General features: G+C 40.3%; 3 protein-coding genes and 1 long non-coding RNA gene across 8 annotated transcripts in view; 1 reads left to right on the top strand and 3 right to left on the bottom strand.

Annotated features, from left to right (window-relative positions):
- Positions 1-1,913, bottom strand: part of gnl2 (G protein nucleolar 2) — a 13,182-nt gene extending 11,269 nt beyond the window's left edge. Inside the window, exons 1-3 of one of the 2 annotated variants that reach the window (XM_074653072.1) lie at positions 1,696-1,913; positions 912-996; positions 709-803 (exon numbers count right to left, since the gene is read on the bottom strand). In XM_074653072.1, the coding sequence (XP_074509173.1) occupies positions 709-803; positions 912-996; positions 1,696-1,759 (244 nt within the window). In that variant the 5' untranslated portion in view covers positions 1,760-1,913. The remainder of the gene's footprint in view (positions 1-708; positions 804-911; positions 997-1,695) is intronic. The other variant, XM_074653071.1, reaches the window with a different exon arrangement.
- Positions 1,914-35,784: 33,871 nt separating this feature from the next.
- On the bottom strand, positions 35,785-79,414 carry LOC141778691 (uncharacterized). The gene is made up of 4 exons (XR_012596118.1): positions 79,247-79,414; positions 56,911-56,976; positions 50,587-50,728; positions 35,785-35,922 (listed from the first exon to the last, which is right to left on the bottom strand). It is a non-coding gene; the product is annotated as an uncharacterized LOC141778691 (long non-coding RNA).
- On the top strand, positions 42,330-64,639 carry rspo1 (R-spondin 1). Of its 2 annotated transcripts, none has more exons than XM_074653089.1 (6): positions 42,330-42,819; positions 47,402-48,073; positions 51,722-51,916; positions 55,306-55,449; positions 56,928-57,152; positions 62,939-64,639. In XM_074653089.1, the coding sequence occupies exons 2-6, from the start codon at positions 47,977-47,979 to the stop codon at positions 63,172-63,174; spliced, it is 897 nt and encodes a 298-aa protein (XP_074509190.1). In that variant the 5' UTR covers positions 42,330-42,819; positions 47,402-47,976; the 3' UTR covers positions 63,175-64,639. The 2 variants fall into 2 exon arrangements, with proteins under 2 accessions (XP_074509190.1, XP_074509189.1); XM_074653088.1 differs by having other exon boundaries at positions 47,399-48,073.
- Positions 79,415-82,344: 2,930 nt separating the features above from the next.
- Positions 82,345-117,800, bottom strand: fhl3a (four and a half LIM domains 3a). 3 transcript variants are annotated; one of them, XM_074653090.1, is made up of 7 exons: positions 117,553-117,800; positions 91,568-91,757; positions 89,625-89,799; positions 86,317-86,486; positions 85,979-86,165; positions 82,979-84,747; positions 82,345-82,823 (listed from the first exon to the last, which is right to left on the bottom strand). In XM_074653090.1, the coding sequence occupies exons 2-6, from the start codon at positions 91,721-91,723 to the stop codon at positions 84,596-84,598; spliced, it is 840 nt and encodes a 279-aa protein (XP_074509191.1). In that variant the 5' UTR covers positions 91,724-91,757; positions 117,553-117,800; the 3' UTR covers positions 82,345-82,823; positions 82,979-84,595. The 3 variants fall into 3 exon arrangements, with proteins under 3 accessions (XP_074509191.1, XP_074509193.1, XP_074509192.1); XM_074653092.1 differs by lacking the exon at positions 117,553-117,800 and adding an exon at positions 103,126-103,268; XM_074653091.1 differs by lacking the exon at positions 117,553-117,800 and adding an exon at positions 91,900-92,079.
- Between the last annotated feature and the right edge of the window lie 4,117 nt (positions 117,801-121,917).

Below are 121,917 nucleotides of genomic sequence, written 5' to 3'. Positions count from 1 at the left end.
TAAAAAGTGACAGCCGATGTCCATCACCAGATAAGTCTACAGAACTCTTTGTAGTGATGCAGTAATGATAACATCGTTTTAAGCTTTAACGGCCAGCGCTAATTATCTATTGTTTATTGTTTCATATGTAGAACCTTTTCATTTATTTTCTGATCCTTACATTTGGCTTGCTCTGTCATTTCTTGATTTATTGATACAGTTTGATTTTAAATAGTTTTTTATTGTTAATATTTTTGTGTGGAATCCAGGAAGACTAGTTCTGTGTAAGCAAATGGGGATCCAAATAAAGAATATTGTATCATCTTACTAACGTCACCTAATAGTGGTAGTTGGCAGTGGTGCATTTAACACACTCTCTTGAAATAGATTTTAATATTGCCAACATGGTCAGGTTTTAAAAAAAGGTGTCACCTTGTTAATAACCCAGACACTTTGAAATTCTTTATGCAGGAAAAATCCATGTATTGTCTTCCTTACCAAACACTTTAATCTATAATCCCCGAAGTAGTAAGTATTTTGAGATTTAGCAACCTGCAGAGCCGGAGAGCACGGCCCCAGCCCAGCAGACCCACAGTTTTAGACGTACGCATGCACAACTTCTGCATGAGACCTGCATCACCCTGTCGGGGTTCATTTTGACAGGCTCACTGTACATGATCCCTTACATAACGTACTCAACATATACAAAAGGTAAGGAAGGGCACTTACTAAACCATTTGATGTTGGGTTCCACTCTGGCTTGAGTCCCTGGAGCCACCGTGGACTGGTACTGTAGAGGTCTGATGACTTTCCCACGGTCATTACTAGGAACAGAAGATCAATGTCAGTGTGAATATAACACTTAATGTTTTTATTTTTTATCAGCCAATCAGCTGCTCATAAGAATAATTTAAATATGTATCATCAATTACCATCTCAGCTTCTGTCTGTACATATTCAGACGCTTGATGGTGGTTCTGTCCCTCATGTTGTTCCCTCCAGCACCCTTGGCTCGATCTGTGAAAATACACATGTACAGTTACTATAACAATCCATTTGCTTATCAAAGAACATCAGAGCTGCTTCAGTAAGACATCTTATGGCCAATTAATAATAGCTGTGTTTCCAGACTTTAAGGACAGGTCTGCAGGACAGATAATAATGCACTATACTCATTTCTAACAGTCTCTTCTGCACTATATTCACTTTTTTTTAATAGTCCTGTATCACAGCTGTTACCCTGCACTATATTCACTTTTAACAGTTTTCTTCATCTCCTTGTATTTTTATATCTGGGATATTTTTTTTGTACTTTGCACTACTAACTTTTTTACTAACATGTTTTTGCACTATGGAACTGTGATGCTGGAAACTTGAATTTCCCTCTGGATCAATACAGTTACTATCCATCTATCTATATCTATTAAACACTTCCACTTGACACAAGCCCCTTCCTTTAGAGTTGTGTCAGTGTCACATTTAAAAGGCCTAAAGCTAATGTGTTATAGCAGTAGATACAGTTGAGTTTTAGTTCATTTAACACGTGTTATGCGGTTCATTTTGACACATTACACACTTCATTTCAGTGACTAGTTTAATCTAACAGAGGTAAATGATCCATAGATGTCTTTTCCAGAGTGTACAATCAGCAGTCTAGCAACAGTTCGCATTAGCTGTAAACAAACACGGTGCATGGAGGATGGAGGTTTATCTCACCAGGGTTGCTGCTGGAGGTGGAGGGGTTTATCGAGCTTTTCCCCTTGAATAGAGGCTTCACCATCTTGGCTGTTTAGTCGGCAAAAGCCTTCCCCAAACAAAAAAATGAACAGACCACACGACGGTGTCTGAAAGCTGAAGTTTAGCTGCTGTTATTCCCTTCAGCGCGACACTGCACACCCGCACACGTGTTGTTACGGTGGAACCGGAAGAACGTCATCAAGGAGCGACAGCGACAAGAGAGCTTCTCCAGCATGGATGTGCTGTACTGTAATACACCCATGTGTACTGTATATACATACTATATATACATACTGTATACAATACCGTGTGTACAATTTTTAGTAGTTGTGTAAAATGACTTCATCTAAATTTTAAGCATTTTTTTTTTTTAATTTTTTTTTTTTATTGAAGATAATTAATTTACAAACATTAAGGCATTGTATTCTAAACTCAATACTTCTAACATACAAGGCACAATTGGATAAGAAAGATAACTTCAATTATAGAAAAATAATATAATAAAAATAAAAGGGGGTAGAAAATAATTCAAGGAACAAAAATAAATGCATAAATAAATGCATAAATGCATAAATAAATAATAATACGACTGCACTCTTCCGTAGTAGCTCTAGGGGTCATCATCATATATGTTCAGTTACATACTGTATACAATACCTTGTGTAAATTTATTAGCAGTTATGTAAAAATGTCTTCATCTAAACTTTAAGCAATTTTAGGATGTATTCTGAAAAATTAACTGTATCTTCAGTGGTGCAATTTTTTTTTGATACATACTTTATTTTTTCCCTTTTTTCAAGGTTGTTTTCATATATGCAATTTACAGTTCGTATTACAATAGTTTATAAACCAATTTTAAGTATATGAGCTTATAGACAAACTCATTAAGTACACTAGAGAAAACAACTTCAACATTCAAAATTTAAATAAAATTAAGAAAATAAATAATAATAATAATAATAATAAAAAGAAAAAATAGTTAAAAAAAACAAAACAAACCAAAAAAAACACACATAACAAAACAAACAATTATTATTATATTTTTTATTGAAGATAATTCATTTACAAACATTAAGGCATTGTAATCTAAACTCAATACTTCTAACATAAAAGGCACAATTGGATAGGAAAGATAACTTAAATTATAAAAAAATTCTATAATAACAATAATAAAAGAGGGTAGAAAATAATTCAAGGAACAAAAAAAGAAATGCATAAATAAATAAATAATAATAAGACTGCACTCTTCCATAGTAGCTCTAGGGGTCATCATCATATATAGGATAGGAAAGATAACTTAAATTATAAAAAATAATATAATAACAAAAACAAAAGAGGGTAGAAAATAATTAAAGGAACAAAAAAAACAAAAAACAAATAAATAAATAAATAAATAAATAAATAAATAAATAAATAAATAAATAAATAAATAAATAAATAAATAATAAGACTGCACTCTTCCATAGTAGCTCTAGGGTTCATCATCATATATCTTCAGTTATTCATAAGCTCTGAGGAGACACTTTGCATGTTGTCCTTTCATTAGTCTTAAAGCACTGAGATGATTGTCCACAAGGTCCCTTTTGAAAACGGAAAATAGGGGTTTAATTTTCCTCCATTTGGATGCATGGATGAAAAATAGATAGGTAGATAGATAGATAGATAGATAGATAGATAGATAGATAGATAGATAGATAGATAGAAAGATAGATAGATAGTAACTTTATTGATCCCGAGGGAAATTCAAGTTTCCAGCATCACAGTTCCGTAGTGCAAAAACATGTTAGTAAAAAGGCAGTAAAAAAGTTAGTAGTGCAAAATACAAAGTACAAAAAAATATACCAGATATAAAAATACAAGGAGATGAAGAAAACTGTTAAAACTGAATATAGTGCAGGGTGACAGCTGTGATACAAAACTATTAGTGAATGTACATACATACTGTATAAAATACCTTGTGTAAAATTCTTAGCAGTTATGTAAAATGGCTTCATCTAAACCTTAAGCAATTTTAGGATGTATTCTGAAAAATGTACTGTATCTACAGTTGTGCAAATTTAGATATAAAAGATAGCCTATATGTAAAAGTAGGTAATTCAATAAAAATTGCATTAATTAGAAAAGCAAGAAGGAAATAGAATAACACAACATAATATAGAGCTAAATTACTGCTCTTCATGTTGTCTAAAAGTTGCATTGCTATACTCTTTTTATTCCAGTAGAGGGTGCAATACAATTTCTATTAGGATATTGTCATATGCCAGCATGCCCAGCTGAATATCTGTGCTCTGCTATGCTGACCGGGGGCCCTTCAGTACCTGAGTGGCTGCTGTCTGCAATTTGAAATGAATGATAATGGAGGCATAAGTCTTGAAAGGAAAATGTGTTTCACATGACATGAAAGAGGCCAGGTGGTTGAATAAATGTGTTTTGAGAAGAAAAAGAATTCATGATCAAGGCTGTGGCAGCGATTTTAGAAATACTGAGGGCATGAGTCCAAGTTTCCCCGTGCAGTTCACCAAAAGGATTTTTCATATTTTATTTGTTCAGTTTTCTGTTCAATTGTATGTTTTCTGTTTTTTTCCCCCCAACATGAAGATGTAAATTCAAGGTCTTCTCTATACTTTAATTAAATACACTTCTGGTGGGGAAATACTGAATCTTTTATTTTATTGTTGTTTTAAAAGCACCAAAGTGACTTCAGTGTCCTCAATGTAGGCTGCCCTGCTTATGAAATGCAAAAAATCATCAAATCAAAGATATTGCCAATATTAAACAGGCACAGATAGTTTCATTTTGTTGCTTTATATTAATTTTAAATCATTTTGAAAGAGTCACTCTGGCTGGGAGGCGATCTGCAAAAGATATGCAATATGCAATATGATTTTCATTAACACAGAACTGATGCAGGCCTTCAGCCGGCCTATTTGACACCAGAATATACGAAAGGCCAAGTTTGTCTGGTTGTGATGATGCTGACTTCACAGTGTGTACGATATGTTACACAAGTGCGGCTCAGAGCCAAGGTAGGCAAGTTCATAGAGACTCCGGTCTGGAGAGGCGCCATCCAGTATTCAGTTTATACAGCAGGGAGACCAAGGAATGCTCTCTGTTCATTTTCATACAGATGAAATTGGAACTGACTGCATCAGCAATCCACTGCAATAAATGATTATTTAAATCAGAAAGCAGATTTCTTTCTTCATCTTTAAACTGAAATCCAAGCAGAAAAAAAGAAGCTGTTTAGATTGAATCAATAAACATTTCTTCCCTTTTTAAAAATCTACATTTACAATAGAAAAATTCATCTAACATATAGAGGAGGGGGGAGAAACAAATACTGTCAAATCCCTTTTATTTCAAGCCAACTTTATTTAAACCCAAACTGTTCACGGTTGTAGTTATGGACAGAGATTGTGAACACTTCCAGATTCTTACCATATTTACTGTTAAATGTAATTATTCTCTATCTTCTCCTGGTTTGGCAAGCCATTCGCAGCACTTAAGTGTTAGGATCCCTTGCTGTGCCTTGAAGAGCGTTGCATTAAAATGAACAAATGTCTTCTTGCACTTGATGCACCCTGTTGAACGCCTTTAACACTCAATAAATTATCAGCCTTACATGAATCCAACACATTGTTATGAGAGCATGTTTGAAACCCTCAGCACTGGTTGAGTCATTTGTAGCAAAAGACTGAAATGAAAATGATTTTTTTGTTGCCCTACATTTAGTTTCCCCTCATAAAAAAATGCCACCTCTTAGATGCACTAAACACAGTAGTATCAGTCATTCTGTCATCAGAATGAACGGAGGGTATTATTTTGTCTGTCCTCACTGTTGGTTGTGCATTTTACAGCTGCTGAACCAACAGGTTGGCTGAACTTCATGTGACCTGGATTTGCATGAAAACGTGTAGTTAGGCCACCACCAAGACAACAACAAGCAATAATCCGAATTTGCATGCAGGAATGCAACATGACAAGGATGGAGCATCCGCGCCATCTATGACAGAGTGACCGCAATTCATGATTGATGCCCTCAGTTGTAGGGAAAACACAAGGCGAGCAATTTTAAACCAATGTAATTCATACATTTGCTGCTTAAAGAAAAAGAAAAACTAACCAATTTGCTTGCTAGGAAGTAGAATACAACATTGAACATAGGAAAAATATGTACCACTCAAGCAGCAGTCGCCTCGACAGAACAGAAAAAAAAACAAATACATAAAAAGCAGCTCTAAATCAAACCATTACAATAAATAGCATATTTAATGAGCAGCTTTGTATCACAACACACAATTCTATTACAGATTTTATAGACTGATATAAAAGGGAAAATGTTGAAACCAGAGAGCGCCTTGTTCGTTGGCCTCCCATCAGGGCGCTGGAGTGAGAACATTTGACAGATGATGTGAAAATTTCCCCCATTGACTGCCTCTGATCTTTGGTCCTCTAGCCGCGGAGCATGGCAGGTAGAGCTTGTTAGTTTCTGTCCAACTGTATGGACAGCCGACCTCTGAAGTCACAGTGTTCATCTTTCAGTCTGATATTCATTCGGCTAATCAGTCTCCGCAGTTTGTGAGTGACAGCTCGGGAGTTGACGGGAGTGGGGCGTCAATAGCTGTTTGATAAGGTCATGACAGATGCTTGCACAGATTGATACTTCAGTCTCAGCATGTGTCCTACAGATTTGATGTATTCAGCTAAAGAGGTTTGTTCCAAAATGAAATAACTGAGGAGATGTCCAATGTTTGAAAAATCAACACATTCTTTCAAAGTGATGAACGGTATGAAAGGCATCAAACGGAGATATGTTTTAACTTTAAAATATTACAATAACACCTGCATGCACAGGGCGTTATTATGTAACAAAAAGTTGCATAAAATTCCATAAGTATGAGGAATTAATGCCAAAAACAATAAACTGTATTAAAAAAGGATTTATTTAATGGAAAATCTAACAAGCTTACAATAGTAACATAAACTGTGTTGTAAAACCACAGCAACTATAAAGTAGGCTACCCTGTATCAGGATAAACAACACAATTAAACTACTTCCCCACTGTTGCTTGGTGAGGCTATAATATGCTGTGGCAGGAATTATAAACATTTGTTTTAGAAACTTTTGCGCACCCCCACGTCCCTAATTCACTTGGTGAGAAACACCAGATGCAGAGGATTTCAGTGGTAAAGATACTCCATCCATCCATCTGCAACCGCTTATCCCGTTAGGGGTCGCGGGGGGGCTGGAGCCGATCCCAGCCGACATTGGGCGAAGGCAGGGTACACCCTGGACAGGTCGCCAGTCCATCGCAGGGCTGACACACAACCATTCACGCTCACATTCACACCTACGGGCAATTTTAGAGTCCACAATTAACCTAACCTGCATGTCTTTGGACTGTGGGAGGAAACCGGAGTACCCGGAGAAAACCCACGCTAACACGGGGAGAACATGCAAACTCCACACAGAAGGGTCCCAAGCCGGATTCGAACCTGCAACCCTCTAGCTGTGAGGCGCCAGTGCTAACCACTGCACCACCGTGCAGCCCCTGGTAAAGATACTCAAGTTTTTTTAATTTTAATTTTTTGTCTACAGTATGCAGAGACGGGAATAAGTAAAATGGGTTTAGTGTGACGGATGCTGCTTCACAAGTCAGTGGCTGCGTGTTGAAGCTCTCCATAACTGTTCGTGTGCATGTGTGCATTTGTGTGTGTGAGCATAATATTTCAGCCTGGCTCACTTGCCGAGTCTCTGCTTTGAATCAAAATTGGAACACCAGCTAGATGATGGAGCGCAGCCTGCAGCCGCCGGCTTGACTGAAGAAAAAGAGAAAAATTGACAAAGGCCTGAAGGTCGCTCCTCCTTATGGCCTCGCTGTCGAGAGGGTTCGCAATAGAAAGCTTACATTTCTGCTGAGAGTGCTTCACGGCTTAACTGATGGGCTACTGAAGTGCTGAAGGCTGATGGTCACTGTTGTGTCATGACCTATTTCATCAAGTTCTTCTGTACTTAGACAGGGGTCACTGCTGCAACAAGGGGGTGATAATGCAGAAACACATTAGAGCTCTATTTTAGGTGGAAACAAGACTAACAGTCTACAGCCATAGCAGCTCAGTCCTTAGGCACAACGGTGCTTTGAGATAAATGCTAATGACGCTTCTCCACTTCCTCCCACTGTACAAAAGTGAAGCCACAATATTTCGGATACCGGAGCTGCCATCTTGATCCAATCATGAGCCGAGCACGGCCGCAGCTTGCTAGTATGAGTCACCTGGCTTCTACGTTAGCACCACGGTAGCTGTTTGGCTAGAAAGTCACAACAATACCCATAATACCTCTATAAATACATTTTTGGTCAAATTGACACATGTTCTATTACACAGACTCGTGACGGTCATGGGAAGTTAAAGTTACATCTCCTCTCTCGTACAATTCTTGTCAATCATGTCGTCTCACCCCTTTTTTATAGCATCAAATAACTAATTCAAACCAAAGTTATCAGAAAAATTAACACTTGAATATTCATCAGCGTGATAAGATACCAAAAATTATAGAAACCATCTTTGGGAAAAATGTATTTGACACATAGTTTGATTTTTTAGTTTGGCCCATGTCCCATCCACTAACATGGAGGGGGCGGGATTTATGACCTATACTGCAGCCAGCCACCAGGGGGCAATCGAGATGTTTTGGCTTCGCTTTTGGGGAGCTGTCGTGTCATCCATCTTTACATACTGCAGTCTATGTGCTCGATATGACAGTGCTAACATGCAGCTGTTAAGCAAGTATAATGTTTACCATGTTTACCATCTTAGTTTTGTGTGTTAGCGTGCTAACATTTGCTAATTAGCACTAAACACAAAGTACAGTAGAGGCTGATGACATGTCATTAGTTTTGCAAGTATTTTGTCATAAACCAAAGTATTGACAAGCTGAAATTGGTGCTAGATGTAAGGTGTAAGGGATCACCAAAGTGATTACAATTCTTCCTGAAGGGTGGCATGAATGTCTGTATAAAGTTTCATGGCAGTGCATCCAGTGGTTGTCTAGACATCTTCGCTAAAACCCCAAAATGTCAACCTCATGGTGGCGTTAGGAGACCATGAGACCATGAATATTTGTACAACCTTTAATGGCAATTCATCTAATAGTTGTGTAAACATTTCAGTCTGGACCAAAGTGGTGAACTGACTTTTAGAGACTATTAGTAGACTAAATTAGTTGACATCTTTGTTGCAGCATCCGAGTGTAATTTCCCAGTCATTGGATGTGCAAGTCTCTAAATTTAGGCTCTGAAGACATTTGGAAATACAAAGGTCTTTATTACAAATATTGGACCACTACTTTCTCCCATCTCAAAGCAATGAAGAGAGCAAAGCACTCTTGCCAGGAGCCCCTGTCTTCAGATAGCCCCCACACCTCATTTATATATAGTAATACTATTGCCAGATTCAAGAGGGGATTAAACATTTGAAATTACATAGAGGCAAAAGAGGGAATGATGGGAAGTGAGAACCATGAATCATTAAAACAAATGAAAGCCAATCCTGGAAAATCCCAGCTGGAGATGAAATGATGGAATATGTTGTTTTTCAACAGAATATGTTTTACGAATGCGCAATATCCTCTGTTTATTTTTACCAAACCGTAATCTTCCACTTATTTAGTTCACGGCTTGTCGTGACCACAAGTTTCACACCACATAAATCACAGCATAATCTGTTGGCAAGGACTTTTGGAAGGCGTTCTCCGAGCCCTCTAATGAATGGTGTTTATGTGTGCTAATCTGTGGCATGTAAACCACCATTTTGGGTTGAGATAAGCCACAATAAGGTGAGAATGTACTTCAAAGTGTGTTCAATGCCCGCTGCACTCACTGAACTTGGCTCACAGGTCAGGTTGACTTTCAGTTTGAGCTGTAATATCAATGTGAAGCCAAAATATTTACTATTATCTATGTCATCATAGAAAAATGTAAGAATACATTTACAATTTTTGACATGGCCATTTCTCACTTAGTGGAAATTAATCCCTTCATAATCATTAACACATGACTGTGAGTCACCTCTGATGTACAAAACAAAATGGCCTTGCCAATCCCACTGCCAAGCCTCCAGGTGAAGGTAATAACTTAATGTGTGTTTTGGAAATATGCGGTTTTACAAGAAGTTGTTTGGTTACCTGAAACATTTTCCCTTCACTTTTGGTTAGTATTTTGCCTGATAAGATTGATATCTTTTGAGAAACATGTGGGAACTATTACAGGGAAATAGGCCTGAAAAGTCTAAATAACCACAATTTGAAGGGGGTTTAATGGAACAAAATTAAGGGCCTCTATAACGGTAAACCACAGTGCATGACTGACCTAACAGAGACAGGCCTGTGTCTTACAGTTTCCATGGCAACAGAGCATCAACGAAGAGTTCTCCCACACGCTTAAAGACAGAGACAAGCAAAGTTGAAGCTCTTCCTGGTGCCTAAAACAATCCTGTGGCCTGAAATGTCAAATAAAATGCACCAAGAAAGCCAAGAATACAAGTGATCCCATGGTGTTTAACGGAACAATAAAATAATTACCATCCGATAAGAGAAATATGTGTTGTCAAGCGTTTCTCCGAAATTTAACACTAATCTTAAGTGAAATGCAAGAATGCTTCCCCCCGCCCGCAATCTTGATGTACCAAACCCGCTCGGTTGCTGCTCGACACTTGCTCAAAGAAGCTGGCAGCACGTCCGTCTCTACTTCATCCAAGACAAACACACTCCTCTCGCTCCAAAGGCCAAAGATGAGCTGCCATGGAGTTCAGGCCCCTCTTTGCACTTTGTCTGTGCATCTGGTCCGCAGCACCAGGTCCTCCTTGCCAACGCGGTGTGTTCGTGCAAACACGGTTTGGACCTCTACTACACTTTGAGTGTCAGTAATTGGACCGTGGTTCGGCCGTGATGTAAACTTGAAGGGTCGGCTAAAAATAAGTGTTGCATGGCAAGTTTCAGGCGGGCTGTGTGCCACAGTGCTCCTCGCCAACAATCTTCTCCACTTGAATCGAAATAGTGTTCACCGGAGGTGGGCACCGCCACCCCTCTCTCCTCTCTCTGCTTGTTTTTCTGTGCCTCACCAAGGCAGCTTGTCTGTAGCGTTTATCTGCTGCCCTTTCAATTAGATAGGGACAACAGAGAAGCCTATTTGGACAGAGGTCTGTGTCACCTCAAGGCTATGGTTGCCACTGCTGAGGTCATGCCATGAAAAGGAAATGGAGCAGTACTGTTTCCCCTGAGCACTCTGAAACACAAGTGATTACACTGACTGATCTGTCCAAGGGACCCCGGTTGGTGAGGATCAAAGGCGGCCTGGAGACCACCTGGAACTTCTCTTGGCAGTAGACTTGGCCTGTAGAGGGATGAGAGGCTCTGGGAAAAGGCGCAGAAGCCCTGCGCCTCTCTTTCCCATCCTGATCTTCGTGAGAACACAGTCTCTTTGAGTGAGGAACCTTCTTTTTTTTCTCCAAGCATTCACTGTCACATTCAAATATAATATATCTTTGGCTTTACTTTGGTACAATCTAAGTAGACACTGAATGAGGTGGGTCGCCACAGTTAAACAATTGGTCTCTGTGGCCTTAACATCCTGGTAGGTCTTCCTGGACCCCCATGAAAGTCAGCCCGTTCTCATTCCCAGGGCGTCAAATACCGACGCTTTGTCACGACCGTCAGCGTTCGATACCGCCGCACAAGGTACCCTTTAGTGATGGTGTGAAACGCACTGGGTTTTTCATTTACTAGAATGTAAACCCATCCGTGGCACCAGTAAACGCTCAGGGAAAGTGCTGTGGTGACGTAGTTTAAAGAGCGGAAGAGACTCACCGGGCGGGCGGGAGGGGTGGTTGTTGGGTCCAACAAACACAAAGCTTTCATCCAGGTGACCGCCGTTCGTGTCCCGTGTGTTACGTTTCACTGTCACTTTACAATTAGGTGTTGGTTCGTGCCCCGTGTTCACAAACTCGTCACTTTTCACTGTACAAACATAGTATTTTTAAGCCCAACCATGTTGGTAGTCCTAAACCTAACTAAGTGGTTTTGTTACCTGAACATAAGCAAAGGTTTTTGTTTAATTCACAACATTAACCACGGAGCGAAAAGTGATGCTGAGGGGTCAGACAAAGCGCTAGTGTAACGAGGTGGGATGAGAACGTGTTGCGAGTAAGGACCACGCACAGAAAGAGCACAAGATCATCAGAGAAATTGCACCCACATATCAAACCAACGTCGCAAAGCTCACAAATGTCATAATTATAGTAAATAATAAATATTTCACGCTTTATGCCAATATTTAATTTTTGGGATTTTTCCAAATGTTAGGCAACACATTTTAGTACATAATCCTGACACACATAACAACAATATTACAAATTACCTACATTTAATCACATTTCATAAAGAATAATTGTATTTTTCAATATCTCTGCACTCAGCAGTAAAAGCAATTTCATCTAAGTGCATTAAATGCTGCGAAAGTGAAGAAATATGGAAAAATACTGCAAATCACAGTGGGACGTAACAAGAGTGAGTAAAATGTTGGACCATTTAGCTCCTAAATTCCTATCTATGGGCCAGTAGTGTGGTTTGGCAGACACATGACCCCTTTTTTCTACCTTATGACAAGCATACCCAAATGTGCACTCAGTGCAAGAGAAAAGACAGGATACGTTTGGTGCTGAATCGCAGGGTGGGACTGTCTGAATGGCCGAGAACTGTACAAGTTGCACATTGGGAAAAAAAGGAATGGGATACAGAAGGTGTTCCTAGCGGTCTGAAAATATGTCTACACACAAATTGATTTAGCATACATACAGGGAATATTTTATACACATGGCAATGGTATACATAGTCTTTACATGACCATTAAAAATCCATTTTGTGAGCTTTATTATAGCCTGGCCTCCGAAAAATTACGTTCCCATACAACGAAACTGCATTTTTCAATTACGTTTCGAGGGAAACACATTTTCTCTCTGATTACGTTTGTTTTTGACATATCACATATACGTTTCTAATCATAGTCCCCGGACATCTGCGTATTGGAAGAACATTGGGGTGGATCATGGATGTATAAAGAGAACGGGATACAGCGATGGAGGCGGGGCCCCGTTCATTCCTATGAAAGTTGTTCAGTGGCGCATGAAGTAAAAAAAGTTTGACTTCCGAGTATAAAATTACCTGAACCATCCGGCAATCTTCCGCATGCATTGGGCCCATAGAACAGGCGCAATAGCGTTTCCTTTAACCCCGCCTCCCAGCCCTCGATCTGAGGAAGGAAATTACTCTGAATTCGGCTATTAGAGTATTTTACAACTATTAGGACCTAATATTATAAATAAGGACTGTTCAAGTGTTCATACTGGGAAGTTGATTCATATCAAAAAAAAATTATCCGCTGATTTTCAGGCATCTCTTTCCCGATGCAAGTCTAAAAGAAAAAGTATTTCTGGGCCCAATGGCATCACATGATGGATATGGAAGTTATAATTCCATGGTTTGAATAGTATGCAAAAATTTGCTCCAAAGCACGGCGCTTTTCCTGGGGGGCTTTGTGTGGATGGGGTGGACAAACATAACAAATATGGTGATTTTAAAGGACAAATATGTTTTATATTTACTGTAATAAATCATAAAATAACCATGATATGTCATCAGAGATTACGGAAATATGCTGAATTGAAATACTGGCTTCTCGGACAACAATGCTAGAGGCCAGTATGTTCTCCGTTTTTGGTGTGATCCCGTCCACTGCCCATTTCAGCACCCTGTTGCCACATATAAAACAAATCGGCACACAAACACAGCCTTCTGTGGCCATGGAAGCAAGCAAATGGACTAGATCAACAGAGATGACGTTAACGTTAGAGTTTACCCGACCTGAAAAGCCTCGGCATCATCTCTCTGTGGTCCGTGTGCAGCTGGGCTATCAAAGCAGTGAGTATTTGAGACACACAGCCGGTGAAGTGATTCTGACTACTGCTGCTGGCCAGAGGCTAACAAGGTCATGTCTAGAAGGTAACCCTCAAATTGCGAAAACGTGCACTAACTGTTATCGGTCACACCGGAGGAGCGGACGGACGATGTTCAATGTTGTAACCACGTGTTTAAAACTGCGACCGTAATCCAGGAGAAAATACATTTCCCTCGAATCGTAATTGAGAATGCAGTTTAGTTGTATAGGAGCATAATTTTATAGGAGACAGGGTTGTTTATTAAGGCCATACCAAACTGTTAAACAACATATTGATAGCATCTTATTGTGGTTTGATGTTTTTTTTGGCCTGTTGCTATGCATGCAGGACAATTGTGCTCAGCATTTTCTGAGGGAAGACAATAAAAGAGTCGTGGCGAGTTCAATAATCTATAAATGTTACACACTATCCAGGAAAAGGTCAGTCTATACAAACTCTAAAAGTGAGATTTCCCAGACCTAATGGTCTTGTTTGTTTCTGTTTCCATTGCGTTCGACTCTGTGGTAGAATGCAAACTAGGTTTGTGTTACTGAACACCAGCGGAAGTAAATGCTTAATAACCTCACGAGTTACCAATGGAAACAGACATGGGATGTTTGTTTCCACCAGCTGAGGTTTTTAATGATCTGCGTCCCACATTATCACTAGATGTGATTATTTCCCAACCATGTGTCCTTGGCAAACAATACAGTGTCACTGTGTTACCTTTAAAGGAGACAGCAGCTTAGAATGAACATCAGGGTAAGTTTCCACACTACCTCTCCCGTATCTAACCTGCAACAACCAGACAATTGGCACCCTTTTACATAGCTCTCAGACATGTTTACCAAAGAGCTGTCCTGGTCCTGCTAACCATGATGATGCTGTTGTTCTGGCTTCAAAGGTGATCATAAAACACAAGATCATCCACTCAACTTGCACCATGTTTGTGAGAAGTGCTTCCTTTTTTCTGTGATTTCACTGAAGTGACCCTCTCTCTAGTGGCTCCTCTTCCAGCTCCAGCTCCTGGTCCGCTTGGCCACATGTCTGCTGAGCGCGTACTACTTCATGGGAGGCTGGATTACAAATAGAAGACCACATTTGGACAGAATAAAAAGTCTAAAAGATACAAAATGCCTTTAAATAAAAAGACAAATGCGTTTGCCTTTCAGTATAATCATCATGGCGTCGCATGCTGGGCGAGGAAATGCTGACAAGGCGTTCTAAGTAGAGAGATAACTGTGTGTTCCTTTCTGAATCCACTGCAGTCAAAAGAACCATTGTTGTAAATTAAATTTACATTTTGCCGCAGTGGAATTTGAATGTACGCATGCTGAGTGGCACTAGAAGTGCAGGGGTTGTTTGAGTTTACTTTTCAGTCCAGACTTCAGTGGCCACAATTTCACAGAATAAGTCGAGAATGACATGCAACCTAAAACATCATAAATACTTTCTTGGCATGCTTGGCTGGAGCTTTAGAGTATTGTCCACAAATATGCAAAACAATGATTCATACAGCCAAGGCCTCCATACCCAACCCTGTCTCCTACAAAACTACATTCCAATACAACCAAACTGCATCTTAATTATGTTTGAGGAAACACATTGACTCCTGGATTACGGTCACATTGTAAATTGAAACAAAACAAAAACGCAACAAAACTACTTAGTTGTGTTTAGGCAACAATACTACTTGGTTAGGTTTAGTAAAACATTATTATTTGGCTTAAAATAAGTATGTTTGTTATGTTATTTAAAGGAACAGTGTGCAGCATTTAGGGGATCTACTGGCAGAAATGGAATATAATATTAAAAAGTATGTTTGCTTTAGCGTATAATCACCTGAAAATAAGAATTGTGTTTTCGTTACCTTAGAATAAGTTTATATCTATGTAAAGTAAAGTTTATAAAATAATATATCTACTCACGGATCAGGACTTCTTCACGGAGCCGGCCGCCATGTTTCAGAACGGACAAACCAAACACTGGCTCTAGATAGGGCCATTTGCATTTTCACATTTCCGTGTAGGCCACCGTAGTTCTCCTAAACGCTTGGCACATGGGAAGTTTCAGTTGGTTGCAATCTGTAACCTCACTGTTAGATGCCGCAAGATTGTACCCACTGCATCTTTAAGGTACTGATGTAAATTAAAATATATCAATGATGACTTTTGGTTTCACACATGACACAAACAGCGGTCTCCTGGGTGGAAGACCTGTGTTTGTTTGACCCACCTATCCACCCGGGATTCCTCCCAAAATGGACTTCCGCAAACTATGATAAGAAATGTATTTGATACGTCAAAAACAAACGTTATCTGGGAGAAAATACATTTCCCTCAAAATAATTGACGATGCAGTTTCATTGTATGGGAACGTAATTTTTAGGAGACCAGGCTGCCATACCTGCGACCAGAAAGAATATTTGGCACCCAGACAGATTAGCAAGACAGTCTTTTAAGAGAATGCCCTTAAGGGAAGCTTAAATTCTTGCCTTATATGGCGAGAAAACTTCACTTGAATTTTAATGGACTGCTTTGGTCACCTTATTGAACTCCTTATAAAAGTGGTCTAAAATTGTTCTGCAAATGATGACTGCCGCCCCCCTGCCACGAGCTATATGAGATCTGAAATATTGGCTTCGACAGGGGAGTTTGGATAAAGAGCCAACCTGCGTCTGTCTCCAGGAGGAACTAAACCTGAGTCTGAAGGAATGTTCCAGACCATAGAGAGTTTCTGTGGTGCAGATCAGAACCCAGACGCGCAGACTATTGTGAAGGGATTATTAGTTCCCATGTAGTCCTTATGCCCTCTAACCCCCCTTTTCCTTCTCCACACTCGTCTTTGTGCCTGACTCTACTCCCTGGGTCCATTGAGCTGAGAAAATTAGGTTCTGCTCTTAAAAGATTCATGTCCATTAACTACATGACTCAGCGTTTGTAGTGTTGGTTTGATGTGTCGGTGAAAAAAACCTGTTTCCATGACGTTGGCCCGCTGATGCTCGTTAGTGCCATATTTCTCAAGAACACTTTTGACCTCAGTTCTTTTACGGCCTTGCCCTCTCTCTCTAATGGTTCCAGTTTGACCTGCAGAGAAAGGAACACTCTGCCATTGGCTGCAGTTTTGGCGCTGAGGCATCCCCAGCCAACCACAACACTCTCTCCATGGTGGGCCTGAGGACCTGTAAATTAGACAAGCTCCCCCAAATCCCCTGTTTTTTGATGAATTGACTGAAGCAATCTAATGATGTTTTCTAACTGGGCACGCAAAAACGGCAGATTTGGCATCGCCCCGACTGTCTCGCTGTGCAGGGTCCCATAAATTTTGCGCTAAGTTTTGGTGTTACTGAGGTCGATCTGCCTTTCCCCGCACTCTGTCTGTCTGGAGGATGAGGAGAGACGAAGACACTCAGCTCGCTCCTGTGTTGTTTTGCACTGGGGTAATGTTGCATTGAACCTCTCCCAAACCCTGGGCCTGGTAGCCTATTTATGGGCTCTTTCATGCCTCACCTGCTTTCAAAAACATTCCATCATTTGTGCACCATTAAGTTTGGTGTAGATGGATGTGAGATTCCTTAGATCACTCTTTCCAGTCTCCCAATCTTGGATGCAATTTTGACACGTTTGTGACAGCATTTCTTCTTTGTGGTCATACAGTATGTTCGCAGGCAAACATTAGATCAACAAAAACCTTTAAAAGACGTTTATAGGCAGTATCTGGCCAATATAGCTGTCCATCGTCTACTGCGTTTATAGAACATATTGGGGGAATACCAGGACAAAGATGATGGTGTTCTCACGAGAGAGGTAGTTGAACTGGACACTGGACTGGATTATTACATACACATCCCATACTCTACCCATTATAGTGCATCATACTTTCCAAGTATCTGTCTCTCTTCTGGGAGCTTTACAAACAGGCTTTAAAACCCTCTGCATACATTGACAAATTTGTACCAACTAATTCCTTTTACCATCTTTTGACATAAGGAAACACTAAAATGTCATGATGTTAACATTAAGCAGTTGATTACTAGTTCAGTGAAGTTTTTAAGCACAAACTTTGGGGTTTTCGAATTATGATTACAGCACCTAAGGGGATTTTAAATGACCATATTGTTGGTTTATTTAAGCCCGTTCTAACAAATGACGAACACTGGACTCGAATACGCCAAAATATCTTTCATTGTGTGATTAATTTCTGTTACTTGATTTATGTCTTACCCTTCAGGCAGGCTCTGGTTTTAATTCAGTAGAGTCAGTACAATGTGAAAATCATCTTACAGAAACTTGATATTGGTACTAAATGACTGTCAACATAATGATTTGTCACTTTATTTGTTGGTAGAAATCTTGTTGTGGTTGCATGGTGATGCATTCGTGTGTGTATTTGTTTTCAGCGAGTCCCTGACAGCCGAGACTGCACGGTTGCAGCTGGAAAAGCAAATATAAGAAGATGAGAAAAAGATAATGTGAAGTTGCATCTAAAATCATGCATTATAAATAATTACTAGCTGTCTCTTTAATCTTTTTGACACTTTGTCAATCACCAAGGAAGTGAGTTTTTAATAAAAGTTATTTATATATATTGTGTGACACATGAATTAATTAGACAAAAACAGAAGCTGTCTAAATAGAATAGATTAACTTTATCAGCTGATTTTCACACTGTACTGAAATGAAATGAAGATTGTAAATAATTTGACAGTTAATCACATGTTTCTCTTACAGTAGAACTTAGAAAAATATCTTAACTAGGGCTGTCAATCGATTGAAATATTAATCGCGATTAATCGCATGATTGTCCATTGTTAATCATAATTAATGGCACATTTTTTTATCTGTTCAAAATGTACCTTAAAAGGAGATTTGTCAAGTATTTAATATTCTCATCAACATGGGAATGGGTAAATATGCTTGCTTTATGCAAATGTATGCATATATTTATTATTGGAAATCACTTAACAACACATAACAATGACAAATAGTATCCAGAAACCCTCACAGGTACTGCATTTAGCATAACAAAATATGATCAAATCATAACATGGCAAACTCAAATCCAACAGGCAACAACAGCTGTCAGTGTGTCAGTGTGCTGACTTGACTATGACTTGCCCCAAAACTGCATGTGATTATCACAAAGTGGGCATGTCATTCAGATATCTTGAGGTCAGAGGTCAAGGGACCCCTTTGAAGATGGCCATGCCAGTTTTTTCTCGCCATAATTTAGTGCAAATTTGGAGCATTATTAAGCCTCTTTTGCGACAATCTAGTATGACACAGTTGGCACCAATGAATTCCTTATTTATATGATACCATTTCATATAATGTATCTTCAATCTAGCTTTAAAACTGAGCCCGCAACAACCGAAAAATCGCAAGTGCATAATGTATTTAAGAAAATTAGTGTCTTTAAAACGAAAATTGCGTTAACGCGTTACTATCGCATTAACTTTGACATCCCAAATATTAAGCTTCATTATTTTAGATGAAACTGGTTATGATTGTTAATCCAAACGAAAATGGCAGAAACAACATATTTTCTTGTGAGTGAGGAAAACATTCCCTCATGTTTGAGACTATGTGACTGTGAGCTCCTAAGCAAAATTTTGGGGTTGATTGTCCCACCATTCGTTTGTTTGAAACAATGTTTTTTAACCCTGCAGCGAATAAGCCTGGAGGCTTTCTGTAGTTGATCAAGATATGGCATGTCTGCATTCATCGTGACAGTGATTGGCCCATGCAGCAGAGTTTGTGGTTAGTCAATTTCTGCAGGGATCATTTTCCCTCCTCTGTTTTTGTGATTTTTTAAAACAAGTTTAACTGTTATTCCCACAGCATTTGAGTAAAACATTGGACATGACTCCCTTACCCTCGCCTTTCGCGTATGCATGTCCTTTTTGTGTGTTTAATACATCTTTCTGAGCTGAGATGGAGAGATAAAGAAAGGGGTGAAACTGTTTTACATGAGCGTAGAAAAGGATGCGTGTGTGTGTGCTTGGTGTGTATAGGGTGGAGTGTCTTTGCCCCTGTTTCCTCACTCACCTCCCACTTGAACCACATCTGGAAGGGATCAGCTGGAAGGGCTGAAGACCGTGAAAAATTAAGAAGCACTTAAAACAGAGCAAAATATTTAAATTGAGCGAGCAGATAGGATGTGTGAACTACACCTCCTTGCACTGCAGGAATGTGGAACTGGAGAATCTGTGGAACATGCACCCCTCGTTTCCTCTCTCTCTGCTCCTTGTGCTCCTTTATGATTTTGTTCTAATACGCAGTCAAAAGTTACATCTTCTTTTGAAAGGCCATAAAATTAAAAATGCTTTTTACCTCAGCTCACCTGCAGCTTTTTCCCTGTGTGTAGTATTCTACCTCACCCATGTCTTTACCTGTGAAGAGCCAAGTTTATGTCAAAATCATATCCAAGAAAATATCAACACAGATTTTGGAATGGACAAGCCAACGCCTCCCATTATTTATTAAAACCTTTAGGTTGATCTGTGTCTAAGAGGGACAGTGTGTAGCATTATGGGGGATCTATTGGCAGAAATGGAATATAATATTAATAAGTATGTTTTCTTTAATGTATAATCACCTGAAAATAAGAATCGTTGAGTTTTCGTTACCTTAGAATGAGCTGTTTATATCTACATATGGAGCAGGTCCTCTTCACAGAGTCTGCCATGTTTCTACAGACGCCAAGAACGGACAAACCAAACACAGGCTCTAGTAAGGGAAATTTGCATTTTCGTGTCAGCCGTAGTTCTCCTACACGCTTGGCACACAGGAGAAGTTTCAGTTGGTTGCAATCTGGCGCCACTAGATGCCGCCAGATCCTACACACTGCACCTTTAAGCTAATTAGTTCAACATATAGCAGCAACATATACAAATAATGATCATTCTACAAGGAAAATGTTTGATAATATCAGGGGAAATATGACTTTCCTTTACACAATTTTTATTATATTAAAGAGTCATAACATGGAAAATATAAATATGTCAAAATCACACACCTATTATATTTGGAGGTAAAGAGGCAGACAAAGAGAACCTCCATTCCACTTCAGTCCTTAATTCCTCAACCGAGCACAGCCATTTCAAGGGCAGCCCATTCGCAGGAAAAGGTGTATGAATGACACGATAATGTGCAAGGCATTTAGCGTGCAATAAGAACGCCTTTATTGCCATTGTCATTTGTACGCCCTGCAGTCTTTACTGACAGCAATGCATCAGCGTAAATACGCAACACTCAGAGCTAGTGATTGCTTATGGTGGGTGGATGGGGAGCTGGATGGGTCCAACAAACACAGAAAACAAACACACAAAAAGATACGTTAGAGACGTTTGTCATGTATTTTTTTAGTGATGTTTGTGTTGTTCTCCGTACTTATGTACATACGTATTTGACTTAGTTTACGTACTTATTTTTTGCCAGACCACGATGTTTTTTCCCAAATCTAATTAAGTGGTTTTGTTGCGTAAACCTAAGTGAGTGGTTTAGTTGCCTGAACTGTGGACGTTACCCGTTTTGTTGCATGGCATACAAATGACATGCGGAAAAGCCTAAAATGCATCCTCATGAAACGCGGAATATCTTTGCAATGTCATGCTATTTCCTTCCTGTGAGACCGGGTTGTCAAGTGATTTCTCCCCACATTGGAAATCACAAATACCCAACAATTAAAAAAAACAACCCTCAAACTTAACAGCTGTCCAAATTTTCTTTCAAGGAGAAGGAGACTGTAGTGGCCAGAGTATGAAGTCTCCATAACGCTGACCACCCAACAGATAACATCAGTCCACATGCATGCTAAAAGGAAGCAAAGGGTCAGAGGTGTGCACATGTGACATGTAAGAATGCTTTTGCAGTCGATCAAACCCACGTTACAGGATACTGAATGTTATCTTTAGCAATAAAATAATGGTTCCATTTGAGACAGCTGGGATGAATTTTGGAGAAACTGAGATCAGTGTCATATTTGTTGTTGTTCATTTGTGTGCAAGTCTGGGATTTCATTGGCGTTCCTGTCTCTCTGTGTTTTACTCAGTTTCTGCATTTATTGCATCAGTTCAGTCGAAACAAAAAATGCACTATTGAGAATTCTTAAAGGCTGCACGGTGGTGCAGTGGTTAGCACTGGCGCCTCACAGCTAGAGGGTTGCAGGTTCGAATCCGGCTTGGTGTGAATGTGAGCGTGAATGGTTGTCTGTCTCTATGTGTAAGCCCTGCGATGGACTGGCGACCTGTCCAGGGTGTACCCTGCCTTCGCCCAATGTCGGCTGGGATCGGCTCCAGCCCCCCCCCGCGACCCCTAACGGGATAAGCGGTTGCAGATGGATGGATGGAGAATTCTTAACTCACCAAAATAAATGTATGCTTGTCACTTTTTCCATAAATACTTTTAGTCCTTACTACCTCTGCCGAGGAGGTTATGTTTTTAGTTTGGTTTGTTTGTCTGTTTGTCAGCAAGATTACGAAAAAACTACTTGCCGATTTTCATGAAACTTGGTGGAAGGGTGTAGCAGAGGCCAAAGAAGAAGCCATTACATTTTGGAGCTGATACGAATCACGGGGCGAATACATGCACTTATTTTTTCAATTATGGAAATGGCCTCGGCGAAGGTCTCTCCGAGTGCCCTTCTAGCTTAATATAAAATCATTGCAATTCTGTTACCACTCCTTTTTATCTATACATCATGTTGCACAGTCCAATCTGTGAACAATATTCTGATGTTAACCACTTATTGAAATTGTCGTGTAGGGTTGCATGTAGTCATGACCATCCCTCTGGCGGTCTGCAATGCCTTAAATTCCCATCAAATAGCTAGTTTGAGTGAAAGCTGACAGTAAGATATTTGTCTAAGGAGGCAAGGACCGTTGTGTACTCTAAATCTTCAACAGAAGTTGTGCAACTGAATTTGCAACCACAGCGATGGTCCTTCCTGCGTACTGCTCCCAAACTTTCATCTCAAACACACACGATTTGATTTAGAGGAATTTCCAGTCTGTGCCATATCTTTTGTTACACAAACTGATCTTTTGGTTCCTCAACAAATCTTCACTGGCACCCTCACTTTCTTTTCCTAAGTAATCAGTTATTTGATCCTCCATAGGGTCCGTCTCCTACTGCAGCACTTGAGCTCAATTATTGAGCAATTTGTAGACAGTTTAACTGACTCTCAAGCCCTTTGGGAGAAACCGAATCTTGTCAGAGATTTTCCTCTTTTCTTTTCCTTCCTCGTACCTACAAACTCACATACAAATCAAATCAAAGTCATTCTTTGAGGGTCAATTAGGAGTTGTTAGGACAAATGTGGAGTGTTTATTTAAGGGCCGTTGGGGGCGCATATGTCGGCAGCAGATGTGGGATCAGTTCTGATTTCTGAGCAGTAGGGGGTCAAGTGGGGTTTTGAATCATGGTGTTTACTGTAGATTGACATACTGAATCACTAGCACATTCAGATTTCCGACACGCAGCTCCTCTTATGTTTTAATTGTACAGATGGGAAACAAGTCCCATTAATGACTTCGGCTACCAAACGCCTTTTGAGTGGGATACACGTGCATGTTCAAAGAGCGAATCTGCAGTATATGGATGATTTATTTTTTCTCGAAACAGTCACACACAGATGTTCATACTAACGCTTTCAAATGTACAGCTGGTAATAGCTGCTTTTGAAATAAAGTAAATCATGCTGCCACCTGTAGCACTCAACCCATCTGTTAGCTGTTTTCTTATATACCTGTAATAAAAAATAAATGGCCTTACTCTCAAGCTCTACACATGCAGTAATTCTTCTTTGAATTAGCTTGTTCTTATTTTCTAATCTTTAACGTTTTTATGTTTTTATGACTGTTTTAATTATGGCTTAATGTTCTTTTGCACTTTGTCGCAATGTTCTTGAATGTTTGTGTAAAGCACTTTGAATTGCCCTGTTGCTGAAATGTGCTATACAAATAAAGCTGCCTTGCCTTGCCTTGCCTTTGAATGTACAGATAAGCAGTAGATGTCAAGTGTCTGGTCTGATGGCGCTGGCTCTCAAAACATTGACTTTACACCAGACACAGATATACATTGTGGACAAAAATGTCTGTTTGTCTGACACCTGTTCAGCAGAGAGAAGGCACAAGTCAACAGTCCTAAGAGGGAGAGTCATGTCAAATAAAAGACAGAAAAGTCTCTCTTCTCCTTCCAGAGCCGGAGGAGGCACTATAAACCGCTCTTCTGTTTTTGTTTAACAGTTGGCGCTAATATCCTGTAAATGGGCTATTACAAGTCAGCACAGTTGGACAGCAGTTAGTGAAATAGTCACAGAATTTAATGTTATAATGCGTGTATATAGACCAAATTTCACATTTGTTTTCGTGATGGTCAGCATTAAATCAATTTGCAAAATACAGGCCTTTTGCCCAGGAGACTGGTGTTTGTATCCACCAGAAGTTGATTTGTCATATAACTTCAGTACTTAAGTTACAGAACTTCCGAGTTATTTTAACCCAAACCACAATCTTTTCCTAAAGCTAAATAAGTAGTTTTTATCACATAACTTCCATACTTAAGTTACGGCACTTCCAGTGTTATTCAAACCCAAACCGCAATATTTTCCTCAATCTAATTAAGTAGTTTTGTTGCCTAAGTCTAACCAAGTCAATCTATTCCTAAACCTAACTAAGTAGTTTTATGTTGAAAAGACTGGAGTGGAAATTGACACGTTTTCCTGGACAATTGTAAGAAAATACGTTGCTGAAAGTCATGCTGAACGTCACAAAAAAAGCTAAATTTGTGTGTATGTACACAAAACAAATTGATTGAATTTCTTGACGATTTCACAAACTGCCATGAGACTGTGTTGTACAAGCATGTTTTCTGTAATGGCGTCTTTGGAGATCAAGAGATCGAGATTGTTGACATCAGTTGGAAGAAAGGATTTTCTATGGTCGCTGAAATCGAGCTCCATGCGAATGTTTTCCCCCCACACAAATGTTCTGCAGGGTTGTGCAAGTATTCATAATAACCAACAAAATCATTTTTTATAAATTTCCATGAACATTTTTTGGACGAATATCCATGCTTGGTGTGAAATTGATTTTAAAGAGATAATTGTAATATGTATGAATAGGCAAGCAATCTACTCCATAATAACGCTGCAGCGTACTGGCTACCATTAAAGCAAAGCCTGTATTGTGACTCCACATGTTTTTCCCGTGAATGTGTTGAAAGGTATATTTATTGAACTGAGGCTAAAAGAGTTGTTTCAGATGGTTCCGATTCATCAGCCAGATTGGACATCTGTTCCTGGCTCAACCAAGAAAAAGGACTTAACTTTGCAAAAATGTGTTTATTTTGGAGTGTGTTTTCAAAGGCCTTTCCAATCCTAACAAGTTGTCAAGTATATGCATCGGGCAGGTAAATTGCACAGTGCTGCCTTCAGACCTGCTCAAAGACGTGATCGCCATCTCAAGCATAGAATAAGAAACATGTTTTCACTTAGATTGCAAACTAAGATAAAAAATACATTTTATTGCAAATTAAAGGTCCTAAAACTGCAGCCTCACCACAGAGAGAAAACATTGAGTGACAGTGCACTTATTGCATTATGTTAATACAAAAAAGAACAATATAGGGTGGTTAGATATAATGTTGAGCAAACATTTTTTGAAGTATGCCTACACAAAGCAGGACTCTGAAATGTTACTGATCTCAAACCCACTAAAAAAAAATCTGAAACTGAAACATGTTGGAATGTCACATGCTATTCATTGTGCATGTTATCAATGACGATCAGTGGGCACAGAAAACAAAAGGAATAGACAGGAAAGGTAAAATTACCCCAACGTAGAGGAGCAATTTAACCCAAATTTAGGTTTACAGCCCGTATCTGAGAAAAGAATTAGTGTGAGTCACAGCTTCCCTCAAGCGCTTTGCTCCATGAGTAGGGCCGTTTCCACATCTCTATTATTCATTCCTTATCACTACATTATCAACAAAGCGTGAATATGGGAAGTGTTTCCTATGATTAACAGCTGAGTTTAGAAATGAAGAAATATTATACTGTTTTCCTTCTACCCAGAACCTGTTGCAGAGGATCTAGAGGCTGGACATACATTAAAGAGATTTCTACGTAAAAATCTAAATGACAGTCAGTCAGATGAAAGCTTATTAAATTGATATTTTTGACGTGAAGAATGTGTGTAATTGGGTGCCATATCTGTAAGTCATACTGACACAAGATTTGACCATACTTCAATATGGACAGCAGACGCTACATACTAGGGTCTGCGTACATGTTCCAATCATGCGCATTAGAGAACAAGATGGCAACTTCATAACAGCAAGAAGAAGAGCTGCTTTGTTTTTTGTATTCGGCTGAACTAGAAAAAGTTGTAAAATGAAAAAATGTATGTGCAACCACTTAACAAGAATAGGACCAAGAATGGAGAATAAAGTACATACTGTACATTATATTCAGCAGACCAAACAAGCGTTAAGCCTGCCTCTGTAGTGCATGCACAGCTGGTGCATTTGGAGTCACTTCACTAACCTTCACGGCCATGGGCAGATAATGAAATTTATGTGCCGTGGACTGTGAATTGGCCTTTGAGTCTACAGCCACCCTAACAGCTCTGAGGCTGTATTTAGACATATGGGGTGCTTTAATGCTAACATCACATATGGTTTGCAGGTATCATGTTTACTATTGTCTTGGTTTAACGTGTTAGCATGCTAACATTTGCAAATCGGCACTAAACACCATGTAGAAAAAGTACAGCTGAGGCTGACGGGAATGTCATTAGTTTTGCAGGTGTTTAGGTTATAAGCCAAAGTATTGGACCCACTGAAAATGTGACCAGATGATGATCTGGCGCTAGACGAAAAGTTAAAGGGTCACCAAAATTCTTACAATTCATCCAGTGGGGGACATGAACGTTTGTACCAATTTGCATGCTAATCCATCCAATAGTTTGTGAGATATCTCACTTAAAAACAGAAATGTCAACATGGTAGCACTAGGTTAAACGTCAGGGGATCCTAAAAATCAGAAGATTACATCATCTGCAAAACATGAATGTCTGTACAAAATTTGGTGCCAATCAATCTTGTAGATGTTGAGATATTTTGCTAGAAGTGAAAACGTTGCCCTGCTGGTGGAGCTAGATGAAAAGTCATTAGGATTTATCTTCTGGGGATCATGAATATCGGTACAAAATTCCACTGCAATCCATCGAACATTTGTTGCGATATTCTCGACTAAAGTGGTGGACCGACCGACCAACGGAAGGGCTAAAACTGAATACATTTTCAACAGTACACTTTAGAAATAACGACAACAGTTCATGTATTAAACAAAAAAATGTTTCCTGAGAGTTGTTTAATACCAGATGACAATGGAACCCATTTGGCCCCAGTCACTAATCATCTCATGTCAGCTTCAATAAACAACTTAAAAGATTATATTACCCTTTTTTTTTTTTAAATGATGTGGTTATCTCTGTGAGTCATATTGTGCTGTTTTAGTGTTTGGCCTTTGAGATTTCATCAGGCAGGCTAAGTTACAGTTTTTCTTCTGAGTGCAAAGAAACAAATGAAAATCAAAAAACATGATCTTAGAATGAACTATTAATATCTAGACATGCAGTTTTGGGGCAAGTCATAGTCAAGTCAGCACACTGACACACTGACAGCTGTTGTTGCCTGTTGGGCTTGAGTTTGCCATGTTAAGATTTGAGCATATTTTTTATGCTAAAAGCAGTACCTGTGAGAGTTTGTCATTGTTTTGTGTTGTTAACTGATTTCCAATAATAAATATATACATATATTTGCATAAAGCAAGCATATATCCACTCCCATGTTGATAAGAGTATTAAATACATGACAAATCTCCCTCTAAGGTACATTTTGAGAAGATAAAAAATGTGTGATTAATTTGCAATTAATCACGATTAACTATGGACCGTCACGTGATAAATCCTGATTAAATATTGTAATCGATTGACAGCCCTACAATAACAATGTTGACAACATGTGACAAGTTAAAGCTTTTAAATAGCTGCAGATGAATTTGCTACATCTGGATGCTCTTCTATAAAGGAGTTATTGAGTGTCGGATGTTTTTTACAGTTAAATGATGGGTGCAAATGTGCATGCACAACAACTTCTAACAGATGCGTGCTGGTGTGATTTATCTTGTGAGCAATATGCAGCAGTAATATCTGGGAAATAGCACAATTAATTTTCACTTCCAACAAAAGTGTTGTATAAAACCTGAGCATGTCCAGGCAACTTTGGAGAAACCACCCAGAGATTTTGATAGATTTTGGAATTATCCAACCAAAAAGCCCCTCCCTTCAGGCTTCCCTCCAAAGCCACTTTCTCAAAACACATTAACCCACACTGACTGACTACTGCTGCACGACGAGTCCACGTTGGGGAGAGGGGCGCATCGTTGTCTTCGCTAACCATATCCAACTACCTCAATGAGTGCACGGCCAGAGTGCGCGCAGGTAGACAGGCAGGTAGGCCATCCAATCATTTAATTTGGGCCAGATGAAATGATTGGACAGGCTTATTACAGGCCTGCAACAGTCATAGATACCAGATTATTATTATTTTATTTTTTGTCAGAGCATTTGATTTAATGATTGCTGTCAGGATATAAAGAGAATTTCAACAAATACAACAAAAATACTTCTAAAATAAATTGTCTACCCTAGCTTTAACACATAAAATGCATAGAAAAGATACAGATGTCTGTGTGCCCTTCGCTGCAGCTGGTACATATTTTGGTATCATCTGAATCACAGAGTCCACATCTGGTTAAATCATGGACTGTATATAAGAAGTGGTCATAAAAATAACTTTTTTAAAAAATCATATTTGCTCTAATCTCGCCTACTTCAGCTTTAATGTATATCTTAATAGAAGTCAAAGAGACTGGAGAGGAAGTTTACAACTCATGTTAAATAATCCAGATTTACTTAATCCATTTCTTAATGGAGTCAATGTGAGTTTGATTTTATTTGCATGAATTCAAATTGTTTTTTTAATGGGTAATGGCTGGTTTGGGAAATTTTTTAAGACTGTGGCATTGATAAATTAATTCCAGATAGAACTATTATATTAACTATTAATGCCACTTAATTTGAGCAATGGCAAAGAGAGATAAAACACAACTATTAACATTATTAAGAAATTTGACTGTGCAAATAGAAATTCCAGGCATGCATACTGGCAAGTCTTACTTTTTTTACACCTAAAATATTGCAGAAAAATACAGCATGTTATACAGTAGTGAGTGATGTCAGTACTTAAAGTCTTTTGTCTGGTGAGTTTAGACACTTTAAGGGGCCCCTTTCAGTTTCAAGTGTTAATGAACTCATTAGCCTCTGGATGAGAAAAACACACCGGCCTCATAGAGACGTTTGGGGAAGGTTGAAATGACGCCAGGCTCCTTTACACCACGGAGGACGTTACTTGTGATTAACACCCTGGACAGTTCCAGAACATCTGTGGGAGGCGAATCATGGTCGAGTGAAACATAAACAATATCGGTCAGAGAGAAGAAGCATGACTGGAGCTGTGTAATCCATGCACCACGCAGGGAAAGGGGATGAGAGAGTGAAGGAGCAGAAGCAGAAAAAGTGAATAGAAGTTTTGCAAAAACTGAGATATATAACCTTATTATCTGCTAATGTGGCCCTCAGTGGCTCTTAAATGGTTTCAGTTTTTAGTGCACCACTTAAAAAAATACAGGTTGTGTCAGACGTAATGATTATTTACACGCTATTAAATGGAACAATTACCCTGATGTCTTCTTGCATAGCATCTGATATCCAGCATTTGACAGTTAACACATTTTGTCATTACAAATCCTTCTTAGCTGCAGGGCTCGTATTCACTGGAGCCATCACTCAGACTAGACTTTAGTTTTTATCTGGTAAAAATATTAGGGAATATCTAACAGAGGAAAAATTTTGTCATGACACAATATTTGTGGTAAGAAACAACAGTGTTTGGCATGACTTGCATCCAGCAATTATTATTGGATACACCAATGTGTCGGGGTTAACAGGGACATATTTTTTAGCATTTTCTATGAGAACCAGTTCTTGTTCGGTGAATTATAGAAAGTAGTTATTGATGCAAATTATATTGTTATTGCGATAAATAAAATAAAATGAAAATGCAAATTTGTTTTCTAAATGTTTAATATATTAAATATATTATAAACATATATGTAATTTTAAATTGTTGTGTATGTTGATATAATTACTTGCTATATTCTTGTTTATAGTCAATCTGATTTTTATTTTAGTTTTACTTTTTTCTCTTAGTGAAACAACTTAATTTCCCCATTGGTATCATAATTATCATAATCTTAAATAAAATACATTAGACAAGTACTTATTGTTTTTGGCTCCATTCTGGGCAATTTCCATTATTATTACCTTGAGATTCCTTCGGCAATTTCCAATAGTTAGAACCTACTGTGTATACAGTAATTTCAGTGCATTACAATGCCAAATTTGACAGTGAACCCGTTGTCACAGACATGAGCATTAGTTACATTTTTTAATGGGATCAGTGGATTGAAACTGAACACAACGTCACTTTTTTGTAACCATAATTCATCTTTTACAGTGCTGCTTATGTGTTAGCATTGCAAGGGATTATTATCAAATATAAAACAACAATATTTGGTAGTAGTATCCGCTGTCACAGCAGTTTGTCATAACAATGGAGAACCACAAATTATGATAATACGGAGCATACTGTATCTATTATGCATATTTTTGTTCTGTTCTTCAAGCTTATACTCGCAAAACTGGGATGTGGACAACCATTGAACTTAAGAATGTTCTTGTGGCTTTGGGAAACAATCATTCACTATTTACATACAGAAAGAATGAATGTCTGATTATTTACAGAATCCATCGCTCCAAATCTAAAAACATTAAATGTACGATCCAATACAGACAATTACCATTTTTCAACGCTGGAACTCTTATTTACTTTTTTATTGATCCGTAGCATTTTTCTTTTATTGCTCAGATAAGAGAAAAACAATTTCTGGTTCTGTCTGCAACCAAATTGAAACAACATCTATCGAAAGATTATTGGATCAAATGAATCTTTCTTCTGACAGACCTAACAGATGTTAGCATTCCCAGTTTGATCCTCCGTAAAATCCATAACAACTAAACATGGAAGGACACTGCAACAACACTCGTCAACACTGCACATTTATTTAGAAAACCCATCCGATACGGCTATTAAAGGCTCATGTTTCATATTACGTATTTGTTTTATGGTTTATGGTTGTAAAATCTGACCAAATGTTGGCATCTAATTTAATTTGATACAGTCCTCTGTCATATTGGGCCACATATCAAATTTAATTTGACTGTATCAAATTTACCATTAGACACAAATGATGCCACTATTTTAAGAAGCTGGTATTGATATGTGTATCCTTCACATGAGCTCATTCCACAGTGAAGTTGACCATAAAGCAAAACGATTTCTTTTTATGATTAATGGAGTAAATGTTAACCAGCGATTAGCTGTTCCTTCATCAATCCCAGAGGGCTATTGTTTTATGTTCCGCTGGCTAATATACAGTACATCATCTTCCTGTGCACCTGCCAGAGCACGACTGCAGGTTTATGGCATTGACCTCCCTGACCATGCTCATCTTAAAAAAATTACATGCCTTCGCTTTGGATGTGCCAGTCAAATAAAGGTGCACCCAGTAGTTCTAGCTCATACTACTTCACCCTGTACTTCTTTGTTATAAATTAAAAAAGTAGATGACTGGTTAATTGTTTTGAGCAAAGGTTTATGTCAACGCACATGTGACAGTCCTTTGGGTGGATTATGCAAAAATGTCAAATAGCCAACAAGAAATTGGACAAGAGGTAAGAAAGCCACAAGCACCAGCGATCCAATTTTAACTACATTTCTCAGCAGCATGGTGGTAACGTTGCTGTTTTCTGAATTAAATAGCTTTTCAGTAAGTTAGTTCTTTTATTGATCAAGTAGTGAGGTTGCTAAATGTTCCCAAACAGTCCCGTCTCCTCCCTTGTTCACTGGCCAGGAGGTGCACATGTGGTTGTTCAGGCGTGCGACACGCTACTCAAACAAAACAAAACATGCCTGTGGGCAGCACAGTCCTGCTTGGCTAATTAACTGGGCAGACAGTTAGTATGAGTATTGGGCAAAGATACATTTTAACGTTATCATGATGTGTTCAAATGTAATCTTGTAAAATGTAGTTTCTGGTGAGAAACTTGAATAAATACAGTTGTTTGAAGGAGATGTTTTCTAAGCAATATCGAATAAATATTAGAGCGGGAATTATGACCTGTTTAACTTCCTAACACTAGCTCTAAGCAGCTTATAATATATAATTAAAACTACTGATGCCAAGATTTTATTAATCAGCAAATAAATAAATACATGTTTCCTAATTATTTGAAGTGTGTGTTCTTATGCAAATAACTACTATAGATGACACAAACAAAGGAAAAAGGATAACATTCAGAATTTTTGACGGTTTACACTGACCTCGGGACGGTTGAAATTACTTTTCGGGATGGTTCCGGGATGGTGGTGAAAAAGGTTCGTCTGGAGCCTTGTATATCAGCTGCTATAACGAAACAGAACAAAAATAAAATGATCAATATCGGCCATGTTATTCTGTCCTCAATGTGTGTATCTGTACACAAATCGACAGATAGCAAACAGGCTTCAAGAGAAAGTCAGAGGCTGGAGTAAAGCTGAATGCTCTTTACTGCTGTCGTCATTCTCATGAAAGGATTTTTGTAAGACTGAAATGATACAGAAAGATAGCACCAATTACTGAATGCTATTTAAGATAAGACAAGATAAGATAAGATAAGATAAGATAAGATAAGATAAGATAAGATAAGATAAGATAAGATAAGATGAACCTTTATTAATCCCCGGAGGGAAATTCAGGTGTCAAAGCAGCAACATCATCAGCAAACAGAGTGAAACGCAGGAGAGGTAAAGGTATACAAAAATTAGAAAAACAACAAAGAGATATAAAAGATACAGAGTGAATGGGTGAACATAGTGTGTACAGTCCGTCAATAATATAAATGTAGTATGTACAATAAATAAATGGAATATGTACATATGTGCAGTCTTAAACAGCATCACACTACCACAGACATACTTATGTAAATGACAGCTACAAAGTTATAGCGTACAAATACCACATTTAAATGATGTGTAAATAGCTGTACATAACTTGTAAATATCTTGTAAATAATGTACATAAACTTCACCAGCTTAAAAACACTGATAAAAAACAGTAGGCTACTGCCATGAATGCAGCAGGAATGCTATCAAATGTGTTGTTTAACATTGGCAGTGTTCACATGCAAATAAACTAAAGGTATAGAAGTATTTAAATGTAACTTAACAGAATATATTATATGACACTTGTGTACTATTATAATTAACTGTAGGCTAAGTGTAAATCTAACTTACAAGTGAAGCTTTCAAAGGCACAAACAGAGGAAGGAAAGGATAAGGTAGCTGGAGCTGTAAGCTGACCACATGGAATCATGGATGTATTAAGAGACTTGCATGAGGGCTTGCATGTAATGAGACAAATGAAGCATTTCCTGATTGGAATATCTGAACTATGACCTGGCTGGGTCACATGATTAAAACAACCAATGAAAACAATAGCAGGCAGGTAGTGAAGCTTAATTTAATGTAGAGTAACTGGTAGCTTAGCTCACTGCAGCAGACATGGAGCAATATTAGCATTATCATAGAGTCATGTTTCTCTCTGCCTGAATTTTCACTTTATTTTTAGCTCTATTTTGGTCTCCACACCAACTCCTGAGAAAAATATCTAGCTCTTTATTTGACAAATGCTCTTGCTATGTTCACCACTTAGTCTCTAACTTTGTCCGTCTACCGTTTGGTGTAGCGTACGTACGTCATTCTCTGAGGGTTTGTCACTATGAACAGCCCTCTTACATTTTCCTTATTCCTTTGATTGATTGTTAAAGCTGAATACATCTTTAAAGTTATAATCCTTAATATTTCAGTCTTGACTGGTTTGGCGACACCTGTGGTCAAGTGTGTTTTAATAATACAGATCCCAGAGTTTCATATAAAGGGACACTTGTATTGACCACTAGGGTCAGCAAACACACTTTACACGCCTTGAAAATCTTGTTTTTGCTAACTTCCAATGGTTAAATCACTGTTGGGTGCGTTTATACTCTTCTGACCACATAAGAAGAATATCTGTTTACAGTATACCCACACAAACTGTGGGCTGAGAGGATTCATCGCATCAAATTGTTTTAAAAAGGAAGGCTGAAGATGGGAAAACCGCACAGGATGGGAAAAATAGAAAAGCAGTTGCAGAATGCAAATACATTTATTGGCTACTGTTGAAATTAGGGCCGGATATCATGAAAATCTTTAAAAACTTAAAGCCTTTGAGTTTCCAACTCCAGTTTTCTTAAATTTGAGAGTTTTGGGAGCGTACAATGTCTAGAAAGTTTCACATCTGGATTGTTCAAACATCTGTTGCAGTCAAGCTATTTGCCTCGAACATTTGCAGGCCTCTTTCACTCTCTGGCTCAGTGATGTTCTGTCTCAAATTTTCATGACATGAGACTCTTTCACCTGGTCTGAGCTAACATTGACTGATACTTATCTTTACCGTAATTCAGATCGTACGGGCCAAGATGAAATTGCAGATGAGTATTTAGAATCCTCTGTAGTGAGTTAATTGAAATGTGTTTACTTTTCGCTCAGTTGAAATCTTAGAGCACGCAGCTCACCTGGTTCAAATTGTCAGAGAATAACACAAAATGTTTATGTGTCATCCAAGAAGATGTTCCACAGGGGAATTTTAAATAAATGAATATTTCTTTTCTAAAATAAGGGACTGTTACTTTGACTTATTTTTTCCTAAATAAAAAGCATCTATTCCATTTTGCATGCTACATTAAGTCTAATCGAAAGTGCACTCTTTTTGTTCAAAATTGCACCGTATGAATTTGACATTTCTTCACTGAGGTAACGGCACAGATGGAATTTGTTGTAGATTTAATCGTTCAAGATTAATTAGGTTTTTCGTGATTTTTGTTGTACTTTGTGCAATGACAATAAAAGGAGTGCTGTGTGCAAGGAGTGATTGGCATTGCACGTCCTTTCAAAGGAACCACATGCCCTGCGTGTATAAAAATAAGGTGATATTCCAGTTGTGCATTTGAGCACCAATATGGCAAACACATGTTGGCAGCAGCTAACTTTCTAGGCACGTTGTCTCAAATGGGATCAATCTTTATTTTCAAGTAGTGGGAAGAGTTTCAAAGAAAACGTTTCCCGTAACATTTGAGCTACACATACATCTTTTATTCACTTGACAGGATGGCTTATATTTAAGTCATTATCAATCATTATGTTGATGTTGAATACATTGGTGTGATAAATTGTAGCGTGCATGATGTTTATTACTATTCAGATGGCCATGAACGTATTGCAGGTTAAAAAATGGAGGAGTTCTTTTCTTAAGTAAACATTGCTGTGATAGGGTTTCAGAAGAAGCACAGTTGCGGTAAAGAACAAAAGCCCCAAACATACACAAAATACTACTTTTTTACAAATACTACACACAGTTATTTATACATTTTTGATTGGGGCAGTCATCAGTTTAAAGATACGGTAAGTTAACATTTTGTCTCAAAACAAAGCGTAAATCATCCATTGAGCCAATCACAATTAATTAATCACATTGTGCATTTCTGCAAGCGTGATACGAGGCTGATGTGAAACATATTTTTGGTTCAGAAACATCGACATTCAACGTATCCGTGGTTTGCAGAAACGTACAATGCCAACATCACGTGACATCACAGCTCATCTACACGGATGTGTTCACACCCTCACCGTTACCTGAGGAAGTCCATTTGGGGTAAAGACGTCATGTCCATGTAAAATAAAAGAACTGAGAACCAAATAGTAGTATGAAGTTATTTTTCGTCTTTGAGTTCTTAAGAAAAACAGACGCATCATTCTCTACAGTAGGCGCATGCAGTCCTCTTAGCAGTCTCCAGTCTGTTTCATAGATGTAGGGTTACAAAACGTAACCATTCATCTATCGACACTGTGGCAGAAATGGTTTGTTCTCCCAGGGTGGATTATTGTGTCTGCACTTCACCAGGATGGAGTAGACACGAAGATTAGTGAAATAATAAACAACAGGCAACAGTTCAGGATATCTTTCTTTGTTTACTTATAAAGTTACAATGGGGCTACAAAGCAGTAATTATCCCTCTTATTTTGAAATTCCATAACTCAAGTCTTCTGTCTTCGATCTGTTTGTCAAACACAGAGATTTCTGAACCCTGTGATTATTTTAGTACTTCTGACAATCCAATAAAGTGGTCATACTCGCCTGGAGACAGATTACAGCTCCGAACACCATTTTTTCTTTTGTCAAGCTGAATGCTTTTGTTTTGAATCCCATTATTGTTTTCTCAGGCTCTTTACAGCCCCCTTAGTGATAAAACTGATCTATTGGGTTGATCAAATTAGTCAGTGCGCGCCATATTGACCAAGAAAGCTGATCTCTCCTGCAGCAGAGCCTTGCTGGCTGTGCCTACATGTTCCAGGATGCATAGCTCAGGAGTCAATCATGTCAATCTCAATCAACACCACAACATTTCATAACTTAGTCTCATGTGTTAGAAAATATCAAGATCTAATTTGGTGGTTGTGCAGTGGAGCTACTGTCCTCTAAGCACCAAGTTAGATATTCACCATCACAATATGCATAGGCTACAGTGTGATGATAATTTGGATTTAGCTTTGTGAAGCATATTTACATAGCACATTTCAGCAACAAGTCAATTCAATAAAACATCAAAAGCATCAAGACAAAGTGCAAAAGTGATGTGATCCACTTTCTTGTTCTAATTGATTTTTTAGGAAGATCGAAAAAAGGGACTTCATTGAGAGAGAGACAGAGAGAGATGGAAAGTACTAAGAGAAAGAAACACTCAAGCAGTGGCAAACAAATAAATGAATGAAAACTGATTAATAGTTTCATGCAAGTTCACACCAGAGAAGCAAATTATTCTGCATTATTTCCTGAGAATTAAAAGTAAATTTAAAGTATCAAACATAAAAATGCTGTTGCAGTGTACTTATTATTTTGCTATTATAATTTTTTAAAAGTCATTAGATACAGGAACCAAAGTCTCTGACCCCCCGCTTTGGTTGCAAAATCCTCCCTATTTTTGAGGTCTTATGGTTATGAAAATTTGTGTGTCATCTGCATAATTATGGTAACTTATTTTGTTGTTTTCCACAACCAGAGTGAAAGCGTGTAGATGTTAAATAGAAGAAGACCCAGAATGGAGCCTTGGGTAACTCCACCTCATATTTGTACGCTCAGATGTGTAATCATTTAGACACAAAGTAGGCCCTGGCCTTTAAGTAGGATTCAAACCAGTTTAGTACTGTGCCAGAAAGTCCCAACCAGTTTACCAGTAATATGTTGTGGTCGACTGTGTCGAATGCAGCCGTGAGATCCAGTAATACTAAGACTGAATACTAAGTATTTCCTGCCACTGTCTGTTTAAGTTTATGTCATTGAAGACCTTAACAAGAGCATCCTCAGGGCTGTGGTGTGGTCAAAAACCTGACTGGAATGCATCGAAACAGTTGTTTAGTGCCAAGAATTCGTTGTTCAGCTGTTGAACAACATATTTTTCAATGGTTTTACTTAAAAACAGGAGGTTTGATATGGGCCTGTAATTGTTCATCAGTGTCTAGATTGTTATATAATGTCCTCCAGGTTTTTATGGTTAAAATTGTGTCATGGTATTTTAATTGACCTTAGGTGAACACGGGGTCAACACATATCCTGTGCCTGGTATGGAGGCACTAATTTTGTCAGTGAAGAAGGAGGCAAATTCATTATAAGCCCTGGTGGATAGTAAACTAAAAGGTGCAAGGTTGGACCTGTCCTTCCTCCTTGAGTTCAACAATTCTCAGTGATTTCCCGACAGATGCCGGTAACATTTCCAGACAAAATTTGATTTTATTCTTTAAAAGTACAAAACCCTTTGTGTGAGGTTTTATTTTCCTCCACTCCAACATTTTGAAGAGTTAAGGCAGTTGGTGACAGTGGGTACTTTTTGTTCTATGTAATAAAACACCACATTTGATTTAGATTTTAAGCTGTCAGAAGGATGAAACTGTGATGAAAAACCGAGCTTTGACCATAAATAATACATTGGAAAGTACACACAGTACTTGCCTCATATTATGGCATTCCCTTCCAATAATTTTTTCCCCCTTGTTTTATCTTTCCCAATGGGTGTATCATTGCTTAAGTTATGTGGTGATACTTAAATTATTCATCACCAATAACTTGTTCAACTTCCTTCCAGTTTCTTATCTTATCTTAAAGCATCTGATGACAGTCCATTTAAGCTCTATGCAACACGCATATTGTAACTGAGCTACATCTTGTTTGTACTCTGGACATAATAGCCGAGGTCATGAGGATTTTCTGCACAGATGACTGGGGAAACAATTGACTTTGGAGCAAGCCTCTGCTGTGGTTTTGTCAGGCATTAGGAGGGAACTGAATGTGGTAAAGAGCTGTTGGATGAGGAGTTTGTGACACGTTACAGCACAGTATGGCACACACACAAAATATGCTCCAACCATTTATGTTTGACACATCCTGCAAGAATTGCCAAGTCTGAAATAATTTTTACAGGGTATGAAAATGTGTTGGGGGAAATTAATGCTTAGAGACTAAATCCAATCGAAGGACAACAAACAGTTTCATGGATACTTAATTCCTAATACCTATAGGATTATAATAACTTGTATTGTCTTCTAAGTTAAAGCTGCAAATATGATTGAAAAAAGTTATTTTTTATAAAACGGTCACTATATCCTGACAGTAGTGCATGAGACAGGTAATCTGAAAAAAATCATGTGCTTCTATGTCCTCCGGTGCTCCTAATGGCATCTGCAAGATTTCACAAACTGGAGGAAAACAACCAATTAGAGCCGAGCTGGAGTCTGCCGTCTCTGAGCATCACTCGCGGTCAAACTAGGCAGCATTGATCAAATATGAATAAATATTCTGTTCCCTGTAGTGCCTATTTCTCACATAAAATGTTTTCAGAGACATCGTGTAGTGTACTGTTTAGCTTTAGAATGAGAAATTTTGTGACCCGGCAGCCATGTTGAGATCAGTTGAGGAAACACCAAGCACCGCCCACCAGCCGGAGCAAATTTTCTCATTTTACAGCAAAAAAATAGGCATTACAGTAACATAATATTGATTCATATTTGATCGGCGCTGCCTAGTTTGACCATTTGATCGGAGTTCACGAGGGATTGAAAGCTGTCTCCATTGAATGAACAGCCAATAGGAACGCTCTTTCTCTCTGAAATGACCTTTGATTGGCCAAAGATTTTTTAAAGCCTGAAAACAGAGCCATCAGGAGGTGCAGAAGTCTAGTTATCTCTCAGAACACTTGAATTTAATATGCTGAAAGGTTATTATGGAACTTTTGCCCAATGGCGCCAAAAACGTTCTGCCTACTACCACTTTAACTATCAATTTTACCCTATAACCCATACAATAGGCTGCCCCTTGCAGAAACAGTATAAATGGAGCTGAAAAGACTCACGGAAGTTCATGGAGTTCATGGAAAGCAAGAATGATCAAGATGAAAGATCTGACATCTGTGTGTTTCAGGAAGGAATACATCCCCTTATTGTGGGCAGATCTTCTCAAGATTATCAGTTTTTCAGAAGCAAATTAACATGTTTTATGTATGAAATACGACACCATTATCTTTCCCCTTTATATCTAAGAAAGACAGCATGAACAATGATCTTTTCGGGTCCCATCTGAGATTAATTTTCACATAGTGAAGGGAAATCCAAACCTCTCATGTACATCCCCAAAACTTTAGTTTAAAAATGGTACGATGTGTGGTTTAAATGGCTGATTGCAATATATTATGTTTGTTTTTTTTAATCAGCTCTTTTTGATTTATAATTGTTTTTGGGACAGTGGTACTATTTTCATTTTTGGATGATGGATGTGAAGAACATCTGTATATCTTTTTTTGACATTCTCACTGTTCTGCACAGTCACAATGTTGGAGTCATAAACCTTTCATGAATCCCCGGGTCTCTCCTGAAACTGGCTGCTCTGCAGTCTACACTGGAGGTATTACATTGCCCATAACTACCTTTGGCTTTTAGACTATGGCAGAAATTATGACCTTAATAAAGTCGACTTTGCAATATTTGCATGCATAAGCATCTTACAACTGATACAAAACGACTGTCTGGCTCAGTTTTAGGGCTCCTCTGGGCTGTCTCTTGGCAGGCGGAGGAGGTCTTCATGACTTAACGGGCTGTCAAAGTGACTGAGAAATACTTTGAGAATAAAGTTCAACTGGCCAGTTCAGAAATGCCCCTTGTCATTTACCTTCTTAATGTAAAATATAGCATCACACGTCATGTATGGTGAGATTCCTTCTGTAGTTATAGCTTGAGTAATTAAAACATACATCAAACTCAAACTGCCCGCATGCTCGACTAAGTTAAGCTACAGTATCATCTCTGTTCTTCTATGGTGGCAGACGTCAAACTGCATCAGAGGCCGTCATAAAGATGTAAAGTGATGATGTATTATTTTCAGGGCTCTGTTTATTTCTTGGCGACTCGGCAAAAAAACAAACAGGCCGCACTGTGACTTAATTCTCAGAATAAATCAGTCAGCTGGATAAGTGTAGCTAAATGTGACTGGTGTTTATCCAGTAGTCCTTCTCATCGCAACACTCGTGATGAATGTCACAGTCTCAAAACAAAGAACACTGGTCTGCATGATCTCCAACAATTGTTATGGCCCCCTGTTGTATTATAAGGAAATGGAGAATGTTCTAAATGGAGATTAAATACAAATCTATACAGAATCAGTAGTTCTAAAATATTTTTTTGGGGTTTTTGATTTCCTTTTTTTCTTTAGAGAGACAATATACCATCATATTGATCCCAAGATCTCCATATGATCTTCTTCACTTCTGTGAATCAAAAACATTTCTTGGTCGAATTGATTTTTTTCAGGACTGTCAAAGTTAATGCAATAATAACGCGTTAACGCAAATTTGTTTTAACGCCACTAATTTCTTTAACGCATTAACGCAATCGATCTTCCAGAGGTTGTAGCGGACTCCGTTTTAAAGATACTGGTATCATATGAAACTAGAAAACCTAAGGAATCCATTGGTACCAACCATGTCATACTAGCTCGTCGCGAAGGAGATTAAATAATGCTCCAAACTTGCGCTAAATTTTGGCGAGGAAAAACTGGCACAGCCATTTTAGCAGGGGTCCCTTGACCTCCGACCTCAAGATATCTTAATGAAAATGTGTTCTCTGGGTACCCATGAGTCTGCCCTTTACAGACATGCCCACTTTATGATAATCACATGCAGCTTGAGGCAAGTCATAGTCAAGTCTGCACACTGACAGCTGTTGTTGCCTGTTGGGCTTCAGTTTAAATGCAAAATTTAGCAATTTTTTTATTTATGCAAATTTTTTATGCTAAATTCAGTACCTGTGAGGGTTTCTGGAAAATATGTATCATTGTTTTGTGTTGTTAATGGATTTCCAGTAATAACTATATACATATAATTGCATAAAGCACACATACTTGCCTACTCCCATGTTGTTAAGAGTATTAAATACATGACAAATCTCCCTTTTGAACAAAAAAAAATGTGCGATGAATTTGCCATTACTCGCGATTAACTATGGACAATCATGCGATTAATCGCAATAAGATATTTTAATTGATTGACAGCACTAATTTTTTTCCATTTCAGAGTTATGCTGAGAGAAACCTACAGTTATCTAACACTTACAACATGTCCAAGGATATTATGCTGAATAATTGTATTGGTTCCTAAAATGTAGTTAAAGGCTGTAGTAGACTTCAAAAAACTAATTTATGAACCACTGATATAATAATAATGTTTCAGAATAACCTAATTGTATCTTTTTGTTCTTAAACTATATTGTATTTTATACATTGTTATGTTTTAATTTCAAACATGCTTTGATTGTGCATCTTTCCTGCACAGGATTAGTCATTTTCAAGCTCAATGGGACTTGGACCTGGTTAAATAAAGGTTTATAAATTAAATAAATGTTGGCCCTGATCTGGTTTTTGCTTTGTTGGAAAATCAAAAGTCAGAAGCTTCTATAGTTGCAGGATCAACATGGGATGAAACTGGTGAAATGAAAGTCACTTGCAGGTGCTGAAGGTCATTTATATGTTTTATATGTGGCATGAAATAATGAGATTTTAATGCATCCATTTGAAGTGACTTTACTTTATGTTATTTGTGTTCTATCTAAGTTTCCTCTCCAGGATGAAAAGGCCCAGTATAGAGAAAGAACAATCTTTATCAAATCACATTATAAGCAAGCAACACTTGCACAAGTCCACCGCAGGTTTTTCATCTCTCAGTGAGAATTGGAGGGGTGGGGCCTGTAAATGCCCGCTGGCAGTGCTGGGGTTTGGATGCAAATATCACGGCTGTGTGACTACTTGTCTGAGTTGGATGCAGTTCGACGCTCCAAAGTGGATTTAAAAAAGCGCAACTCGCCGGAGCTTCAGTGCAAAAAACGCGCGTCATGACTGAAGAAGACGAAATAAAAAAAGTCTGAGTGATTAATTTCATCATCGGAATACATATATTTTTTTATGCATATAATCTTTTTACTGGAGGAATTTATTTTTGCACATTTTTTTTTTCTGTCTTGTGCACTCATCCTCTACACTGCAGCCTGCTGGGAAGTTGAACATTTTGACAGACAGATGTGAAAGAAATGAAATCATGTGTCTTTTTTAAATGATGACAGAGAAAAAGTTGCATGGGGGTATCCTGTAGGAGGAGTTCTTTGTGACCAAACAAGTAACGGATTTTCCCCTTATAAAAAAGGAAATTGAGTCCCGACCGTTCAATGAACAGCATTATCCGGAGACCCCTCTGTACAGGTGAGTTCATTCTTATTTCACATTTTACTATTTAGGATTATCTGATTCAAGGCTTTTGGCTCGCAATTTCTTCTGAATAAATAAGCTATTCTGGGGTTAAACTTTATTATAACGAATGTAGAATTTGTGTAAAAGTTATTGTACCATAAACAAATAGAAAGCGTTCGTTTTAATATAATTAAGCATTATTGTCGTTATTATTATTTTTATAGCCTAACTATTAAAGTTTTTATTTGTTATGCATGTTGTTTTGCAATCTGTTGGAGAATTTAAACTGAAGACTCAAAGTGCCCCATTTTTATCCATCATAAGGGGCTGATGTAACTTTTTCCCCCAAATACATTTTCAAACTTACCCAATATTTAACAAAACAAGTGTAATAATTAGGGCTGTGTTTTGGCAAAAATCATGACGATCATGAATCATGATACAGGGGTTACGATTCAGTATATTGTGATATATTGTGATACTGTAAGTAATATTTGTAATCTAATTTTATGAAAACTGTCAGAATACACTGCCATATTCACAAAATCAGAGTAAAAAAGGTTTATTTTTTTAAGCAATTAGAACAGTGGGATTTGCATTTATCACAGTCCCAGTAAAATACAACATCACAGCACTACTTTGAGAGGGTACATACACTGAGATGACACATCTCTTTGCAAATGAAATAAAGTATTGACAGAGTTAATCTTTGCATGTAAACTTTTAACTAAAAATCGATACACTGTTTTTGAGAATCGATATAGTATTGCAAAACATAATATTGCAATATTCGATATTTTCTTTCACCCCTAGTAATAATACTGATAATTACTTTTGGCACATCATATTTCTTTCTAATGACTAAACTGATCTTTAGAGCGGGATATAGTTTACATCCATCCAAACACACACACACACACACACACACATGCATGCATGCTCCCTGTCATCCTCTGGAGCTACATAAATGCCAGCCTCCCCATCTTAAAGTGACAGGCAGGGAGAGATTTAGAAAAACAGCAGGACCGTGAGGTGACAGTAGAGATGCTGGATTGGGGACAGGTGGAGATCTACACTCTGTTTCCCTTCTCCCTGAGGAGCGGTGCAATGCAAACAGCTGTAATCCAGCATGGTGTGCAAGCCGCCTCCGAGGCAGAGCTGAACTGTGCTCAACTGAGCTGTTCAAGATCAGCACTGTGACTGCTGGAGCTGAGCGGGCTTTAGTCTGACATGAAAACTCAAAAAGAGAGGGAGTCTGGTGGTGGTTTGAGTGGATGCTCTTCTCTTCCCTGAGTGTTTTTTAACTGCTGCACATTTTTCCTCTCACTGCCTGAACTTTTTAAGCTCCAGAGCCTGAGAGAACTGGAAGTGATTACCAAAATGGTTGAGGCTTCTGTTGTTGGTGCAGCCAGGTGTTTCTCCACAATCTGCAGAGCGATATGGACAGGCTACTTATCATCTAGATTAAAAGGTGTTGAGAGCATAACGGTGATGAAGACTACGTTTTTAGCCTCAGTCAACACTTCATTTACCTATTCCCTCTTTTCTGTTACATCATCTCTTCATCTCTCTGTTTTTCATCGTGAGCTATGTTGGCTATCATTCATGGCTCGGATGTACAAATCAGGGATTTTATGAATAACAAAATAAATTGAACCTGATTGGTCACTATGACGTGGTGAAATCACCCATAAATTCCTGTTGCTCGCGGCACACATGACGGGGTGCCAAATTTGGGGGGAAAATGTGCTTATTTAAAAGCCAGAACTCTACTTTTGGAGTCCATGTAGCAGATGCCATTATATAAAAGAAACATTTTGAAAACAAGAGTGTTTTGAAGTTAGTATGGGGCCACATGTTGCAGGGAAATGTTGGCTCCAACATTTGCAATGGGAGGAAAAAGCCATTAGGACTTATTAACTCACAATAAAATGTCTGAAATGTTTGCCTTTTTTTATCCTTTCTTTGCTTCCTGTGCCTCTTGTTGCAAGTTACAAATGCAGGTACTGTTTTCCCTACATGTGCCAAAAAGTCAACGGGTCCAGCCACAGGCAGAAAGTTCATCGACAGGTTGCATTTGTAACTCTGAGCTCAGAGTTGTGGCACCTTCTCGAGTTCAATAAATTCCCAGTGTGGGAGCTCCCTTTCAGTGCTTGAATAATTGATAGATCAAACATAGGACTTACAAAGGAGGCAATTTAATCTCCTGACTATTTGATGAGCGGGGCTTAGTTTCATTGAGCTCAGCTGAATGTGGCTGATGGTGAGAGGAGGCACACGGTTTAATGGATGAGGGAGCAGAGACGGAGAACTTTCAAACCATATACAGGTGCCACGGTAGCTCCACAGATGCCTGGTGAGATGACTTGTTAAAAGCGGGTCTCGCAATGTAGATGGGCTAAGAGTGCAACAATCAGTTTTCTCAGTGAGCTAACAGCCCGATCCCGTCTCTTATCTCCGTGGAGTGTGAGAGCAGATATGGACGGGGCTGAGGTGTGCTTCTGGCAGGTTGCACCGAGTCGTGGGAGTGCTGGGTTATGAAAGAGTCTCTGGCACATGTCTTGAGTTACTCAGTACTGGAAAGGTTATGTTCTGCGTATTCCAGAGACTTAGCGTGTCCCATTCGCTAATCATCACTCTCTCAAGTAACAGGTGCTGCCGAAGGCTGGCCGCTTGCACCACTCTTTTGGCTCATTCCTGTAAATATGACTTTAGCCGAGAGGTGTCGGTGACATTGCGAGTCATTAAGTGTTAAGAAGTAGATAAACCTACTGCTGGGTAAGAGAGTCTGACCTGTTTCCCAATTAGGAGAGGAGACACATATCGCCGTCCTCTGTTCCAGCCCAGTCATAAAGCAGTTCATTAAATAGTCACAAATTTGAATATATTGATTTGTGTACAGAGACACGAATTTCAATTTGTTTTTTCGTGATGGTCAGCACAAAATCAATTTGTATGTAATCCACGTTATTGTGAACCTAGAAGTATAAAGAGCAGCGAATGCCATGTATGGAAGAGGTCGGGGTGGATTGGTGGGTCAAAAAACACGTGACTTTTGCCCAGGAGGCCGGTGTTTGTACCCCGTGCAAAATCACAATCAAAGTTTATTTAATTGTCACGTAATTTCTGAACTTACAGCACTTTTGGAGTTATTTTAACCCAAACTGGATCTTTTCCTAAACCTAACTAAGTCATTTTTGTCACATAAATTCCATACTTAAGTAGTTTTGTTGCCTAACAAAGTCGATCTTTTCCTAAACCTAACTAAGTAAGTTTATTTTGAAAATACTGGAGCAGAAATTGACACGTGTTGCTGGACTTTCATAGGAAAGCGCATGAAAAATACGTTGTTGAAAGTCATGCTGAGCGTCACAAAAAAAAGGGAAATTTGTGTCTATGTACACAAGTCAAATAAATTCAAATTTGTGACTATTTCACAAACTGCTGTGAGACTTTGTTGTCTGTTAGGTGTAAAGCAATTATTGTTCTGCCATTATTGTAACAATAATAAGAAAGTTTTATGCTTAGGGACTCTGTTTTCCTCCATTTCAGTGCTGAAATAGAGTATAGCTTCTCATAAGACAAGATGTCTCGTCATTAAAACATGGACTGGAAATCAATCTGGACTTATTTGTACCACTTTGTATCAGTTAGAAATTATATTAAAAATGGATTTGATTTTTTAAATATCATTTTAAAGATTGTATGTTATATCCGGAGTCAAGCATAACCTCCATTGTGGATGCTCAAATTATTTTGGGTCAGTCCAGTTAAAAGGAAAATAGTGAAATATGAAATGTCCCTTTTGATTATACTTTAACAAATAATGTAATATCGCTTGCTGGAATGTTCAGTCGCACCAAATGGCATTGTCCTTAGTGTGATTCAGAGCCACAACCAACTCAACAGCCAAATATGGTCTTATTTTTCTTTATTGAGCTGCGAGGGAGGACCTCCCATTGCTCAGATCCTCACATGTTCTGTGTGTCCTCTTCACACAAGAGCTGTAAATACAGGCAGCGCATGACACTATCTAAAAACGATCGCAGTACCAAATTATGACAAAGGCCTTCAGTCCCAGTGTGTGTTGCATTTCTCAGAGAGCGTTGACTTCACTGTATTCTCAAAGAATAAACACGCTCAATTCATCAACCGAGTCCAAATACAGCTCTGAAATGCCATGACTCCGAAGTGTTTGTGGTTTTTTAGTTTAGTTCTTCAGAGTACAGAGATTTCTGATACTTGAAGATACTGGAATGAATGCAGTTTATGCCAAACAATATATCCTTGTTGCATTGGGTTACACATGAATGTCGCTGTTTTTTAAATGTGTTGATAGCACACTGACATTATTCTATTACTATTGGACTGATCCCCTGTTTCCAGTCTCCATGCTAAACTAAGCTAATGAGCTGCTGACTGCATAGCTTTATATTTGGCATGACAGAGGTATCAGACATCTCATCTAACCCTCAGCCAGAAGTATTACCCAAAAGGTCAAAGTATTCCTTTTTTATCTACCTGGCTGTAACAATCCTTCTCCTAAATCTGTTATCCATGTGTTTGTCTTCTCTGCCTCTTTTTTTCTCAGCAGGTCCTGGTAAAAGCAGACGTGTTCTGACACATAGTCAAGATCCTGCATCCATCTTTTTTCAATCTGCACGCCTGTATTTTAGTGCCTCCTCAGAGCATCTTTAATAAGACACATGCTTGTGATCTCAGGCACTCACTGAGAGGAAAACCCTCTTCGAACAGCGGGTTCCCAGCTTCCAGCCCACCCCATGGGTTGAACCACCAGAAGTACAGCAATCTCCTCTCCATTCACTCCTCCTCTTCATCCTCCAGACAATCCCCCCTCCGTCCTACAACCCTGCGCTGTCTACTCCCTTTGCCAGTACTACCACCAGCGTGATGGCTTGTTGTGCCTGGAGCTTGTTTGAACTTGCAACCGCAGCATCGCCCTCCACTACACAGACTCGCGGAAGCAGCAGCCACTAGAGTGAAAGATCCAGAAGAGAAGAGAGCAGCACCACAGGAGAGAGGAGGAGGAGGGATCATCTGTCCCAGCAGCAGAGGGATCCACCTGTCCCACAGAGGAAGGGGGCCCCCCCACCTGATCCATCTGGTCGCAGGGGGGGACCCTGCGTGGCCGCGAAGGCAACAGGGACTATGCAGCTGGGACTGGTGGCGCTGGCAATGGTCTTCCTCAGCTCCATGGGTCACAGCGATGCTCTCAAGCTCTCCAAGGCGAGAAGGCAGAGACGGGGTGAGTATCTCAGTTTGTTTTGATCTATTCTTCTTTGGCACTGCTGCCTTTCGTGGCTGCGGTCTGAGTCACACTGGTGGATGCTTTGTAAACATTTAACAAGCAAAGTAGAGATAACATTTTGTTTATTTCCCTCATCATTCCTATTTGTTTTTCCTGGACCGGTTATGTTAGGTTCAGTGTTTCCCCCGAATGGCTCGTCTTTCTCCCTCTTTTTAAGATTATGCCTCTTAGTTTATGTAGGACATTTATAGGTATTAAGATTGTTTATAGAGGGGGTTTTGATGGATTCGCCCTCAAAGCCATCACTCGTTTTGTGTCAGGCTCCGCGGGCACATAATGGAATGAGTACCTGACAGCTCTAAGCTCTGAATTGGACCGTGCTGCCGGTGTTGTTGTAAGCATTTTTCTGACCTCATGCAACCACAAAGATGGTGCTCAGCCCGACTCGCAGTATATCTCTGGCCTTAGAGCCTCAGCGCCCGTGTTACTGTCAGCTTTGAAATAATTCTTCCTTTACACACAAGGAGCTTTCAGGCAATGCCAAGCTCACCCCAGCCGCTGTGAACTCAGAATTCATATAATACCACGACTGGCCACAGTAGCAGATGTGGTTTTATTAAAATCACACTCACTGGGAAGTCGTTTATGTCATAGAAATGGAACATTTTTTTTACAGTCACATGTCTATGCAGTGACCTTAAATGCTGTTGCAAGTTTGTCATGTGCCATTGTAATGAGGACAGAAAGATTTGGGTCACTCGCCATATACATGAGCGTAACGATCAGCTGAGGCTTTTCCCCTTCGGATATGGAAGTGGTCTGCAATTTAATTTTACACCTCTGATTTACAGCTTTTACTTATTTAACCCTTTTGTGCCTGCAAACTGATTTTAAATTTGCTTGTCTGAGCACAAATGTGAATACATTTTCAAAATCGGTCAAACCATTTGGCTGAAAAGGGAGTTTTTCTCATCAAACTATATCTAGTCTTTGGGCACATGAGTGTACCGTTTTTTTGCAATAGACTCCATTATATTTTAGGAAAAAACAGTAGTTCCATGTGCCCAAATACTAGACATAGTATGCTAAGAAAATGGCTGTATTTCAGAAACTAAATTCAGCACAATTAAGTATTTGGTATCTATGAACTCATAACAAGTTGAATATCAAAGATATGCACACATATGCACTGTAAAACAAATTATATGGAAAATATTTGATAAACACAATGTTAGTGTTTTTCCTAATTTTTTTCTTTGATTATAAATAAAAGTGGGATTGTCATAGGATCTTGATGTTGTACTGACTTGCCCAATCTATGTCCATACCAAATTTCAAGACTTTTACCCAATCAGAACAAATGTTGTGGCCGTACTAAATATAGTCTTTGGGCACAAATGGGTTAATGTCATCAGATTTCTCTCTCTGAATGACTTCACGCAGAGATCAAACTGAAACCATCAGAGAGGAGAGCAGCTCCAGACAGCACAGACTCTCTCTTTTTCAATCCACCATGTGTCACAAACAGTTTACAACACCACATTCTCTGATTCCAACACTCCCCTCTGCTGTGGTTGAAGATGACTCCCTAGGGCCATTATTAGCTTCTTTTTTTTTTTTTACATTTGTGATAGCGAGCAACAGGACCTGGCTGTAATTGCTGCATTTGAGGTTACCGTGACTCACACGCATGGTGTAATCTGTTCATGGGAGAACCCTTTTAACGCTTTTACCGTCCGACTTATCTCTGGGAGGCAGGACGGCAGATGGATGGCTGTGTGAGAGTACGTATATTTAGAGCTGATACAGTACAGGAATGTAAATCAACTCCGTTGACTGTGGTTTTGTCTCTGAATGACTCCTAGAAAAAGGATGTGCACTTTGACACACTTTTTTTTCCTAGAAATGATTTAGATTCCTTGCATGTATCATAACCGGTGATACACCGGTTGTGCCTTTTCGGAAGATGAGGGGATCTGACTAATGTCTGAGTCTGGAATTACAAAGACGTGAAGTAAATGCTTCTGCAGAGTTAGAACAGGGGGATACGTACTGTTTGACTCTTGGCTATGTCCATCACTATTGCGGTTTCTGATGCCCAGATCATTTCTGACTGACCCCACTAGAGGCCATGTGTGATGTCAGTTGCCTGATTTTGACTGGCTCTTGCTCGGCTGTCAGCCCCAATTACCCCGGTTTCTCCAAATGAAAATCTGTTAAGGATCTCCGGCAAGCAGTTTGAAGTAAACAGTGAGTAACTGTTCAAACAAAGATGTTTGGCCTGGCCCCCGGTTAGATTAAGCTGCGAGCATTAACCCGTGCTTGTTGAAGTGATAAAGCGCTGGCAGGTTTATGGCTGGATCTGTGGAGATGCCAGCAAAATATTAAAGTTCCCTGATGTTCTACTAAGCAGAATGTTGACAAGTGCCCTTTTTATTTCCTTGTTAAAATTTATGACTGGAAATAATTTGTAATAATTTGATAGTACACCATGCTGTTCTGTTTCCTACCTTAAAGGTGCAGTGTGTAGGATCTGGCGGTATCTAGTGGTGAGGTTGCAGGTTTGGTTTGTCCGTTCTGGGCTACTGTAGAAACATGGTGTCCGGCTCCGTGAAGAGGACCCGCTCTGTATGTAGATATAAACGGCTCATTCTAGGGTAACAAAAACACAATGATTCGTATTTTCAGGTTATTACACAAAAAACAACCATACTTATTAATATTATATTCCACTTCTGCCAATAGATCCCCATTAATGTTACACACTGCTCCTTTAAATGGAATACTTCACCCCCACCGCTACTCATACATTTTTAATTTACGAGTGCAAGCGTGAGACTGTTCATGCAGAATTGTTGTAAGGTTTTAGCAAAAATGCATGTGTTTGGGAAGTAGTGAGCATACAACTGGATAAATGAGACTTGGATTATACTGCACGAATTGTGTGGGAGTTTGTAAACGGATGTTTTGATATAGTTTTGCTGTAGTTAAACGCGGCCCCAATTTACTTCAATCCATCAAGGATTTACTCCGTTTTTGTATTCTCCGTTCACCTTGGAGGCATGCGAGAAAAACAAAGTTTTCTTCAAGAATTCATGGTAAAACGGGCTGAGTAATTGATATACAAATTTGGGGGAGTGAAGTATTCCTTTAAAGGAACAGATCTGGTGGTATCTAAGCGGTGAGGTTGCAGATTACAACAAACTTCCGTGTGCCAAGCATGTAGAATTTCTGCGGTGACCGACCCGAAAACCCAAATGGCCCTCTCTAGAGCCGGTTGTTTTAAGAGTAGAGTGCTTAGAGTGTGTGTGTAGGAGGGAAGTGAATTGTGAAGCAAGAGAGAGAGAGCGGCGGCGATAGGAGTGAGTAACGTTATCGACTCCGACCAAAACAGGAAAAGTGTTTGGTTTGTCCATTCTGGGCTACTATTGAAACATGGCAGACTCCGTGGAGAGGGGACCCTCTCCCTATGTAGATATAAATGGCTCATTCTGAGGTAACAAAAACACAATGACTCTTATTTTCAGGTGATTATACACTAAAGAAAACCTACTTATAAATACTATACTCCATTTCTGCCTAATTGTTACACACTGGTCCTTTAACTTGACTGCACCTTTCTGTCTGTTTATTATGTTTCCACAGTTAGTACTGAGTTGCCACCATCTTGCCCCAAAGGCTGTGAAAGATGCTCTGAGTATAACGGCTGCATTAAATGCAGGCCCAAGCTCTTCATCTTCCTGGAGCGCAATGACATCCGTCAGATAGGCGTGTGCCTCGCCTCCTGCCCCGTGGGATACTTTGGCATGAGGAACCCAGAAGGCAACAACAGATGCACCCGTGAGTTCTTGCTTTGTGTTGTAAACTTTTGACCATTCACATCTGTAAACTTCCAAATACACACAGGGTCGAAGCTAACTCGCTGGCAACAGCCCACTCTGTAAAAATCCACACAGCTGATGTTGAATCAAGCCCGCAGAAGTGTAAACGATCTGTTTGTCTTTGGCTCATCATCTCCTGTTTGTGTACAATATGGGGGTATTTGGAGGAGTAGAGGGATACCCTGCTAGTCTTGTGTATCTTATTTGTATATTTCCACACCACTTTGTGTGTTTAACAAAGACCTAAAATATGAATACAGAAATCCTACCATTTACCACACCCTTTATTCTCATGCTGCCTCCTCTTTTTAACCAATATGTGCTACTATTTTTCACTGCTTGTGAGCGAATAAAGAATGACCACTTAATGAAATCCTTCTGTTGCTGCTACTTATCCATGTGGAAAAGGGCACAGAAATAGCTACCAAATAGTGCAAAGTATTTGCTGAATTGGAGGAAAGTCATTAGAATTTTTAGGTAGGTTTGGCTCATTTAGAAGTTGGGTGAAAGGGTGGACACGTTTACACAGTAATAAACTTTCTTAGTTGGTTCTGGTGGCACCGGTCCCGTACTTTTAGCCGAGGAGTGCCAGCACCTCAGTCTGTTTCCCCTTGCGTGTGGGCAGAAAACAGGATCGGAACAAAATCCCAACGAAAACATCTCAAATGCATTGTTGTTTGTCTGTTTTTGAGAGGATGTCTGTGTTTTTTTTATTTGGACCTCGTGTGCAAAGCTCATGCCAAGTCTCAATCTGTTTGTTATGCTTTCACTTTTACACATATTTCATTCTGATACACCCTTACTAACTGCATTAAACAGTCTGTATATTCTCTACAGGTTTATTTGATTGTGAGCAGATCTAAAATGATCTTTCTTTGCACAGTAAAACTTTGATTAACTCAAATGATCAAACCTTAATGATATTCATGGCTTCAAGTTAGTTGTAGGTTTTTAGTGGGCAGCTACCATGTCTACCAGCCTGTTGTGATTTTCTGCTACGGGAAGAAAAATGCAGGTTATTCTTCTCTTTAAAGATGTTTTTTCTTGACTGCCTATTCCTGCATCACATAATACCTGTCAGATGTGCTAAATCATATTTTCTCTCAGGATCACATAACCACAAAGCAGATATGCTCACAAGTCATTTTTTACAAGTCCAAGTCAAAGTCTCTTATGGTTGTAATGAGCGTTCATCTTGATGCATGCCATCTGGTCTGCACAGAGCACTGTATAGCAATAGCTAAGGAAGTCAAAGCATGTAGGCTTCTGTATTATCATCACTGCTATATAATCACTTTAAATAGGCTATTGCAATGCCTCAGAGTCATTTGTACTGCAGCTAGCTAATAACGGCGCATCAGCAGCAACATGCAGAGATCTCATTTTAATCTATGCAGGTGTCTCAGCTGTATCTCACGGGTGTAACCACGACTCAGTAGTACCGGTACTCAGTACCATTTCAGGTATTGTCTCCAACTAATGACAGCTTACTGTAAATGTACACATCCCTGTAGCCTCTCAAACCCAGTGTAATGGTAACCTAATAAGCTTGTAACGTTATGTGGTCAATAATAAACCTGTAACCGTCCTGTAGCCGACGTTAAAGATGATAAATCAAAAATTCAGAGCATTTCTATTGCCTCCAACATTGCGACGGCTGAGCTGGTGGCTCGCAGCTAGCGGTCCTAACAGCACTAACAGTGAAAACAACGGCAACAGTGCTGACAGAGTTAACCGTGTTTTCCTGGGGGGGAACCGGAGGGTGGGTGTTACGCTTCTGTGGCGGCGCCATTGGTCGGGACGGCGTTATCAGCTGTAACCGCTCTATGAGCTCAGTGCAGAGCAGAGGCTGTGAGCTAACCAGTTCAGGCACACGCACATGCACGAACATGCACTAAAAAGCATGCACGGCCGGTCCGGCTATGTCAACAAAGCACAGAGAAGCTCGGATTACAACACACACCGAGGGAGAGTGACTTCATTCTCTACTCAGACATTACTCCTCTATATCTTTACATAGCAAATAGTTGTTTGATGCTATAATAATCCTCTGGATATTGAATAGAGAACCTTTAAAAGCCTGGTTAATGTGGTCTTTCTCTCGACTCGAGTCCCCATCTCTGCCCCAAAGTAGATAAAACTCTCTGGTTATGGTGATGTAATATTTCAGATTTAGAGATTTCGAAAATAGGAGCTGTAATTTTGTGCTCCAGCTGTCACACTATAATGATGGTACTGTACTTTCTTGTTTGAGCCCTGTGTTTTACAGCCCGTACACTGAGAGATAGACAACATAATCAGTATCTTATTCATATAAATTAATTATATTGAGACATTTATCTTATTTTCCTTGCGAGTTTGATGCATCAGTGCAGATGACACATTTTGAATTATTATTATTGTTGGACATTTTTGCACTTTTATCAAAATATTGGATCATTTGCAACAAATGCGATGTGTTACAGCATTCTTCCACCGTCCTGGTTTGTTGCAGAGAGGGAAAATTCTTTTTGGAGGCCCTCAGTGGCTAACCTGGGTTATTATCCTATCATCTGACTTTATACATGTCATCCCAAAATGTCTTGTTAGCAACATTTGTCTTACATTATGGGCTACAAACGTCAGTACTGTCAAATTTAGCTGTCAAGGGCTTAAAAATAGTAATTGGGAGCAGGAGGCAGGAGCTTGTTATGTCATTTCTGACCTTGGCATCGAACCAGCTGCAGAGTAGACATTGTTACTGTAAGTTTAGTACACATGAATACAGTCTAGGTCTGAGTACAATTCCCATATAGAAATATTGACAGGAATTTGCAGATTTCCAACTTTCTCTACTGTTTTTCATGAGAATAAAGATGTGCCTTTCAATTTGAGACTAAAGCGTTTTGGGGTCTTTTAAGGTTTTTACCCTGCTGTGCTTGTAACTATCCAAATTTCGAAATGTTGTTTCTTTGACCGGAGATTTTAATGAGTCTGAGGTGTGAAGAAACTCTTGAGAAACCCACTGAAGTAATACACTCCTGGCTGTGCTCATTCAAGGCCTGTGGTGCATGTGTTTTTAAGAGAAGAGTGTGACTCCCCCTAAATAGACCCTGTGTTGTTTAATCACTAATAAATCTCTCGGAGGAACTCAAACAAAAGTTCCTCTTGTCCTGTCTCTAGAGAACCATTTGCTGTTTTTCAGCCAGAAATGAATATTTCCATTAAAAAGCATAGAGATATTTCCTGTGTTCATTCTCTAGAAGATAAAGAATCTGAAGCTAAAAGTAAACACATCAGCATCAGCAGACACAATGTGACTTAAACTGATTTGCTCCTTTCATTTGATCCTCTCTTTTTGTCTTTCAGAATGTAAAATAGACAATTGTGAAGCGTGTTTCAATCGCAATTTTTGCACAAAATGTAAGGAGGGCTTGTATTCACACAGTGGGCGATGTTATGTCAGCTGCCCTCCAGGCCAGCGCACCGCCAATGAGACCATGGAGTGTGTCGGTGAGTGACCTTTGACCTTTTAACTGTTTACCAATTTCAAAACTTTAGCCACAGCATCTCTTAAAGGAACAGTGTGTAACATTTTTGGGGGATCTATTAGCAGAAATTAAATATAATATTCATAACTATGTTTTCATTAGTGTATAATCATCTGAAACTGAGAATCACTGTTTTTGTTAGCTGAGGCCTTGTCTACACATACTGTATATAGATATTTTAAAAATGGATATTTTCCCCTCCGTTTAAAAAAAAAAAATCTGTCCATAACACTTATACACACTCTTTTTACAAAATATCTCTGTCCACACTCAAACGTAAAAATGACTCCAAACACTCGCTAATATTTACATGTCACCACAAGTGAGACCACAAGTTAAGGGTCAAGGAATTTTGTTACCACCCTTCGCACTCCCTTTCCTTCAGCTTCACTACAGTCGGTTGGATAACAGTTATTGTTGGTGGGGGGGGCTGGGATTCCTGGTCAAACTGCATGATGATGTCATCACTCTGCGTCTTTTTACATGCATAAATGACGAAAGGGAGGTCATTCAGGTTTATGTTCGTAGCTCCAAACCTCTCCTTCAATCACCCAAAAGCACATTCAATCACCATTCGGCCTCAACATGTTTAATGTGTTCCCTGCCTTGGCGTCCTGTGACTGTTACATTTTTCAAGTATCCGTTTTTAAAAATATCTGTATATGTGTAGACAGGGCCTAAGAATGAGCCCTTCATATCTACATAGGGAGCGGGTCATCTTCAAGGAGTCCCCCATGTTGCTCCTCCATATGTTTACAGTAGCCCAGAATGGACAAACAATGGCTGTAGAGAGAGCCTTTTACGTTTCTACGTTACCTGAAGGCTTCCGTAGTTCTCCGACAGGCTTGGAAAGGGAGGGTTGAGCTGAGGGGTATTCAGTTGGTTGCAATCTGCAATCTCACTGATAGATGCCACCAAATCCTACACACTGTCCCTGTAATGAACCACAACATATTATTTCAGGGTCTTTCACTTACTGAAGCAGCTCACAGGTGGGAGTCACATGTTGACTCAATCTTTATAATCACTTCACCCGAGCAGCTGTCTATGTTCTATTTTCTGGCCTGGAAAAGTGGAAGTGAACTCTTGATCTTTCCTTTCTGTTCTTGATCTTTTCATTTTGTTGTCGTTGAGAATAATTAGAATATTATAAGTAAGAGTATAGATAAACAAAACCATAAAAACTAGCCTTTGTTGTGAGCGCTGTATGCTTAATAGCCATCTGCTTTGGTACATTTTCAGGTTCATAGCAGTCCTCTCAATCTGTCCTTATCAGGTCAAAAAACAGAAGAAATCAAATTGCTTTCAGATTTGGAAATTACTTAAAGCCATTATTCTGAGCTAAAACTGCTGAGCTGTGAAAAGCAGACGTGAGGGCTGTGAAACAAATGTGAGATGTTGGAGCTGTGGAGCATTCACTCACACATTTTTTTCACCCAGGTCAGCGTCCTGCAGAGTGCGAACTGGGCGAGTGGAGCCAATGGGGTTCCTGTACGAAGAAGAACAAAACATGTGGATTTAAGAAAGGCTCGCAGTCTCGGGTTCGCGTGCCCCTTCTGCAAGTCCCCAGCCCAGACACCTCCCCGGCCTTTGTGCCCTCACAGACCTGCGTTCCACAGACAGAGAGGAGGAAGTGCGTCGTGACCAAGACGCCCTGTGTGAGAGGTAAACGCAAATACACGTACTGTACAGTATAGTGCAGAAAACAGATACATTGAAGAGGGAATGGCATGTAGTAAGGACTTCTAATTAAAATGTACCAGCCCGTTCTCATTCCAAGGGCGTCAAATACCGACGCTTTAGGCACACTTTAGTGTCGGTTTGAGATGCACCGGGCCTTTCCATTAACTACAATAGAAACCAATCTGCTCAGGGAAAGTGCAACGGGAGTGTGGTGCTGTAGCGTTATGAGCAGAAAGAGACGCACCGGACGAGCAGGAGGGGAGGTGAATGGGTCCAACAAACAAAAGTGTTTCATTCACAAGACTGCTGTTCGTGTCCCGTGTGTCACGTTACAATCATTTCCACAGTACAAACAGTTGTTTTTTCCTAAACCTAATAGCGGTTTTATTGCCTGAACCTGAAGTGTTTTTCTTTACTTATCAACATTAAGCACTGCGACTGAAAAGAGTGATGTCGAGGGGTCTGACAAAGCGTATATGACGAGTCGGGATGAGAACGCATTAAAAGTACAACTAATAAAATCAGGTGACACTCACATTACAGATGAACAAGCAATAAAGTCCATGTACTTCATAAAATGCCTCCACCGGTCACTATGATGACTGATCGATGGAGCCATTACTCAACATCCGTAGGCCTGCGTTCGTGTCTGTGACCCGCAGTATGTTGATTGGGTTTGGTTTGGCTGCGCTCACAGAAGGATACAGAATCTCCTGACTTCTCAGCATGTAAACAATAAACACCATCTACGAGCCAAGCAGATGAAGGGCGGGCATTATACAGTGCGAAGCTGGACAGGGATCAGAGCTCGAAAGAGCTATTTGTTCAGACGACCATTGAAGCGTGAGGTTTACACGGCCGTGACATGTTTGCTTGGGCTCTTATCATCCACACAGCAGCTTGCTCTCCAGCAGGTTAACAGTCATTCTCACCAGTCAATGGCCATCATTGAATTTCATAACAGCTTATTAGGCGCTCTTGGCCTCAATCACAGCTAATAAATGACAGATCTGGGCAAGTGGTCCAGAGTTTATTGGATGAAAAGAGCTACAAAAACAATTTGCTTTCAAACATGTTGTACTTAGTAGTGAGGAAATATTTCCCCGTAGTGATGCTGGGATGATAAACCTTACGAAACGCAGAAATAAGAGGGAGAGTTGTTGTTTTAACAGTGTTTATTGAAGCTGTAGGGTTTGTTTTCTTGCTAATGAAAATGTCTCTAATGTCACCATATACTAATCTATTTTGCATAATGTGCCAATTTTACCCAAAGTTGTAAACCTACAGTCATTTACAAGGACTGAGAGAATTGTTAACGAGCGGTATTTAGAGCCTTTATTGGACGGTGGCACGCTTAGGGGATTTCGGGCACAGCAGCCACATTACGCAACTATATTTGCACAGTGTTGGCAACTGTACAGATGTTGCAACATGTAACAGATGGTATGCCTGGATATATGTGAGTAAACATGTAGGAAAGGCTTGCATATTCAAGCACCATCTTCCTATATATGTGAGGTCTGAAGAATAGAACGTGATCTGACATCGTCCCATATAGATCTGTGGTCACGTCTAGAGGGAAGGAGGCTGGCGTGGCTTGTAATTGCTCAGTGGGTGAGCGAGATCTTCGTCGGACAGGCTGTGACAGAGCAATTTGAGAAATGAGAGGCAAATTTACTCTGTCTGACGCCTGCATCCTGGAAAGAATGTTGGCCTTGGATTCAGACGAATAATTAACAGTGAAATATTATAAACTGCCCTTTGAAAAGACTTCTAAACTTCTAAACAAAGGTGGGTCATATCAGAAAAAGGCAAGGATGACATGTGAGGAGTGATGAGTCATAGAAGCTTTGTGGATTGTGAAACTGTTGATGCTAAGGAGATTTGTTAGTCCTGTTTTTCCTCTATTCTGCCACTTTTGTATGAAAATAAGACACATAGTACCAGAATGCTCAGGGATGAATGTTCCTCTGTGAGGTAATTCATGGGTGATGGTACCATGACTCCGGTGAACCAGTTCATGTGGGTAAACCCACTCCGTAACAAGAAGAAAAAAAAAAAAAAAGAGTGCAGCTGTGGATTCATCTGTGGGAGAGTTGGCTGGCAGGCTGGCTATATAAAACACAGGGGGCAGACGTTGTATAACATTAGTGATTTAGTGGTCTGCAGAACTCACGCTTTCTGTTGATTTGGCTGCAAATTTTTTCCCCCTTTTCCTGAAGCTCCACGAAAGGGTCTCACGCGAAAACAGAGTTTTCTGGATGTGTTATTGCATTTGTCAGGCAAAATTGTTTAGCTTGGATGGAGAGGAGGTACAATCAGGGCTGTCATAAACCGATGGAGTCCCCCTCTCTTGGCTCCATTAGTGATTTGTTAAAGGAGTAATTAAGTCCTTATACAGTGAGCACATCAGCTCAGACGCTGCAGAGTGTGTGTGAGGACTCTTTACTCATGCTTCACTCTCGTTCATTGTGCCTCATTGATAGAAATTGAAACTATTACAGCTTAATATTAAGTGCTTGTTTGAATGGTGGCCTTAAAATCTCGAAAATAGGTTTATTAAACCTGCAGTAGGCAGAATATTTTTGGCAATCATTGGGCAAAAACTTCATAATAACCTTTCAGCATATTGTAATTCAAGTGTTCTGAGAGATAACTAGACTTCTGCACCTCCTCATGGCTAAAAAAATATAGCCTGTGATGGGAGACTTTGACCAATCACAGGTCATTTCAGAGGGAGAGCGTTCCTATTGGCTGTTCATTCAACGGAGGCAGCTGTAAATCACTCACAAACTCCGATCAAACTGTCAAACTAGGCAGCGCTGATCATATATGAATCAATATTCTGTTACTGTAATGCCTATTTCTCGCCTCAAATGTTTCCAGAAACATCCTCAGTTGAGGAAATACCAAGCACCGCCCACCAGCCGGAGCAAACTCTCATTTTACAGCTAAATGGTACACTACAAGATGTTTCTGAAAACATTTTAAGTGAGAAATAGGCATTACAGTAACAGAATATTGATTCATATTTAATCAGCGTTGCCTAGTTTGACCGTCTGATCGGAGTTTGCAAGTGATTGACAGCTATTCAGAGACAGCAGGTTCCAGCTCGGCTCTGATTGGTTGTTTTCCTCCTGTGAAATACTACTATATCCATATAGTGACCGTTTTATAAAATAACTTTTTTGAATCATATTTGCTCCAATTCTACTTACTGCTGCTTTAATTCAAGACAACACATAACTGCTGAACATGCCGAACATAAAACCTTCTTGTATGATTTGAGTCAACTCACCAAATGACGTCACCAGTATTGTTTGCATGATTTTGGAACTAATGGCCCTTGAAAAAGTAATTCCTGTTTGTGCACTCCTGTGTGGGACTGAGCCTTGGTTTTCATTTGACAGTAAAGTCATTGTGTCTGTCCACATTCAGCTACACTGAATCTACTCCATCACCCTCAAATGATTTTCACTGGCTATGTATAAACACGTTTTGGTTGAAATTTGAGATCATTGTACCTTTGGACTTTTTGTTTTTCTACTCTGCGCTTAAACCGAGGAATCATAACTGTTTGTACGACAAGTTTCAAAATACTGGTAGAGAAATAAACACAGACCGTCAGTTATTACTGAACAGCAGTAGACAAACATGGTGGCGCCATAAGCCCTGCTCTTGTCAACTGCGTAGTGAACACTGTCCAGCCGTTGGCACGTGTTCACTCAGTTTCCAGGATGTGCAGAGACTCTCAACGCACAAGTTCATAACAAACATCCTCCAGCGCAACTACACTCCCTCACATATACAAAACTGAATACTTTTTCGAGTGCTGCCTAAACAATAGCCGTCTGACAGCAGACACAATGTCCATTTCCACTTTGCCACAGCTCTTCAGGTCCTTACGGGCCATTATTGGGTCCTTTTAAGTGATTTATGTGACAGAAAATTGAGTCACTTGAGTGTCGTGAGTGCTCTTACAGTCTGTGTGCTTCATTTTAAAATCAGCAGCGGAAGCTCTTTCCCCTCCTGAATGGGTTACGTATGGACATTAACCACACCGTGATGGATGTTGGTATTTAGAGAGCAATTATACTCTTAAACGTGTGACAGGTGTGGATCCTAGCGCAAGAGTACCGGCAGAGAGGAGATGGAGGGAGTCATATAGTATGTGTCTGTCTAGTAGGACAAAGAAGTGAGTAGCTGTTGACATAGAAATTAAAATAATAATAATGAACATGTTTAACATGGAAAATTATATTAATTTGGCATGTCAGCACCTTAGACTTTACATAAAGGTGGATGACATGACAGCTCCCCAAAAGTGAAGCCAAAACATCTTCATCGCCCCCTGGTGGCTGGCTGCAGTATAGCTCATAAATCCCGCCCCCTCCATGTTAGTGGGTGGGACATGGGCCAAATTAAAAAGTCTAAGTACATGTCATGGTTTCTGTCATTTTCAGTAGTTCTTATCACGCTGATGTAAGTGTTAAGTTAATTTAAATTTTTCTGATAAGTTTGGTTTCAATTAGTTAATTGATGCTATAAACAGGGGGTGAGACGTCATGATTGGCAGCTGTGATTGACAGCTCTGAGGGAAGTAGTCGCACAGCCGAAGGCTCGGGAATTGTATGAGAGAGGAGATGTAACTTCACCTTTCCATAACTGTCACGTCTGGGTAATAAAACATGTGCAGATTTGATCATAAATGTATTTATAGAGATATTATGGTTAGTTGTGCGTCTTTCTAGCTAAACAGCTGCCGTGGTTAACGTAACGTAGAAGCTAGGTGGCTCACACGAGCAAGCTGCGGCCCTGCTCAGCTCGTGATTGGCTAGGGCGGGTGTGTTGGCGGGACCTCGATACCGCGGCTCCAGACCCCCGATCACTACTGCACAGACTCTGGCTCCATATTACATCAAAAACTCAAGATAGCAGCTCCCGTATCCGGGATATTTTGGCTTCACTTTTGTACAGTGGGAGGAAGTGGAGATGCGTCGTCCATCTATATACAGTCTATGTTCAGCACGATGCAATTTTCCAATTAGCAGTAAACACAAAGTACAGCTGAAGCTGAAGGGAATGTCATTAGTGTCTCAGGTATTTGGTCATAAATTAAAGTATTGGAAACACAATACAATTAATCCTGGAGGGGAACAGTCTGTAACAACTTTCCAGGCAATCCATCCAATAAATGCGAAGATATTTCACTAAAAAACAGGAATGTGGAACTGATGGTAGAGCAACAGGACAAATCAGGGGATCACCAAAATTATTAGGATACAGCCCAGAATGTCGGTGCAAAAATTCATGGCAGTTTATCCAACAGTTTTGAGGTATTTCAGTCCACAGTGGTGAACCGATAATTAACCTGGCTACAAACAATTGGCTTCCAAATGTTTAGATGTATTAATTTATCCTATTGGGTTTGATTATCATTTGTCGATCTCTTGTGGCACACGGGTCGCTGCTGTACTTATCCTGTCAGCGTGGCTAAACATAGCACTGTGATGGCATTTATGAATAATATTGGGCTGGATTTGCAAGGTTTATGCTTGTTTTGCCTGTAATAAAAACCACACAACCACAAATCCTGCAACATCCGTTATCATCCCCTCTCATCCCTCAGGAATCCATGTTTTTAATTTTGTTTAGCCAAGCGGAGGCGCTTCTACGTACAACATCCGATGATGACAGATATCTCACTGGAGTTTATTTGAGAAATGGTATGTACTGTAAATAATATTTTCTATGTATTGGCATTTCAGAGAGGAAGAGTAAGGGAGACCGACAAGATGATCCAAACAGGAGGGAGAGGGAGAACGCACGCGGACGAGGAAGCCGTGTAGGAGGAGGAGGAGGAGGAGGAGGAGGAGGAGGAGGAGGAGGAGGAGGAGGAGGGGGAGGAGGGGGAGGAGGAGGAGGAGGAGGAGGAGGGAAGAGGCGAAAAGGCCAGAGCAGGACCACCACTGCTCCCAGCATCACAACCAGCTCTGTCAGCTAAACTCCATCGCCTGCTGGATGGGGCCCGAGAGAAAAAACAGAGACAATGCCTCACCCAGCGGCACCAGCCAATAGACAAAAGGTCAAAGTGATGAAGGGATGGATTAATGCTGCTATGCATTGTAGACGATGCAAAGAGAACTGGAGAATTGCTGCAACGCAAAAAGCTTCTGAGCTTTTTGAATAGATGAACATTATCTGGAAGATACTGGTGTCTTAGCGGTGTGTCCAGAAAGACTTGTTGAGTTTCATTCCACCGTGAGGGATCACTGTTGGACTCGTTGAGGATTGCGGTTCGACGTGGTTCGTGTAATGAACCCGGCACTATGTCACGTCTTGAACTGAGAACATATTCCTGTGATTCAAATGCAGCATTCAAGCTGGAAGCCTGATAATGAATGAAGGGGTCTCCTCTGGTCTGTGATGTATTTTGTTCCAGTCCGATTTTAATCACAATCTGTTCTTCATTTGTGTTTTGTGAGAAGCGGCGGATGGATTTCCTCAACAGCCGCTGTGCGTGATGTAAAGACAATGGATAGCATTAAATCTTTGTACCTTTATTTCCTATTGTGAGATGAAACTAAAAAAGAAAGGCACTGGAAATCATTTGTGGTCATTGAGGACAGAAAGTCTTCTGTACAGTGTGTTATTTCGAGGAGGGAATCCGTTACAAAAGAAGTTTAAGAGAAGATGTTGGAGGATTACTGGCTCATATCCTTCTGCGGTGTCTTGACACAGACTTTTTGCCATTTGATAGCGTAGTTGTTTGTTCCGAATTAAATGTTGGTGTATAGCTCTGCACAGAAAACGAGGAGTAAAAACACAAGTATTTGCATGTGTACAAGGTTGCATGTGCGTGCCTTTGTGCATGCAAACGTGTATGTGCGTGTGTGTGTGTCTCTACCTAAAGTCTGAGTGTACTTTGTATGCATTTTCTGCACGGAATCCAGTTGTTTGTCAATGGTCGTTTGTACATGTGCGTTTACGTTTGCACATGTGTGTTAATATTGGTCTCATAGATTGAAGGAACAGGTTCTGGAAAACAAGAGGAAGGAAATGTAAATGCACAGTGATATATCGAATATGCAGTAACTACAAGCCACCGATTATCATATAAGCCATCAAATCATCAGCTGCTCAGTAACCACGTCTGTTTGCAACAGGGTCTGAAGATTTTGCACAACTATAATGTTTCCTACTGCTCAAGTTTCAGAACAATCATAGCATTTTACACATTTATACTCCAAAAGCTTCATTACAGATCCGGAGAATGTTTTCCATGGGTCTGTTCGCTTTACACAAGATATTAGTTTCAGGAGAAGTGTTACACGCTACATTATTCATTCATACTATGGATTGTGATGTTGAATATGTCAAACTGTGTTTATCATCAAACATAAGAAGTATTAGAATCATCATGTATAGCTTATTCTGTGAAAGCCTAAATAAAGTTCAGATGAAGCTGATGGAAACTTCAGTCATACACTGATTGTGCTATTAGTTTGTTTGATTTCAGTTAGAGTGGTTTTCATGATTTTGTCTGTAATCGATCCAGCATTTATTCATCCAAAGTTCTCTCCAGTCTATACCAGTGCTACAGATACAGTATGTATTCATGTATGACACGTTTTACACGTAAGGACACGTTCTCATAAAGACTTCACTATGTTGTGGAGCATTTTGTTTTACAATTTGGGTTATATTTTCATATTTTTGCACATTATTTCTGTTCGTAACATTGCGCTTGCTATGTTAAAGGTCCCATATTGTAGAAAGTGAGGTTTCCATGTCATCTTTGATTATAAAGCAGGCATGTGTGCAATACTGTGAAAGTATCAAAACACTCAATCCATGGAGAAATGCACACAACCCATATTTAGAAACTGAATATGAATAACCGGAACTAAAACGAGTCATCAGGACTTCCGTAAATTTGCGATGTCACAACTATACAGTCACAGGTAAGGGCTGCTAAACTCTGCGTAGTCGACACACCCAGTGAGTCTCCAGCTGCTGTGACGCCGTGAAGCCGCAGAGACGGCAACAGTGCAGATGCGGAAGACCGGAAAATGCTGACCTATCAGAGGAGACTGACCTTCTTCGGGAGGGGGGCTTAAAGAGACGGGTGCTAAAATGGAGCGTTTCAGACAGAGGGTGAATACAGGTATATTCAGGCAGACAGTTTGAGAAAAATAAAGCGTTTTTTTTAACATTAAAGCATGTTCTAGTAGAAACCCCAAATACAAGAATGAACTTGAAATGAGCTCGATATGTCCCCTTTAAAAGGAACAGTGTGTAGGATCTGGCGGTATCTAGGAGTGAGGTTGCAGATTACAATTTCTCCCGTGTGCCAAGAGTGTAGGATTGCTACAGTGGCCAACGCGAAAGCACGACTGACCCTCTCTAAAGCCAGTTGTTGTAGGAGTAGAGTAATTAGAGTGTGTGTGTACGTGGGAAGTGAGTGGAGAGGCACCAGCGGGACACGGGAGCGAGTAACGTTATGGACTCCGGCCCAAGCAGGAAACGTTAACAGTGTTTGGTTTGTACGTTCTGGGCTCCTGTTGAAATATGGTGGTGCAACATGGCAAACTCCGTGAAGAGGACCCGCTTCCTATCTAGATATGAAAGGCTCATTCTAAGGTAACGAAAACACTGATTCTTATTTTCATTTTAATTTTACACTAATGAAGACATACTTATTAATATCATATTCCATTTCTGCCAATAGATCCCCCCAATTGTAACACAATGTTCCTTTAACAGCTGAGATCTGAAAAGTTGGCGAGTCCAAATGGTGCAAAAAACACAAGGCCACAATCACGCAGGTTTTACCCCAAGGTTAGCCAGACTTGTCTTTGGCTTCACCATATAGGCCTAGTGTTGAAAACAATACAGCATGAGGACAAACGGGACTCAGCGCCAACAAACAACATGATTTAAAATACATAAATACAGTAAAAATGTATATAAAGTGCAATAAAATTAAACTGCTGTAACTGGTCTGCACATACATGGTTTTCCTGTGCAAATGAGGGATTATTACCAACATTTCAGGTGCACTCACTTGTCTCACTTTTACCACTAAATAAAGTGGTTTAGAGAATCCGGATAAACTTGTTTACAGCCTGTCTGAGCACTCGTGTTTTTGCCAAGTTAGATTTCATTGCAGACGTTTCATTATGTTCTCCTATGTCAACAATTATTTAACCAATAGTACAATTACATAACCAATAAAATAATAATAGAAGTGTTAAAAGGTCTGCTGGGAGTATGATGCTATCTATCTCCAGTGGAAAGTCCTCAGTAGTTATGGTCTTCCTCCGGCTATACAGGAGGCCATTTTGGGAGGTGGAAGAGCTTAGATGGTGTGATGGTCCCGATCACCGGCCAAATGCTGGCGCCTGGGCAGGGGTCGTAAAAGCAGAGACAGAAATAAAAACTAATGGTGTGTCATAGCCAGAAGGGAGGGGGTATACCATGCCCTGGCCGTACAACAAAACAGCCGTTTCTCATTACCAAAAGGGAGGGCAGGGGGAATGGTAGAGTATGCACCGTAAATTACACATTCATCGCTCTTCCTGACCATAAATTCTTACCTTGGCTCCATTGGACAGAGCTCTCCCTCACCTCCCACTCTCTCTTTTTTCACTCTGTTGTTCCCCACTCCCATGTTTTCCAAGAGAAATGAATGGTAAATCTTTGGAGTATATGGGTAACCTCGATTTGCCAAGATCCTTAACACTGAATGATTTCATTACTTTAGTTTGGCCTTTAAGCCAGACCCCAGGGAGTGCATCACGTCAGTAGGGAACACCCAGTCCATGTCTGCTGGACTTAAACCCGCAATCCCTGATCCAAATGTAAACAAAAGGGTACCACCACTACACCGCAACTCAGATGATATCACTCTCAAATGGACTGACAGGTCTTTAAATACAAAGTACCACTAGACTACAACTAAATCTAATCCACTAATGTTTTCTAATCCGTTTTGTAGTTTGTGAGACATAATCAACTCATCAGAGTCATCATCTGCATCTCACATCAGCGAGTGGAGCTGACTCAGGTGTTATATATCCAAGCTGACATTGGGCGAAGGCGGGGTACACCCTGGACAGGTCAACAATGAACCTAGGAAGCCGGAGAACCCAGACAAAATCCCCACTAACACGGGGAGAACATGCAAACTCTTGCTGTGAGGCGACAGTGCTAACCACTGCACCATCGTGCCGCCCCAAGCCCAACCAATCATGCTGTTTTTTCCTAAACCTAACTAAATGGTTTTGTTGCCTAAACCTAAGCAAGTGTTTTTTTTTAAATTCACAACATTAAGCATGTGTTTACTATGACTGAAAAGGGACGGTGACGGGTCTGTATCTGACGAGTTGGGATGAGAACGTGTTGATATAGTTTGTTTCTACCGGTAATGCTTTTAAACTTCAACGTGAAAGAAAAACTCTCCAATATTTTCAATTAAGATAATTTTAACAAAAAACAAATGCTGACTTTGCTCAGTGAAGTACACTTGAAAACAACAGCTGCAACATCATTTTCCAGATATAACAGATCATAACAGGGACTTGTTTCTGGCAAGACACGTTGCTGTTAAGAAATGTTAATGAGGATCATGAATAATTCTCATTATAATAAATAATAATTCCATTCACCTCCAGTGACCTGTATCAGGACAGCAGTAGATATGTCACAATCTTGGTAAATACCCCCACAAGGTTGTTATTGGATGATTTGACCCTTTAAACTCTCCCTCTGGTTTCTATTCATTATTTTATTGACGTCTTACTCAAAATGCCTGTGAAAAAGTTAGTTTTCAGTTCCATTGTAATCCACAGCTTCAATGACATAATTCTTAAAGAAATCTCCCTATGGTGCTCTGTCCTCAGAGGTCTGGAGTACATGAGGCCACTGGAGTCTCCAACTGAGTCACCAGTGGCTGCCAGCACTGAACCCTTCCCTCCCTGTACTATACTGGCTTCCAGTTCTTTAAAGATTAGCCTTGGGAGATGTCCTGTCAGCAATCCCACTGATCCATTTTAATTTCCATCTCTGAACCATCCCCTCTCTATGGCTCAAGATCTGAGGGGTTGAATCTGGACAAAGAGAACATGTATTGTACATCAACACTGGCATGTTTGATCAGCAACAGATATCTATAAAAGTATGGGCTGCTAAATCAAAATAAGAAAACTATTTCAATGTTTTAGGGAAGCCAACACTACTCTGTGAGAGAGAGACAAATCTACATCTGATGATGGTTAAAAGACATAAGTCACTTGAAATGGAAATCATAATGGAGGCATTAGGGTGATGTAGTGAGTACAAATTTGGCAGACGAGGGTTCGATGTTCAGAGTCAATGCCAGATGTTCAAGTGTCCAAGAGATATTCACTAAATTCCTGCAGTATCATCTGTTGGGTCTGTAGCTGACTCTATGCTTGACGCTTACTGCAGAAGGAAGAAAGGGAGAGTAAGGTTTCCCAGGAAGGAACAAGGATGTATCAAGCAGTTCTTTTTGTAATAAGCAAAGTGGGAAACCCAGAGTATGCATGAGACAAGCAGCCTGAGCTTTAGTTTATATTTGCAAAGCTTGATCTACCCCAAATGTGTCTGAGGCTCAGGAAAAGGTCACAAACGAGGAAACGTTTAGAAGATGCTTGAGAAATGGTAGATATGATACTTGATATGTACTGCCTCCTTTTGGAAATAATCAGTACTACATGGAATCCAATACCCATATCTATACTATTTAGTATGCCAAAACAATATTTAGAATGTCCCAAAGCATAGTATGTCAAATGCAGTATGCCAAAAATACCAGGATGTTCTACTACATCTGGTCGCATTTTGCAGTATGCAAGCCAGCATGCTTTTCTGGCTATTCTCACCCACAAATCTCTGTGCAGCAGATATACACCGATCAGCCATAACATTCTGACCACCTGCCGATAGGTCCCCCTTTTGCCGCCAAAACAGCCCTGACCCATCGAGGCATGGACACCACTAGATCTCTGATGGTATGCTGTGGTATCTGGCACTAAGCCGTCAGTAGCAGATCCTTTAAGTCCTGTAAGTTGCGAGGTGGGGCGTCCATGGATCGGACTTGTTTGTCCAGTGCATCCCACAGATGCTCGATTGGATTGAGATCTGGAGAATTTGGAGGCCAAGTCAACACCTCGAACTCGTTGCCATCCACATGATGCAAGAGAAAACGTGATTCATCAGACCGGGCCACCTTCTTCCATTGCTCCGTGGTCTAGTTCTGATGCTCATTGTGCCCATTGTAGGCGCTTTTGGCGGTGAACACGGGTCAGCATGGGCACCTTGACCGGTCTGCAGCTACGCAGCCCCATACGCAATAAACTGTGATGCACTGTGTGTTCTGACACCTTTCTATCAGAACCAGCATTAACTTTTTTCAGAAATTTGAGCTACAGTAGCTCTTCTATTGGATCGGACAACACGGGCCAGCCTTCAATGCCATCAATGAGCCTTGGCCGCCCATGACCCTGTCGCCGGTTCACCGGTTTTCCTTCCTTGGACCACTTTTCGTAGGTCCCGACCACAGCAGACCAGGAACATCCCACAAGAGCTGCAGTTTTGGAGATGCTCTGACCCAGTCGTCTAGCCGTCATAATTTTGCCCTTGTCAAAGTAGAGTCAAAGAAATCTTTGTTGTCTTTCACATATTGAAATTTACAATAATCACACAATCTTTTTAGATGATTATTTAAAATAACTGGGTTTGTAAAATATAGTACTACTTCTGCACAGCTGCAATAAGTCTACTCATGCAATATATCAAAATGAAAAGAGCATATTATAACATTTCTTTAATTTCTTAGATTTTTATTTAAATGACAACCTGCATTCTGTTGAGCGCCGCTGATCTTAATAGCAAATGGCAGCTGAATGTGAATTTATGTTTTATGAACATCAACAACAACAATTGTGTATTAAAGAATTGTATCAAAATGTTATTACTTCTCACTCTTGCATGCTAGTTTTTGGATCTGAGCCCAAGGATCATGACTTTAAATCAACAATGTTATGACATTATTAGTTGGGGGTGAGGATGGAGAACAGTGTGAATCAACAATGGTGTTTTTCAGAGAGTGGAGGTAGAAATATTGGCGGTAGGTCAAGGCAAGATTTTATGTCATTAAATTAACTTTATTTTCACAATAACATCTTTTAGATTGTGTTGTCATGGTGCACTTACTGTATGGTGGTATACAATTGCAGTGAAAGAAATAACCACCAGAGGGGGCCATATATACATAAAACACTCATCATCCTACACATTACTAGTAACTATAATATATGGCATAATCATATGAAATTGATGTTATTCATGAGACCATAGTAAAGATTAGATTAGATTAGATTTTGCAATCCAAATAAAGTAATAAAACACTTTCTTTTCTTTTTCAGAGGTTTGTCAAAAGAGTTTTGAAAGTTTTTGGACAGGGAAAGAGCCGCAAAGCCAAAAGAAAAGAGAAGATAAAAACAAGAAAAGAATTCAATCATAACAATCTTCCATCACTGAATTGAAGAAGAAACCCATATACCCTTATGAATCATCTCTGTTTATGTTTTTTTTTTCTCTTTTCCAGAATATCAAAACAAAAGTAGTCACAAAAAGCTAGATTTACTGGTGCCCTTGTTGAACTTTTGATGATAGACGTTTGACTTTAACGGACCATAACTCTATACGTGCCTTTAGAAGTTCTCGGGGGTGTTTTATGGCAATATGAGCTGGTGAGAAAAAATACTCTCTGTTAGGCGGGCGTTTGCTAATTCATGAAGTTTATGAAGATGATGCAGAAATGTATAAAATCTATGCATCTAGAGCTGTCTCAGCATGTCAAGATATTTACAACTGTCCTCTTGACATCTCATACATCATCTCCATAATCTGCCTGTCCAAGTAAATCTGTTCAGATAATAAATTAGATATCCAAACTTGACGTACTCACTTTTCTCTTTCACTTCATCAAAATTGATCTCTTATACATGCTCTCTTTTTTTAAACAGGAATCAGATCAGTCCTTCACAAAGAGCTGGTGAGCTTATCTGCTTGTTTTTCAATGTTAAATCTTCTTGACGTTTTGAATTACAGTCAATCATGGTCAATCCACTCCTCAGACTTTTTGACATTCCAAACATCTCATCTCCAAACAACTGCTCCAATAGCTGCCAACAGTAGAGGACTGTAGTTATACTGGGCTGCTCCAACAGCATGCATGCTCAGCAAACTGCCCTTTAATTCACCTCTGTTTCATGCAGATTCAAACACATCCTGCAGTATAAATGTTTTCATTGACAACCTTCGATCCCATTGAAGCAGAAACGCAATCAAGAGATTTCTTATTTCCCATCAACAGCTTGGGCTCATTTGATCCGTCTCTCATCGTCCTCACTGTTGGCCAAGGTTGTGACTGCTGTGTTCTTTCCTACCAATCACTTGTTTTGACTCAAAACCTCCCATTACCTTCACCTTTTCACCTACTGGCAATATACGAACGCCTACAAATCAACCTCAAAAAAATAAACCCTGAAAACAATCAAAAGCAGAAAAAAGTTTTCAATTAAAATATTTAATTGTGATTAATCACATGATTGTCCATATTTAATTGCACATTCTTTATCTGTTCAAAATGTATCTGAGATTTGTCATGTATTTAATACTCTTATCAACATGAAAGTGGGCAAATATGCTGCTTTATGAAATGAAAATACATTTATATTAGAGTGATATGGGTGCAAAACTAAGCTTAAGCTCAGTTCAGTTATACTTATCCATACATGTAAGTGCCCAAAGACTGTATTTAGTATGATAAGGAAATATTCCACAGCATTTGTTCTGATTGGTCAAAAGTCTTGAAATTTGGTACGGACATACTCTGGGCAAGCTAACAGTACAACTTTGAAATGTTTAGATAACATGAAAAATCACACTTTTATCAAAAGACAAAGTCATGCTTTTTGAAAAATGAAGTGTGAACATTGTGTTTATTGAATGTTTTTCCCATTATATATTCTTTTACACTACACGTGTGTGCACATCTTTGACATTCAACTTGTTATTTTATTTATCTCACTTGAAATTGCCTTAACTGCTGCCAAACCTTTGTATGAACAGTATTACAAGTAAACAAATACATATCTTAGTCCTCAAACTAAACTGAAAGAGCAAGAAGATGAAAGCTAAGATAATAATCTGCTGCTTTCCTTGCCAAGAACAAAGAGGCTTTTATTGCATACTGTACATTTCAGGCATTATACTCTTTATGGTCTTCGCTGGAGCAATTACCGAGAAGGGCAGAGCTCAAAACCACAGTCGGACAATAGCCGTTGTGACTAATATTCTTGTGTCCTGAGGATGTTCGAGGATGAATTGCTTTATAATAATTTATCACATTCCTACGCTCCCACATTAATAGACTGCTTTAGTTCCAAAACCACATCAAACCCTTACAAGTGTAAAAATGTATGGGGAGTGGGGAAATGGCAGCAGTGTGTCCGAACACATTCTGCACTGTAGAATGTGTGAAATGCAGTATGGGTGTGAAATACAAATGCAATGTATATTGCCTAACATTTACTGCACTTTTATCAGCAAGAGGTGATTGTTTTCTGCACAAACTTTTCTTGTAGTACTTGTGGTGGTTTCATATTTACATTCAAGGTGGTCAGGTACTATAGCTGAGCTGTCAGGTATGCTCTACATGAATACTAAGTACACCGACTAGCATGCTGTCCGGAGTTGTCATCAGTCATCCTCAGGAAAGGATGGATCTTAGCAGACGTTGAATCAGAGCGGTGGACACATCCGACCCTGAACTCTGGAAAAACAAGGCCTTGTTTTCCTGCTGAGAGCGCTCATTACAAGACAGTATATGAGCTTCCCACAAGCAAGCACAACTCCTTGACCTCAGTTGGGAGTGAATGGAGAGGACGAGAGCTCGGGCCAAGCCACAGAGGCAGCCTCCAAACCTCGCCAACGAGCACCAGCCCTGTGAGTGTCAGCTTGGGACACAGATGTATGTTGTTTTTTTTCCTTTTTCTCCATCCACAACACATAGGCACTCAGTGCACAGTGAGCCGCTACAGCTGCTCGGCTGTGGAGTCGTAGGTTCTGTTGTGGTACTTCAACCAAAAGAAGAGAACACATTTAGACCAAAAATATAACTAGTAGAGGAAGAGTCCCTCATGGTGGTTCATCACTGCTCAGGGAATTAGAAAAGATGAAGAATAAGAGTCTTCCATCCATATAATGTTTACCATGTTCATCATCTTACTTGTTAGTATTCGAACATCTGCAAATTAGCCCCAAACATACAGTTAAAGTCGATTGTAGAGTCCTTAGTTTAGCAGGTATTTAGTTGTAAACCACGTTTCAAGTATTAGACACATTGAAATTTTAACCTGATGATGGTACTAGAGGTAAAGTCAGGGGATCACTGAAGTCATAGGAATTCATCCTCTGGGGACCATGAATGTCTGTGTGAAGAGGGCACGACCAGTTCTTGTGCTGCAATCTAAATGCGTCCCAGTGGATCTGCTCGGGAAAACATGGACGAGCGCAGCAAACTGATGTTTCTGTGTGTGTGTATGTATCTATTTAAGTGTCTGAGCTTCACAAGCATCTACAGAGGGCCTACATCAATTACTACAGTGCCATTAGCAAAGAGAAACATATATAAAGTAACCATCTTTAAATTAACAACTATGAGAGGAGTAGACTATAGTACCGCATGCTCGCAAAGACTTTTATCAAGCACAGATCAACTGAATGGAAATGGAAATAGCAGCTACGACATTGTTACAGCACCTTTCACAACATAAACTCTGCATAAAACTCTACATCAAGTAAAACATGATAAAAAGGTAGTAGTGCCTTTCCCTGTGTGCGCCGCAGGTTGCTGTGACGTCAGGTGTGTTTATGTCGGCAAACTCGGGCAAGATTGATCTATCTATCTATCTATCTTGACCGTTCCATTGTGCTTTTCTGTGTTGGAGGCCGTTTTTTTCCCCGAGTTCCGAGTACAATGGATTGCAGCATTGGTACAAGCCAAATTTAAAGGGGACATATCATGAAAAATTCACTTTTTCCAGTGCTTGTGCACATACATTTGGGTATCTAGAGTGTCTACCGACCCACAAACTGTGAAATAAGACAACCCAGTCAGTTTTTATGGGCTGCCTAGATCAGAAAACATGTGAATCAACAAGCCATTCAGATTTGGCTCCCCCTTCCTATGTCACATGCAGGCTCATTAGAATATATCACCCACGGCTTGAGAACTACCTTTGCAAAGGTGCACCATTTTTGATGATGTACGTTACCTCTGAAAATGTCGTGATTTACTTACGTCGCAGTGTGTTATCTATCAGTGAACAGATACATCAATATATTTATTTAAACTGGTGTTTGCAACTTATTTTGCCATATCTTTTTGAAGGGAAACCTCAGAACCCATCGGCCTCGGTCTGACGGCGATAAGCCTCTGGGGGGCAAGGGGCTATATTTCTGGGGTTCTGGTGTAGCCAGCGGTCATCAAGGAAAAGATTTCCTTTTCCGTGCGCTGCTCATTGTTTACAGTTTATGATTAGAAACTTGAGATGCGAGACTGGAGTTGGAGTTGAGAGACGACATGTACGACCGCATCGTTTCACAAGTTGCCAGTTTTATAAGCTAATTTTAAACCGATAAAAAGCGAAATCATTGTCAGACGATAGCCGGTGGGTTCCGCCTCTTTTGCTCTCCACATGGACCGTTTACCTGCATTCAACCAAAGCCTGCTTGAACCATGGATGTAGGCCTATAAAAAGAACTGGATACCTTCATTCCTATGAAAGTTGCTCAGTGACGCATGAAGCCAAATGGGCTCAAATGCCAAGTATAAAATTCCCTGGATCTTCCGGACCTAATGCTTGACATAAGGGCTGTTCAAGTGTTCATACTAAGAAGTTGATTTATGTCAAAAAAGAAAAAATCCACTAAGACGTCTCTTTCCCAATGTAAGTCTATGGGGAAAAGTCTTTTTGGGCCCAATGGCATCACGTGACCAACCGGAAGCTGTAATTCCACCGTTTGGGGATCGAACGTGTTTGGTCAATACTACTCAAACTACGAACGTAAACCAGAACACTTCCGATACCAAAATATTGTCCCGTTGCTACAGATTCTACATATGAAAGCAAAATGTGTTTACAGAGATTAATCCAATGGAAACCTTTGAGTTAAACTGTAAACTGACATGTTTTATGACTTAATTTCGCTCTGACTCGGCATCACCCCATCCTCCAGCTTCTCCAGTAGCAAACATGCAGTTAAGTAGTCACTGAGGTATGCTGTGTTACCAATGAGAGTATAATCTCTCAGACATTTGGGGTTAACCCACGTCTGCTGAGGTTACATACTATAGACGTGACTGCGGTGGACCAGTTCACTTTGTCAAGTGGACACCTAACGCTAAACTGAGTAATGATACGGGCCAGGGGAGCGCAGGAAGAAACCAGAGGGCCGAGGATTTAACCATGGAAAATATTCAACAAGTCATTTTTCTGTCAAAACTCATAGCCTGTCTCTTTTGTCTCTCATACTGCACCCAGTAAACACTACATACTGTTTACTGTATGTCTCTGATGGATTAACATGATATTTGAACACTGTACTTTTTGGCAAGCTATATTTGGTTGCCTCCATTGCTTGTTGAATAAATGCAAAGCTCTTGCTCCTTATAGTCACAAAATGGGTTTGTTTAAATAATACAAATCCTAGTGAGGATATTTGATTGTTGGAATAAAGGTAGTTCTTTCACACAGACAACTAAATGACAACACTTTTTGATTCCCACATAAATCAAACTTGTCTCCACAATGTTCATGTTTTCTTTTTTTTATGTCGAGTGACTCACTCACAAAACAGAAACCCAGTGATGTGTCTGATGTGAAAGGAGAGTACTCACCCTCACCCCCCCTACAGACTATTTTTCAGGTTTTGCTGCGTCACTGCTGATAACTGGGCTGTAGACGCACACACTTCCAGCTACACTCTTTGTGGTAGGAATATTAAAGAGATTATATGAAACTCTATCTGATGGACCCCTAATTTATGGGAGTTAGAATGACAAGCAAGGTTCTTCTTCTTCGTCATCTTCAGTGAATAAATCTAATCTGACCATCTAAGGAATGCTTCCTTGCTCAACTAATGGATTTCTTCATTTATGGTTGGAAAGTCACAAAAGATGAGATATTTGGACATTTTTTCTGTGTGTTTTTAGTACAGATTTAACAGTTGAATTATGACTGGGGTTTACATTTTTTAATGTTGACTACAATTTGTCAACACGCCCCAGACTTTAATCCTGTATGGGGAATCTGAATTTCAACAGCTCAAAAGGACACACCACAATTTGAGGTGTTGATCGTTGGGAGGAAATTCCCAAAACTGCTTAAACTCCTCAGTCAAAACCACATCGAGGATAGGAGCAACTTAAATTATTGTTTGTTCAGAAAATAATGTGTTCACAGCAACATTTTGACTCTGCTGAACTCCCTCAAGCAGTCAACAAGAACAAATGACACACCTCACTATATATACTGTATACACACACACACACACACACACACACACACACACACACACACACACACACACACACACACACACACGCTGGATCACTTGCCACAAGTGTGTTTCCCAATCAGTAATCAACAGGTGAGGCTTGGCACAATTATTTTTCCACCAGGTGTGTCGCTACCAATAAAGTCTGAAGAAAAACAATGCTGGGAACAAATGAACACACAATATTTCAAATGCTCAACTTTGCCATGTATGAGGAATGCACGGGATCATAACAAATTATTGTCCATCACCTCGTCCTGATAAATGAAACTGCTGAGGTGTATTAGAGTTGATGGGATACAGCAGGCTGTTAACAGTAATATTGTATAACTGACTCATACTGTTGTGTGCTTGTCTAGACGTTGTGCATGATGTGACCTCAGCCTGCTGCAACAGTCACCGCTGCTGGTTCAAGCTTGATCAAGTTTTTCTGATTATGTCTTCCTTGTTGTTTAGCAAACGAAAAACAGGAGGTTTGTCATTATTTAATTCATTAACTCATTTGGTGTCTTTTATGTGTTTGAATAAAATAAATAGCACGGCATTAAACAGACATTCCGCGTGTCATGAGGACGCATTTTAGGCTTTTCATTTGTATGCCACTTTTCACGAGTTATTTGCAACAAAACTACGATAACGTCCACAGCTAGGTTTAGGCAACAAGACCATGTAGTTAGGAAAAACCTCATGGTTGGGCTTAAAATTAGTACGTAAACTAAGTTAAATACATGCGGAAACAGGGTAACATAAGTACGAAAAACACGTCACAAATGTCACTAACGCAACTTCAAAATAACTCAGCAACATTTTGTGGCACATCACTAGCTCTGAGTACAGATTATATGCCGTGCATATCATACACCAAGAGCAATATAGGCATTGTTATTGCACACAAAATTATATTCATAAGCCACAGGGTGAGACTGGGCTGAAAAGTCACATGATTCTGATACCACTGTTCAAACTAAGACAAATCAGACCTGTATCTGATTTAGGACAACAAATGAAAGTGGCCCAGAAAAGTCAGATTCCATGTGATTTGTGCAGTTTACACTGTTATTAAAAAAAAAACTGATCTGAGTCATTATGCACAAAAAAAAAAATCAGATTTGGGCCATTTGTGCATGCACACTTTGGCTACGTTCAGACAAACGTAGCATCAAAAATCCACGTTTACGTGCTAGTTGTTAAAACTAAACTAAACAAAACTGTCATCACAAACTAAGCATTATTTATTTGTCGTGAACATCAACCTGATTATTCTGGGGGGTTGCAAGTCAAAAAGGTTGAGAACCACTGAACTAAAACATCCATCCATCCATTATTTGTAACCGCTTATCCCAATCGGGGGCGGGGCGGGCTTCCATTTATAATCAATGTACAAGTACACTAGAAATCCTAGTCAATACTGATGTAGTACATACGATACAGTAAGCCGTTTACTGTATGTTGCACTAAAACACCCCTGTGTTCCACACACATGAAATCTGTACATGAAGAGTGGAGCAAAAACGGCCTAAAAATTACAGTTAACTTTGATACCTTTATGCTTCACTAAATATTCTCTGAGATTTTGGGGTACTGAGGTAATAGTATACCCAGAATTTAATCCAATTAATCGATGTAAGGCTATTTAGACACACTACCTCCCAATTGGTTTAGAGGCTCTGCACACCCACACAGGTGATTTCACTCACTGTTGCTCATTAGGCCTCTGTTCAGTTTGCTGCATTGAGGGAAGCGTTGCTGGGAATTACAAAACTGCATAAACTAATAAGAATTACGAAGTTGGTGTCTCCAAACAGGTGCAATAAAACTGTGAGTGCAGGAGAAAGAGTTGCAAAGACAGAAAATCAAAACATGAAATTGACTTATTGTGACACACTTTTAAATTGACAAACTTCACCCACTGCTGCCAAACTGCAGGAACTGGACGTTGTCTATTTCCAGTGTATCTAAATCTGCGCAGATACACATGAATTTGAATTAATTCAATCACATAATAAAGCAAATGCCAGTTCAATTAAGCTCCACACAGTTGTCACAAATACACAAATTTATTTGTTAAATTTTATCTAAATCTAAAAAGCATTTCAAATTAAACACAAATCTGATTAGTTATGTAAGAGAGGAGCCATTAAAGCTAGGGTTGGTAATGCTGAGAAAATAGCAAGAGTACGCTAGATTTGAAAAACTATCCAACTGAAAAAGCCAACCAAGTGTTGCCGACTCTCTTCCAATGAAAGTAGCTGCTGACTAGCTCCAAAAGTCCCTAAATCTAGAGAGAAAGTCGGCAAGTCGGCAACACTGACAGCCTGTCGCTTCAGGCCTCCCTCCAAAGCCACTCTCCCAAAATTATAATTATGAACATAAACATATCATAATGAATGTAAACAACAAACATGGTTATTGTTAGTACTCACAGATGTCAAGCTAGCAGCTTGTGGAAGACTCCAGTGACGAAAACCCTTTTCACAGCAGCCATCTTCACATGTCATAGCAGGAAAATACAGGTGGAATTGGTCAAATGAATTATGGTCCTATTCAATTTAGTGTGTCACGGTCATTCCAGTGAGCCAGCATGCACAATACCAGGGTCCTGGCCCACCTGAATGCAACAGGGCCATAATCAATATTATTAATTACACCTGTGTGTAGCCTGCAATGACATGTCAACATGGCTGCTGTGAAAAGGGTTTTAGTGCATGAGCAGAGTCCATGTAGGCGGCAGGTAGCCCGTCCAGGTTTATCACAGTCACTGCGATACAACAAAAATATTTTTGAAGAAGATTACCAACCCTAGCTACGGCGAGGGCTAAGATTGTTACAGATAAAAACAATAATTATACCGCATCACCTTCACCTTGGAAGCTGAGAATCTACTTCCCTCTCAAACTGTGATAAGTGATTCTGATTTTATGCGGTAAAGTGATCCAGCCGGGTGAGAACAGGGCAGAGCAGACATCTGGGATCAATATGGAGGAGGTCTGTGTGCTAATCATCCCTCACTGCTGGTTTTATGGACCCGACTTTCTATAAACCTTTGGGATCTGAGCCTGTATTAACACGATCAGCCTCACTCTTCTTCTGACATCTTACTAGTAGCACTGATTCATGCTATAACTGTAATCTGTCATTTTTAAAGGCCTGGTAATACAATATAGATTTTGTTCTGTTTATCAAAAGCTGCACCAGGCAGTGCTTCATACTGGGCCACAAGAGGTAACTGAATGTTTGACTAGACCCCGAAACCCACAAATCCTATAACATGGTGTCTGTATGAACCAGACTGTTAATAAAGATTTTCTTTATATTCTTTATTTTTTTAATTAATATACAGTGACAATCTGTACTCACTCCCTACAAGAGAACAGAAGCGACACAAAGGACCATATGTTGCGCTAAATACAGACTGTATACATAAAAAGTGGACGTAGTCACCGTGACGTCATCCATTGGTTTGTGGATTACCATTTTGAAGCCTCGAATTCGGTATTTTGTCTGTCGCCATGTTATTTTTCTGCAACCAGAAGTGACACGACAGGGTGGAGCTGAGTAAAACCAAATGCTGAATAAGACATTTTCGGGCGATCAAAAAGGTTTTAATTAACTTTCATGAACTGAAAACACACTGTGAAAGTTCTATGACGAAAACGCGGCCAAATCCCAGATCGGACAAGACCTTGGTAGCAACCTGTCAATCACAAGGTAGACACGCCCTAAAGCATACCCTGCTTTATGGTCTATTTGACTCTAAATGGGACCATAATTTATTAAATGAACATCATGCTGTTTTGAAGAAGACTTCAAACTAGCGATTGAGACCATAAACTCATGTTAACAATGTTTACTGAGGTAATAAATCAAGTGAGAAGTAGGCTCATTTTCTCATAGACTTCTGACTTCTTTTTGCAACCAGAGGAGTCGCCCCCTGCTGGCTATTAGAAAGAATGCAAGCTTAAGACACTTCTGTATTGGCTTCACTTTTCAGACCTGGAGGTAGCCCACTGGCTAAATAGCACTTGCTACTATCTATGATTCAGTGTGTATTTTACAAAAAATGGCAAGCAAAATAAAGCTTGTAGTGTCTCCATGAGGAAGCTAAGTGTCATTGAAGTTCCCCTTTGTGATTTAGGCTGATAAGACAAGTTCAATTTCACACACAGTATAAACTTTGACATGTGCAGCTTTGATTAAAATAAACTGAGCTGTGTTTAGTGTGTGAACTACACCCTGGTCTCTCTTTGGTAAAATTGTAAATGACATTTCCTGGCAGACAGCCTTACATGTTATTTCAACTATAGATGGCTGATGGAGTCCGGCTAGGTCTACTTGTGTCAGTCTTGTCATGTTCAGAGACTAAATACAAGTCATGCAGTTTGTTTTTGCATCGAAGGTTGACGTTTTAGTGAAATGTTAAAATTGTGAGCCTAATATCTTTTGTGTGAAGAGACAGACCTCTTACAAGAGAGTATGAGAAGCCGGCTATGCTGCTGTTTGCAAACTAAATGAAATGCCATACTTTCTCTCAGACATACAAAGTTCTGTTGGGTAAACTTGATTTCTGGGTTACAGCAATAACAAAGACATGGGACACATTCAAGGAGAAAGAGTGTCAGAGAACATACAGCTGCTGAAAATCAGAAAGACCATGAGGCAGGAGGTTTTCAAATTCATAGTAATGGCTGTTAAAGTTGTAGAAGTGTATAGTTTGATACAGTTAACATCTCCACAGCTCTTCCTCTGACCCTTCCTGCTAGCCGCCACCTCCTCGCCCGTCTCCTCCTTCCCAATAAATCCAAAGGGCCGTGTGTGGAGCTGACCCCCCCAGTGAAAGTGCCATGGAGCAACTCCAGATGTGAACATCCTCCCTCTCTTTCTCTCTCCCACACTCTTTTCTCTCCCACTTCCACCACCAGTCACCCCCCCCCGTCCCTCCCTCCCTCCTCCCTCCTCCCTCTTCCCTCCTCCTTCCTCCCTCCCTCCCCCATGCAGCTACGAGTTTTCCATTTCCTTTTTTGGTGAAAAAATCTCAAACGCAGGCAGGGAGGAGGACATTTCACCAATGCCGACAGGAGAGTGTATCTGGCGGTCTGTGAATGTGTGCTTCATCAAGGCGATGAAACAGTCGACTCAGCATAAACAACAGTGCATATATACAGTACATACATACACACACACATTCAGACACACATACACAGTTTTTCACTCACTCTCCCTTTCACTCTTTCTCTCACACACAAATATCTTTAACCTACAGACACACACAAACACTTTTTCTGGTCTTTTATTACACACACATGGTTTCTCTCTCTAACACTTTCTCACACACTTTTATGCCCTTCCCCCGGTGCACTCTCTCTCTCTCTCTCTTTCACACACTGATCCTTCCTAGAAAGACTTTTTAAACACACCAGAAGGGTTTTCTCCGGCGTAGACAGTAAACACAAGTCCACAGAAAGCACTGAACTCATAAACCAGTAGTGGATATTTCACTGTTACCACAAATACACACACAATATAAAAGATCAGTCAGTGTACATTTTATTTAATAAGACTTCACAAATAAAACTAACCATGTGGTATTTCAGCCGATAAGACTGTTGTCAGGCTATTAAATAGGCATCATCAGTCGCTTTAAGCACCATAGATGTGGGTCAAAAGGGGCCTACTACACCCACTAGTATGTTTTATCATCTATTCACATGGTAGATCACCGAAAGAAGGTATAAAAGAAGACGACAGGAACCTAAAGCGACCGTAGTAATTATGACAGGAGTAGAAGCGAAAGTCAGGCGCTGTAGTATAGAGATGCTGCGGTGATAATGATTGGCTCAACAGTGCGATAAGCGGTATTATTGCAACTTTTTCTATTTTTATAAATTACTTTATCCTGACTTCAGTGCTACTGTGTATGAATACGCTTTGGTGTTAGGCTATCAGTAGGTATATTGTTGCTTTTTAAATGACAAAGATGACAGTTTTAAGACAAATTAAATACTTTAATACTCATACTAATTTTTTCAGCTGCGTGTTGGTTGTGTCTATTGCTATGATACGGAATATCTGCAAAAATGTCAGCGCAAGTTAGAATACTAGTACATAGTCATTGTGGAGTTTTATCCAAAGTTGAACATTTTTCAACTCTCGACGACCAGAAAAAAACACCATACTGTACGTACAACGCTCAGTGCAGAATAGACGCTCAGCGCCTCGTCGCGCTGCTGTCGTTTGTAGCAAAGTGTAAAAATGCAGCACTCCAATTGCAAAGAATATGAAAAAATATGAAGATAGCAGTTGTCATGGTTGCTTGCCATCTCCTGTGGTTGGCTTGTCAATATTGCGGTTATTGCAATAGCCCTAGATGGATGAGACACAAAACACAGGGTTTTCACCCAGGAGACCGTTGTGTAGTTGTCTTTGTGTTCACAAGTCTTAAGTTTCATTTTCACTTTTGAAGCGTAGTTATTTTAAGCCAAAGCACAATGGTTTTCCCTAAACTTACCTAAGTGGTTTTGTTGCGTAAACCTAAAGAAGCCTTTTGTTTGTTTTCAAAACGTAAAATTCGCTTTCACTTTTACAACGTAGTAGCTGTAGTAGGACCCTGATGACCCACATCTATGGTGCTTATAACGACTGATAATGCCTATGTAACGGCCTGATAACAGTCAAATCGGGTGTGTATTTAGCCGTATCAATTATAATCTCTCTTTTTTTACAGTAAGTTCATACTGTTATCGCCTCAATGCTGTATTTTCCATCTTAAAATGTATATTTGCCAACTCTGACTCACCAGCATCAAAGCTGAAATAATGAAATATAGATTTAACTTTTCACATACATGTTACAAACTAACAATGAAAAACAAAACAGCGTTAACAGCAACAAAATAATCATTGACGCAAATCATGGCATGCATACTCCTGCAATACGCGACGGTACTGCATTTCATTTCAGCTTCTTCGGGGTTATAAATGCTGGCTCTTTGAGCAATGGTGATCAAAAAAAAAAAAAAAAGATTCATTACAACAAATGAAAAGGACAGAAATAAGATGAAACTTTAGGAAAAAATAAATGTCAATGAAAGCAGATACATGACAAAAAAGTGGTCTGTGTGCCATGTCTTTTTGTTGTGTTTTTATGTGCATATAACATGGTAGCAAGAGAATATCTTATCAAAAGTGCAAATGACTTTATTGATCATAACTACCATAAACTGGCTACCTCACTGAAAGCATAATCAGCAAAGTTTATCTATGTTTTCTCCATGTTTTTACCTAATGACATATCTGAACTAAAATGCTTAAAAATGCAGTTATAAGAGCATTAAGACAGTACCTCCACCATACTTTTTTACATACTACTGTATCAGTGTTCTGTGTCTGACCTCTACCTGGCAACTTGTTTTATATAAAATTATGAAAGATTTTTTTGCAAAGTGTCTAGCATTTTGCATTTCTTTGGTTCAATAGTACATAACATTTAAGTAATGTTATTCTTAAGGCACTCCATAAACTTAAAATCATTAAGTTTTTGGTTAAAGAGGAAATCTTTGTGGTGGTTCATTCAAACAATGCAGCACTAGCTCCTGGATGAAAACCGGACCCAGACAGGGACCACGAGGAACTGATCTCTTTATATAAAAACGACCTGAGAGGCAGCATTTGTTAGCCTGTGTTACCTTCCCTGAACCTTGTGGTTCTTGAAATGCTGTGGCGAACGGTGAAAGGTAAGTCAAGGGAAGGGTGAGAAGAATGTGGTAAATGACTGCTCTATAGGTTGGTGTTGCAGTCGCGGCACAAGATCCTGTCACCGTCGGGGAAAAAGCCGGCGCCCACCAGTGAAGCAGAGCACTGGGTGCAGGTGAAACATGGCTGATGCCACTGGCGCTCCTCAAATGAGATGTACTTTCCTCCTCCAAAACCTAGGAGAAGAGGAGCAATGAGACAGAGATTAGACTGTATGTTGAGCTTTAGAGGGCTGACTTTGAATTCAGCAAATCATGCGTGCTTCAAAACACAACTGGGAAAAAAAGCTTGATGTATATTGAGTATGAAAATGTAAAGCCCCTGAAAACTTATTTAGTTATAACGCTGATATCCATGACTAACAACCCTGTCTCCTACGAAATTACGTTCCCATACAACTAAACTGCATTCTCAATTACGTTTCGAGAGAAACACATTTTCTCCCGGATTATGGTCGCAGTTTTAAAGGAACAGTGTGCAGGATCTGGTGGTATCTAGCAGTGAGGTTGGAGATTAAGACTTTTCCCATCTGTGAAGCGTGTAGCATTGCTACGATGGCCGAGGTGAAAATGCAAATGGCCCTCTTTAGAGACAGTTGTTGTAAGAGTAGACTGCTTAGAGTGTGCGTACGTGGGAAGTGAGTGGTGAAGCAAGAGAGAGAGCGGCGGCGACGACGGGAGCGAGTAGCGTTATCGACTCCAGCCCAAGCAGGAAAAGTTCAGTGTTTGGTTTGTCCGTTCTGGGCTACTGTTGAAACATGGCGTGAAGGAGCCGCTCCCTATGTAGATATAAACGGTTCATTCTAAAGTAACGAAAACACGATTCTTATTTTCAGGCGATTATACACTAAAGAAAACATACTTATTAATATTATATTCCACTTCTGCCAATAGATCCCCCTAAATGCTACACACTGGTCCTTTAAATAACATGTTCAACGTTGAAATTGAAACAAAACAAAACAAAAAAATGCAACAAAACTATTTGGTTAGGTTTAGTAAAAAACATCATGGTTTTGCTTAAAATTACTACTTTTGTTACGTTACCAAGCTAAGGACATAAATTAAAACAAGTGAACTTTGACTTTTAGTTTCAAACGGGACACAAACAACGGTCTCCAGGGTAAAAGACCTGCGTTTGTTAGACCCATCCACCACCCTGACCTCCTCCCTACACGGACTTCCTCGTACGTCAAAACCAAACATAATACGTTTCCCTTGAAACGTAATTCACAACGCAGTTTCGTTGTATGGGAACGTCATTTTTAGGAGACAGAGCTGTGACTAAATAAGCAAAGAGTCAATCTCGTTAGGATTATTAGTAGTATTGTTATCATTTAACCCTAACCCAATATCAAAACTAGCACAAATCAATATTATCGTGTAGAACATAGTGATGTAATCTTGCCTGTGATTGGTTTGCTGCAGGCCTCGCATTTCTTGGCGTACAGGCTGCCAAAGCACTTGAGGCAGTAAGGGTTCTCGTCTCGGGAGGTGAAGTGTTGACCCGCCAGCTGTGTCTTGCAGCTGGTGCACACAAAACACTCCTTGTGCCACGGCTCGTCCCGATAGGTCACGCCACCTTTAGCCAGGGCCTGAAAATAAGAGAGGTCAAAGGTCACGTGGAGATCCTTTAAATTCAGTTCTAAAATATATTCCCATGCACGTTCCTGCTTAATTAATCCCACTCATGTTTCCCCATGCGTTTGCATTGTTTCCTTGACCACCATGCATAACTTCATTCACCTTTTTACAGCGTGTGCAGCGCGGGGCGAACTTGTCCTCATAGCAGGACACGCAGTAGTGCTCATCCTTGTCAGGGATGAAGGACTTCGAGCCAATTGGCTGTTCGCAGCTGTGACAGATGAAGCAGCCCTCGTGCCATGTAGAGCCTGCATACTCCAACTTCCTCGTACCTAGCAGAGGAAGAGAGACGACAGGAGGCAGAGGAAGAAAAAGAGAAAGAGGGATGGAAAGAATGACAGAGAGCAGAGGGAGACTTAACTTTTTTGTGTAGAATGCATCATTTACCGTCCTTCATAGGATTGTTACGGCCATTTGGGTTTTTTTTGTGGTCATTTTTAGTGAACCATGAAATGATACACTTAAAGGCATATAAAACTCATTTTGTTTCACTAAGCTATATTGTATTTTAAATCATAATACCACAGGCCCCACACTTCTTTCCTACTGCTGAAAACTGGCGGCAGGCCGTACAGAAAAGGATAACGCCGCTTTCCCCTCAGTGTCCCCAACCAATCCATCTATCCCTTTGCTTTTGAGGTTTTTTTTATTGTACTGGTTGGTTTATTTGATGGTGATGCAGTGGTTTGCATGGAGCCGACATTTTGCATCAACGTTTCAATGCTTCGGTCTGTTTGCTGCAGTGTTCTCAAGTCAAGTGACCTTGTGACCATGTCATACTAGTTTGTCACGAAGGGGGTTCAAAAAGCGCTCCAAAGTTATGCTACATTTTTTGTGAGGAAAAACTGGCATGGCCATTTTCAAAGGGGTCCCTTGACCTCTGACCTCAAGATATGTGAATGAAAATGGGTTCTCTGGGTACCCACGAGTCTCCCCTTTACAGACATGCCCACTTTATGACAATCACATGCAGTTTGGGGCAAGTCATAGTCAAATCAGCACACTGACACACTGACTGTTGTTGTTGCCTGTTGGGCTGCAGTTTGCCATGTTATGATTTGAGCATATTTTTTATGATAAATGCAGTACCTGTGAGGGTTTCTGTACAATATTTTATCATTGTTTTGTGTTGTTGATTGATTTCCAATCATACATTTACATAAAGCAAGCATATTGATCCACTCCCATGTTGAAAAGAGTATTAAATAATTGACAAATCTCCCTTTAAGGTACATTTTGAACAGATGAAAAATTTGATTAAGTTGTGATTAATCACGATTAACTATGGACAATCATGTGATTTTTCGCGATTCAATATTTGAATCGCCCTATTAATTGCCCTGCTGGTTAAATAAAGGTTAATTAAAAGATAAAAATTCTAAAAATACACAAGAATTCCAACAACATTTCAACCTCTTGTCCTTGCACCACATGCTACTATGTACTCTGTTGCTACAGTATGTATTATAGGTTTTCAGTGTGTCTTTGTGTATATTTATTCTTGGCAAATTCAAACTTCAAAATAAAGCTCAAAGAAGGTACTTTGTCACAGCGGACGGCAACAACAACAGAAATGCTGTCTATCAGAGGATTTTCATTAGAATAAACAGAGTGAGAAAAGAAGAGGACCATCGTTTGGGAGACATACAACATCCTGTATATGTCTCTGGTATTGGGAACATTGCAGCAGTTTTATCAGAGAAATCTTTACGACTAAATCATATTATGATAAATCCATTTACATGGCGTTAAGTTTCTTCCCTCCTTCTGTCGCTGACATTAACAACTCCAGCTGTAAAACTTCAGCTGTTAAACAAAGATAAGTGCGTGTGCCTGTTTTTGAGGGTGTACATATTTTGGTATGATGACAAAAGGACTGTTAGTTCTTTAGTTGGAGGAGATGTAACACTATCTAGAATTGCAACAACACATTTGGTAATATTCAAGAACTTTGAGTATTGTACGGTATCCTACCAAATCCCAGGAGCTTTCCTAGTTAAGACGTCTTTGACTTGTTAACTCTATAACTAGTTTTCCTTCTCAAGGTGACTCACTTGAGCATAACTTACACTGAACGCTGTAATGCAAATGTGTGATCTTCATAAGAAAAACACCTACAGTAGAAATAAAGGCGACTGTGTACGCTGCTACAGAGGCGCTGGAATAACTGACTTGCTTATCTCTTGTTATCAGCAGTCTGCTGGCAGCCCACCAGCCCCGGGGATCTGGCTTACACACAACAAGTCAAGCAGACTGGCAATTACTCTGTCACATTCAGCCCTGGCTGCTGCTCAATCGTGGACCCTCGACTTCGTCTCTCTCTCTCCTCTCCCTCTTTTTTTCTAAAACCTTTTTCCTTTCTTTATCTGCTTGATCTGTTACTTTATACTTTTCATTCGTCCCAGCTTCCTGAAGTTTGCCATGTAATCATTTTCCAAAGTCATTGCCTATCTAACTTGGAATTTGAATTTGTGTACTTCATGGAAAATAAAATGTGGGACAACGAGACTATTGCTTTGTGGGTGAGCGAAGAACCATAATATGTGGCACTGTCAAATGCATTATACGCAAAGCATTTCACATGTCACTTCCTCTTTCATTTAAATCATCTCTCTCTCTTTCCAGATTTTAAGCTAAGCTAGTTCATGTTAAAAAAGCATGAAATAGTTGGAAAAAGAGTTTAAGGCTCCCTCTCTTAAGGCTGGCCCACACTTAAAGATTTTCAAATCTTAAAAGATGAAAATGGGAGAGACCCCAGACGTAATGACATGTTATGTTACATTTAACAGTTTTGTTCCTGTAGTGTGTGGTGAGCAATGGCCAAAACAGCACAGCACACACTAACAGATTCATTCATGAACAACAAGAGTCCTGACTAAAAAAAAGCGGAAATCTCACAAAATCTCTCCCGATCAAACGTGACTTTAGTGTAAACAAACGTGGCGGACGACGGGCAGGAAGAATTAGCGTTGTTAGTGTAGTTTTTGCATTACTTTGTACTGAAAGTTCAAGAAAAAAGAAAAATAATGGATTAAGTCATGGAGACATGTTAAATTAACACTTGTGTTGTGACTAATCGGTCGTTTGGATCTTAGTCGACTACGTTTTCTTTAATTGATTAGTCGTTTTTTATGCTATTTTCATGCTGAATGACTTATTTCCAAGAAACTTATGAGCCTATCTCTGGTAGACACAATAATTAAAGTGTTGTTTTTTGTATGATTCTTTGTGGAGAAACTCAGATTAACAGATCTGTCTATTAAATCAACTAAAATTATATGATTGTTAGTCAACTAAGAATTTCTTTGGTCGAGGACAGCCCTAAAAGAGTCATTCAGAGAGCACAGATGGAATGAGCCGTAAATCTCAACACCCACAATTCTCTATGCACAGATGTCTTGCACCTTTACCTGGCATGACGACTTTGTCGCAGGCTACACACTTCGAGGAGAACTCGTTACAGTAGCAGTCGTTGCAGAGCAGCGCCTCATCCTGGCTGGTGAACGGCTCGTCTGCCAACGAGCGATCGCAGCGGAAACAGCGGAAGCAGTGCTCGTGATAGTGTCGGTCCTCGTAGAAGAGCTCCTGGCAGCAAAGACAACGAGGAATAGAAGGTCATTTTATAAATACATCACAAAAATCCGTTCCAAGAGTCCTTTCCAAATTCATTTTCATGTTTTATCAGAATTGCAATTATCTAAAGGAGGCAAATAAGGAAAAGACTGCAAGACTTAGCACCAACAAGGGTTTCTGGTTGGATTGGTCTGGGTCAAACTGACACATATACAGTAAGGTCTGCATAGGCAGTAACAAGTACATGGTTCCTCTGTGTGTACGTGTACATACTGTGCTGTACTTGTGAGCATGCTTCTGTTTAAAAAAAGTCTCACAAGGATGTTGAATTGATTGTCTAAAGGGCACTGAGCCAAGAAAATGCTGGCTTTATTTATCCCCCACTGCCCATGAGGGTGTTGATAACTCATTGGCCTCCTTAGCTAAGCAAACTACTGAGCACTGTAGCATGCCCCGTTCTGTAAACTGCCCTAAGTAGCGTATGTCAGTCTTAAATGATCCACTTCATGTTAGTGTTTTCCATTAAGGCGAGATTAAATTTTAACTTGATTGTGGGGAAGAGGGAGAAGTTCCCTCATGCTGCATTTTTACAATCTTAGACAAAATTAGCCCGTTGGCTTATGTGGACTTAGTGGAAATTGCCTGCATAATTGCATGTTAAATTGGCCTTTACTTTGTTTTGCCACACGAAATACTGTATATAGAACACGCCTCATTTGACATGAATTATGTGTCATTAACATGACATAACTTTTGTTTTAGCTACCAAAGGCCATGTCAAAACATGGTAACAAATGGCTTTAGGGCAGATCTTTGATGTTCTTTATCTCTATTTCAACTCCAAATATGTGGATCATAGAATGGAAAGACTAAGGTCACATGTGCGGTTCATTTAACACGTTTTCACTCACAACTCGTCAAATACCAACGCTTGGTTAATGCCCCTCGGCGTCTGAAACCGACGCACCAGGGCACCCTTTAGCGTCTGTATGAGACGCAGCAGGCTTTCAACTAACTCCAATGAAAACATGTTGGCTTCATTATTAGACGGTCCGAGCAACTAACGTAGTATAAAGACAGAGAAAGTCTGCATAGGGCAGATGGGAGTGGAGGTTGGATGGGTCAAATACACACAGGACTTTGACCCAGGAGACCGCTGTTCATGATCTGTGTGAAACCAAGTCAACATTGACTTATTTTACCTCAGTTTTGTTATTTAAGTTACATACTTTACTAACGCCAGTTATGTATTGTAACCCAAACCATGATCTTCTCCTAACTAGTCCAAGTGTTTTTGCTGCCTAAACCTAACCAAGTAATTTAATTGTGTAAGTAAACCTAAAAAACAACTAAACCTATGTTGGAAGTTTATTTTGAAAATAGACAGCATACATACAGCGGAAACTGTACGTTTCCTGTGAACACGGAAGTTTATTTTGAAAAGACACTCTGCATATAATGAGTGGAAGCTGACACGCTGTCCCCGACACGTCCAAAACTGACGCTAGTCTCTACCTAGAGTGTCATAGTTTGAAACGTAGGACCACTGACCAAGCGTCGGTGTTTGACGAGTTGGTAGTGAAAACGTTTTGGTTCATTCCAGTGCATGTATTACAGAAAATAAATGTTACCGGAAATATTTATGTAACATATCTTTTTTCTTTTAATCAACTCTAAACATGATCCTGTTTCAATTGGAATCCTGCATGTACTTCGTTTGTTACTGTTGTGCAGCAGATACATGATTGCATGTCTGATCATGTCAAAATGAATGCCTTACCCTTGCGTCATGGCCGATCAGCTCTTTGCACTCATCGCAGGTGTTTGAAAACCTGCTGTCGTAACAGGGGATGCAGTAGGGACTGTCGTCTGACTGGATGTACTTGCGTCCATACAAGGACTCCTTGCAGTTGTCACAGTTAAAACTGTCAGCCATCGTAATCTAATCTTATAGTAAATCTTCTGTAAACCTGAAAGACACAGAAAGGATACACTTGGGTCAGCAACATTAAAAAAACAACAACAACACATCCGAAAAAGATGAGGACAAGAACAGAGACAATAGAGGAGGGGAAGAAAAGGAGGGAGAGTCTTGAGGAATGATGCAGTCACCTTTTCCGGCTCAGCAGTTGGACATCAGTGTAGACTTTCACTGCCAATATTTACGCTGTAAATACTTTGGCTTGTACCAGCAACGGAGCGGAGCTCAAACAAAACACACCGTTGCAAGTGGGAGCAAGTGGAAAAAGAGTGAGAGGGAGCGACGAGAGAGGCAGCGCAAAATGCCTATTAACTTTTATTGCTGTGTGATGAAAGTGTGGCTGATGCGGAGGGAGGGGACAAGAGAGGGAGCTGTCACTTTGCTTTCTCTCTCGGTAACTACCGAACGCCTTCCTGTTGCTGTCAACCCGCTCAAAATCTGCAGTGTGAAGATTAGAGCACTAATACAAACTCTGTCATGACTGAGTATATCCTTGCATGTGAAGCCCACACATCATACACACCTGTAAATATTCATGAGGCGAGAATCTATCTGCCAGTACGGCGCGGACCACCAACAGACAACATTTGTGAGTGTGTCAAAAGCGCAGACACTTGAAGCTGTTTGAACATGACTCCGTGAAAAGATGCGACTACAGTAACACGCATATACAGATACAAAGTGCACGGTTTTCCACTGCGCGATAGGTGCCTTGATCATGACTGAGCACACAACAAAGTGACAGAATAATATTGCGAGAGCATTATGGCAACAATATCAGGTTGCCAAAACATTACAGCATGGCTGGAGGAGAGCCCAGTGATAAGTGATACAGCCCTCTGGCAGGGCGCACTGCTGGCTAGTCATTCCCACCACCCAGTAATAATAATCACCTCTGATATAATAATCAATCAAACTGCATACTGGCCCTGCGCTGCCTGTCTTACACGCAAAAACGTCCACCTATGCAAGGGCGCGAACACTCACACACACTAGGGTGACACAGAAGACTAAAAGCCAACTCACACAGGATCCGTCATCAAAGAAAACATTAGTCCCAGACTCTCATGTTTCATCTGTCTCAGCCTTCTGCGAGACAAAAGCTCTTAATGAGTCGGGGTGAGAAAGTCAAGATCCAACAGACTTCACCTGCTCACAGCCTTCATATTCAGCCCAATGACAGCCTCTCTGCTAACTCAACACAACTGGAGAGACACACTCAGCACCGTTCAATGACCTTTAGACGTCTAAATGCTCAACAGCCGTGCAGCCATGTGTGTACACTGGCACGCACCAGTGGACTGCTTTATCTCTCTATCTAATGACTGAATGGATACATCTTTAGTATCTGCTGTCTCATGTTATAGTAACCGTCTGGAGGTGATGGCAAAAGATCAGAATAAGCAGCTGTGGTTGGGCCTGCGTTAATGTACAGCAACGTGACGAACTGTGCGTTTTAACGTTAATTTCTGTACATTTGACACGCCATCCGTCAGGCGTTGCCACATTAACCGCAACCTCGAGATTAGATCAACAAAGTAAAGAGCTGAAAATGAGCACCGTGACCTTAATGTTATCTGCAGCGCTAGGTAGGTATGCTCTGCCTCCGCTTGCCAGGTAAAAGAACGAGACGAGGCATGACTCACAAAGCCGGGAGGCCAGCGCTATGACGTCTGATGTCAACTTGAATTTCCAAAGCAAATCAGACAGCTGTTTATTGCCCTCCCCGAATTCATGTGCATCATCCACATATCCACGTACTAAAAGGCTGCTGAAAAAGTAGGTCATGAAACATCTCAAACACAGATGTCTAACCAGCCAACATCCCTGTATCTGAGATGGATCACTCAGCGTGTCCCTGGGTGCATTATTTCCTTCTCGACAAGTGTTTTTATGGTTTCCAGAGGGATGTGGGTTTTCGAGCAAGAATGACTAGTTTCCCAGCAATCAGGTCAATAATAAGTAACGGAGAACTCACTAAAGCACAGACGGGAACGTTACACTCAATTGCAAAGATCCCAACGCCTGATACATAAATATGTATTACTTTAGAAATCAGAAAAAGGGCTCATTTTGACTCCCAGGTCTTGTAGTGTTTCCATTTCAGAGAGATTCACTTAGAGTAGCAATGTTTGAGTGGCCAATGCAGAGTCTGAAATGAACTCCTGATGGCACAGGCTCTCACAGAGAGGGGCATGACGTCAGTGCGCTGACCCCTAGGGCGATGGACTAAGACGTGACTGCCTGCCCAAAACCCACAATCCCAAACTGAGGAGAAGAGAAGAGAAGAGAAGAGAAGAGAAGAGAAGAGAAGAGAAGAGAAGAGAAGAGAAGAGAAGAGAAGAGAAGAGAAGAGAAGAGAAGAGAAGAGAAGAGAAGAGTTGGATCTGGGTCACAATGAACTCCAGTCCAGAGGCCAGTTCTCACAGGGCTTTGTATCCTCTACTGTATATGCCAACTTCCCAGCAGAGGTCCATCTCCTTCATGTCCAGAACGCAGTGACTAAGAACCCCACTCTGGGTTAATAATGTTCCCAAATACCAGAGCTGTGACTGAATTCAGCCCCCTGGGAAAAAAAATGTGGGCTTCAAGGAAATCACCACACAGGACAATGGTCCAGAAATATTCTGCTGAGTTTAATTATAGTATTGCAGCACAAAGTGGGGATCTCTGTTTAATATAGGCAACAGTGCATTCCATTCTCTATAATGATCCAGCGGGAGTTCATCTGAGAGAGGGACTCAAATGTGTATTATTGAATGCAGCTATATGGGTCAGTATGAATGACTCTGCAGAGATGTCTATATCTGGGTTTATTAACCCTTTGTGAGGCTGCAGTTTGTTGGATGAAAGGCCTTACAATGACCTCCTGATTGGTCAGTCTGTTTGTCAAAAACAAGTATATCCAAAACAGATGGATGAATTCGCTGTGGTTATTTCCTTTCCCTACGGACAAACGGTAACATTTTTATCCCCACCGCTGAGGCTTAATGAAAACCAAAGTACTCAGAGTGTTGTTCACACAAATACTCAGCTCAGGAAATACATTCTGTGATTGTTTTAAACAGAAAAGTGAGATCCAAAGACGTTGTATGTGTAAATTAACAACTCATATTTTCTGATTACATATGGCATTTTGTTGGCAAGAGGCCATGGTATAAGCAGGATAATACCCTCGCATTGGATGGTTCTAAGCCTCTGCATCATCCACTACAATCGTGGAACTCTTTGGATATTGTGGAGTGTGATGAGCCATGTATCTTCCCAGGGCTGCAATAGGGATGCACCGATCCAACTATACTAGTGTTTAATTAATGAGCCTCACTGTGTGGAAGTGACTGGGATCATTCTTTTATGCGTAAGGCAACATCAGGCTTGACTTAAATATAGCTTTCCTAACTTTGTAAAACAAAATGTAATAAATAAATACATAAATTTACTGAATTGTTAATTATTAAAATAATAAATCGTACACAAGCAATTTGGTTAAAAATCTTAAAATTCAAGTGTAAACCTTTTTAATGCAGCAACAAATTGGCCAAAACTTAAACAGGAGTTAAATTGCAATATACAGTATAATAGTTTCATTATAAATATAGAATTGAATTAAATAGATTGGCCCCATTGTCAGCAATACCTGAACCAGCATTTGAGTCCGTATCGGTCCGATATCGGTATCGGTGCATCCCTATAGGCTGCGAGCAGGCATTTAGACCTTTCATTTGTTTTCACACATCTGACTGTAAGATAGCAGAGGAATGCCAAGGCTACGTTCTACTAGTCATCACAACCCTCCCTGATTGGCATAACGGGTTGAAGTTCAGGGCCAATAGTGAGACACCACAGACACAACAGACCAATGCAAGCGAGCAGGCTGTACGCTGTTGCCGGGCAACATAGTCATGGTTGGTTACTGAAGGGCTAGCAGATACCCCGTCCAGTCCGGTCCCACAGGCAGGCCTGTTAATCCCCAGCCCAAACTTTGCTTACGCTCCGGTTGATTCCAAATGAACAGTCCACACGGCCTGCTGGGAACGAGCCTGCCAGCTCTTCCCCCCCGCCTTTCTCTTTCCCTTTCCACGCCATCCATCCATTACTGAGGCTATACAGTAGACAAAGCACTTGACATCATGTTACATCAACAGAAGAGAGAGATCATCTTAACCACGGCGGGCAGATGGCTGCTGTGTACTGCAAAATGACAACTACAGAATGTCTTCTGCCATTAAGTTCTATCTTACACTAGAGGAGAATAAGATTGCACTACTATTCATAGGCTACCTAGAGAAAATGTATTGTGAAAGGCAATTTAGAAATTGCAATGAAAATGTTCACAAGAACATCATGTTAAGTCATGAAAAACAGACCGACCTTGGCATAGGGCTGGGCTATAAATCGATATTATACCAATATCATGATAAGAGACTAGATATCATCTTAGATTTTGGATATCGCAGTCTCGTGATATGGCATAAGTGTTGTCTTTTCCTGGTTTTAAAGGCTGCATTAATGTTAAGTGATGTAATTTTCTGAACTTACCAGACTGTTCTAGCTGTTCTATTATTTGCCTTTACCCACATGGCCATTATATCCACATTACTGATGATCATTTATCAAAAAATCTCATTGTGTAACTATTTTGTCATAGCACCAATAGTCAACCCTATTGAGGTATTTTGTCAAAAATATGATATGATATTTGATTTTCTCCATATCGCCCGGCCCTACTTTGGAAGATGTGGTATCTCTAAATGTCTAGTAAAAGGTCTGCAGACACCTATAGTGGATCAGATTGTATGTGATGTATTATTGATTGTATTATTGATCAATTTACAGTAAACAAAGGTAAACAGAAAATTACAAAATCTAACTCTAGCTTCTAAGTAAGCACAAACTATTTCCAGCACCCAACATTTTGTGCACATTTTGAGTTTCTTTATATTTAGTGCTACAATGAAATGAAGCCCTATTTTAATCCAAATGTTGAGAATTTTCCATAAAGTCCATCAAATTAATGTCAGTTGAGCAGCTGTTGTTGTCGTCTCTTGTTGACATTGTGTCAATAAGAGACAACAGCTAAAAAGAACACATTTTGTGGCTCTGATATTGCAGGGCCAATGTGGGAATGCCATATCTCCAACATAAAAGAAGTCACATAGCGGAAGTGGTGCAACTGTATCCACCCTGATAAGACAACATGACCGGTGGGGCAAATAGCATCACAGTCTGCCAACGATGCCTGACCATTTTAAAACGGTTTGGTTTAATGCCAAATGGGAAACGGTATGTGCTGCAGATTGAGGTCTGCAAGCAATACAGTCATTTAGAAACAATTTCAACACCAGGGCAACTGCTCTATTTGTTAGGTCTCTGTTTATAGGTCCATTGTGACTAGTGGGCTTTCATGTCCAAGTGGATACTTTAACAAGTGTGGATTTTACTGTGAATAGCAAGGTCTGATTTACTTTAAGAAAGTAGCGGCGACAAAAGCCACTCAGTCACCTTTAACTGTTTGATCTTTTGGCAGCAAATAGACTCACACACCAGAGGAAGGAGTAGGTTGCTGTTTCCTTTTATACAGCTCCCAGAGGGATGAAGGAACGGAGGAGAAATCAAACACAACAGTGGGACAAGAAAATAAATGAAGAAGGTGACATTTAGAGGCAAATGAATGCTGGAGCAGGATCTAAAACCTATGACAAGTCTTAAATCAAATTAGAGGAAAAGTGAAACGGCTGCGTTTGGATAAACACATACCATCACATTGCCTTCTGTCTGGGGCCTGGACGGCTTCCAGAAACACTAAAGCTCCTTGGCTGGCTTTGAGATGTAGAAAGAATACAGCACTGGACACTTAAGTATATCATTTTAGGGCCTGGTTGAGCATATCAAAAATAAAGTACAATGTCAAAAACACACTTCAGGAAAGTTCATTTGTGTCTCAGTCCAGTGGCCACTTGAAAGCAGCCTGATGGAGAAGTCGTCTGATCTTATTTATTCCAGCGCCTCAAGGCCGTGGAAGACTTTTCCATTTGGTGACTAATGCGAAAAGGCAAAGGCATGAATTGCACAAGACTGTTTTAATGGTCCAGAACTTATGTTTATGACACAATGTCAGAGGGATTACATTCATGTTTTTCTTCAAGGGACGGGAAACCGAGGTCAGATCCTTTGGGAGACGCTTCCAGATCCACATATTCTGCGAGACGAGTCATTCCACAAGCTAAATCACGTCGACACGACTAATTGTGTACACGGACAACCGGTCACAACCATTCAGGTCACAATAAAACAACACAAAAGTTGGACATTGAAATATTTGTTATATATTATCCAAAGGTTTGGTGTGCATCAGATAAATGAAGTCCAGTAATCGAAAGGACACGCCGAGGCAATGAATCTTATCACCGGAAGAGGAGGAAATTGCTCATGAAGGAGAGATAATGCTGCGGCCCCATTCACAAACAGATGTCCTTATTTAAACAAGCTTACAAGTACTGCTTATGGACATACAAAACACATTTTAATCCTGATGTTATGGAAGAATTTTGCTCACTTAAAGGTCATAAAAAATGGCAGTTCAATAAAGCATCATGCTGTTCAGTGTAGTTGTGACACTGATTCCAAACCAGAAAACCAATCTTCATCATGACATTTACGGCTTTGAGCAATCTGCGGTCATCATTTATACGATGAGGTCAGCAGCACACAGCGAATGTTCAGATGAAGTTGGTAAACAACCATAGACTGTATATAAGAAGTGGACATAGTCGCCATGACGTCACCCATTGGTTTGTGGACTGCCGTTTTGAAACCTTGAGTTCGTCATTTTGGCCGTCGCCGTCTTGTTTTTTTGCAACCAGAAGTGACACAAGAGGGTGGAGCTAAGTGCAACCGAACACTGAATACGAAATTTTTTAGCACTTCCTCTTCCCTCTTCTTGAACACAATGTGATTTTTGAATGGGTTTTTAGTTAGATGCCTGAAATAAGGTCTGTGGTTAACATAAGCTTATGAGATTTTAACGTTTTGTTCTACAACAGAAAATACATCAATAAATATCCCACTTCTGAATTTTTAAGCGTTTACGTGTCTTAAAAAGGCGGTTGCTATCAAGTGGCTAAATGAGACTTCCACACGTCATCATGCCGACTCGTCTGTCTTTACAGCCTCGTTGTGTATACTTGCGTTCATGTCACCGTGGTGTAGTTCGTCTATAGCCTATAACATTAGCTTTTTACTTCTGGCGATTGCATTTACACTTCAAAAATCCTAAAAGTGGTGTTCATTTGTGAAGATTATCTTGCTGAACAAAACATGTAAGTATCATAAACAAGTGTTTGCCACAGAGCTTATTTTCTGCAGTAATCCAAAACCCAATGGAAAAATCCCATTGGCTTTTTTGTTGAGGGAACCCATGGACTTTCTGGTTGGCCTACAAAAATACGAAGCACTCTATAAGCACGAAGAGACTTGTGGTAGGGCGGAGGGGGCGTTAAGGATGGGGGTTGGTCCAGGGGCACCTGAGACTGCTTCCCTGTGGGAGTCTGGGTCAAACTTGACGATACAGTACAGGCTGCAGGACCAGACACTGGAACGCTAACCTGTTATTGTCCCTGAGCGTTTAAACACCGCCTGGTGTGGAGTGGGACGGAGCAGAGGGCTCAAATGAAAGCCAACAGCATAAACATAAAGGAGGAAAATGACTACCTGCAGCATGAAATGTCACTGTGGCCTTTGTAATTTGTCCCTTCTTGGCAGCTTTTAATGACCATGCAAGAGCGGGGGATATGACTTGATGTCTTTTAATATTAGCCTTGATTCTGTCTGTTCTGCAGCATTAAAGGAAAGCTACAAGTAAACTGCACGTCAAACCTGGACTCAATTATTAAAAGGATTTGATACAGTGATTTAAATGTGTACAAAAGATAAACAAAAGCACAGCACAAGCCCGCGCTGATGCATGTTTAGTTCTACTTAAAACATACATTTTTCATAATCTGACAGCTGTTTGGCGCTCAGAGACTTGAGGACGTGCAAGCAAGGAGGACTCCATGTGCATAATATGGATGAGAGCGCAGCTGAAAATGCAATTGTCACAGCTCATCTGTGCCCTTCCACAAGCCCGTCTCAATCCCGACGTTCCACAATACTCCACCAACACCAAACAATAACATCGCAATTATTCTAAATCACACAGTGCTGTCCCAACCACCACGAGGGAAAGTTTGGAATGAATGTGAATTTATTTTTATATCGCTGTGTGTCAAAGGAACTACATTTTTGGCCTACATTTGTCTTCCTTTGAAGAAAAAAAAAAGTGCTGCCATACATTAGTGCTTCACATCTGGTTTGCATTGGCGAAACTATGCAGTCAACTCCTGTGTGCCAGTGGAGGTTTTTTAGAGAGTCACTGCCTGGAGAATGTAAGAAAGGTTGTCTTTTTTTCTCTCTTTCTGTGTGTGTGCTGGTATTTGCCGGTAAATGTTTGGATGGCAGAGGGAAAACTGGAGCGAGAGTGAGAAAAAAGAAAGCAAATGTTGAAAGCAAGCAAGAAAAAAAAAAAATCTTGACAGTCTGCGAGCTGATCTTTGAATACACTTTGAGGCGGTAAATAGCGTGGTGAGAGGAGAGGAAGGTTAGGAATGCAGTAACAATGGAGTTAAAGAGAGCGTGTGATAAACAGCCAATACTCAACAAAAAGCTGATGCCTGCTGAACAAAACTGCATCGTCACACAGATAAGCATACTGTATATAGTAAAAGGAAGCTGCTGAAAGGTCTCAGGGTAATTTCTGGGTGTCTCACTCAGAGCTTCGGCGTGGCTGCTGGTTTTAGAATAAATAAGTTGAGGTTATTCTAAGGCCTTTGTATGAAAGTATATTATTTAACTTGGCCATTAATCCCAGGGACCCCTTTACTCCAAAGTTTCCCAGGGCAGATTTGTGCCCAAAAATGGAGTTCTTAGTCATTATCCTGATATCTTCACATCCTCCCTGTCATCCTCAACCCTGTGATCCAACGGATAGGGCATCCCTTTGAAATCTGATCACTGTTCAGTGGAGACCCATCTCACTTTTTTTGACACCTGCTTTGTTTTGCGTAGGACCTGTTGTTTAAATAAATGCATTACATTTTAAAGCACCCTGGCTGTACTTAACATGTGCAACACAGCCCAGTACTCCATTCATATCTGAGCAGAATGAGAAGTATGCATAGTGAGGTCAGGGTACTTTCACTTGCAAGCTCGGTGATTCAGTTACTGGTTTGCAAACCCCTGGAGAGGAAGTTGTTTTCACAGGACCAACCTCCAGAGGGGGAACAGAAAGAGCCCCTCTGATGCAATATCGTCAGTGGCAAAGCAGAAATATCTACTTGTGTGTATGTGTCTTTGTACCTTTGCTACAGGCCACACAGACACAGCAAATGTCTCGTAAGTCACCACAATGGAAAATTACCTCTGGACTGCTCCTATAAATAAAACAAACTGCTTTAAACTGTCAGAGCCAAGAGATGTAGAGGCCAATTTGGATTTACACAGGTCCTAATATGGATTTGAGGCACGTGCCTTTGAGCTGTTAATGTGGAGTTGTGGACCATGAAATCTGATCATAGGGGGATTGAGGATGCTTGACTTTGTCGTTTCTGCTTTTGATATGATAGAAAATAAGTCTTTCTGCTATGGCTATGTCATTATTTTTGAACTTTGGTACAAGCATGTGTTTTTTTTTCATCAGTTGTTCTTGTAACCAAAAGGAAAATGGTGAATTTCACTCTCATTTCATGGCAATGCAGATCTCAAAAACTTAAACTGGACCAAAGGAGATTCTGTCATTATTATATATATTTATGTGAGTGAAGTATGTCAGGAGTCAGGCTGTTTTCATAAACTGTTCGTACTTACTTAGCTACGAAAGGTAATGCACTATAATTTGTACATAACCCACGTAATCAATTCATATGTAACTGACGTAATTGTGAGCGAGGACAGGCGAGGTGGTATAAAGAGCTACGAAATACGCGTATGGAGGAGGTCGGGGTGGATTGGTGGGTCGTAAAACACCGGATTTTCACCCAGGAGACCGCTGTTTGTGTCCCGTGTGAAAACAGAAGTCAATGTTGACTTATTTGGTAGGTAAATCTAGGGCTGTATTCAAATCGGAATTTTTTTTATTTTAATCGAATTTGGCTGTTCAATACGAAGATTTGACTAACTGACCAACTGGCAATCAAGAATTTCAAGTTGACTGAGGGGTCACGGAAGACGATTCGACTCATCAACTTTCAGTGGGCAGCCCTAGTAACGTCTGCACTTAAGTTACGGCCCTTATGTATTTATTTTGACCGAAACCACAATCTTTTCTTAAACCTAATTAAGCAGTTTTGGTGCCTAAACAGGTTCTGTACTGGAGGGGCTTGCACAGGCGCACTGATCGCTCGTGCTGCTGGACATTCACAGGAAAATGAAACAAAAAAATAAAATAACCTTTCGTAAGATATCATACGAACTGTTGTATGAGGATACATTGCAGGCAGGAGTGGAAGAAAGAAAAAAAAACTCTTACTCTGTCTTTACCTCTTTGAATGCAAATACAATTCAATTCATTCTGGTTACAGTGTGATCCAACACTTTCAAATTCATACAATTATTACTATATACAGTAGTTGTATAGTATGTCTGTCTAATTTAAAATCCAGTTGTTAAAAAGTTGAGAAAGCCCAGTAAGCATGATGATAATGACTGCATCATCATTTTGACTCAGACGTGACCACTGCTGTTTACGGATGAGTTTTACGGCTATTAGTAACCCACAGGGACTGAAGACCAAGGCTAACTGTGAACCAAAAGACACAAAATGGCTGCGCGCAGACTGGTCATTCCCAGGTGGTCTCCTAATGTTGCTGAGTCAGCGCAATGAGCCAGGACATCAAGGAGCTGGGATAAGGTTTCACAGGCCGCACACTCAGCAATCTAAGCATGCCACACACACACACATACACACACACACACACACACACACACACACACACACACACACACACACACACACAACTGTGCAGAACACACCCACAACTGCTAGCAATTATTTATAACTCATTCAGACTTGTGGCTCGTGGCTGCAGTGATGGCACCTGACCCTGAGGTTAATGTCCAGACAAGACGGGTATTTGTTCAAGCATACATCCCAACATCCCCACACATGAATATTCAGCATGTTGTTATAAGCGGGCGGATGTTTCCAATCACTGTGTGCCCTTTATGGGTCTTACACATTATAAGCAGTAAGAACAATCTACATTCTTGACAACAGCTGCACAAATCATCTCCCACAACCGCAATAGTCCAAAAATACTCACCTCTCTGCCTGTCTGAGTCTGTAACCCTGAGAAGATGGGTTCATATGAAGAAAAAAAAAAAAAAGCATTACGTTTGCTTAGAAAATCGAGGGGGGCCTGCCAAATGTAAAAACACTGGGATGAATATCCAAGAAGTCATTTCCAGTACATACAGCCATTTTTTCCCCTTCCAGGACACATCTCCATGGCAACGTGTAAACAGTGCCCTCATTCCCCTGGACCATAAACCTCTTGGCGGTGACGCTTAGCTCACGTTTCATCCTGCGCAGCGCGGACTGAGGGTACAACCCAGCGTTTTATTGGGGATGCTGTGGCAATGTGAAGATTGATGTGTTGTGCCATAAAAAATATTGAACCCATCAGGGAACTCTGATATCATTTTAATACAAATTTAGATCATTTCGGAGGTGGAATTTAGACTTCCCTTGTGGGCCTGTAACACAGATGTAGAAAAATCAGGTCAACTTACCTAAAATAAATGATACAGTTCACCAGTTCATACAGCTAAATGCATATTATTATACGTGTATTTTAAATCACCACGCAGTAAAATCCCACAGCATAAAACCACAGATCTAAAAATAGACGTGATAATGTGAGTTGACCTCGGAAACATCCCCGTGCACCATTTTCCCCTCATAAAAACATAAAGTCTTCTTCCTTTACTCTGGTATGTGCTGTGAAAAATCAAAATGCGGGTCCATTTCCTACCGGGCAACAACCCCTTTCACCAGTGTGTGGGGCTGATAACAATGAGGATGTCCAAGTCAGTATGCACACGCTGTGCTTCTTCCTGTTACCCCAAACAGAGACATCTCTGGGACTTCTCAGAAAGACGGCCACACACATTTTTACAAACACACAGTCACGATGAAAAAGCAGGCGTTATTATATCTAAACACAACGACGCAGCCCTGCGGAAGGACAAAGTCGCAGACACACCTGCAGCCATGTGCACGAGTAGTCACGCACCTTTAGTAGTATGCATGCACACATACGAGAACACACAAAGCTGAGGGCAGATAGGGGGATCAAACAAAAAAATAAACACAGCAGCCAAACTGGGGCACAATGGGCGACTTGTGCAGGAAGAGCAGACGCAGTGAGCAGCTGCATACACACACCCTCAGCTTGTTTAAGTCCCTTTGTGGGGACTTCCCCTCGGGTGTAATTACTGCTCATATTCACAATCGCCGGCTTTTCGGCTCACATAAATGGAGCTGATAAGATCAAACAATTTTCATGTATTTAGGAAATGAGTTCCAAACAAAGTGGGAAGATCTCGGTTATGACAATCCAAACACATTGAATGGATGATGAATTTAAACCAGACTGAAGCGCTGGGACTGCCAAGCCACCCGCCTTAGTCCTCAATCCTCACCAGCAGAGCAGAGATGGAAGCTTTACTTATTCAAACAATGATGTCATCATTGGTGAGACTACTGGAGAGAGAGATTTAAATTGCAAAGTATGATAAAATCAGTTTCCATTCAGACTCTACTGGAGATACTATAAATTTCCCCTGATAATTCTGCATACTGCAGCAAAAAAAAGCTGGAACATATCTCTCGTGACCCAATTTTTTATGATCCCAGAGAGGGACCACCTCCTTTTTTCCCTCTTTGTCACTCTCCCTGTTTGCTTTGACCTCTACATAGGTTACTGGAGAGTGCAGTGGATGCCCTGGCAGCTCATTTTTGCGTGTTTGGAAACCAAACCCACACTGATGAATTGCCACATAATCAGGAAGTGCATATGTGAGTGGTACACTAGTGGAGTTTGGTGACCTCAGGGTCCTTTATCCCCCCTCGCTGTACCGCCAGGAGAAGGTCCCTGCTCTGAAATGCAGCAGGCAGGCCGCGTGGCTGGAATGAGCTCACTTCAAAGGTGTCCATAAATCATGCTGCCATGCATCCCAGGACTGCCTCCACCCAGCGCTCTCCACGTCCCCCAGTCGCTCACCCACCTACCCTTTTCTCTTTGTCTCTGCTGTCTGTCCATTCTAGGTTCACCTAGACCTTCAGCCTTTGTGCGTTACTATTTGAGCTTTTGAATCCACCCACACCGCCAGGATAGCTGCGTTTGATTGTGCGGTAACCTGGCGGCTAGCAGGTCATGTAGAAATCAATCGTAAGCAGAAAAACAGGGGAGCGGTGGAGTGGTAGTGGAAGATGTAAACATGCACTCAACCGATTAGCATTGGTATCAAAAAGCAATACTCCCCAATGGATCTCAGTGGATTTATCTGAGGCTCATTTAAGTCTCGAGAAGAGCCGCAAGTTCAGAAATCCTATAGCTAGTTTCTCGACTTTGCCAGAACAAAGCTGCAATCCGTCAGGTCCTTATCTCCCAGTGTCACACACCGGGATCTCTTTATCATGCAGCCATGCAAAACACCATTCATCTTCCCCGCCTAATTCATTATCGCTGATAAAATGCAAAGTCCCAGCTGCAGTTGTTAAATGGAGGGACGACGTGAGAACAGGTGCTTTGGTAAACACTGATAGCGTAGTTGAATTATGTTGCTTCCCAAGCAGACCTGTCTATCTCTTTCAATCTATTAACCACAACTCTCGCCCGACTCTTGTCCGACCTCATTCTGCTTTTATCCTGCCTTTCTTTCCCGTATAGGAGCATTCTTGGCTTCGAGGGATGCGGATACGTTCCTGAACACAAAACAGACACAAACAAAGTGGGAAGCGGCTAGTTGAAGGCACAAGGTTCTATCAATTGCTCCGCTGCCTTTTCATCCATCAAGCGAAGTGTAAGTGTATGTCACGCAGTGTGTAAATTGACCGGATATGTGTCTCTGTTTTAATTATTGAACAGAATCCAGTGGCACTGGTAGATGAAGGTTAAAAGCTGCATGGCCCCCCCTACTTGTATCTAACGACTTAATTAATTTACTATAATAGTGTTGGAGCCAAAATAGATTTTTTTTGTTACTGTGGTTAAATAGATGTAGTTTATGGTGCTGTTAGATTGCTGTTAGATGCCCCGTTAATACAGGTGCATGCCTCCCTTTGTGTGCGTCAAGCAGGAGAGCAGTTTTTTGATGGAAAATGTTGTTTTTGAAAGGCTAAATGCCAACAAATATGGATTGAAGCAGAATATTTCATTAGATGAATTGTGCATTTTGGAAATGATTGCAGGTACATCTATCTTTATTTAATAAATGCTGACTTTTGGACTTTGGACAGTGCTCTGGAGTTACGCACAAAAGGCGGAAACAATCCAGGTTTAAACAGAATGTGGCCTACTGAGTAGCAAAGAAATCTATATTTTTAAATAGACTTTTGTATAAATTATCCAGTAAGTTTGTTATTATGATTTTAGTTATACATGTGCAAATCTAATTTTGACAACCTCAGAGCAGACAAATCCTGGCGCACCCCCTGTGATCTTTGGCGTCCCCCTAATGGGGTTCCCGGATCCCAGGTTGGGAACCACTGCTCTAATTTACACAGATCACTGTGCAGAGACACTGTAATACTCCGCTGACAGATCACCACAAACCAATGACCGTCATCATGCATGACTTTTCATACTGCGGGACACTTTTTCTTCAGCGATCATTAAAGCTTAAACAGTTTCCACTCACCAGTGTTGAGAAAGCGTGCGATGGGACGAGGGATGTTTTTTTTAAGGGGGGTTGAATACTTCCACAGTGAAGTCATGGTGCTTGTGTCATTGGCCCTCTACTGTGCTTTGCTCACCGTCTGGCCCCCATTTTACCCATTGATCTAATTTCCATTGCCAACATTGGATGTGGTTCTGTTTGAAGCTGAATGTTTAGGGCCATTAAAGCACTGACAGAATTGCAAACGTATGGTGGACCTTAGGAACAGTAAAGAAGAAAACAACTTAGTGATGTTTGCCAGACTCTTGGGAGTAAACAGAATGTACAGCTTTGAGCAGCATTCAGTGAGGTGGGAAAACCTACGACCCTATTTACACCTGGTGTTAACAAGCTTCTTGCATCCTAGCTCTGAGCTGGTTTTGATTAATGTTAATTAATGGCATTAAAATGGAACAAAATCTGAATTCTCTTTCCATCGTGAGAAAGAGGTCCGGGCTAGGGGTGCTGTAAACCGCCACCTTGACCCCGGGCCTTTCCAAGCCGACCTAGAGCCGGTCATGGCGGACCACCAATACGCCCGGTGGATGCCTGGCAGCCCCAGCGAGAGTTCCCATAAGGGGATTCTCCCACACCGAGCGGCAGTCCCTGAACCAAGAGGGGCAAAAGAGCACCGCTGTAAAGACAAGGGGTGTTCTGGATTTATAACACAAGACAAAACCAGAGCATAATTGCGAAACAGAATGTGGCACAATAATCTTTTTATGTCGATTATCTTGTTTTCATAATTGTTGGAGGCCATAATTGTAATTGTAATTGCATAGCCCTATTTAAAATTTATTGTATCTTAATGCCTGAGCAGCCAACGGCCTGTTTGGAACTGCTTGGGTCAGCATCTAACACTTTATGTGCATTTATATAGGAGATTGGTGGCAGAGATGTGCTACATTTGCTGCTGCTTATGCGGCCAAGCGTCATCTCTGTAGGTGGTTTGGCTGAATACCCGAGACATACACTCTACATCAAGCTGCCAGTTGTAATGGGAGTCTATATGTGTCACATAATTTCTCCGACATCACAGAGACGGCTTCATTTCTAGGCATAACTGCAAAGAGCAATACAGGAACTCTTAATGCTCAGATAAGACCAAATACACCACGCTATCGTTAACTTCAAGAAGTGAAATCTATACCTGACTGAAGACTTTATTAAGTCTGTTGTTTCTTTAATGATGCTCCAGAAGATAATAAGTTTTGAATGGCAGGATGAAAGACCTTTCCATAGACAGAATAATAAGGCTGAAGATACCATTGGCGACAATGAGGTCCAGACATCTGTAATTTCTGCCCATAAAATGAAATTTAATTGCTACAAAAGTACAGCAAGTCACTGTTCTTCTACTTCACTGTACCATCTGTAAATGTATTGCTGAACCACATGCACTGCACGCGAGTGCGCTTGACTGTACCCATCTATGCTTTTCCAGCTGTGGAAGAGAGACAGGACACTATGGTTTGGAGTTATTTTTGTATGTAATAAAGTATATTTATGATTATGCATATGTGTGTTTTTGTAATTGCTGAGAACTGTGGTGATTGTTGAACCAGAAAATGGCAGCATCACAGGTCTGCAGTTCTTAAATATGTAGCTAAGACACTGATAGATTAAAAATATGTTTTAAAATTCTTTATTGGTTTCTGAATTTGTGGAAACATATAAATTTAGTTAATTCCATAGAATAGAGTTTTTTACTGTATATGTATTTTAGGGTAATCTCTCATTCCCAGGGTGTCAAATACCAACGCTTTGTCACGCTCCTCGGTGTGCGATAGCGATGCAGAAGGTACCCTTTAAGGCCCTGACACACCAAGCCAACGGTCAGCTGTCGAACAGTTTAGGGCCGTCGGTGAGCGTCTGTCGTCCTAGTTTTTGCGGTGTGTCCAACACCGTCGGCTCTAGTCTGTCCGTGTCAGTTTTTTTGGCTGCTGCCTGCTAGTGTGGAGGGTTATTTCCTCTCACGCAGGTGCAGAACGTACGTGGTAGTTGGCCGTCGGCTGTAGTCTTTGCGGTGTGTTCGAGTGCAACTTTTGGCCAAGACAAAGGCGACGTGAGGTGACTCAACGATCGGCCTTCGTCACCGCTAGTTCGTTGATGGTGTGTCTGGGCCTTAAGTGTGTGTATGAAACGCACCAGGCTTTCAAGCACCTGCAATGCGTCTGTGTCAATATTAAATGCTCAGAAAAAAGTGGCGGGGAATGTGGTGACGTAGTTTAAATAGCGAAAAAACACACATAGGGCGAGTGGGACGGGTGGTGGATGGGTCCAACAAACACAGGGTTTTCATCCAGGAGACTGCTGTGCTCACAACGTTAAGTTTCACTTTACAAATTTAGTAATTTTAAGCCAAACCATGATGTTTATTCCTAAACCTTACCTAACTAAGTGATTTCGTTGCCTAAACTTTGGGAGTGTTTTGTTTGGATTTACAACATTAACTTGGTTTACTGCGGCCGAAGTGGAGTGTCATAGTTTGATGCATTGGGCTACCCAGTAAGTGATGCCAAGGTGTCCTTACAAAGCCTCAGTATGTGACGAGTTGGGGTGAGAACATGTTGGGAATATATGGATTGTAAGTCTTTTGCTTGATATATCTCAGATGCATATACATAGCAGAAATATATTGGAAAATGCAGGGGATGGAATTTATAAGGCAAGAATTTTCTCAAGTATGATCTACACAGCTTGGTAAAAAAAAAAATTTGGTCTGGCTACAGCCCCAATGGCTTTTCTATCTAGAGGGTCTTCCAACACCAATGATTATGCTAAATAAAAGTCAAAGCAAAATAACAGTAACAACAGTATTCTCTGGTACTGGAGGTCTGTGAATCATTTGGTAATTGTGTTGAATGTAAACGCTCTGATCTCCCTCTGGACAGAGTTATGTCCAATAACTACAAACATCCTGAGCTCAATATGATCTGCTGGTTGTAAATATGCTGTCAAACAAAGCAGTACTTCACTGTAATGTTCTCACTGCACCACTTTCTAGAACTTTAATTACATCAGGTGAATGAGAGCCAACGCCGGATGCTTTGGGTGAGTCGCAACATGTTCTTTCTCGTGTACATTTGTTGTGATAAAAGTAAATAGTGTCTGCGCACTAATATAAACTTTTCCAAGATGGAGAGGTGGTACATTACACACAGAGTAAACCATACACAGTAGGGACTTGCATTTGTCTTCGATAACACCTTTCTGTGGCAGCCCGTTGACAGATGCGCCCACAGGCAATAATAGTGTGCTCGCGCCACTCCTCTCTACATCTCAACCTTTCATTCCCTCTCTTAACTTCACCTGACGAAGCCAAGAAATCCCTCCTTAGCTCTCTGTTACTCGTCTCTGTCGTAAATCACCGTCATATTCTCGTCGAGGAGCTGACGTCCTTTTATAGCCACACTAAGGACACTTTCTGCCATTTATGGCTCTTCCAATGCGCCGTACGAGGGCCGTTTAGTATCCCATGAAGGCGAGGGAACGCAGGGAAGCAGAGGAGGCCAAGAAACATCCTGCCCGCTTTCTGTCGTATTCAATGCAACTTTGACAGCTTTAAAAAGGTGTGCCAAAGCGTGCCCGAGCGGTGCCAAGTGCGCTCTTCTCCATGTATTTTGAAAAAAGTGCAATGTCGTATACAGTTCAATTTACTGACTGACATAAATCAACACCACAGTGTACGTAGCACGTCTGGCTTGTCTAAGCCTGTCTACTCTGCAGAGACTATTGTCTCTCCAACAGAGCCATAGAGATGAAAATGAGAGGGTGAGACAAAGTGTGCATGTGCCTGTAAATACTAGTGAGCAAAGTGGGAAATAGTGGGAAAGGGTGTAAAACACTCTGGATAAGGAATCACATTCTTGATCGCTCGCTAGTTTCATCACGCAGAGCAGGCATTTTAACAGTGTTTACTTTCAGCGAGGGGAATGCTCTCGCTCACAGCTGCGTTCCAAATAAACAGTGTTGTATTTATCAGAGACAAGATAATACACATCTAATCAGAACTGCTTTCCAGTGCAGCCCAACAAGTCAGGTCCTTCTGGTTCACCCCTGGAAGACGGTTGTGCAACACGAGAGAACATTAGTGCGCATTTGAATAAAAATGCGACCGTTAACAGCAACACTTTGCAATACACCCACTCTTCTCATGACTGCACTTCCTCTGCCATGATGTCACAGTCTGGGTTCATTCTTTGCAGATGTGGGAGCCAACCCTATTAAGTGTCTGGGAAGCAATCAACACTAATGCAGTTGGCATTGTGGCTAACTAAAGTTACTAGCCATCCTTATAAAGACACAACTACCACAGCAGCGGGGGGGTGGAAGTGGAGATACAGTAGTGGCATGGTGGAACAAACAAAGCTCGGTGCCAAGGCTTAATTACCTCTCCAAGACATCTGTTATGAGAACAGAGTCCTGCTAGTATGTTGTTGTGGAGGAACACTTTGTTAACGGCCCAGTCTCTCAGGGGTTTACAGTGTTTTGGAAGGTGACATTTTGAGCCCCAGGCATTGTTGCCTTGTTTAAGGCCTGCTGCGTATCACTGCGTGGTTAAAGACTGCATGCCGCATGCTCTCAAATTATTGCCCAATTAAGCCAGCGTACAAGAACATCCAATGGGAAGGATGACGACATGGCTGCTCCCATAGAGATAAAAACACTCTGTCCGTTCCATGTGGGCGGATGGTTGCTCGTAAATTATTGTAGACTTACTTGCTTATTTCTATTAGAAGGCTCAATTCAAATCTACCATGGTGGGTAGGGGTGTCAGTCAGCCTCAAAACTTTGGTTTAAAATTCTTTACGGAGTCTACAATAACTAAATAAAGCAAGCCATGATAATTGTAGGTCAGTGGACCAGTGATTCCCTCAATATCCAGAAGATCCCTCTCTTATCCCAGCTATAAAGATGTGGTGTTACAATATGAAGTGTAAGCCTTGGCTCGTTGCTTCGCCATCTCTCTTAGCAGAGATCTATCAGGGTGAAATAACATCTTATTGCCTCGCGTACCAGGGAAACTCTCCTCGCCCAACATTCCTCTCTTCAAGTGCCTCCATTAACCATAGGTTATCCTATGATTTAGCCATTAGCCACAGCCCAACGTAACCATTAGTTATATGAATTCATAATACACATCACATTACCAGTTGTATAAAAACCGCTGCAATTTGTCCGCAGACTTCAAATTTGTGCTTCCCTCTCAATGCTCCCTTCTCCCTGCTGCTTGATGTGACTTGCTTAGGTGGTTTTGGAGGCCAGTTTGCTGACTGGACATATCCAGCTGTCAGGATTATTTATGGACTTTTGCGACATTTATTCCCTGTGTAGCTGTTTTCCCAGGATAACATCTTTTTACAAGTGCCAATTAGGGCTGTCAATCGATTTAACTACTTAATCGCGATTAATCGCAAATTAATCACACTTTTTTTATCTGTTCAAAATGTACCTTAAAGGGAGATTTGTCAAGTATTTAATGTTCTTACCAACATGGGAGTGGGCAAATATGCTTACTTTATGCAAATGTATGTTTATATTTATTATTAGAAATCAATTAACAACACAAAACAATGACAAATATTGTCCAGAAACCATCACAGGTACTGCATTTAGCATAAAAAATATGCTCAGATCATAATATGGCAAACTCAAGCCCAACAGACAACAGCTGTCAGTGTGTCAGTGTGCTGACTAGACTATGACCTACTTTAACTGCATGTGATTGTCATGAAGTGGGCATGTCTGTGAAGGGGAGACTCGTGGGTACCCATAAAACCTATTTTCAATCACATATCTTGAGGTCAAAGGTCAAGAGATACCTTTGAAAATGGCCATGGCAGTTTTTCCTCACCAAAATTTAGCTTAAGTTTGGAGCATTATTTAGCCTACTTCGCGTATGACATGGTTTGTACCAATGGATTCCTTTTTCTAGTTTCATATGATGCCAGTATCTTCACTCTAGCTTTTAAACTGAGCCGTTGTTATCGCGTTAACTTTGACAGCCCTAGCAGTGACACTAAGCAATTCTAGATAGATTTGCACACCTTTTGCCAATGAATCTTTCAACGCACAGCCGAGGTGAGAAAGTTTCAAGGAAATAAGGACAGGTTTGTCTGGGATCCCGTTCCCAAGAACAAACGACACAGACACATGATGGAGGAGTTGGTAACCGCATCACGTTTTGCGTCATAGCATTCCTTTCATCAAGTCCTGTGAATCTGTACATGCCATACACTTCTGTTGGAGCATGAACCTACCCTCCTCCTCCCTCTGGGCGAGGGCGCAGGGAAACAGTCACGCCTGACTCACACCTTTCCTCGGCACAAGTTCATAACATGACCGAATGTGATGACGCAGCAGTGAATCGACGGGATTCCTGCACCCAAACAACATCTGTGTGTGAGACAGAGCAAAGGAATCACCGATAAGGTATAGAGGGGGTTTAGCATTAACTCAATGTGTAATAAATGTAACAGACAGATGAGGCTAAATGGAGTAGATCAAGCGAAGCGAAGCGTAGCCCCATTCTTCCATAACATATCATTAGTTTGTATTAAACTAGTAAGTGTATAGTTGTGAGGCATCTGCAATTCTGTCCTTACAATTTGGTATTTCCTTTGAAAACAGCACTTCCTCTGAGGGTAGCAGGTATAAGTGCTAGGTATAGGCCTGTAATTGTATCCCTAAAGGAATGTAATTACCCCATTAGCACAGAGTCAGTTACCTTTTACACCCCATAGCTGCCTATATAAAGTTTATGTTCTCTTTACATAAAATCTCACATGGAGTGAACGCTGTGGCAGAGAGTGCACAGAAGAGTGAGGAAGAAGAGAAGGAAGGAGAGCGACTGGATTGTGAGGGGGGCATATTACCTCCCACGGGGGCCCTGGCTCAACGGATCAAGTTTCAGATGTTTACCAACAAAGCATCCATGGAGGAAGTCTTGCGCCCCTCACAATAACACCCCAGCACCTGGCCATCCACACACAGGAAACCTGAGGTCACTTCCTCCCTTTCAGGGAATTCAGACACACTCCTGCTGCCAGCCACGCGCCCCCACAGCCTATTGAAGAGGGCGCTGAGTAACAGGGGGAAAGACAAACGCATACAACAAAAGAACATCTGAATTATGACGAAATATACAGCCAAAACATGTGATTTCACACGTTTTCACTGTGCGAAAAGTGCATGAGAGAGCGGTGTTAACACCAAAGCAGAAAGAGTTATAATTTCCCTTTTTTTGGTCTCACATGTAGCACAGATGTGATGTTTTTTTAATCAGTCTAAAGAGCTAAAAGCTGGACTGGGTTGCATTGTTTAATTCTGGTTGGAACCACATGAATAAAGAGGTTGAAAATAGCTGTGCTGGAATGTACGGATTGTCAAAATTTTCGCAAAAAGACACAACAAAGATGATTAGAGAGACAAACAAGACGTGACCAAATGTGTTTGAAACAAGCAGAAGACGCATCGTAGTCTGAAGTAAAAATCATCAGATGTGACCAGAAAGAATGAAAACCTGCTGATTGAACATAGCCTCACACAGAATGTGACAGAAAGTCATAGAGACAATACAAAGTGGTGTCCCTTTGAAACACTATGGAGGGACGGACAGCTGCAGAACGTCAAAAGAGAAGTGCTTCAACACAAATCTAAATTCTGCTCCCTAACCACCTGCAACCACTTGACCGCCGATTCTCCATCATTATCCTTGGCCTGGTTTCAAACGATGCCAACACATAAAACCAGCCACAACCAGTCCGAGTCATTTAGTTGCAGTCCCACTGCAGTTTAGAGCTGGCCGGGGTCCAACCACCACGCGGGGCTAACCTTTGGAAAACACTGAGACCTCCGAAGAATGTGACCATGGTCAATGAAGCAGAGAGGAAGAGGAAGAAAGCAAACAAATACATTATTACAGTCCGTCTGCTCCGTCGAGGGCAAACTTCCCAGATGCTGAACGGGACAGAATGAGTGTTTTTTTGGCTGCTTGGGGATTATTTCTTCCTGTCACTGTGACAAACAGTTAGTGTAAAAATAACCTGTCAGCGGTGGAAGCACAGTGCTGGGATGCCTAAGCGACCAAATTCCTCCAAGGTGTAATCTCTGTAGCAACAGACAGAAAAGAGATCTGTATTATTTAAGCCATCATTTTAGCAAAGGCTATGACATACAGGTTAAAGTGGCAATCTCAAAGATTCAGATTGCAATATTTATGTATTTGCAATATTACGAACTGGGTGTCTGTTGTGACCATAGGCTGTATATGAAGTGGACGTAGTTACCGTGACGTCACCCATTGGTTGGTGGAATGCTGTTTTGAAGCCTCAAGTTCGGCATTTGGCCATCGCCATCTTAGTTGGTTGGTTGTCGCCATGTTGGCTTTTTGCAACCAGAAGTGACATTAAAGGGTGGCGCTAAGAAAACTTGAAGCTCTATCAACAAAAAGACTCCAGACTGCTTAACTCTAAGCACAACACCATTGTTTACACTCGAATAGAAATTCTAAACCAACCAGGACTGAAATCTTAAGGATGGGTTGCGTCCGATATTCCATACTAACATATTTAGTATGCTAAAGCAGTATGTGAGATTTTTTAGTATGCCCAAAACCTTAGTATGAAACCAATAGTACACGAATTGCATACTATTTCCGGTGAAATATCACAGTATGCAACGCTGGACAATGCGGCGGCAAAAATATCCCACAATGCAATGCGGTAGTGACGACAACGTTCAAAACGGACGTTGACGGACAGCTCTGTAACATCAATAACGCTTCAATTTAACTGTAAGTATAAGATTTTACTTTGCTAGGCGTAATATAGATTCTCACAAATTGTCGTTGTGGTCACATGACGTTGGCACGGGTTACCTTGGTTACAGGTCTCCACTGGCAAGGAGGCTCTGAGGAAGTGACGACGTAAATTACTGCTTAGTGCGTCCAAAACGATACATAGCAGAGAACGAATATTGACAAGAAGTGAAAGTCAATTTTTCGTTCCATTGCAGCATCAGTGCCCAGCAGCAAAGCTATGCCTTATGCCGCCATTTTGGACTGAAAGCAACTACCATACGTTAATTAAATGTCTGCCTACAAAATGACGTACAAAAGTACAGCCAAATTATTTCTATTCTATAGTCATATTCTACAAAAATGGCCTGTGTTGAACAATATTATAAATATAATAAGCGTTTCCGGTCCAAAATGACGGCAGTGGCTGTTGTCAAAAAAACACCGGAGTTTCGTCTCTCTGCTTCTATACTCTTTGTACATACCACTGTTTATTCACTATGTAGTGCATAGTATGTAATTTTGGGCAACGCCTAACGTTTTTCACTTTTACTGAACTGTAGACGAGGCAAAAGAGAAACGACCTCATCTCTATTCTTTCATTCTCACTAAAAGAATATCCAAAAAGGTGATACATTCCCGAGAAAACATGTAAGATCTTGATCAAATGTTCTCTTTTGGCAAGCCCCGACACTTGACTTTCCCACAGTGCCCACTGCGCCCAGATGACGCAACAGGTGGAACCGTCATGAGAGTGACACTACTACTACTACTACTATGCGCTGTGATGTGATGATGTACGCCCAAAACAAAACTTAGAAGCTGCAGCGCAGACACACCCTTCCCAGATGCACACTGCCATATCCCACTTCCTGCTGCCCCAAGAAGAGACAAGTTTAGCCTCAGGGACTTTGCTCTCCGAGGCCTTCACACGCCGCTCAGCTGGGAGCTTCTGTGACACAACAGTTGTCCCTTAATCCTTCCTCCGCACAGTTCAACGGGTCACACGGTCCAATGCAGTCTCTTCCTCCACTGACTGGATGTTGTTTATTTGCCTTATGTGTGTGTGAAGCTGTGTGCATTATATTACTGAGGGACATGAGTGAAGGTGATTAAGAGTGACAAAGAAAAGAGGAGGAAAAAGGCATAAACAAGAGAAACAGAAAAACACACTGGCAGACAGAAAACATCCAGACCCCCCTCACTTGTCACAGGAAGTAGTTCCTCTTTTGTCAGGGTTTTTACTTTTGCAGGCTTCTCCCCAGGCGGCATGTTTGACTAAGGTGTGAAGTATCAAGGCTTGTCATAATGTCAAGCCCACGCCTGCTTTAATCGCCACAGATTTTTTTACTAAACAGAAAAAACTTAATTACCATGCAAACTAACCATACTACCACTACTAATAATAAAAATAATATAATTAAAGACTTGAAAGTATTTTATGAAGCACTGTTACTTCCATTAATTATATATTCACATAGTTATAGTATTGCTATCACAGTATTCGAAGTTAATAATACAGTTATTCTTTATTTCATTAATTTTTATTGAAAAAAACTCAACCACAATCATTATGATGACATTTGGGGATATACTAGTTTATTTTCCCATTAAATAAAACACTTTTCTAAGTAAGTTCAGAATATTTTTATTCATAATTACCATGCAACTAACCACTACTACTAGTAATAATATAAATAAAGACTTTAAAGGATGTTATGAAACACTTCTTACTCCCATTAATTATATATTCAAATAGTTACACTATTGCTATCACAATATTTAAAGTTAATAAACTTCTTTATGTCGTTAATTTTCATTGTAAAAACATCAACCACAATCATTATGATGACATTTGGGGATATACTCGTTTATTTTCCCATTAAATAATAAGTTTATGTATAATATTAAGTTTTCATTGTTAACTGAAGTCCAACTGATGTCGAAGACACTGAAAACGTAAAAAGAAAACAGTCTAGAAAGGTATGAATTAAAAGTGTAGTCTTACCAGGAGTAGTATATGTGTGAAGTGTGGAGGTCTCCTCTGTGAGTTGACAGCAGTAACCCGCCTCCTGGTGCTCTGTCAGCGGCTCAGTACCGGCTTCAGTCCGCAGGTCGCTCCTCCGGAGGCTCAGCAGCGTCGCTCGTCAGCTGTAAAACTTTTTGTGTTTCTTCTTCTGACAGTAGTCAAATCTCTGCGGCGGAGAGTGATGCAGCTCGCCGGCTACATTTGTCCTCCTACTACTGAGGAAGTTGCTGGTGAGTCACAAGATCCCGCCCCCCCAAAAAAGAGCCATTCCTCCCTCCCTCCCTCCTGCAGACTTGAAACGAGACCAGAGAGGAGACCAGAGAGGAGTCCAGAGAGGAGGGAGTGATGGGAGCTCCCAGCAGGGCCCTCTGTCTCTGTGGAGCCATGGAGTCACTTCTATCTATTCTTATACACGTATGTGTTATTAGGTCAGGGGTCAGCAACCTGCAGCTCTTTAGCTCCTCTCCAGTGGCTCCCTGTGGATTTTTAAAAATGGAAATGAATAACTGTTTTTTTGTTTACATTTTCATTTTTATTTATCATTGTTGTAGGTCTATGGTACGACGGAGTATTAGGGCCACATTGTGGAAAAATAAATCAATCTGAGATTTCGAGAATAAATTCATAATATTATAAAGTAGTAATTTTACGTGTTATTTTTTTTTTTTTCTCGTTAAGCTATGACTTTATTCTCGTAATATTACGACTTTTTTTCTCGTTAAGTTTTGACTTTATTCTCGTAATATTATGACTTTATTCTCCTAATATTACAACTTTTTTTCTCGTAAAGTCATGACTTTTTTCTCGCACTATTACGACTTCTTTTCTCGTTAAGTTATGACTTTATTCTTGTAATATTACGACTTTTTTCTAGTAATGTTACGACTTTTTTTCTCTTAATATTAAGACTTTATTCTGGAAATCTATGATGTTTTTTCCCTTAATGTGGCCCTAATACTCCGTAGTACATTTGGCCCTCGCTGCATTAGACTTATATACTATATACTTAGACTATAAACTGTGTTACCTTCATCACAATGCTCAAATGTTTTGCGGCTCCGGACAGATTTTTTTTTGTTTTTGCCTAAAATGGCTCTTTTGATAATAAAGGTTGCTGACCCCTGATATAGGTGGAAAAGTCAGCTTTTTATGAGATTTATGAATAAGGAGTGTTGACCGCTTCGTACTTTTAGGCTTCATTTTCATGAATTTTGTCAGTCAAATCAATAAATCAATTAGTCAGTCATCTACAAGATAGGAAATGAAAATCTGAAAAAGTTTGACATTTTTAGTAACCTGAGTTTGAGGATACATTGCAAGTACCTGCAAAGAAACTAGATTTCAAAATAAAATGTCATCTTTTTATGTAATTCCATTACAGATGCTGCTCGGTGCACACTTTTAGTTCTTGTTTTTTACGATTAATACATTCTGCAATTTCACCTCTGAATCACTCACATCAGAGGGTTTTGGTCATACTTTCCTTGGAAAGGAGAGTTCAGATTAAGTTGAAGGATCAGCACAAATTAAGGTCAACTGGGGTCAGGGTTAAAGATTATGTCAAGAAGGGGTCAGTTTTTCTTTTCCAAGTTGTTTCACTTGATATTTTTAAAAATATATATTTTACAATAACTCCTGGGTTCTAATCATAGACTGTATATAAGAAGTGGACTTAGTAACCATGACGTCACCCATTGGTTTGTGGACTGCCGTTTTGAAGCCTCGAGTTCGGCATTTTGGCCGTCGCCATCTTGTTTTTTTGCAACCAGAAATGACACGAGAGGGAGGAGCAAAGTACAACACTGAACAAGACATTCTTAGCCGACCAAAATGTTACAATTAACTTTCATGAACTGAAAACACACGGTGAAAGGATTAACAACGAAAACGCAGACAACACCCAGACAGTATAACGGTGTGTTAGCAACATATCAATGAAAATGTAGCCACGCCCTAAAGCATATCCTGCTTTATGGTCTATTTCACTCTAAATGGGACAATCATTTACTAAATGAACACCATATTGTATTGAAGATGACTTGAAACTAGCAATTGAGACCATAAACTCATCTTTACGATCTTTACTGAGATAATAAATCAAGTGAGAAGTAGGCTCATTTTCTCATAGACTTCTATATAATCAGACTTCTTTTTGCAACCAGAGGAGTCGCCCCCTGCTGGCTATTAGAAAGAATGCAAGTTTAAGGCACTTCCGCATTGGCTTCACTTCTCAGGGTCGTGTCTAGAAGGGAACCAGCAAACTGGGCATTGACCTTAAATGTTTAATGTTAGGATAGGTAGGTCGAGGTAGCCCTTTGGTTCTAATGGAGAGTTTAAATGTCCTTTAGTCTGGGGGAATCCTTTTAATATTTCCCCTATATGTCTGAGTATTAAATTGGTAAAATTGAACAGTCTCTGTGTTTAAAATAAAACCTCCACACGTCTCTCTTTATTCTACATGCACTTTGCTCTTAAGTGACCTTTGACTATCCTTTGTACACCCTGACATTACCAAGCAGGGTAAAGACCAACCCAGCTGTTAGATTTCGCTTCCCTATTTTACAGCGTGGGTCCTTTCTCTCTTCCTGATGTGTCATTTTTATCATGACTCAACAAGCGGGGAGCGATGTTTATCATGGCTGCAGCTGGCTGTCGTTTTATCATACTGTACATGGAAGGATTCTTACGTCATATCATTTGAGTCATTACTGTTAAACGGTGTGCCCACAGTGGTGTTGGCAGAAGCACCAACCCGTATGACACTGCTTTTATGACTTCCTTCTAAATCAAACCTGCTTGAACCTCTGCATGTAAAATATTAATTAAAACTTCACTAATCAATATTTTTACATTACCATTGATTACGTCTAATGTTAAACGGGTTGCTCATAGTGACAAACCCACAGAGAATTATCACCAGCCTCTTTAACTGCTAAACGCTCCACTACGTTCACCAGCTAGTTGCTAACTGTCCCATGTTCGGTGCTCGGCAAGTAGTGTACAGTGGATTTATTAGAGCTTGTATGCTACTGCCAGAAAACAGTAAAGTTGCAGGCCAGAAAAACTAAAAAACAAGAAATTGAAAGAAAGTAAAATGCTCCGAGAAATGATCTCTACGATATATAACAACTGATATTTGCATTTCATTACAATCATCATCAGCCATCCAATGCTGCCAACAGCTGATAAGGTAAAAGAGAGGCTTTGTAGTTGAGTTTCTCATGATCTAGGTAATGTTTCAAAATGGTTGGTGTGGTAATGGTGTGTTTAAAAACATGTCACAAAATATTAATTAACAAGTTCCTCTACCTCTAAACAACACAAGGTGACAAAAGGCTGTTTGCCAGTGGCTTTGAAAATAACCCGAAAGCTAGCTTAGCATAAAGCCTGGAATGAATGAACAAAAATAATTCACTGCATGTTGTATAATACATTGTTGGATTCTACCTTTTAACTCTTAAAATGTACATTTATGTAAAGCACATTGGACACACTAAAACCCTTAAAACGCTATGTTTTATGTTTTTGGAAATGCAAAAGCAGCAGCAAAGCGTTACACATGAAATATGTCATTAAACACGGAAGACCTTTTTACACAACCCTCTAAGCATGTGTGTCACGGTCCTGTGACTACTGAAAGAGTGGTCTGACCCCTGTATTCCCCACAATCCCTAATTATAAATTCTAATTTTACTCTGTGAGGCGTGGTCCTGTCAGACTGCGTGGAACAAATTAGAGGATGGATGCCTGTCAATTCATCAAAACAACAACACATGGCCTGATGACTCCCTCGCTGTTTCTTTCTCCGTAAAAAGGCTCTTTTTTACCTACTACATAAAACATGTCTCCGTTTGCGTTTTGAAAAACAAGTTAAAGGGTTAATAGGGATTAACTGACTAACTGACTATGACTAAGTATCAGTTCAAGGTGTGAAGATTTACACTGAAGAGAACATAAAAGGAAAGAAAAAACAAGTATCAAAATGGAAACTGCTAAATATATTTTTGCTAATCAAACATAACTTTATATAAGATATTTTCTTCTTTTCTTTTGAAGCAGCGTGTGAGAAGTGATGAAGACTGTCATGCTGTTAAACTACATTTAAATCATTATTGTAAACCTTAAACTCTTTTCTTGGATGTGTGGTTTTGGAACACCTGAGTGAGATTAACTCTAATGAGCATCATGGCCCGGAGCAGCTGCAGACTAATGAGGCAATTAAACTGTTAACAGTCCCACTCAAGTAATAAGTATAGGTATGACTTGTAACAGTATTTGTCTGTTTTCATCACATACATTATGGCGAATGGAAATTGTGGCAGGCTGCTATGATGTACAAAGTAT

The sequence above is a fragment of the Sebastes fasciatus genome, chromosome 12, assembly GCF_043250625.1.
Source record: "Sebastes fasciatus isolate fSebFas1 chromosome 12, fSebFas1.pri, whole genome shotgun sequence".
NCBI lineage: Eukaryota > Metazoa > Chordata > Actinopteri > Perciformes > Sebastidae > Sebastes > Sebastes fasciatus.
This window is presented reverse-complemented; position numbering and strand designations above follow the sequence as displayed.

Excerpts from the sequence above, each read along its gene's own strand:
- fhl3a (XM_074653090.1), bottom strand. The coding sequence starts at position 91,723 with ATGGCTGACAGTTTTAACTGTGACAACTGCAAGGAGTCCTTGTATGGA. Across the intron at positions 86,487-89,624 it reads CGACAAAGTCGTCATGCCAG|GTACGAGGAAGTTGGAGTAT; the intron begins GTAAAGGTGCAA and ends TTCCTCTGCTAG. Across the intron at positions 84,748-85,978 it reads CTGCAGCAAACCAATCACAG|GTTTTGGAGGAGGAAAGTAC; the intron begins GCAAGATTACAT and ends CTCTTCTCCTAG.
- rspo1 (XM_074653089.1), top strand. The coding sequence starts at position 47,977 with ATGCAGCTGGGACTGGTGGCGCTGGCAATGGTCTTCCTCAGCTCCATG. Across the intron at positions 48,074-51,721 it reads GGCGAGAAGGCAGAGACGGG|TTAGTACTGAGTTGCCACCA; the intron begins GTGAGTATCTCA and ends ATGTTTCCACAG. Across the intron at positions 55,450-56,927 it reads TGAGACCATGGAGTGTGTCG|GTCAGCGTCCTGCAGAGTGC; the intron begins GTGAGTGACCTT and ends TTTTTCACCCAG.